Source organism: Podarcis gaigeae (assembly GCF_964106915.1).
Source record: "Podarcis gaigeae genome assembly, chromosome: 9".
Lineage (NCBI taxonomy): Eukaryota > Metazoa > Chordata > Lepidosauria > Squamata > Lacertidae > Podarcis > Podarcis gaigeae.
Window position 1 is genome coordinate 40588104 of NC_139685.1, and position 144179 is coordinate 40732282.

A 144179-nucleotide genomic window follows, 5' to 3' on the forward strand; every position below is an offset into this window, starting at 1 on the left:
TCTCATGAGGTGGCCAAAGTATTGGAGCCTCAGCTTCACGATCTGTCCTTCTAGTGAGCACTCAGGGCTGATTTCCTTGCAGTCCATGGGACTCTCAAGAGTCTCCTCCAGCACCATAATTCAAAAGCATCAATTCTTCGGCAATCAGCCTTCTGCTTCTGGTAGGCAGTTACTTTAGTGTTGCACAGGATGCTGTTGAAATTTTTGGCCTCAGGGTCTGCCACTGCTGTGCTCCCCACTCCCCACCATTAGTCTGTTGCGTCAGGTGTGATATGGTAGAGAATGCTATCCCATTGCTAATGTTGAAGTAGGATTCAACTTTCAGACTAATTGGCTTCCATAGCTAAGAATGTACTCTACTTTGGAGAGTAAAATGTCTTGAGCCACACTTTTGAGAGTTTCTGTAAAGTTTTGAAGAGCGATTAGAATGTGACCAACAAAGGATAAGGTGAAGCTACGGTATATCCTGTTCTGCATTTATTCCCTTCACTGCAGTCCTTTTATGCTGGATTTCACTAATGCAAACTGAAAATGGGATTCACCACAGATTTACTGGAGAGGAGTCCACTTACATGCTAAAAGTCACTGAGATCATTGTGGGAATCTTTTTTCAGCTGGGCGCTGCATTCCATCTTCTGCAACGTTTCATGGTCCGCATCCTAGTGGAGGGCGAGACCAGAGGGAACAGTGTGTGGAGCAAAGGATAGGATTTTTGGCTTTGTACAGAAAGCCTGCCATCCTAACCCCCCTTATGTAGGAGATAGCCCCACTGAATTCACTCTACGTTCTATGTAGACAGGGCTAGGGTTTCACTGTGTAAGCTGCAAGCTACAACTGGTCCTAAACCAATGGATTCATGTTACAAGAAAAAAGATTCTGACTAAACATCAGAAAGAACTTTCTGACAGAGCAGTTCAACAGTAGAATGGTCCTCCTTAGCAGAGGATGGACTCTCCTTCCTTTGAGGTTTCTACGCAGAGGTTGGATGGCCATCTGTCATGGATGCTTTAGCTGAGATTCCTGCATTGCAGGGGGTTGGACAAGATGATCCTCAGAAGTTATGCCCAAAACAGGTACAAGGGGGGTGGTATTTGAAAGGGGATATGAGTGAATCACCTTCTATATAGCTCCACAGGAAAAGAAGCAGAAGGCTAAAATAGGAGGAATTTAAATCTAAAGGAGATGGGTGATGGATGACAAATAAGAAACTTCTACCAGGTCTGTGACTGTGTAATATTTTTGTTGTATAATCTGAAGCGAAAGCAGAGGGATAAAAATGTATTACACAATGTAAAGGAAATTAATTATGTCTGTGGATACTTGGTTGCTTGGTAGTTGAATAACAATTTAAATTGCAATTAGCATGCATTCCTGACATTCCACACTTTGTGCTCAACCAGCCTGACAATTACATGAAAGCAATCCCTTTGAAATCTATAGGCTACTCACATAGGAATAAAATATCATATTGGACAACTGAAAAGGCATCCTGATAGTCAGTGTCAAACTCTCTCCAGGGATGAAATTTCCCACTTCAGTCACTCCCAGAAGATGCTTATCATCCCATCTCCTGAAGAAACGCTAGGATAGATAATTTCCACAACTTCTGTTCCAGGCTCTAATGCTGCATTTCATTATTATTCCTGATCATTTGATAGTCATACTTAGAGTAGATCCACAGGAAAAAATGGACTTTAAGTCTATTGATTTCAGTATGTCTGATCTGAATCAGTTTATATATATGTGTGTGTGTGTGTGTGTGCGCACACACACACACACACACAGAGAGAGACTACAACCTGAATCCATTCATATTTCATTATGTGTACCCACCCACTGTCATGAGGTGCCAAGAATGCTTACCCTTCCCTTCCCCCTTGAAAAGTGCTGAAGGAGGAAGTTCAGAGAGCATCACTCTCTTCCACTTCTTCCTTTACCTTCATTTGCTTCTCAATATGTTCAGGTATGCTCCTGAAAATAAAGCAGAGTGACCAAGAGCCTAGGAGGGGAAAACAGAGTGATCTAAGAGGTTGGGTGGCCATACTACTACTACTACGAATTTATTATTTGTACCTTGCCCAGTGGACCGGGTTGCTGCAGCCACTCTGGGCAGCTTCCAACAAATATAAAAGCATAATAAAGTGATTGAACATTAAAACGTCCCTATACAATAGTATGGAGTGAATGAATGAAATGCCACAGGGACACACACACACACACACACACAGGATCCAGTTAAACAGAGCCACTTGAGATGCCGTCATGTTTTCACATTTACTCTTTCCACTATCAAACCGCAGTTGAAACGCTATGCCATGTTCCACTTCTCACTAATTCTTTTTGCGCTTGGGTACCCTTGCTCAAATCCCCTGCATTTGCTAGAAGAAGAAGAAGAATTTGGAACCCAGTTCACCAGATTACGAGTCCACTGCTCTTAACCACTACACCACACTCCACTCCAAAAAGCCTCTGGTTTTAGTACTTTGAATATGTAAAAGATCTTGCACAGTAGCTCACATACACATGAGAAAGAAAAAGAACTGCGTTTCTCAAGCTGAAGCCACTGCAGCTTCCATTCTTGCTTTCAGTTAAATATTGTTTCCCATTTTATTTTCAGTTCCATATCCCTGCAGTGTCAGTAGTGAGGATTCCTAAGTTCCATACAGCAGACCCAGCCTATTTGTGTGGATAGGCAAGGCTGGGACGCAAATTAATGCTGGAGGTAGTACCAAAACATGTTACACCGGATTCACAATGGGAGGGGAGCACCTGCTGCCAGGTCCACCTTTGTAAACAAAGCACGCTCACGTTTATAAGCAGTCACCCTGATCACAGTATTGTTACTTTGAGAGTCTGCAGTGTGCACTTCCTACACACCTGCCCACAAATATATGCCTTCCCCCATTTTAGCTATTTGGGTGGAATTGCCCCTTGGTGCAACGTGAAGGTTGCGGTGCTTATGCATGCAGAAACCCTGCATGCACATCGAGAGATGAACTGGTTTGGGGGCAAGTATTTCACAAAACATTACATTTATGCTGGAAGTATATAGAAAAAATAAAACAGGAGAAAATTGGCACAGGCTTAAATAAGGAAAAAATAACTTGGTTTTACAATGGCACCTCAGTTTGCAAACTTAATCCGTTCTGGAAGTCTGTTCTTAAACCAAAACCGTTCTTAAACTGAGGCACACTTTCCCTAATGAGGCCTCCCACCGCCAGTGCCCTCTCACCGTTCGATTCCATTCTTAGACTGAGGTAAAGTTCGCAAACCGGGACACTACTTCCGGTTTTGCAGGGTTCATAAACCGAATATTTCGTAAACATGGCTGTTCTTAAACTGAGGTACCACTGTATTGTTTTTATTACCAAACAGGAATACAAAAAAATTAGAAATGAGTGGGACCTGCAACAAAAAGTTGCAGAGTGGAGAATTCCTGTTCAGGATTCTACCCATGCCTTATTCACAGATACAGTGGTACCTCAGGTTACAGACGCGTCAAGTTACAGACTCCACTAACCCAGAAATAATACCTCGGGTTAAGAACTTTGCTTCAGGATGAGAACAGAAATTGTGCGGCGGTGGCGCAGCGGCAGCAGGAGGCCCCATTAGCTAAAGTGGTGCTTCAGGTTAAGAATAGTTTCAGGTTAAGAATGGACCTCCAGAATGAATTAAGTTCTTAACCCGAGGTATCACTGTACTGTATTGCACAGTCCATCTCCCTTAGTTTTCCAGTTCCCTCATTCCCATACAGAGACAGCATTCCATGGCCACCAAAAATCAGGTTGCTCCATGTTTAAGGTTTTCCACTCCTATTCTTTTGTTGCTGTTGTTCTTGTACCTCTAAAACCTTGGGATTCCCCTGAGCCTTCTGACAGTGCCATTTTGCCTGCAGTCAGATATATATGTTCCCCCCCCCCCCCAAGAAAAGATTCTTATCTCTGTGGAGAAAGCACATCTATGACTCGGGAGCATTTAAGATTAAAACTCAAATGTTTTACAGTATTTGAAGAAGCTGATATAAATATAGCTGCCATGGGCAGTGCACATTTGGATCAGACACACCTGGGTAATGTAAAACCACAGCTCTGTCCTCCAGCTTCACCGGGTCACCTTATGCAAATCAGTCGCTCCATCTCAGTTTCACATTTGCAAAACAAGCTGTCAAATTGTTGAGACCATTAATAAGGCAGTTTGCAGATTGGGAAGTATTTAAGAACTGATAATATGCAAATACCTTAAAACACATTGGCCCCCAGTTCAGAGGTGCTCTCTCTCTCTCTCTTCCCCACTAAATAAACACAAAACACACTCAAGTGTTGTGCAGAGGGAACAGCAAGAGAGGTATAAGCCTTTCTGTAGATGCAGACTTTATTGCCAGTTCAAGTGCAGATACAACCAATAGCCTATAGGACAGCAGCATAACAGCAAATAAAATAGGAATTCACTGGGATTCTGATACATAAACCAGGGGTAGAGAAAGCCTGGACCAAGTCTTTACAAGGTACCTGAAACTACCTCACATGGCAGAAGATGTGGAAAATGCATAACACAGGGGCAATAGCAGAAAATGCCCGTTTTGGGTCACTACCCTTTAAATATCCTGTAAGGTGAGGTGTCACAAGTAGCGATCATACAGGTTTTCTACAGGAGTGGGCAGTCTTTCAGGCAACCTAGTATTGAGTTGTTCAGGACTTAGAACAAGACCTTCCATGTGGCCTGGTAACTATATCACATGACCACTGGATCTGCGGGCACATGCAGCAGAACTGTAGATCCTGTGTACATCTTATCATGAATACGGTACTCCTTCCTGAGTTCTCCCAGCCCTAACCCCTAGTATGTAGCAGGACCCTAGACAACAGCCCTCACTAACCTTATTGTCAATTTATCATCATCTTTGGCAAAGGCTGCTATATAGGTTCTTGCATGTGGAATAGACAACATTTATACGCACATCAGAATTAAGAACAGAAGAGCTCTGTTGGATCAGCCAATGGCAATCTAGTCCTGCAGCCTGTTCTCACAGTGGTCAACCAGATGCCCCCTATGGAAAACCCACAAACAGGGCCAGAGCGCAGGAGCACGCGTCCCTTCTGTAGTTCCCAGCAACCGGTGCTAACAAAATATGTACTCCCCATGGCTTCAGCAAGACAAGCTTTTTGCCTTCACCCTCCCTGGAACTGGGAGGTATACCAGACCACAGAAACATATATCTTCAGAAAATATGAATGAGCCAGAATAGCACAGAAGTTTTAGACTGCAAGCTTGAGGACAAGCTCTGTCTTAGGAATGATTTCTGCAAGCCATTTGGGGAGCCTTTTTCAGTTGCCTAGGAGCAAACCCCTTCAAACTCAGTGAAGAAGAAGAGTTTGGATTTGATATCCCGCCTTTCACTCCCTTTAAGGAGTCTCAAAGCGGCTAACATTCTCCTTTCCCTTCCTCCCCCACAACAAACACTCTTGTGAGGTGAGTGGGGTTGAGACTTCAGAGAAGTGTGACTAGCCCAAAGTCACCCAGCAGCTGCATGTGGAGGAGCAGAGACGCGAACCCGGTTCCCCAGATTACGAGTGCACCGCTCTTAACCACTACACCACACTGGAAGTGAGACTTGCTTCCAAGTAAGCATGTATAGGATTGTAGTGTATCACCGACTGCTGTCTTGTGAAGAATCTTGGGCATTAGGAGGTGATACAAGTAGGTTGTTAATGGGAGTATTCATACCTAATGCACGTTTACATCTGCCCTCTTTGCGACTTTTTGTGTGTGTGACTGTATTTGCTTTCTTGAAGACTGCCTTCTCCAGTGTCACACCCTCCTCATGGGACTGCCTGCTTGTAGAGTCGCATTAGGCGTCTTCTCTGTTTCAGCTCTGGATATTGCTTATGAAGCACCTTTTTATTGGTGTCTGCAGGTGCTTGTGAGCTTGTGAATAATCTGACTGTGAGCACTCTGAGAAGTGTTTTTCCCCTGGTTTTAGCTTAATGTATTTTTATTATTTTTGCATATTTTCTAAGTCTGTCTGGGTACTGTTGTTATTATTTATTATTAGTTATATTCCATCTTTAATGAGGCTTATTGTGTGTCAGTAGAAAATTGGGCTACAGGGAAACTGATGTATAGAAAAAGTTGATATGCATGCATTTTTTACCTGTACATCAAAGTAATAAATATTCATTATTTATTATTATTACATTTACAGTCTGCCTTTCCTCCAAGGAAGTGTAAAATGGTGCACAGGATTTCCATCTCCCCATTTTATCCTTGCCTCATCACAACCTTGTGGGATAGGTTGGGCTGAGAGATAATGATTGACCCAGTGAGTCAATCCTGGCTGAGTGGGCATTTGAACCCATGTCTCCAAGCTCCCCAACGTCTATACCACGCTTGTGTACTGAACATTACATGGTTCTGTAAATGCTTCTTTCCTTTCTGCAGTGCTCTCTTTTTTTTTAGAATGAACCATGTAGTTAAACCATCTAACTAGAAGTGTAAACACAGTTCCGAGAACTAGAAGTTTTGTTGGTGAATGCATTAATAGAGTGTGCATGAATGTCTGCTTACACTAAGTAGAGAGGGTTATTAATGTTGAAGGAGAATGAAGGGAACAACTCAATTTTTGCAAGTATTTTGGCTTCTTCCAGTCACCATTTCTTAGAAAATGAGCCTGTTACTGAATGCCCTTCCCCCAAGTCACTAAATCCTAATAATTTCTGACAAATTCCCAGAGTATCTGGGAGGCCAGGGTATGCTACGGGAAAAGCTTAGACAGTTCACACAGGAGCAGCACATAGTGAGTAGAAGAGAGAAGTCAGCATTTTGAAACCCAAAAAGAAAGAAAAAACACAAGCAGTGATGGCAGAGGCTGCTTAAGGTGAAGGCTTGCCATCAGGTTTAGGCAAAAACCCTTTAAAAAGAGTTCAGATTCTCACACAAGCATCACCACCTATATATATAAGTAACTCTTAATTATTTTAAACCAGAATGTGCTTCTGTAGGGTTCACACAGCCCTGCTCTGTACTGGCTGGGTTTTTTTGTTTTTGTGTTTTTTAATGTTACTATCGTTATAGTAAGTCTCCTTAATAATTAACAACTACAGCTAAGGGGGCATCACCTTTCTTGATTTTTACTAGACTCATGTCAATGCTTTGCAATCACTCCAAGTCAAAGCACAAATTGACCCTGCTGTTAATTGCATGAACTTGTGCTATCTGCGTGATTCCAGGCCAGCATTCCCAATCCAGTGTTTAGTGTCTAGGTTTGCTGGATTTTGTGCATTTACGGTACAGAGACACACCATAGAAGCTGAAATCAATGCACCGTAAGCAGAAATGATATTACAACAGCAAAGCATTCTTACTGTTCCACCAAAAGCAGGGAGAGGGGCCATCTTTATTTACTCTATCATGCTTTCTGCAAAAAAGGGGGTTCCCTTTATGAGAGGAAATTGTTTCTGACATATTGAGAAAACAACCTAAGGAAAACAATCTAACCAAAGCTAAACACTTACATCTTACTGCATTAAAATCAATTACTGCAAGTGCTTTAATCTCTCCCATTGTGATCAAATGAAATCTAAAAGCACTTAACATTCGTAGATAATGTATATTTCACAATTAAATCCCACAACGATATCATTAATTATCCAGACCAAGGACTAGCTCCAGATACCTTTCAGGAGTCTTCACAGTAATATAGCGCTCAAGAGGCCACACTCAAAAATGTAATACACGTTCTAAGAAATTACAAGCTTACGGTTGAGATTAGAAAAAGTAGACCTATTTGTTCACATACTGGAATTGCATCAGGGATGGTAATGCTAATGATTATGTAATTTCTACTAGTCGTCATTATGAATATTCACAGCCCAGAGGAAAATTTCCACTTGGGTTTGTGAGTTTGTGTTATGGGCAGTGGCCAGCTGCCCACACAGTGCACAATTCTTCGTAGGAAACGTTCTGTCCTTCTGCACACTTACGACATTGGATGACATATACGCAAAGGCCTCCCTTTATCATTTATGCAGACAGCAAACTCCCACCAACATCAGCAGCTGCAACAAAAATGGTAACAGTATGCCACTCTACCAAGGACAGTTTATTGTTCACAGGTTTAACTGTAATACCAATCCAGCTCAGTCATGAATTACTTAGTAGTTTTGGATAATATGTGCCGTCTGAACCTCAAAATGTGCCTATCTATGCAACAACAGAGAGCATGTCAGTAACCTATTTCAAGATTCATGTGAGGAATTTTGTATTTATAACTCCTGCATCTTATTTGGTACATGGGACACTCCTAGTGTATAATGAGTGGTTGTGAAATCCTTCACTATCTCCTCTTAATTTCCTTAACAATGAGATAAAGAGCACAATCTGAACTCCTGGAGGGAAGTAGTGAGTGATGGGAGTCACTGCGGCATCTGGTGTTCCACCATTTGTGGCAGCCAGAGTAGAAGGTGGGGCGCAAAAAGAATACATTTGCTGCACCAGCTCCAGGCTGGCGCAGCAAACAGGCGTGGCTCAGACGCCTCACAAGATTTGTCAATAGATACGAGCACCTTAGGGTCCAGTGGCTCCTTGGCTAGATCAGTTCCATATTCCTTCATTCCAGGGTTATCATATTTCACCCCATAAGTCACATTTTTAATGCCGATTTTTATTTTCAAAAAGGAGGGGTGCAGCTTATGCGGTGGAAACCATTATGTGGTAAAATACAGCAAATGCATAGCTTAGCCTGGTCTCTTAACCCCGCCCTGCAAGCCCCCCATGGAGAAGTAGGCCCACTGCAAGGGGCCTTAGGTGCACACCCCTCTAGAGCAGGCAGTTAACAATTGGAATCTAGTGCATTTATAGTGGGATTGAATTGTGCCTTACTGTTCGTAGTCATAGAACTAAAAAGTAAGAAGGAACTCCAAGGGCCATCTAGTCCAACTCCCTGAGACAAAAGTGATACTGATTTCTATTTCAGTTACTACTGATCTATGCTTCTGACACCAGTATGGCAGTATGACAACCTGCAGCACTGGGGGGAAAAGTAGATTGAATAATACAAAGTACCCCATTAAATTTACACCTATTTGTGTATGTAGATTATTCTGCAAAAGATTTTATGATTTTCCTTGTGTGATGATTTCAAATTCTTCAGTGCAGGATTTGAAATTCTTTGATAAATATTTCATGGCCTGCACCTCCAGACAATTTCTCAAACTGATATACAGAAATTCACCATGTCATACAGCGCCATAAGAAGTGAGAAATGCAAATAGAGAAGGAAAACGACAGTGACAAGTAAAAACAGAACTCTAGGAACAAACACGGGGTTTCTGTGAAGTCAGTTATTATCAAACTGAAGCACAAAAGATGTAAACTTGCCCAATAGCTGCTTTGTGAAAATGCCAGATAAATTTTAAAGGAGGAAGTTTGAAAGCTCAAGGCAGCACCAAGCCTCCGTTTAGCCGTTTTACTGCATGGAGATGTCACACGCGAAGTTGAAACTTATGAAGGAGTCCAACAGCACAGCCTAGGGCTGGAGGAAAGTATAAAATGATAAATGGGGCTAGGTACTTAAAAAAGAAAGAACTGTCTTAGGAAAGACTGAAGAATTAGGGGGAGACAACTAAATCTACCCAGCTGACACACAAGTTTTGCTATGCTTGCTATATTGTCATCTTGAGAGTTAGCCATTTCACATTACCAGAGCTGTGGCCATGAGGATGTAAGCAAGGAAGAGACAGTTTAGAAAGTTTTTGTTTATATGTCAAGCAAATTTTTAGCCAACTAGTACAAAAGCCAGAATGATTGTTAACTTAGCTGTCAACATTTAAAAACATTATAATACATGAAAACACATGAATACCACTTCTATTCAGAGGATTTGTGGTTTTTTGGTACCACAAACTCACCTTGTCTACCCTGATAGGTTTTTGTCGCATCTCCAACGTTCCAGCTGTAAGTCCACACAAGACAAAGCAACAGAACATGCTGTTTGAAGGAATGTGAACAAAGGGGGTGAAGAAGAGTACATTTCTGCTATAGCCCTGCTTCCTCAAGAACATTTGCTTCTCTTCCTAGCAGTGGAGGAAAAAAGCCATTGGAGGGGAAAAGTTCCAGTCAGAAAGGCAGCTAATCATATCTTGTTTGTAGGGCTATGGCTAAATAAAAGTATCCCCAAGGCTTAGCTGAAAGAAAAAGAAGGTTTGTGCAAATGTTAATCCACAAATCCCATGAAATAAAGGAAACAGACTGCAGCAAACACCTTTAGTATGAAAACAAAGTTAACAATGGAGGCACATTCTGAGGAATGTTAACTTGGTAAAGTTATTGCAAGAGAAAAAATCCAATTGCAAAAAGTCATTGAACAGACAAGAATGTAATAAGGAATGATTTAAAATGTACTTGATACACACATTACATTAAGACTTAAACTAAACCATTTAAAGAAGCAACTGAATCATTTCAACATATAATACATAATTGTACAATCCATATAAACTGTGTTAAGTTATTTTTACTTCATTTATATAAACACAAAAAGCAGTGGATAATGTGCAATTGAGGATGCTCCATAACAGTGAATTTTAAAAGGCTATAAGAGAACAGAAATGTATGTTTAATAAAGATTACACTATTGATTGAGAAAAGAAACAATCAGTCATATTAGTCATGTGACATGGTCTGCCGTTCAACAGAAGCACACAAAACCCAGACTGGCCTCAGACTGTCTCTTTAAAAAGTCATGAATCCAAAGAGGGTTTCTTACAGATTATGTACACTGGGTACAAAGTGTGTTGCAAAAGGCACTTCTGAATTTAAGGCAAGTAAAGGTATTTTTTTTAATAGACATTTAAATATTAAAGAAGTAGGGCTATGGTCTGCTTCTCCAACAGTTCATCTTTACAATGCTAAAATGTGTTTTCTAAGCTTCAGACCAAGAGGGCAATTCTATATTTAGTGTTTCTGAACCACAAAATTGAATGATCCAACATTTTTTTAAAAAGCTATTTGCTGCAATTCCACGTATCAGCCAGCCACTGATATTTTGTGGATGTTGCTTGAAGGCCTTCCTTATATTATTACTCTGTAAAACATTTATTCTTTTAACACATTTACATGAAAAAAGAATCTTTAGAGAAGCTTAATACATTTATATAAAATATCTGATGTTGATACAAACCATGAGCATCTCCCTTTGAAAAAATTCTCATCTAGCCACCACAATTACCGGAGATCACGAACATCTTTGTCAGTGCAAATCTATATTTCCCTACTACAGAAAACCATCCACCCTCAAATACAAAAAAGATCTGTTTCTGAAATGGCAAGTTACATTTGGTTACATTCATCCACCCTCCCAAACTATTATAGTAATTATTATCAAGGGGGAAATTAAAGCTGCTTGTGCAAGTATCATTACAAACAGTCCTCCTTATACAAATTCATTGATTCTCATTAGGTGTACAATATTCTTGGTTGATCATGGGATCTTCATGCTGTGGTCCTATTGCTGATCTTCAAGCCAGGATGGAGCATCTACTCCAGGCGTTTTCAATTTGATATGGAATAGTTTAAGAGTCTGTTCAAGCTGTTTTTGATTCCCCGCAAAGTATGCTGCAATGGCATTGTGGAACAGAACAAGCTGATTGTGCAATACTTTCACCTGTGGACAAGGATAAAGTTAAAGATGAAAAGGCATGTAATTGAATATCGAAGATGATCAGAGGTTAACCCCAAGGTGTTCCAGTTTTAAGAACAAACAAATAGTTTTCCAACATTCTTCACAGTTAAAAAGCTGTGCAGATGTGGAATCAGTAGCTGTTGATATGAGAGGAAAACAAGAGTGCAGTATATGGAGGCAAAGAGAGTACCCCAAAATTTTGGAGATGACTGAATGGATGGAAACCCCTGAAGGAGACTAGTAAAATAAAAGTTGTGGACTCCTATAAGAGAGGCGTCTGCTTCATCTTTTCACATACATACTCAATTTTGATCCGTGGATATTCTTAAAATTTAGCAGTACTATCATCCTTTTCTGTTATTATTTCACCTCTGCAAAATTGACTTTTGTTTCCTCCAGAACTACCTCCCTCCCTCTCTCTCTCTCTCCCCACACACATCTTCTAGCTTAGGACAAAAACTTCCATGAATCTGATCCACAACTTATGCCAAAATAAATTTGTTAGTTTTTGAAGTGTTACAAGTCTTTTTTTAGTTTTGCTACAACAGATAAACATGACTATCCCTCCAGAACAGGAATAGGCAAACTCATCCCTCCAGATGTTTTGGGACTACAACTCCCATCTCCCTAGCTAACATCAGGGATGATGGGAGTTGTAGTCCCAAACATCTGGAGGGACGGGTTTGGCTATGCCTGCTCCAGAACATCTGGAAATATGCTACATCAGTTAACTGTAGCAGTTACCATTTGGGCTCCCTGCAGCAACTTTTGCTACAAGGCAAACAAATACGATCTCAATTGATATTCCTTCCCTTTAATAAGCAAAAATATAGAGTGGCAATCTTGCAACACATCAAAATAAAAGCCAATGTGAAAAAAGGCATCAGTGCTGTATGGCAACTATTTGTTCATTGTTCACTTCTTCTACTATTCAGTCTTTTGGGTGTTTACAACTAAAGGCTGGGAAACCAGACTTCGTGGATGAACTATGTGGGATGGACACACTTAAAATAATATGAACATCTGATTACAATACTCAGACAGCACACCTAGACATTGCTGTATTTTACTGACTAAACAGAATTTTAAAATCAAGTGTTTTGAGTTAGATTTATGTATTCGCTTATAATTCACAATACTTTTAATGGCAGCCCATAATAGTCAGCAATACTCATACATACCAATAGAGCAACACTGACCTAAAAGAAAGCATAAAAGCCCCCAAAATCATATTCCAAACGTTGGAGGTCCCCCAGAACTGGTTTTTTTTTGGGGGGGGTGCAGGGAAGGAGTAAAACTGAAAGTTCTGTAGTGCAAGCATAGGATACAACCCATCATATCTGAATACTTTCTATAAAAAGGGAAGTGGCAACAAGGAACAATGTATGCTTTTTTCATTTACTATTTGAACGCTAAATGCACATCTATATAACTAGCTTGTGTTCAAAATGTTCAGAACTGTTGAGAATGTATGGGACAGAGCACATTTTTATGAATGTTGCTATAACTGTAGCTTTATCTTTTACTAATGCCATCATTAGAAGACAGCAAAGGCTTTTAAATGCATTTTTGAATTATTGAAGTAACCTCAAACTAAAAGATCTGTGTGCCGTGCCACATATAGTTATTTAAGATGACAGATCTTCTGGAAGTTCCATTGTCCTGAAGTTTTAATACTTTACATTTATTTCTTGGAGACACAGGTGCTTTAAAGGAGTGTATGGTATAGAACTCAGCAACTTAAGGGAGAAAATTATAGGTCCCATGGCTCCCACACACCCTTCTAAGATCAACGCAGTGCAAAAACAGGATATTGCAAAACAATTATGTTCCCTCAAATCTTCCCATGAAGAAGTGGATTTCACTACAATCCAGAGGCCTGCAAAATTATTTTCAGGCAATTATTTATATTCCTATATTCCTCTATCTTTCAGTATCAAATATTTAAAGGCTTCTTCTTAGCCACAACTTTGAATCATTAGCTTTTAATTTCAAATAGCAGGTATGTCCCTGAGGAAAGCTGGGAGAAGGCTAAAATCCTGTCCCCTGAAATCTAGCTTTCTGTATGGTGTCACTGCTGATCAAATGATTGGCACCAACAGTGAGATTCCTTGCCAAGGAACGACCGGAAGGACTTTAAGGCTCCCAATTGTTCCTTGGCTGCTACATTTCTACCAACCCCACATGATGTCAGGTGTGGTGCAGGAGGGCGTAGCTTGGGGAAAACAGCCATACTGGGATCCATGCCAGGTCAAACTATGCCCACAGGCTGGAGATTCTCCATGCATGCTCTAAAGCAGAAGAAATTTTAGATCTTTTTCTTGTGTGTATGGAAGAGAAGGAAGAGGGGACTGCTATGTCCAAAACTAATCCACAGACATAAGTAGTGCTTCATGGTTACAAATAGACAAAATCAAGAAGAGTGATTTCCAAGAGAAAATGACCCCCCCCCCCTAATTTAGGTGCCATAAATTCCTCTGACTTTTGCCTGCATGTGGCTCAAAACCAAGGAGAACTTACCAGAATTTGCTGTTCCCCACAATGAATAAATACTATATGAGGCACTTATGGAAGCACTAGTGTGCAAACAGAAGCATGCTGATCCTAGCAGGACCTTCCATCACTGCTACAGATTGCGTCATTGCAAAACTATTTACACCAGATGTGGATGACATTTCAGAATATTCTGCTACTCAAAATGTGCAGAGATCTATACAAGAGTGGATATTGTTGGTTACATTTAATAAGGTGCAATCTGTGCAAACATAGACTAGGCTAGAGTAACAGGTAGTGCTACTAACTGTCAAAAGAGTTTTTGACATCTTACAGACACTTATCACTGCACACTGTCAGTACAGCTTTTTATTTTTTGTGAAGAGAGCAAAGATATCAATTTATCTTAACATTTGAATGGCTGCCAAACCTCCTTCCCCTTAGGGTGTCTATAGCTAATGAAGTCATTGTGACAGAATTCAAAGACAATCAGCATAAGAATTATTGACCTTCAAATTACTATCCTTAGCAAATTTCTGAAAATGATGCAAAGGGGAAACCTGCAGCATTTCAAGTAAACTGACTATCTGACAAATATTACAGAACCGCATTCAGTCCATAGGATGAAGTCTCCACCTTCCCCTCCTTTCAACCCACACACATCAGTCACAGCTTGCACACAGCTTCTGCCACTTATTTCACTGTAAGCAGCCAACACAACAGGCATAAATGCGGAACTGTCTTAGAAGTACATATATGTACCTTCAATGTGGTAGGTACCAGATTGCTGCTTAACATGGTGCAAATAGAACTATTAACAGTCAGATAGAGGCTCATTATAGAGTTGTCCTACTGCTTCAAACTAGCACTTTTAATCAGTGGGCTTTTACACATGAAACAAATCTTTTGGGAGGTTTGCCTTGTCATATAGAGAATAAAAGTCTTGGCCCCTTTTTGTATAGAAGTTCATTGTACTCCAATTCTGATAGCAATTGACACTACTTATATGTTAACAAGAATAGCTATAGCTGTTACATTCCACATATTTAGCCAAAATGACATATTTGGTCAGGAAACAGAGGTCTACTAATGGTAGTACTGAAACTGGAAGGAACTCAATGATATTGGCCAGCAAACACTGACCAACCACCCAAAATTACAGAGTTTGGTTTCCAAGTATACCCTAATGTCAGAAAGAGAAACATTCAGTTCATGTTCTGAGCTTTTCTCCAAAAACTGAAGCAAGTAAGCATACGTTAGATGACATCTCAAGCTTCAGATAAAAAATGAATTTGCAATCTAATTTGGAACTCAAAACAAAAGCAGTTCTAGGAAGGGAAGAGTGCTGGCAAAACTTATGCTTGCCAGACAATAAAGCATTTTAATTTCACCAAATATGACAACTATTTCAGAACTGAGGGGCTAATATCACCTCTAGAAGGTGTGTATGTGTCACACTTTCCCTTGCAGTAAAGCAGGACTGTTAACTGTTGTGGCTGCTCATTACATACTTCTGCTAGACTATCGATCAGTGGCAGGAGTTGAAACTTATGTTCATGTCACTGTAGCTCAGCAGCCAAAATTACCAGCAGGGTTAGTGTTCCACTCCTCCCTTTACAGTGGTGAACTTTTATAATCAGTTGAGCCCTGATTTTATCTGTCTTCAAGGGCTCCAAGGGTCCTCATGAATAGTCAGGTACATTATCAACCCCTTGTTGTCAATATGGCACTGAAATAATTTTAAGGTGTCCTGCTACGCACAAACAAGAAAAACAAAAAGGAGTTAAGAATAGAAAAAGAATCTGATTTAATGCTCTTACTCAAATCTATTCTAGTACTTACCTGCCAGAAGTTTAAATACTTTAGAAAAGAGACAGAAATAATCAAATTCAATAGACTGTGTGATCTAATTGTTGATAATGCAATCTAATCTAGTTGATAATGCAAAGTTGAATTTCAAGTATATAGCAAATTAGGAAGTAATGCAGTTCCTTACCTTGTTTTCCTCCAAAAACTTCAATTTAACTGATACATCATTGCGCATTTTGTCATATTTCTCCTTATGTATTTGGAATAGTTGTTGCGACTGCTCAATTTTTGGCAATGTGTTTGCATCTCGTGGGCCAAGATTCAGCTCCTCTAGATCTGTGCGATAAGCATCATATTCAATCCTGAGAAGAAAGAATTAAAATGACCTGTGCATATTTGCATGGAGCAACAAAAAAACACATATAAGTCCGCCCCCCCGCCCCGTTTTAAAGGCTTACATATCATCCCTGTCCACACAAGTAACCCAGGTATCAGTTCTTGCAATCAGAAAAAGGGAATAAAGGCTCCCATTTGGGAATATGATATGGACCAAAGTACTCACAGAGTGATAACCAATAAGTCTGTCTGCTTACTCAACAGTAATCTATTGCTCTTCTCACACTACCCTGGGTCTCACCAATACATGTAACAGATGTTTTCAAAAGATTACAAATGTATGATAATATGGGGGAAGCTAAAATCTTTTATTTTGTCATCTGGAGCCTCTTACAAATAGTTCCACTTTCTGTGTCTGGTAGGAATTGGTTATAAATGAGCAGGGGAGATCAGATAGCATTCATATTGCAGGTTACAACAATAATGCTCATGGGAGCATGCAGGGGTATTTTGCAGTACTGTATGCTACAGAACACGGGTGGCAAACTTCTTTTGGCTTGATGAGCCAGATCTTTATCTGACCAAACCACATGGGCCAGCTTTGATAGTACAACCCATCTGTCAATCACCTGACTTCATTATGATTGCAGATGACTGGCAGGTGGGCTGTCCCACCCATGAAAGTCCATTGCACAGCACTTCCTAAGCACTCTACAGCCAGTTGTTTGTTGGGCACTTGGGAACCACAGTATGTGGGGCTTTGCTGCTCCTATAGCACCAAGCAGTCTGCCTTGAAACTGTTGCTAAAATGCAAAGAACAAGCTTCATTTAAACAGCGTTTCAATGCAAACCTTTGGTGCTGTATGAGCAAGGTGCACCCAACGAGTGGCGGGAGCGTACCTTTCTCCAGCAGAGGGAAATTTGATAGCACACTTTAAGCTCCCAATTATTACTTTGTAGGCATGTTGATACCTGCTCCAATGCCGGGTGTGGTTTAGGGGAAATGGCTCAGCAGGCCAAATAGAGAGGTCTACTCTAGGAGGCCAACTTTGGCCTGTGGGCTACAGGTTTCCCACCCTTGCTTTAGAATATTTTTTAGCAATAATGGATGGCATTTCCACCCTTGACTGATCTCCACCCTTCCCCTCATCAATGAGACTATAGCACTCTATGAGGGAGATACTGACTTTTTAAAGACTTTGCGACTGGGTGCCCCAGGAGTCATTTTGTTGGAACAGAACTGCAGAGGAAGTGTGGAACCAGCTGTTGCTAATGACTGCCATCCACCCAGAGAGCTACAGAACCAGCAAGGCTGAGTCCCTCCTTCAAGTTTTCCTTTTGGAGTGCCTCTTGCATGGATTTAATTGTCTGAAGGCCCTCTTTGGTGACAGAAAGGAGTACCAGGGAGGGGTGTGTTCAGTTCAATGCATCTTTGGGTGAGACAGAGCAATCCGGGTGAGAGCCAGATTGCTATCAGGAACAGCGAATCTCTGAGTGACAGATGGGTGGCAATGTGTAGTGTCATTTATGTGGTTCTGTCAGTGAATGGTTTCATTGTCTCCTGGTGCTTCTGCAGTACATTTTTGTTGAGTGGAAGGAGTGACGGGTGATAGCAATTGTGATTGAGTGGGAGAGTGATTGTGTATACTAGTGGATGTGTGCGTGGTACTGAATGAGTAGTAGGTGATGTATGATTTGTATAAATACAGGCAGAATGTGTGTGTGATGTGTATGTGTTAATGGGATAAGTGTTTCATTTTGTGAGTTGGAATGTGCCTTGGCAAGAGGGAGGCTGAACTCTATAAAGATGTCTCAAAATCTGTAGCTTTGCTGCTTTTTAAAAAAGTTTTATGGCAGTGAATTATATGGCAATTTCTGAGTATTCATTGTATTGTATTGTATTGTATTGTAATTGTTATTTTGTAAACTGTATAGAGATTGTCTTCAGTACTGAGTGGTATATATTAAATGAGTAAAATAAAAATAAAGTCATTTACAAGCAAGTACTGGAAACTATGGCATAGCCAGATCTTTCTCTGAAATGTTCCCCACATCAACTCACACCCTCAAATAGATTAATTTCGAATATGAACAGCAGCTTGCTTCTTCAGCAGTGGAAAAGGACCAGTAAGAAAAGCTATGAAAAAAGCTGTAGCTGCATAATATGGTTTCCTGACATGCTTATAAATTTGTTTTTGGGATGCAGACCAAGAACTGGGGCATCAGTTGGGTAGTTTTCACCTGCCCTCCACATCCCTGTTTCCTTTTATGTCATGTCTTAAGACAGAGGGCAGGGACTGCTTTGTTTGCTATTGATCTCATGTAAGCTGGTCAGGGAGGGCTTTCCATGTAAACAGCAGGGTAAAAATGCCTCAGACAGTATATTTGAATTTGTTTCTGTGGACAGTATGTCTTAATGATATCTAAACTCAAGATTCAACGAACAACTAGCCTATGTGTTAAAACTACATACATCAGGAAGACATCAGATAATATTGTATAATCCATTACCTGGCACTTTCATATTGTTTCACAGTTATTAATGTGTCCTCAATAGTTTTGTTCACCAAAGTGTTCACACTAGCAATAAAAAAGTTAATTGCCCCAAGTAGAGTTTCACCGTTTTTAGCAAGAAGTTTCTGAGTATCTGCATTGTATCCAAATTCCTCCTGTTAAGAGATTGGAAATATAACAGTGTTTTTGAATGCTTAACTTTCCATTATTTATTAAATGCCAAATTATTGACACTATTCATAGCAATCAAGAGACTTCAAAGCCTTAAAATAGCCTGTGTTAGCTTACTGATTAGCTTCTCTCACAAAACTGAATTCTTCATTTGTAAGAACATTATTCTATATGCTACACGTCTATAATCATTTTAAAAGTGGAATGAATGGCTTTTCTATGGGTAAAAATTGTGGTGACCTGTTTGTACATAACACTACGATAATTTCATTAATCCATGACTTAGCTAATACGTGCAAACCATACCCAGTGGTTTACTTATGGTTCATTTACTTCCAGCAAAGCATCATCTGAAGCCATGGTTTATTTTTAGCTTATGAACTTGATTTGTTTTCATTATGGCTTAGTGTTATGCACAAACACTCAAGCATTCTTGGCTAGTTGGGCTACTGCATCCCAAATGCTCACCAAACTACAAAGGCACAAGGCAAAACCAGCTGGAAAACAAAGCAAGTTTTAGAGAAACAACTTACTGTTGTTTGATCATCTGTGGAATAACTCATGTTTGTATAAGAAACCATGGCTTAACATTACGCACAAATAGGTACAGCTTCTGCCCTAAATTAGCTTATTGCAAAAATTGAAATGAATGTGCAGAGATTAGCTAGAGTAGGCACGGGGAACCTCAGGCCTATGTGCCAGATTTGGTCTGCCAGGCCTCCCCACTTGGCTTGTGAAGCCATTTCCCAAAACCATAACCACATGCCTCACAACTGATGTCATGTGATGTTAGGTGTGGGGCACTTGGAGACATGGTTGGATCAGCTGCTTACACAGCCAACCCCTATGGAATGCAGGACCAAAATATCTGCACATCGGCTCTTGTCTGGCAAGTTCAATCCTGTGGGGCTCAAGTGCATGACCTAGGTTCCCCCACCCCCACCCCCGGAACTAACTTGCATATTTGAACCCTGCAGAAATCAGGATGCATGAGGAGTTGAACCCTGCTGGGGATTTCAATGCGAACTCCCTTCATGGTCAGGGATACTTTTGCTCCATTTTAGCTGCAATTTCAGTTGTCCATCCCCTTTCTTTTCTCTAGGCAAGGAGATGGTTTCCATTGAAATACAGTGGTACCACGGGTTACGTACGCTTCAGGTTACATACGCTTCAGGTTACAGACTCTGCTAACCCAGAAATAGTACCTTGGGTTAAGAACTTTGCTTCAGGATGAGAACAGAAATCGCGAGACGACGGCGCAGCAGCAACAGGAGGCCCCATTAACTAAAGTGGTGCTTCAGGTTAAGAACAGTTTCAGGTTCTTAACGAATTAAGTACTTAACCTGAGGTACCACTGTAGTTGTAACATCAGGTGATCTGACAGGTGGGCAGGGCCCATGAAGCGAATTGTGATAAGTCAAAAAAGCTCCCCCACCCCACTAAGCTAGAAAGCTAGTGATTAACATGCAAGGCAACAATTTATGCTGTTTTCTTTTTTAAAATTATGCTATCAGGCAATTGTACTAAAAGTTAGATTAAACAAATGGAGACATTTCCAACTTTCCTGAAACTTTACTATTTTTCTATTGCAATTAAATGCTTACATGGAGTTCTAATGATTTCAAACTCAAGTCTGCAAATGTATCTCCCAGCTGTCTTTGGGTATTCACCATCTGGAAAAGCTGTGTGGACAATGTTTGTGCCAATTTCAGGACATTCTCGTACTTCTTTTTGTTATCCCTCAGTATTTCTATTTGAGCTTCCAATTCCAGATCTACTGTTCGTGAGCCTCGACCCAGCTTCTCAGAGATAATCTGGCGAGTACACTAAAAAGTTTGCAAAACAAAGTATAAAATTACCATTTTCTTACAATCAGGCAGTATAAATATTTTGTTAAATAAATAAATAAAATACACCTAAGAAGCTTTCTTCACAATTCGTAGCCTGTTTAGGACTCCAAAAACAATATTAAAATACTGAGTGCACCACACTAGTGATTCAAATGTTGATCTAGAACTCTAAAAAGTAGATCTGTGATCCCTGTAGTATGTATTCCACTCACTTAACTCTGTGAAAAGCCAATTAGAGCAAGCTAGTACAATTCATACTGGTTCTGTATGCGAAAAAAGAACAAGTGTATTTTTCAGATTAAAGGGTAAAAGTGTCATTTTGGGTTACTGCTGCTATGTAGCCATTCGAGACTGAAAAAGCTCATTAAAAAGATTTCAATTCATCCTGAAAAATAGAGAGCAGATTTTAGTATTAGTCAATCTTCTGTCTGGGCTTAAGTAAATATGCTGTAACACACAAAGAAACTCACCAATATTCTGAATAGTAAACCAAGCACAGGGCCACAATGAAGTGTGAAGAAAAAACCCACTGCATTTTTTTTAAAGTTGCAGGAACTTTAATGAGGAATACTGTCCTCAGCAACTGATGAGGCAGCCAAACGGTAAGCAGATAAACAGAAAGCATGACCAAGAGCAAATACAGCAGCAAGTTTTGAAACAATCATAATTCTTAAAATTTTCCATCAACAAAAAAGATCAAACATGAAAGCACAGAATGATTTGGGATGCACATAATAGACTCTGGGAGCAGGGAGCCAATTCACTACCCTGCTTAAAATTACCAAGTTCCATATGGACCAGTTGACACAACAATACAATTTCCTGATTCCGCATTGAAAGAAATTCTAACTTTCAATAGGTATACATGTAAATGGAAAAAAACAATGTGGAAGTCATGGATCACGGATACAGCCAGTTAGCCACTCCCATGTTGAAAGAGGCATTTATATACTGTAACTGCTGTGAATCAGAAAATGAGGGAGGGAATCTAAGCATGTGAGCCTGAACTTTGTTGAAATAATGCATACATATCAGCCTTAACATGCTATATCAACATGCAGAAGTGAGGGCAAGGTAACAGTCAGCCCATGGACACATTTTGTCACTCATTTATAAATGAGCTCATCTATGAATAGGTATAAATAGGCACATTAAGTTTCTCCATGTGAGGAGCACATACATATGGGAAAGATGTAATGTGTCTTTGAACTAGCTTATTTGAGAAAGAAATCCATTAATGGTTATTTATACTACATTTTCCTAAGCTGAAAAAGTTTGGCATCCTAGCATATCCTTGGTGCTTAAAGTCGGAAACTACAGTGATGTCGCCAGGTTCTACGGACCTTCTTTGATGTGAGATTTTTGGAGTAATCAGTGAGTTTGTTTGGGCCATGGGTGAGAGCCAGGCGACTGAGAGCTGCTCAGGGAAGAAATGTGTTAGAAGAAGGAATTTATAGCAGTCTTTATTTATTGGTAAGCTATATGAAAGGTTTCCCTGGTATTTTTGTAACGTTTGTTGCTCCTGTTTTAGTTTACTGTACACTGCTAAGATATATTTTTGTATATTAAGTGGTATACAAATGGTGTAAATAAAAAAAATATCCTTCCCAGGTTTGGAAGAATACTTTCCGCTGTCTTTAGTATAATTATGCTAGTAAGAAAAAACGTAACTCAGAAGCAAAAATATAGTTTGTTTTCTATTTTAAGTACATATATAGTTGTGGCAGTATAAGCAGTCTTCATAGGTGGGGCAGAATCTTGTCCTAGTAAACAACTGCATATTTCAGATTAAAGTTGTGAATATTAATTTCACTGGGAATATGCTGCAAAATGACATAATTATACACCCTAAGCACAAAACAGCACCATTAAAACACACACTGCCCCTTCTTTTGCAATCTAAAATCTACTGACTACATAATGAGCAGCACACATAACAATGAAATTCGAGATCTTATCGTGTGTAAATCTTACACACGTGTTGCATTTCTTGCCAATTTCAGCAGTTCTATTAGGAGATGACCAATTCAAATAACTCCAAAGCAGTTACTTAATAGCCCACTTTATTAAGAAGTTCACACAGTACTCAAAATCATCTTGAAGAAGTAAATTTTAGAAAAACAAATTAGGTTCCTTATTACATGTCACTGTTCCAAAAGCCTCTCTTCATCCCAAGGGGTCACTGTAGCAGAAGGAGATTAAATTTTCAAAATGCACGTCAGTCTCTTAAGACTTCTAATTCTGGTAAAACGCCAAATCCTTTTACATTTGTAGTATTGGAAACAGTGCTTCCTCTTAGCCAACAGGCCAAGAGAGAATGCTTAGCTTGCATCTGTGGGATCTAAACTGCAACTATGAAATACAAACCTTGTAAGTATTTAGGCTCCATCTTCTTACAAGCTCCAGCTTTTCCATGGCTGGGTTCTTCACCTCCTCTGCTAGCACAACTGGTCCACTTTTCTGCTGCATTCTTAGATTGCCTGTTTAGAAACCAGATGTAAATAGGCATGCTGAAGTGTGCCACTTAAACAGAAAGCTACAAAGTAAAGCATTTCCCGCTTCATTCTGAAGTGAATAGCACACTAATCTCTGTGTTAATATTATGGTGAACCTTAAAGAATAAGATTGCTTGGGTATTTGGATTTAAGTTACAATAGTCAGTAATTTGGAGATCTTAATTAAGAAGCTTTAAAATACTTTTATGAACAGGATATTAGAAAATGCTACAAAGCAGACTCAATTAATTACTGCATTTGCCAGCTGTTGCATTGTTCACAGTATGAACTGATGTCCAAGTACACTGATGAATTAACAATTCTCTCAGCATGTGGAAAATATGCAGTATCTTGTATTTTCACTAAAGCCATATGTTGCAGTAAAGCTTATGAAGACTGGTTCTTTTAAATATCTGCATAGCAGTTATGGTTACAAGCCTACACACATTTAACTGGAAGCCAGTCTGCTGAACTCTATGGGACTTGTTTCAGAGTTGAGAGGAACAAGATCAAGTCACAAGAGGACATCTACATGACATAGTAACTATGCCATTTCACTTTTAAAAAGATATGCAGACAGAATTAACTTCCCTATAACTAATATACAGATAGATAAATAAATAAATAGCTCTGACAGTTAAATACCAGTACAGCATGCTTGAGTGCTGCTCACTGTTGTCAAGGGAAGAGGCACTCTTCCTTCCAACCCCATCTAACTTCTATAGCACCCCATTCATTACTCAAGAAGGCTTCAAATTTTTTAAAGCAGATGTCTTTCTGAGCTGTGAGCTGTGGTGAACCTAGGATGTGCCTACCATGTGTTTGCATATGATGCATCACCCCCTTCAGATGTTTTGATGCTCAGAAGACATGTGTGAAGAATCACACAGTGATTCTAAAGTGACTCTAGTGATGACTACAAATACACTGCAAGGTAGAGGAGAGAAAGCAGCCACATTACAGTTTCGTCAACCAGAGGGCTTTTTTAGCGCACCATATTCCAAATCAGAATTATTATCCCAAATTCATGCAATGATTCAGTTAGGCATCTCAATAATTTTGAAATGATTTTTTACCATGACCTTCAAAATCAAGAGAGCAGTGGAACCCAACCATAAGTAGAAGTTAGTAAAAGAATTGCAAGCAAGGCTGTGAATTTTAAAATGTTACCATCAGCACTCTATATTTAGTGGCATTGAACTGCAGATAGGGAGTGCATAAAGTCTGCTCTTTTTACAAACACCCACCAGAAACAAGCACAGAATTGTTGGAAAACATTCCAAATTGCAACATATGCCTCACCTATACCAGTTTTATGATATGTTCCTTCATAGCAATACTCATAGCTAACTAAAAAAAAATGTGTGGCATTGCAGCTTGCTAGTACAAAGATGAACTGTCAGGATGGTGTTGACTCCCACAGATGATGTTATTTTAGTATACAGGATAGAGCATGTTGAGAAGAAGCACACCAGCTCCTGCAATTCTAAAAGCTGCAACCTGAGATGTTTGCTATGTGAAAGCTAACAATCCAGTAGGAACATGTTTGGACTATGACCTAAACATTAACAACCAATAGCAACTTTAGGAAGGTATCAATTCATTTGTTTTTTGCAAATGATCCAGCAGAGCCACAAGCAAGCAGATTTTAAATTGCTGTAAACCAAAGTATTATCAATTCATTCTAAGTGGCTCACACAATTACTGGATAGCAAATGCTTTCTATAACCTTTAAAATATGTTCACAATTCCAACCATGCATGAATTTAATTTTTAAAAGGCTAAAACATGAAGGCCTCAGGTACATTTAGAGATTTCAGTGCTGATCACTGACACATACTCTCAACTTCATCGTACCTCAAATAATGTCTACAGAATACCCTACACACAAAAGCCTTCCCCAAACTGATGTTCTAAATGGGTTTGGGGCTAAACTGCCATCAGCCCCAGCTAGCATGGCCAATGTCCAAGAATGATGGGAGTTGTCCAAAACATCTGGATGGCACCTGGATGGGGGAGACTGCCTTATACAATAGACCTGGGAAATACTCTACCCTTTCAGAATGAAGTACCAACAGTAGACTAACTTGATCAAAGCCAGGCAGTCCATGGTATAGCCTTGGAAATTATATATTCCTGTTATAATGGAGAACTAATGGAACACTACTACAACTACAAGAGAAAACTGCAGTAGCAAGGTCATTCTTCAAGTCATTCTCCTGATGCTAATATTTGTTTGATCATGTTTAATAGTAAATAAAGATAGTATTCAGAAAGAAAAATGCACTGGTTACTTTGCCAAGTGACAGAACCATGAAAAAGCAGCTGTTATGCTTAGCAATAGCAAGTAAAGGAATCATAACGAATTATCTGCTAACTTGGGAGTTAGTATTGTATCAGCAAGAGTGTTATCTGCTTAAACCTCTGAATACCTTTCGGAATAATTAAATCACTCCCTTGTTCAGCCAGTCTGCTAGCAGCTGCGCTGCTAGGAGATACAACAGGTGACATGGGTAATGACGAGGGACCTGAAAATGGGACATACACCATGAAAATCCATCCTTATTCGATCAACACATTACATGTACACAAAATACTGGAGAAACTAGACTGAAACTTGTACATCAACATTTCAAGTTAGGGCTGCTTTGAAACAGAGGCAGCTCCATTATGGGGGCTGCTCTACAGGGCAAGCCCTTTTGTGTATACTGACCATTTAGTTATCTCACCACCACCATGAACTAGCCTTTAGAACTCAGCAGAGTTTTTTCATGTACAAATTCACTGAATGAATTGCGAATAGACACATTCTTTGGCTGAAGTGCTTTTTTTTTTTTTACATACAAATGAGTAACAATTAATACTACACAGAATCCCTTTTCTGTCATTAATATATTTGTTGTAAATATTCTTAGTTCATCAGTAATAACTTACCTTGAAATGGTCCAGCTTCAATGATTCCCTCTTTCGTACTGTCGAAGCCATGCGATGTAATTTGGGTTTCAGACAGACCAAGTCCAGCTGGTATTGAGTGCTTCAAGTCCTTAGAAATGTTTGAATAAAAAGGGAAATCCATGTAAATATCCCAGATGAAGGAACTTGTAGGCATTATAACAACCTATCAAGCTCCTCTATAACAAGGCATTTGACAGCCTAGAATCTAGTTTATGGTGTCATGAGATTCTATTATGATGACTTAACACAGTACAGCTTTGCAGTCTGCATCATACATTTCACTTACATTTGTGAACCAGGTGCTATATGCCAGGGATGGCCAACCAGTAGACCGATCCCTGGATGACTGTGGTAGATTGTGGTGCACCGCGGGATCCCTATAGATCGGCAGTAGTGATAAGCAATGGAGTGAAAGTTCCCGCCCCCCACTGCTCTTTTCCTTTGTTGTGTCAAATGGGTATTTTGCCAATGAGTTAGAAAACACCGTTGTTATAGGTGAGCGGTCTCCTCCCCTCCCACCAAAAAATAAAGCTAACATGCTTTGTTAGTCCTCCCTAAAAGAAGCTCAACAACTTTGGCTTCGTCCCCCCCTTAAAAAAGGTCAACAACTTTGGCTCTACTGGTAGTAGTTCGCAGTATCTTGGGAGTTGGATGTGCCTGCTATATACCAATGGTTTACAAGGACAAAGTGGTTTCTACTAGGAACATGGGGAGGGCAATATAACTTGTGGTCTAGAATGCACCTTGATTGGGTCAATATAGTACTTATATCCAATTTGTTTTCTAAAGGATTTTGTTTTGACTTCAAGTATCCCTCTGCCATTGGAAGGCTTAAGAATGAGATGAGTTCCATCAAGTTCAATGCAACCGCATTCTAAATAAATGTGTTTAGGACATTTAGGACAGTGTTTTATAATTTCTGCCTTAGAGAATATCTCTTAAGTTTCGGATACCTTACCTATAGAAGCCACTTCTTGCAACAGTTTACTCAACAAGCCAAATTTGGTGAATATAGTTATGAGATGATAATAAAACGTAACAGTTTCTAGCAAAAAGCTTTCTATTATCATTGTCCTCATCAATAAACTGAGCAAGCCCTAACAGCATGTTAGGAAAATGTGTGGTATCAAGCACAACTAGTGCCACACAAGTCCCCAGGGCTCCATTTAGAATCAACCTGGGTCTGATACAGCATGAATTAAGGCTTAGACAAGAATTTGGATCCCACTGCTTCTTCCCCCCAATTTAACCTGGTTAAGGAGGGGACAGCAGATGCCCCAGACTTTGAGTTTTCACACAGCAAGCTACATTTCCTATGCTGCTCAGTGACAACAAAGGGAATTGCTGGTATGCCCAGGTCCTAAGCCTAAGGTATCAACTGTTGGCAGTTCTCCATGCAACTGACCCACAGTTATGGGAAGGTTTGAGAAAGAGGACCTGGAAGCAAGGGCTGACTGAGCAATTCCAAAATGAACACAAACGTCAGATTTGCATCAAATTCAGAAGGTATCAGAAATGGTTAAAAAAACCCAACTCCCTCCATTCCCCAAATTTGGAACTATTTTACCTAAAAAAAATTTTGGAAGTTTTTCAGTATTTTACATTTAGATATTATGGCAGGCTATAGTTAGATGTTGCCAGAACAAGCCCTTAGAAACTTCAGACTTAAATGCTTCTGCTTTCCTCTTCAATTCTTATTTGCAGCAAACTATCGCTTGCAATTTTATACATACAAGTAAACTGTAATTTGCACTTGCCTGTAGACTAGGATCAAGCTTGGTTTGTAGGCTAGGACAAACCCCAAGACAAACATGTATCAGAGGTAGGGACTTGCCATGTGTCAGGGGAAGGAGGGAGTGCAGAGTTCTAGGTTCATGCACATAATGTCAAACAATGGGCAGCATTGCATTTGACTAAGCCGTAAGGTTCGATTTAAACAAGCTATTAACTAAATTTAACTTTGGATTTGTGAAATATCTGAACTGATAAACTATGGTTCATGACTTGTTGGTTAATCAAAATAGGAAATGGTTTCAAGGGGATTTACAAACCTCTATATAAACAATTATGGTGAAACAAGAACCCACTCTAGTTGTGATTGCAATTTGTTTTAAACTGTTTTCAATGTTGTATTTTACACTGTGCTGACGGATCCTGGGACCTCATGGTGAAAAGCTAACAACAACAACAACAACAACAACAACAACACAGAAAATTTAAGGAGACAAGCATCTCTAGCCCAGGGTTTGCCATTACCTCTGGTAGCAATAGCACTGGCATGTCTGTGGTATGTTAGTGTAGCTAAGATTTTCTCAACATAATGATTAATAATGGCTGAGTAGTTCAAGAAATACTACACCACAGTAAAATGAGGATATAGTCAAACCTCAGTTGTTGAACATAATCTGTTCTGGAAGACCGTTCGACTTCCGAAACATTTGACAACTGAGGAGTGGCTTCCAATTGGTTGCAAGAGCTTCTTGCACTCAAGCGGAAGCCGCGTCAGATGTTCAGGTTCCGAAAAATGTCCGAAAACCAAAGCATTAACGTCTGGGTTTTTGGCATTCGGGAGCTGAAACATTTTAAAACGGAGCCGTCTGAGAACCGAAATTTGACTGTATAAATGAATCCCACAGCTGCATCCTAATTTGTCCATACCAGGGCTGAAGTCATAGAAGTCTGTGAGTCCAGGCTTCTCACTGCATGTATTCTGCTTTCATATTAAAAGTCAGAAACTTACATGCTAACTTACAGAAATATGGAAAGTTGCAAAGGTAGCATTCTGCCACCCACCAGTATGGCAGAGTTAAGAGAAGCAGTTAGCACCCTGCTACATTTCCCAGCATTGCATAGGCTGATCAACTAAGTAGGAGTTTTGTATTTCCCTTTTTTTTGCCAGAAATACAACTTACATTTCAGTTGACTAGCAATCACTGTCCTGACTGGCAGATTAGGCACTGTTTACCTTTGGTATGGATGCTTATTTCTACAAGAAAACTATATGTGCTTTGGGGTTTGTTAGTTTTTTTAAAGGGGGGGGGAGAGGGAGGGAGAGAGAGAGAGAGAGAGATATGACATATGGTGTTCCCCTCAGCCCTGGTAAATCACCTTAAATATCCTCAACAAGATTTGACAAAGATATGAACCAGATTTGCTTTTCAGTGGCTTTCTCAACTTTATTCCCAGGTACAAATCTCGGTTTCCTGAATCATTCTGTTACTTGCCCATTCTGCTAATGCTCTATAGAAGTATGCTGCTCTGTGGGACCTCTGTACAATATTCCTCCCTAGATTCACTCTCATCCCCTTACCACACCCAACTTCTGGCAGTTCTGAAACATTTTCTTGTTTTCAACTAAGTGCCAAAGTCTTATAGCAACGAACAAACACCAGGGATTAAGGCTTTAATCTCTAATCAAGAGATCCTGCCTTTATTGAGAAAGGTTGTCAGCATTAGTTTCAAAACCACAATGTTAATGACCATAATAGGCACAAAAAACCATGCCAAAAGCCTACCCATATCTCAATTTTTAGCTTGATGCTTTAAAAGGTTTTTAAAAACATGTATAGTTTCTGTAACTTTTTCAAGGCCTGGTTGGAATAGGGCACCTGCTTTATAGACAAATCTCTCATCAACCTTTTGCCACTTTAATGTAATTCACTGGCAACTCTTTGAAATGCAGAGTTTACAATGACCAAAATCCACAAAGAAACATAAAACTGAATGATGCCTATTCTCAGCTGCCTGTAGCTTTATGGTCCAAGCTACCCCAAACAAACACCTATATAACTACATATAGGCTACCCTCTATAACATACCCCCCCCACTATTCAGCCCATCTCTAACTCTAACTCCCCTTCTCCCACACTGTATGTCGGCACAACACTCTAGGTTTGATAGACAATGTAAGGGGAGATACACACAGGACAACCCAGACGGGTTGGCAGAAAAACATCACATATAACAGACATACAAAATGGCTAGCTTAAAAGCAATTGTACTAAACTTGAGGGAACTGGGAAACCCTATCAAAAGAAAACACATTACCTCGTATGTAAGCACAATGAAATCACACATTGCCTTTCTACAGGAAATACAAATACAGGAAGCAAACTCCTGAGCAACCCCTGCTTCAGTCAACAATGGGTGGCTCCTGGCTCAGGTAAGGTCCGTGGGGTAGTCATAGTATTCAGTAGAGACCTAAATTTTAAAGCCACTACAGTGCTAAAAGGCAGATTCATTTTTGCTAAAGGGGTACTAGATGGGAAACTAAACTGACAAATGGATCCATAAATGCCCCAAACACAAAACAACTAGAGTTCATCCAAAAGACACTAAGCAAATTCCTCTCCTCCTCCAAAGGGGAAGCAATCCTAGGAGATGACCTCAACCTAAATATGAGAGGCACCTCCCTAAAAGACATCCATCCTACAACCCCATGGGCAACCTTCCTCAGTGGGAAACCCCAAACAATTAGAGACTCTTACAAACTACTGAAAATTCAAACAAACAGAGGCCTTTATGACATCCAGGGAGAAAAGAACCTAGGAGACACAAGCCACACATTCCAGTTTGAATGCCATGGCACAATGTCCAGACTGGACAGAATTCAGCTCACACAAGGCCTGATCCCCGTGGTAGAAACAACAAACATTGGTAACATTAAAATCATAGACCACACCCCAGTAGAAGTTACTCTCAAAATAGGAGAGGAAACACAAACAACCCCATCACGGTCCTTCAGTCCCGTCCTAATCACAAACCAACTGGCTAGAGAGAGTCTCTTGAAAACTCTCCAAAGCTACTTTAAGGACCATTATTTGGGCGACATAGTAACCCCCTCCTCTGGGACACAATGAAAGAGGTCACCAGAGGAGCCTGGATAAAGGAGAGAGCATCCCTTAAAAAACAAACCTCCAAAATTGGTAAATTAGCACAATAAATTACGACCCTCTCATCACACTACAAACAGGAGCAAAAAACCTCCTTAAACTCATAGAACAAAAAAGAAGGGAAGCTGGCTCTCTAGAAATCAATAAAACAATGATTAACATCCTATACTCTAAACGACGCTTTTACAAATATGGAGGGAAGAACTGGGGCTGGGGCTGATGAAGGGGAAGTAAGATTCATGTAGCTGCTCCTTTGGGGGCTGATGGATCCAAGTCGACTTCTGGGGAGGTAAGGAGTCTCCCAGGGGGCCCTTGGACCCCATGCCAATGTTAGTGCTGGAGTGTGCTGCCCTACAGCTCTGACAACTTTAGAAAATGAGTTTAGGAGCTAAAGTCCCATGTCAGAAAATCTGCAGAAACTTGCATTTTTGGCAGCTGTGAAGCCTTGAGTGATTAAATGAGTAACCTAGACCAAACCCAATTCTGAAAAGGGGGCGAAACCCAATATATAGGTCACAGTGCAGAATTAGTTATTGGAAAGTCTGCCCTACACACCAGGCATATGAAACCCCCTTCCAACTTCCCACCTGCAATATTTCTCCTCCTCTGTGGGGCACACCTAGAAGTGCTAATATGTCAAGCGCTCCCAAATGAGCAAAGATGAGTGATGCAAGCATTCAAATGACAAAAATAATTTCCTGACATTATTTATACAGCACAAGGCAGTAACTTTACTTGTGTGTCCTGCAGAATAATTTAGTCTGCTGCATTTCCTGTCCTAAAGAGTAGTTAAGAGGGACCTGCCAGCCAGCCATTACATTGGATGGGCTACCCGTAATGAACTCAAGGGTGCATATACTTTCTTCCATTTGAACTCCAGCAATTAATGTGATAACGTTGTCTATTCAGCATTACTCAAGAACAGATTTTGAAAGCCTTTTGTAGCTTCCAGTTTAACAAAGTGATAAGAGGATTCCGACTAAAACATCAGGAAAAACTTTCTGATGGTAAGAGCTATTGTTTTCCAATGCACTGTCTAAATAATTAAATACCTTAATCTCATCAGCTCTGAACAGAGCTGATCTTTTAATACAAGTTTGCAGCAATTAATTTCTACTACTTTCGCTATGCAAGGGACTTGGGAGCAACATGGAATTGTGTTTAGGAAATCCTTCTGACAGACAGACAATAATGATTTCCTTCAGTCAAAAGCCTTGGTGCCGTTTTAAGTAACAACAGCAGCGGCAGCGGCAGCATTGTAACATCCTACACCATGGGTAGGCAAACTAAGGCCCGGGGGCCGGATATGGCCCAATCGTCTTCGGATGGTCTGGGAATCAGCGTGTTTTTACATGAGTAGAATGTGTCTTTTTGTTTAAAATGCATCTCTGGGTTATTTGTGGGGCATAGGAATTCGTTCTCCCCCCCCCCCAAAAAAAAATGTAGTCTGGCCCTCCACAAGGTCTGAGGGACAGTGGACCGGCCCCCTGCTGAAAAAGTCAGGTGACCCCTGTCCTACACAGAATGACACAATGGAAAGGGCTGCCCCCATTATTTCCATAGATCCATTCTGTAGCAGCATATTGCAACACTGCTAGGCTGCAAACTGCAGTTCCACTGACATGAAGTGGCAGCAAGGCTTTTAAAAATCTTTAAATAAACTGGAAAATGCTCTGCCACATCCTCTCATACTGGTACGTTCCTTCCCCTCTGAAAATTAATAGATCTGATCTCCCGCAATAGTTGTTGAAAATGCTCTCCTACTTTTACAGAGGCAGCAGATGATTCTACAAACATTTTATGGGCACAGCCAACCAGCCAGGTATAAAACATAAGATTTTTTCAAGTCTGAAAAAGGTTATCCCTCAAACCACACAGCCTATACCAGAGCAGCCCCTAGTGGACACAAAAGTATGTTACAATTTCATTTTATTCATGCAGTGTTTATTTTACAATAGCAATCCCTATTCGGCAAGAATATTTCACTTAACAATGTCAGCCTTGTAAATAAGCCAACAAAAGTTGCTAGCCTGCTTATGGATAATTTTAATGGGAGCATGATACTTTTACATATCCAGAATATAAGCCCTGATAGCCAACACACACCATATTTGTAGGTCTCCTGCAGCCAGAAAAAGGTGCTCTTTGCAAAAAGGAGTAACACAGAAAACATTCTAAGAAAGTTAAAAATAATTAACTTCAAAGAAAGCATGCAAAACAAGGACACATATGCAAAAGATTTCTACACCCTCAGCACTGATTTTCATCACTTATTACTTTGACCAGCCTCTCCATAGCCACCTAGACAAACCTTTTTTAATCCTTCCCATCAATAACAAACCTTCAGAATTCAGGCTGCAACTCCATACTCAACTTACATGGGAGTGAAGTGAATGGGGGCTTACTTCTGAGCAGACATCTAGGACTGCCGCAACACTCTGCTATCCTGCCATTTACAGTCACCCCACCACCACTTGCTCCCACACCTCCCCTATCACTCTCAGCAAAGAAAGCAATACTTAAGATATTCTTTTCCTCCTGTTCTCTCAAATCACTGCAGCTACATTAATTGTCTGATTCACAAAGCAGTTAAGACAGAATCCTCAAGTTCAAACTGACACAGCATCATGATCCCATCAGTTAGTATCAATGGAATGCTATTTCAAATAGCAATCATAATCAACGGGTGCTGGAGGGAGGTGGCAGCACATTCCTACTTTGCTTGCAAAACATGCTGGTCCCGTGAGTCTGGTGCTGGTAGGTAGGTGTTTGTGGGTTGGTGGTGGCTGAAGCATGTAGCTCTTGCTCTCCTCCCCATCCCTTTGTGGCTTGAGGTTGGGAAGACTTGTGCCTCATGTACTTGCAGGCACATATTCCCATCCTGCCTGTATTAACAAGCCCTACCTACCCAAGCAAAATTCCTGGTCACCACAACTTGATAGAAATGAAGTATATTTCAAGTCCCAGAAAGCTAATGTTTCAAAATACAAGTTGGACTCAACAAGGAGGGAATAACCTGAATAGTCTAGCAGTCTAATACGTTCTCAGATTCTCTGATTTATTCACCTGGATATTGGACTTTCCTTATTCCCAACAATCAGAACAAATTATACTCCAGAAAATATTAAATGAAATCTACAAGTAACTTTAACTGCAAGAAATTAAAACATTACAGCATCTTACTCTTCTATGTTTTATTACTTTTATGGTGTTATTTGCAACATATCTTGTGATTTGAAAGGATAAAACCTATATTCATCTCTAGACAAAAGGCTGGCAAGCCTTCTCCAAGCAGGAGAACATTAGATTAATCTAGGCAATACTTTCACCCTATAATTTGCTTGCTCCAGGCATTAATCTAATTTGATTATTAGTAAAATGCTCAGGGATTTAATTTACACTATACTTTTATCATCATCATCATCATTATTTATTAATATTAATATATGTGTTGCCCAATGCAAAATGCCACTAGGCAACTTACAGTACCACAAATTCTGTTTTTTAAAGCAACAATAGTTTTTTTAAAAAAACTAACAATTGAAAAACCCCATTTTGAGCTGATCTAAATATGTGCAAATTCATCAGTCAAAAAGTAACACTCCCCATGAAAAATATTAAGCCACTAGCTGAGAAAATATATTAAGCTCAAACACTAAAAACCATTGCTATTATACATTGTTAAACTGCTTAGTTATGCCTCATACCCTGTTATAGTTGTGCTCATGTGTATCTTCAAGTTCTCCATTACTTGTCACAGAAATCTCGGCTGCTGAATTTTTTGGAGATTCTTCAGCCATTGAACACTCCTATAGTTTGAAGAGAAATATGTTGAGTGTTATAAAATGATATTAATATTAAATGTTTAGCTATTTCGCTAAACTACCACATTTCACTGAACCACAAAGAGGATATTTGCAGATCCCAACACAATGATCCCATGAAACATAGCTTGTTAAATTATTCAGTCTCCTAAACAAAAAGCAAGTAGTAGATCAAGTACCCTTTGTTCAGGTCAGTCTGCTCCCACCCCAGTGCTAGACACACATAAAAACAATTGATGGCCCACATAGTAACTTCTGCCTCCTAGTCACAGTACATTAGATATTCCTGACACTTAACATTACCAAACAGCATAATATTTATATTTACTTTGGTACATGGCAACCCTTTTCAGTTATCAAAAGATGCTCACAGAAGGACTTAAGAGACCTGCACCGCATGTGAGTCATCTGCCTCTTGTTGTGCAGCCTCAAATATTAATGCCCGTAAGGCTGATGAGTGCATCTGATCAAGCACCTGATTGTCACAGTGCCAGGTAAAACTCTAGTTTCCCCAATTTCTCTATAGAAATGTACATAAGACTAAGGCCAACCAACGGCTGTTCACTTACCTCCCATGGTGTTCCCATATTAACACTGGAGTATTATAATAGGTTATATATTTAATCTCAGCAGATGTACAATTTTGATACTGTAAACAGCTGAATAAGTAGTTTACGGACAAACTGTTTCCTCTTTCACACAACACCTGCAATTTTATTAGTTAAAACTCATGTAACTATGGCATCTGTTTTTATAAGGTATTGAAAGCAAATCAAAAGACTAATGCACACATGCAAGCTACCGTATTTTTCGCTCTGTAAGACACACCTGACCATAAGTTTTTAGAGGAAGAAAACAAGAAAAAAAATATTCTGAATCAAATGTTGTACTAAACTATTTAATAAACAACCCTCTCCCTCTCTGTGCAGCGCCTCTCCTGCGAAGCGGGAGGAAGAACGGAGCCCCTTCTGTTCCTCCTCCCGCTTCGCTGAAGGGGTGCTGTGTAGCTCTCCCTCTCTGCACAGCGCCCCTTCAGCAAAGCGCCTCTCCTGCGAAGCGGAAGGAGGAACGGTGCCCCTTCTGTTGCTCCTCCTGCTTCACTGAAGGGGCGCTGCACAGCGACATTCGCTCCATAAGACGCACACACATTTCCCCTTACTTTTTAGGAGGAAAAAAGTGTGTCTTATGGAGCGAAAAGTACGGCAATATGAAAACACTACATAGCTATTATCCGTAACTTTAGCTCATCTTTGCAAAACGGCATATGCCCCATGGGCTAGAGTATCTCTCTGCATCTTCTGGGTTTTATTAGAATGTGAAAGGACCTAACAAAGAGTCCACATGACTACGTGGCAAAAGCCTGAACCAATGAAGTCACCACAGAGTACATCATACAGAGTGACCAGTGCTGAAAGTGCTAAGACACTAGCTGGATTAGTTAAGCCTGGTATGACATATTGTAATAGTCGTTCAAGCAGACCTGCCTTGCCACAGATCAGGTCACATCAATCAAATGTAGCACTCAGTTCTTAAAGCAATGGCATGGTTTGCACGTCATATTAAAACCATAGTTTTAACCAAACTATGGTCTGGTGTATGCTGCTTAATAGTTCCCAAGGCACTCCTCTCTGTGGCTTCTACTAGTCTGTTCACTTGATGATGAACCATGATTTCATAATATATGCTAGCAAAATCCTTACCTACTGTGGTTGGTTTCATATACCCAGTTGGCTATGAAGCTCTCTGCATGACCTTGGGTAAGTAATAGTCTCTCAGCCTAATCTAATTCACAGGATTGTTGCAATGATAGAACAGACAGAAGGGAGAACCATGTACACTACCTTGAGCTCCTTAGAGAATCACAGAATTGTAGAGTTGGAAGGGATCCCAAGGATCATCCAGTCCAACCCCCTGCAATGCAGGAATCCTGCCCACAGAAAAGTTGGGATATAAATGCAATAAATAAACAAATATTTTCTGTTTTCTGCCAGTAGACAGATTGTAGAAAGAAGGCTATCAGTTATGTACTTCTCTCTTTGATCATACATGTCTCCTGAATAAAATCCACCTGCCAACAACATGCAATCCTATGTTCATGCTAGGAAATAAGGTAATTGCATCACTTTCCGTAGGTGTAATACTTTTTCTATGATGTAATCAAAAGCATTGCTCTATGCAAAAACAAAAAACAAAAAAACCAATAAAAAGTTTCTCAATACAAATTAAAAGACACTTCATAAAACTTTACTACACACTATAAAATCTACAATGCATTATATGACTCTGGAGGCACAAGTAGCCTTTGAGCCTACAGCTATACAATTCAGCACAATAGCAAAATTTAAGAAGCCTAAACACAAAATGCCCAAAATCACATCAGTCAGGTCAAAATTTAACCAGCTATGATTATTTTAAATACTTTTATATCACAAGTCTTGCTTATTTAGGGTTGTGTTCCCTGCTTTTTCAAAGCCAAAGGGAGACACCACCAAACTGTACTGAAGTCTGACTCAATATAAAAACTTACCCACGGCACATTCCTATGTAGCCTGCAGTCTCCTCATCCCCCTTCACATACTTTTAATCTGGTTTGCAACACATGTGCTGTCTTTGAGGGATGCAAGATGATCTTAAGGAAGACAGATTGCTCTGCCCCTGCTTTGGTAGTTTCTGGGTGGCTGCAGAGGAAAAGGTTTATCTTCCTCAGTAGTGAGCATGGAAGCTGAGTGAACTTCTGGAAGAAGGAATGAGTGTCCTACCCTTCCTATCACATCTCACTTTACTGGGTGGAAAGGGGGCTTTCTTGTGTTTTTATATTGTGATTTTATCCTGTGAACTGCCCTGAAACATGCAGGTATGGGGAAGTACATAAATTTATTATCATCATCATCACCATCATCATCCTTCATTTGCAGCCAGTACATGTCTATTCAGAAGTAAGCCCCACTGAGTCCAATGGAACTGGCTTCAATCCCAAACACATTTATGTAGTGTAGTGGTTAGCAAGTCACTTTAGGACCAAGGAGACCAGGATTCAAATGCCCACTCAGTCATGAAGCTCACTGGCTGACCATGCATAATGTCGTGCTTTGATGGACCCGACCCCTGCTAGACTGAAAGCAGCATGGAAGATTTTTGTGCTCCACATTCAGCCAAGCAGACTTCTCTCCCTTCTTACCTTGGGCACTCACCAGAGACATGCTTTGCCACTGGCCTGGTGATGTCCATTTTCCCCACCTAAATGAATGACTACATTTCTTTCCTATGGGGACAAGATGCATTTCGGGATGAAACAAAGTCAAGCCTGTACTCCCAACACCGCGTAGCCACTACTCACAGGGTTCTTTACAATGTACAGACTCTTCCTCCAACATTCCCAGCCAACCATCATGTGAAGCAGTTTACAAGTTCAAAAGCAATTCATTACACTCTGGTGGGCACAGCCACCTTCCCCTCATGTTTGTGTTTCTCTTGATCGAGTCATTCCACAAAGAGAATGTCCCTGCCCACTACTGACATGCAGCTGCCAAGAGATCAGCACCAACTAGGAGTATTGCCCCTTACAGAAAAACAGAACTTCCCACAACTGTTCTAAAAGTTGCAGGTGTAAGCTCTGGTGGACTGCACTATGCAGAGCTTGCCATAGTACCAGGGATACAACCAACAAGGCTCTTCCCTTATCCTAAGATACAACTAGCACAACTGACGCAGCAACAACTGGATATAATCACCTGAAAGTGGCCTGGAGCATTCTGCACCAGTTGTAGCTGTTCAAGGACAGACTTAAGAGCAGGATTTGGCCATTTTCTTGTGTTCACATCTTAATAGGACACTTTGCAAGAAGTTACTCAAGCACCAAATAAGCTCCTTACCCACAAAGGGGAAGCTGTGCCCTTACAACAAAAGCTGAAACTGTAATAGTCTCTCAAATTCAGGATAAGACTAGGCAACACTTTCAGTCTCAAAATAACTGGTAGCCAAAGATCCATATTATGAGGGTGCAAACATCCGAGATGGGTATGCTATATCCCCTATCTTCTACCTGGCTGACTGCATGCTTTTCAGCTAGATCTTGCCAAAGAACAGCAGTGGGCATAAGTGGGAGGTGTGGGGGAGGGCGGTATTATGAGATTTTACGTACCAGGGCATAGTGGTGAAAGACTTATCAAACCATCTAGCATCTGTGATTCTATCTTAATATTAATTTTTTCTCTATAAACACACAAGAATCTGTCACAGAGGTCTGTCATGTGTATCTTTCCTGAAAAAGCACCAGGTGGCCCCAACCACCCAAAAACTTGTGGGGACAAAAATGAGGCTGAGGGACAACAAAAACACTTGCAAGGTTATCTATAAAATCCTCATTGTTCCTATGCTCTGACAGAATACTTTGCTGTTTAATGGGGCAATACAAAATCAAATGTAAAAATTAAATTGTTTTCAGTTAATCATGTTTTGAATTTGACAAATAATATTCTGTTATAATCAAGAACAATTAAAACAGAGATTGGTTCAATTTCCCCCCAGTCTGAGCCTGTTATTGGATTGGTTGATTATAAATCGCTACAACCACTTGTATCACCCAATCACCTCAGAGTCAGACTGGAGTTCTTCTGGAGCCTGGTGAAGTTCATCAACAGTTTCAGGATTCTTGCTGTTTTCTGACATACCTGAAAGTGAAATAAGTTGAGCATGCATTGAGTTCTTCTAAGTAACTAAATTATGGGCTTTAAGGAAGTTCCTTCAAGATATTTACAAACCTTTCCAACTATATGTATCCAAGTTAGTACACTTTTCATTAACTAGCAAATGTTATCATGAAATGTAAATTACTTTTACTCTCTTTCATAACACAAGGGACAGAACAACAAGAGAATAGTTAAGGGCTCCCTCAGCTAAACTAGAACTACTAATTAAAAAATACAAATGTTCCCAAGCAATCTAAAAACGAATTACTATTAGTTCTACCTATAGATCAAAATGCTGAGACTAACACAAGAAACTCAAGGTCACAATGCTGTATACCAGCACCTGATAAGCTTTTTCAGTATTAGATATCCACAACAATATTTTAGATACAGGTAATTTATAACTTATGCACATTTAACCCTAACCCTGCCCCTGCTCTCTTTCTGGGGCCAAAATCTGCATACACGTCAGCAGTCACAGGCCAATCAAACCTGCATAGCCTCATGACTATCAGTTTGGAACCGAAACAGGGAAATCTAAAAACTTGACAGTACTTTCTTCATAACAAGGGACTTTTTTAGGTTTGCAGAAATGTATTTAGTTGTAAGGGGGGAAGCCCCCAGAAAAACCTAATCCTTAATTTCCAGGACCTATAGAATACTGAAGGCAGTTGAGATACAGAATGTTGAGTGTTATTAGAAAAAAGGGAAATTGTTCTGGGTGAGCTTGTAACAGCTCTCAACGTTCTATAATTGGGATTAATTAGGGGGATTAAGGTCAAAGAGAAGATTGTCATGAGGTTAAAATAAAGCTCTTCTCCAAACTATACAGGGAGGTTTCAGGTGAAAGAGAAGCTGAACTAGTACTATTTTTCTTTCCCTCTTCAGAAACCTCCCCCCACCCCTGCTTTTTAGTGATGGATAGATCAGTGCACTTGTGACCTGGGTCAATTTTACATGCATTTACTCTTAAGTATGGTTGGTCCTATCTCAACATTAATCTGATTTTAAAAAGAAGTCCATACAAATATTTATATTTAAGTATTAATTTTATCTCAATGTACATATTCCTAAACCTTCTATCCTAAAACACATTTTTAAACGCATGCTGGTACATTTTGAACCAGGAACTGTACTGCAAAATTATGTTTCAATTCATGTTTAAGTCTGCGAGATATGAATTAGGTCATCTCCTTTAAAAATACATAGTCTTCATCTCTACCACTCTGATACACAGCAAATTGATCAGGTTTGTTGATGACAGTCCATCCAAATCTTTTAGCATTATACAGCACAAGAGTTACAGGAAGGTGGAAAAGAAAGAAAGAAGTTTTCCTTTATGTGGCTATTTACAATCCTCCTCACACAAGCCCTGACTAGTGTTATAAAGCTCCTGTTCCAGAATGATTAGATCCATAAACAAGAATAATTTTTTGAGAGTTGCAGAAGACTATGCTGCATACTATACTTTCTTATTTACTATATGTATGCTCCTACTTTTCCTGATTAAAAACCCTCCCCTAAACCTAAGTTTTCCTATTTCCCGGCCAAAACTAAATGCTGAGCAAACACTCTGTAGGAAGGTTATAGAGGGGAACAAGAAGACTGACTGCTGATGCCTTCAGTGCCTATTTACAATTAAACTCAAGAGACCTAGAGCATTTAAAGGCACTATCCAACTAAGGCTACAATCCTAGCCATGCCTTTTTTGAAGCAAGTTCACTGGATTCAATGCAACTTACATTCAGGCATGGGAGGTTAGGATTCCAACCTTAGCTATACTCAAGAGTAGACCCACTAAAAGCAATGGACCTGTCCACTGCAGGAATCATTTCAACAATATAACCAATTTAGAATGTTTTATTTATACTGTAGCTAATTAAAAGTATTTCCATCACATGGCTACATTACCTAGCATACAAGAACACGCTGAACGTAAGATAGTGAAACTGAATCACATGGATTACATTACACTGATGTACATCTTGCTACATTATCATAGCCAAAAGGCAGCACTTAAAACTTTTCAAACCTTTAACAACTTTTAAATGCCATTTTAAATATATAAACTCACCTGCTAAAAAAGAAGTTAATATTGACACAATGAAATTAGCAGATATTGCACTATGCGCTGAAGCACTTCAGAAACTTGGGGAAAAAATATGAGTCTCAGGGAACACTAGTCCCCTTTCTTTTCAGATATGCAGGCTGCCGGAAAGCCCACACTGTTTCACTCCATATTCAGCTCTTACTCTTTGCTGCTGCTGTTGAAGACTCTGACCATATGGTCTTACCATTCTAGACCTCTTTAAACCCACTGCCCCTTTCTCTCTCTTCTTCCATCAATTCAGAAAATATACACTGAACTTTTGTAAAAAAAAATAATACAATAAAAATCAGGTCTTGTCAAAGACCTTTACTTTATGTGTAAAGAGGACATTATCAACTTGAATATTAATCTAGTATTAAACAAACTCTTTCACTTCATAATGAATGACATCGTGTCAATCACAACAGAGAAAATGGAGAGAATTTTCAACAAGTGGAAGTAGTTACCATTAATCGCTGTGCTTCCTATGACTGAGGAAGTTAAACATACTAATTTGCAGTGAACTTTGCTTAACAGTGTGGTTTTACATGATGCCTTTCTAACCTGCCAAGAACCCACAAATACACTAGTGGTAAACAGAAAATTAAACGTGCAGGGAAGGCTTCCAGTAAGTTCAAGTATTCAAGTACATTTTTTGGGAAGCATTTCTTTCACAGTTAGCACCAGCCTGCATCTAACTGGTGTGGTCAGAGGCGGATTTAAGGGAGTGTGATTGGTTCACCTGCGCTGGGTGCCAAGCCGAGAAGGTGCCACAGGGGAAACCACAACAATGACTTAGAATGGAAGACGAGAGGCAAGCGGGTGCTGAATTTTGGCCTTGCGGAGGGCACCTCTGAAACTTGAAAACCCAAAATCTGCCACTTGTGGGATGTAATATGAGTAGGTAGACAGAAACAGGATTTTGCGGGTGAGCATACATGAAGTGTTGACTTGGCCATGTTATACCACTCATCAAACAGTTCATGCAGCCTGCCACATCCAAGTTTTCATTTAGGTTATGCTGAAACTCAATGTAGCAGTCAAGTCTCATCTGTTCATTGTCTTAAAGAAGCACCTGAGTATCTTACCTTAGATTGGATTAGGATTTGGTATATACCTCTTCTCATCACTTCCCTGTAAAGCTCCCCTTCCTTGTCAGTGGGTGTAAAAGGAGAACACCTAACCCATGGATAGGCAAACAAAGGCCCAGGGGCCGGGTCAGGCCCAATCGCCTTCTAAATCCGGCCAGTGGACAGTCTGGGAATCAGCATGCTTTTACATGAGTAGAATGTGTCCTTTTATTTAAAATGCATCTCTGGGTTATTTGTGGGGGCTGCCTGGTGTTTTTACATAAGTAGAATGCATGCTTTTATTTAAAATGCATATCTGGGTTATTTGTGGGGCACAGGAATTCATTCACATTTTTTAAAAAAATATAGTCTGGCACTCCACAAGGTCTTGAAAAAGTTTGCTGACCCCTGATAATGGCACAGGAGCAAATAAAGTCTCACTACCTACCAAGCCGAAACACAATTTGTGGACCTGGAATCACAATTGAGCAATCTAAAAATATTCCAGTTCTTTTATCAGAAATCTCAGAACTATGTCATATTATGAATCATTATGATCCCATAATATATGCATGCTATAAAACCCCCAACAATTTCCTTCAATAAAACAATATCGTAATGGCAGAAGGTAGACTATATATGTGCCATTACTTCCTTTTTACACTAGCTGCCTAGTTTTTATTATTTTTAAAAGTTACACCCTGGGTCTTAAACATAGGCTTTATTTGGTTCTGTTGTTTCTGCCTTTTCTTTTCTTGTTTTTATGAGCATATTTTAATATTGTGTGTTGCTTTGGGGGCTTTCCAAAAAGTTGCCTAAGATTTTAAAGAAAAACACTGGTGGCAACTGCTGCTCCTTGTAGCATGTTATTAAGCATAAAACTGTAAGAACTTACAAGTATATATACTGTACAGCAAACATCACGGAATTAAAGCAGAAATACAACACAGAATTAGGTGCATGCTTTTGTGATTAGACTTGTGTTTAAAATGTTTGCCTCTAAAGACACAGGAAAACATATCCTACTGTACAATAAAGCTGTCTTAAGGAACAATAAGCTATGACCTCCACATAAAACTGAAAGGAGAAGCATGCATGGGGCAGGTGGGGGAGCACATTCTTGGGCAAATCCTCCAAGTTCTAGTCATCTATAAAACCAGAAAAGCCACAATTCCAGAAAGAGTTGGTACAATACACACAGACTAGTGTACTCTGCAAGATGAATGCTGCGGTATAAGAAGTGCAAGAAGAGACCAGAGTACATTATTCAACTAAGCAGCAGCCACATTTGTGAATCTCACTGTATTTTGAATATACCTGCAAAAACCATTCCATGTCTGTTTCCTATGGATGACTATTTCCTAGCTTGACCATCAGCTTCACCTACTGACTTTAGAGAAGTCACTTCCACCCTAACAATCTTTAAGAACTGATCCAATATTAAATTTCTTCATAAGAAGGCATAACTATTCAAGTTTTAAATCCCAGACAGTACTGAACTACAAGTTCCATTTCACAACGAAGAAAGCTACCTTTGTGTGAACATAGCCCCAAACCTTTCATCTATAACTCATCCAAATGGCCGGGAGTCATGGATTCTGGGGAAGCAGGGCAGAAAGAAGAGTGCATGGCCAGAATACAAGCCCTGAGCAAAAACAAAGCAGCAGCAACTTCACTTTTGGAAGTCAAGGGTGTAAGCACCAAGGAACCTAAAGATTTTGGGGTTTTTTAAAGGCTAAAGTGAGAAAGAGAAGAAAACCAAAAAGGGTGTTTTTCCATGAGGTGGTTTGTATTTCTCCGCTGAGCACAAGTACTTCCTCCTGGGCACAAACACATCAGCTTTACACCTGCCCTTTGCCCCACCCTCCAAGAGATAAAGAGCAGGAACCCTGAGAGCGCACCAGGATCCCCTTCCCGACAGGCCTCCCAAGCGGATTTGTTACCTAACAGGCGAAGGTTTGCGAGGCGAAACTAATCTTCCCGCGTCGTCCTATACCTCCGTGCCGTGACATTTAAAAAATAAATAAAAATAAAGCAACACCTGTTGAGCCACTGCCTGCCGGGCAGGCTGCAGAGCTCTCTTCCGGGAAAGAGCGAGATGCGGGGGGACGCGCCCTTCCCTCATACGTGGCCTAGGCCCCGGCTGAAGCTCCGTGGCGGCAGCAGGAGGAGGCCAAGAACACCGGCCTGGCGCCGCGGGCGAGGAGGAAGGAGCGGAGTAACGGGAGAGGCGGCGGAACGAGAAGCGCTTCGGCGAGGGAGACGCTGAGGGCTCTGCGTCGGTCCTGTCTGAGGGGAGAGGGTTTTTTTTGGGGGGGGGGACACGACGCTCATCTCTTCGCCCCCCCCCCGCCCACAGCAGCCACCCACCACACCCTTCTCCTTCTCCCTCCCTCACTTGCCTTCAAGCTCGGCTGCTTCCAGCTCCTCCTCCCGCAAAAGCCACGGAAACACGGCAGAGCAGCTTAAACGGAAAGGGCTCGCGAGGAAACGGGCGCCGGTTACTTCAGCCTCTCTCTCTCTCACTCCCTACCCCCCCTCCCGGCCCTGCTTCCCTCCCTGAACGGCTGCACCAACCGGAACTGCCTGGCCGGAAGTAGAGCGTCCGCTTGCTGCTCTGTAACCTTCCGAAGGGGCCGCTCTAGGCGGCGGCAGCAGCGAGGGGCCGCTTCCACGTTGCTGTCACCATGGCAACAGCATCCGGGCCTGTCGTTTTGCGGCCGGTCTCCCCTCCACTTCTCGCTTCCAGCCTGCGACAAGCGGGTCGCGGCTGCAAACCTAGTGGAAAAAAGGGGGAGCTCCTCCGGTTGTGCAGGGCAACCAGTGCGCAGAAGTAGAATAGGGTGCCGTGCCCTTTAAGGGCTCCTCCACTTCGAATTGCGGCTCGCCAGTAGGAACGGGAAGCGAAGGGTGTGCTGTGTGTGGCTTTTCCTTTCCCGCCCTCCCAGAGGACTTAAGTGCATTCAATTGCCCGCGGCAAAAACAAGGAAGAGCCTCGTTTCACCCGGGAACTTCCCTAAACAGGGTTGCCTTCAGATGTTGAAATTCCAACTAAACATCAGGAAGACCTTTCTGATGGCAAGAGCTGTTTGACAGTGGAAAAGGTTCCTTTGGAAGGTGGTGGGCCTCCCTTGGATGTTTTTAAGCAGAGGTGGGATGGCTGTCTGTCGTGGATGCTTTAGTTGAGATTCCTGCATTGCAGGGGGTTGATGACTCTCAGGTTCCCTCCCAACTCTACAGTTCTGTGATTCCTAGGAGAGGTGGGATTGTTGTAAGCGGCAAACGGAAATACAGTCATACCTTGGGTTGAAGTAGCTTTGGGATAAATATTTTCAGGTTGTGCGCTGCGGCGACCCGGAAGTAACGGAGCACGCTACTTTTGGGTTTTGCCGCTCATGCATGCGCAGATGGTAAAAATGACGTCACGCGCATGCACAGAAGGGGCGAATTGCAACCCGCAGATGCACGGATGCAGGTTGCGTTCACTTCTGGATGCGAATGGGGCTCCAGAATGGATCCTGTTCGCATCCAGAGGTACAGTGGTACCTCGGTTTACGGAGGTCCATTCTTAACCCAAAACCGTTCTTAACCTGAGGTGTGCTTTCGCTAATAGGGCCTCCCACTGCCGTGCGACTTCCACTCACATCCTAGAGCAAAGTTTTTTACCCGGAACACCTACTTCATAAGCGTTCATAAGGAGGACGGTACGTAACCCGAGGTTCCACTGTACACGAGAATTCAAGTGCTGCTGCTGGGCCTCCACCGCACCTGATCACACACACACACCACCCTTAATGTAGCTGCGTCCCCCCACCGCCACCACCATGGAATCAACTGTTCAGTTTCTGTTAATTGATTCTCATGAAAACTTACAGATTCTGGCTTCACACAATTAACTCAAGGCAGTGTCAATTTACTCTTGGAAGAAAGCCAAGGTCTGCTTGACCTAGAAGCTACTTACTCTGATTGGTTAACGACCAGCACTCACACACTGTTATCTAGGAATGCTAGCACAGTTTGTGTTAGGTGGGTGTGTTAGGAGTAGAAGTGCTGTGTTTGGTTGAGAGAGAGAGAGAAAGAAAGGATTTATTTTGCTTTGTTTTGTATGCAGAAACTCTGCTGGTTTTATTTTTTCCTTTTAATAAATCCTGTAAATAGTTATTCTGAGTCTAGCTGACAAGTCATTTCCACCTCAACTAGCTTCTTCGCTGTGCAGGAAAACTCTGCTACGTTTGGGCTAAAGCCATTAGAGCTATGCCTGACACTTCAAAGTTCCAAGATCAACAGCCCAACCCACCTTCCCTGCTGGGCTGCCAGTGTGGCGTCTAACCTTCGGAAGGGCAGTAGTGCCACTTTAGAACAGGACTGACCTTGACTGCCATGTGTGGTGGCCACCATCTTTGGATCACATTGTGTTCTGGTTAAATCAAGATGGTGGGCAGCCACCATAGACTGGACCTAACCATGGCTTCCAATAAAAAGCAGTAGTGCTACCCGCTGCTAAGACACCACCAGGGGAGGGGGGGTAGCAGTGAGGACTGTGAGTGGTGGCATAGCTGAGTTGAGCTGCAGTGAGGTCCTTAGCTAGTGTGCCAGGGCTGCATGTAATTAACATCATGTGAAGAAAAAGTCAGGCTGCATACAATAGTTCTATTCAGTGATCTCTGCTTAGGAGATATGCACCTAATTCGTAGATAGTGTGGGGGCAAGCCTGGCACACATGCTGCAATGACAGGGCTAGCACACATGGCTCTGCTCTTTCTTCATGTGCTATTGATTGCATGGAGAATATCATGGCTAAATAGAGTTCAGTGAAGAATGTGAGTTGGAACCAAAGTCTATATTATGGCTGGAATAGGTTGGGAGGGGCAGTCACCTGGGCTCTCTATTAATGTGAGAGGAAGTAGAATAATGTGCTGTACTCCTTTTTTCGGGAGTAAAGTTACATTGGTGGAAACAATGGCTGAGTGAGTGTAGGATTTAGACTAAGCCACCTGCCAAGCCTCCGCGCTTCACCCATTACAGGCTCTTTCCCTGTGATCACTCCTGAATTTTCTGTATTCAGCATAAAGGCCTGAATAAAATTTCAAAGCATGTTCAGCTGAGTGAATTCTCCCATCAGATCTTCACATGGAATGCTTGATAGGACATGATTCTACTTTTAGAGCACAAGTGGTGAACCTCATGCCAAATTTGGCCCTACGGGGTTCTCTGTTTGGCCCCCAGGACTCTCCACAGGCCACACCCCTCACCAGGCCTGCTCAACACCCTCCTTGAGTGTTTTGCCCTGCTAGAATGTGCCCTTGAACTCTGACATTGCAAGATAGAGAGGAAAGCATGAGTATAGGGAGAAAGCAGCCTTCTAGTTAGTTGCTCTGCTCACTTTGGCCTCAGGCTTCACCCCCCCCCCCCTCACTGGCCTGTGGCCCCAGAAGACTGCTCAGAATAGACAGCAGCCCTTGAGCTGAAATAAGGTTCCCTAAACCTGTGCCAGGCATAGAGCAGGGCGCCAAAGATCCATGTTAAAACAGCTACTGCAACAAATAGACACATCTGTCAGCAGATCTCTCAAATTAAAGCAGCAGTACTGACATGTTTTACATATAGTACAGCTGAAGTTACGTTTCACACTTTATTTTGATGTGAGATAAGAAGATTCCTAGTTGGAAAGTACTCAACTCTTTAGTCCACATGTTTGAAACTCAGTCTAGAGAAGTTATGGAAAATATTCTTATTGGGCAAAGATACCAGAAGGGCTTGTTTGTGCTCATTCCTTAACTGTGTGCTTGTGATATACAAGAATATACCCATGGCATTGCTACTCTAACTCTGTGACGTTTATTTATTAACACAGTGACGTTTATACCATGAGATCAGGATACTCATTTGAAAGCCAATCTAATTAAAGCACTTGAGGATAGCGAGGTGACAGGACAAATGTCTCTAGATGCATTTGAGCCTCTGAGGGAGTTTGGGGGTTGTACCATGGCGGAGTCTTCAGATGCTCCCTCACTTCTGCCTGCAGTAAGGAAGAAGAAAAGCTTATCAATCAAGGACAAAATTAGTATAATAGCTGCAATAGAAAGTGGTAAGAAGAAGGCAGACATTGCGGAAAGATACGGTATAAAGAAAAACTCCTTGTCCTCCATCATGAAGAACAAAGAGAAAGTTTTAGAAGCCTTTGAATCATGGCAATTTGACCCTAAAAGAAAAAGGTTAAGGACTGCATTTCATACAGATCTGGAAAAGGCACTGGTGAAGTGGTACAGAATGGCTCAGTGTTCAAATATACCAGTGAATGGGCCAATGCTACGCTTTCAAGCTAATGATTTTGCACAGAAACTTGGACATAACGATTTTAAATGCAGCAATGGCTGGCTAGATCGTTTTAAAGCAAGGTATGGACTGGCATTCAGATCTCAGCCAGTTGTAGCTACTGCTCGTACTACTCGTACCACTACTGCTACCACTACAGAGGATACAGCAACTGCTTGGCATCAAAATATTCTGTCTTACTATTTAAAGGTTTATCAGCCAAATGATATATTTAACATGAAGGAGACAGGATTGTTTTATCAGATGTTACCTAGTCTTACTTTTACATTTAAAGGAGAAACATTCTCCCTGGGAAAATTAGGCAAAGAAAAAATAACTGTAGTGGTTGGCGTAAATATGGATGCTTCAGAAAAACTTCCGTTGCTTGTTATAGGAAAGAACAAAACTCCCTGCTGCTTTCAGGGTGCCACATCACTGCCTGTGGAATATCAGTCAACTACTATGGCACAGATGACTTCAGAGCTGTTTGATCAGTGGGTGAGCAAACTTGACAAGAGATTTCAAATGCAGAAGCGTCACATCATTATTTTTGTGGACTCTTTCCCTTTTCACCCAGAGGTAAGGAATTTGAAGTCTATCAGACTTGTATCCTTCCCTTCTTGCTCACCCTCCAGATTTACAGCTGTGAAACAAAATATCACCAAGAGTCTGAAAGTAAAATACCGGTGCCTTCTTCTCAAGAGATTTGTAGACTGTGTTGAAAGTGGTAAGGAATTCACGCTGACTTTGCTTGATGCCGTTGACATGTTATACCTGTGTTGGAGGGCTGTATCTCCAGGGACAGTTGTTAAAAGCCATAGCAAAGAAGGGTTTAGATCACAAACTGGGGAAAACATTGATGAGGACGCAGAAACAGAAATTAATTTTGATTTGGCTGCATATGCATTGGCAGCAGGAGTTGAGTTTCCAAAAGGCTTGTCTTTGGAGGAATATGTAGCTTTCAATGATGACTTGATAAATTGTGAAATGCCTCCTAACATTGAAATATCACAGGCTAAAAAAGGTACTTCAAGTGGAACTTATGAGAAAGATGAAGACTTTCCAGGATGTAAACACCCTTCGCCATCAAAGAAGGAGGCCCTTACTGCTTTAGATACTCTTCGAAGATTTCTTAGACATCAAGATTTGAAAGAATCTCTTCATACTTCCTTCACGATTCTGGAGGACTTTATTCATCTTGCAGCATCTAAATAAGTACTTTAATGGAAACTACTAATTGCTTAGTTCGTTTTAAAAACAACTCTATCATATAGTACAGGCCTATAAAATTTGAGGCCTCATGCTAAACCCGGCCTATGAGCCATGTATGGTGGATTTTGCTGCCTCCATGGGACTGCAAAAACCCAGAGAGCTGTCAAATGCCCACCACATGGCTGGTGGATTGTCTCTGCCTTGGCAGGTCACAAACTGGACAGGCCCAATGAACAATGCAAGATTTTGTGAATTGTGTTGCAATGGTGCTACCCCGATCCATAATTCTGTCTACGCTCTCAGGTTACAATTGTGTTCTTCTCACCCCGGAAGAATTCAGAGTATCATTTGATGCTCACAACAACCCTGTAAGGTAGATTATGGCAAGAGATCGAGATGTATCTTTGTAAGCACTGCTGTATAACAACTAGTTTACGTTAATGCAAGTTATCCTAAAATAGTAGTTTTTCTTTCTGCATTTATGATTATGATTAGATATTTATTTATACCCCGTCTTTCCCCTTGATGGGACTCAAAGCAACTTACAGATGCAGTGGTACCTCAGTTTACGAACAGCCCTGTTTATGAACTATTCAGTTTCCGAACTCCGCAAAACCAGAAGTAGGGTCCCAGTTTGCGAACTTTACCTCAGTCTAAGAACGGAATCCAAATGGTGGAAGGGCACCAGTGCAGGAGGCCTCATTAGGGAAAGTACGTCTTGGTTTAAGAATGGTTTCGGTTTAAGAACGGACTTCCGGGATGGATTAAGTTCATAAACTGAGGTACCAGTGTATAATGTTTTGTTACTGCTTGCTGAAGATGCTTCCCCAGCTCTTCCAGTTAGTAGCCCTTGAGTGGAATCTTGGCATATTGCTTTGACAAGTGACTCCCCACCATCTAACACATCTAATATTATACCCCTAAAGAGATCACATTGCAAAACTAACTGTGAGATGCATAGCAGCAAAGTGGGTCAGGTTTGACATGGATGTAAAATGTGACTTGAGCTGCCAGCATGAAGTACTTTACACAAAGTGTGTGAAGAAAACACTAAAATAAATGAAATATTTAAGACTAGAATGTACTTACAACATTTCACTGGCTCTGTTTCACATGATGCAGACTAAACAAGTTATTTTGTTAGGAATTAAATCAAGTAATATTAACAGATAACAATATATACCCACATGCTCAAGCCTTTATAGCAGCTCAGTATATTAGGAAGATGTTAAGACCCAGAGGATGCAGACTGGGACCAAACAGACAGCCTTGACACACCTGAATAACCTGTTTAGCAGTCCAACTCACCTTGTCATTCAGACACCTCACTCGGGGCTAGGGGGCTTTGATCAGCTTCTGCACCCCTTTACAGATCCAGGTTTCCACCACTTCCTATCCTAACCTCCTATCTCCCTAAAGCTGAGGAAGAAACAGAACTGGCGAAGAACCAGAGGTCTGCTTAGAAAATGTATACTTAAGTGGGCAACTGGTGCATCTTGGCACCCAGTTGGTGATCTGAAAGAGAATGGCCTGGCTTTCCTAGCATAAAACAGCTCAGTGTGTGCCTGATCTTTGCCCTGCTTTTTTGTTCATTCTGGCAGTGGCTCCTGACTGGATCTCCCTTTGCTTTGTGCCAGAATTCTACCTGCACTTTGGTCTCTGTGCCTGGTTGGACTCCAGTGAGATGAGCTGATCTCAGACAGAAGCAAAAAAACGATCCAAATAACTGGTGGTATTCAACTAAGTTTTATTAAAAGCAGACCCACTGAAATTAATAAATGCAACCAAGTTAGATCTGTGAATTTTAGTGCGTCTACTCCGAGCAGCATACCACCCAAAATATCAGCTAAATATTTTCTGAGGTGTTTTGGATACATACAAAAAACCCTTCCTACACAGACTGAAATTTCCAGATGCTTCAGACTATAACTCCCATGACCTCCAGCCATCCTGGGTAACAGATGGGAATAATGGGAGTTGCAATCTGACTGCCTTAAGGAAACCCATTTGGTGCGCTCTGACTTTAAAACTCTACTTCTTTGCTCCTGCTGGCAAATTACAGTGCCTTACATAAAAGTGTGTGTGTGTGCGCACGCGCACGCACACACACACACAAGATTCTGACTACTATTCTTACCACTACAGCACATGATGGTGATCTCATGATATAATTCAGCAGTACTATTTATGGCAGTATTCCAAAACGTGTATCCCAGTACTACAGAACGTACTAAATATATATATATATATTTCAATAAATAAATAAATATGTTACTCTGCCCATCTGGTTGATGGTTTTCTTTTCTTTACGTTGCTTAATTCATCTTTATAGGGGGCAGGATCAAAGGCACTTTGCAAAAAATACACAAATTATGTAATCTGTGGAAAGTGATCCTGAGTATGTACTTTGGCTTAAGGATGTAAGAGTGCCAGAGAGCAACTTGGAGGTTTACTGGCAGGGCAACAACTAAGGCTATGCACACATTGAATTTATTCTGGCTCCAGAGTGCTCCCACTGCTGGTTTTTGAAACCGTGTACACGTGACATTAGTCGCAATCCACGTCTATGATGCAGTTTCTCAAATAACAGAGGACAAGTCTGCTCTCTCTTCTCCATGACAGCCACCCAGATATTTGAAGACAGGTATTATACCTACCAGGGACGCGGGTGGCGCTGTGGGTAAAAGCCTCAGCGCCTAGGGCTTGCCGATCGAAAGGTCGGCGGTTCGAATCCCCGCGGCAGGGTGCGCTCCCGTTGCTCGGTCCCAGCGCCTGCCAACCTAGCAGTTCGAAAGCACCCTCGGGTGCAAGTAGATAAATAGGGACCGCTTTCTAGCGGGAAGGTAAACGGCGTTTCCGTGTGCAGCTCTGGCGCGCCAGAGCAGCGATGTCACGCTGGCCACGTGACCCGGAAGTGTCTTCGGACAGCGCTGGCCCCTGGCCTCTTGAGTGAGATGGGCGCACAACCCCAGAGTCTGGCAAGACTGGCCCGTACGGGCAGGGGTACCTTTACCTTTACCTTTATTATACCTACCAGGGACGTGGGTGGTGCTGTGGGTAAAACCTCAGTGCCTAGGACTTGTCGATCGCATGGTCGGCGGTTCGAATCCCCACGGCGGGGTGAGCTCCCGTCTTTCGGTCCCAGCTCCTGCCCACCTAGCAGTTCGAAAGCACCCTTAAGTGCAAGTAGATAAATAGGTACCGCTTTATAGCGGGAAGGTAAACGGCGTTTCCGTGTGCTGCTCTGGTGCCGGCTCGCCAGAGCAGCTTTGTCACGCTGGCCACGTGACCCGGAAGTGTCTCCGGACAGCGCTGGCCCCCGGCCTCTTAAGTGAGATGGGCGCACAACCCTAGAGTCGGACACGACTGGCCCGTACGGACAGGGGTACCTTTACCTTTACCTTTACATTATACCTACCCACTGCCTTAATCTGTACAAGGTAAATTTATGGTGGTATGGTTTAACACAGATTTCACTTGTAAAAGAGAGCATTGCTGTTCCCTCATCCCTGCCTTTGTATGTCTTGGGATGTGGTAATGTTGTTTCCTGAGTAAACAGTCGTTGAATGACACTCTTTCACACCTGGAAGAAGAAAAGAGAATTACGTTATTACTATTTGAGTTAGGGATAAGGTAAATACATTACCATAACACTGCTCACAAAATGCATCACACAAAGTTTCCGTTGTGTTACTTGGTCTGTAATTTTATTTTATTTTTGGGTTGTGTTGGTCCTTCCCTAGCAATGTCCCTGCTCTTCCCCTCTGTTATAAAGCTCTTGCTTCCTGTAGTTTTGAGGGTGGGCCCTTCAGATTTGGTTGTGGTCCAACAACCTTTGACCATGCTGGCAGGGGCTGATGAGAATTGGAGTCTGACCACTTTTGGAGGGCTACAAGTTACCCACAGGTTGCCCCTAGGTCTTGATCCAGTGTGACAGCACTTTCCCCTCCCTGCAAAATGTAGTTATGCTCATAAATCCTACCTGGGTGACTTTAAAAGGTGAACTTAGTGGACCATGAAGCCCCTTAAGAAAAATAAACCTATATTTGTCAAGTTCAGATACACAAACAGTGGAAGCTGAAGTAAAAGAATTTAGAGAAACTGTTGAGCATCGACATTACAAAAGAAAATCATTTAAAGATTTAGTGCTTCTTAATGAAATTTGGTGCTCTTTGGAGATGCATATTCTGGGATTCATAACCCCTAGAAGCTAAATATAGTTAGTCTTTTGAAAACTCTACTTTCAAAACTCTACTTTCGGAAAAACCCTGCCTGGTCAGTAGAGTGCACACACAGTTATAGCCAAAAGCAGGGGAGGCTTGAGGGATTCATGTTTTTATACAGTACTAGAACTCCCAGGATCCTCCAACTGGAGCTAACTGCAAAAGAGATAGATCTAAAATTAAAGAATTCTGAGCCCAGGAGTTTGTCTGAGTGCTAGAACTAAATAGAATTCACAGTCCTTCCATACGGTGTCTTTATTGCAGCAATATATTCTTATGAATTTAAACCTAGCAAGATATTTAAGCCAGGCAAGCTTCCTGATGTTACTGCCTGTGTGATGGGTCATTAAGAGAACAAAAGGAAGGGGGCTCTGTGTCAGATGCCAAAGGGGTGGTGCCCCTCCTCCAGATCTTAGATAGCTAGAAGGACAAAGCCTGAGTTGGAGAGCAGAGTTTGCTGTGATGTGACCTAGAGGAAAAAGCTGCAGGCTGTAAAGGCAAAGAGAGAGTCAGAACTGATTTCTGCTTGAATCCAAGGCTCTGGCTACGAGAGAAACAAGACCCCCTTGGGGTGTTAATTAATGCTGTGAGCCCCTCCATCTCAGGCTCAGGTCGTATATATATGTAAATAAACCATATATCATAAAGACACCACAGTCTTTGCTGTGCCTCATTTCCAAAAGGAAACATAAATCCTGAGAAAGTGCCTGGAACCCCTGGAATCTCTCACTGCTCAGAGAATGGGCTGGAGTGCAACACTATTTTATTTGGGCAGGGTGTATGGAATTGTATTTGTTGCCATTGTTAAGTAGTTGGGAATCAGAAATCCTTGCCAGTCTACTACAGATTACGTAGTGACCTACAAATAGATTCCATTACAGTGGTACCTCGGGTTACATACGCTTCAGGTTACATACGCTTCAGGATACAGACTCTGCTAATCCAGAAATAGTGCTTCGGGTTAAGACCTTTGCTTCAGGATGAGAACAGAAATCGTGCTCTGGTGGCGCGGCAGCAGCAGGAGGCCCCATTAGCTAAAGTGGCGCTTCAGGTTAAGAACACTTTCAGGTTAAGAACGGACCTCAGGAACGAATTAAGTACTTAACCCGAGGTACCACTGTACTCCCATATCGGATGTGATCCTATGCACACTGACTGGAAATAATCTCCATTGAACATTGGACATTGCTTCCAAGTAAACCTGCCAAGCACTGAGCTGGGAAGTCTGATCTAAATTACAGCAATGTTGTTCCTGTGCATTTACAAAAGAGTTAGGCAGAATATGATAGCAATCTTTAGAATTAAGAAACAAACAAACAAAACTGGTTAGTTTTATTTAAAAGAATTAAAAGTTTTAACATTAAAATTTAAAAAGAACCAGCTTCAGCTTTGTTCTAGCAGTTGCAAAGATTGAGTTTACATATTCTCACCCCCCCAGGCCAATTTAGGTTCAGCTTTTAAAACCACCTTAATAATGAAACGCTCCAAGCCCTTAAGGTGCACACCTGTTGCTGTTAACATTAAAACCCTTCTGTAAACTGTAGGAGGTCATAGCAGGGCACTAGAGGGCGCTGCTAAAGCAGTAATCAGAGTACAGTATATGTGTGGTTTGGTGTGGGGTGGGAACTAAACCACAAAAATATCCAGCCAAAGGTTTAAAATGATATTGGTGGTTTTGTATTCTTCATATTGCTATTTGTTCAATTTTAAATGGACCTAGACATATTTGATCTCTTTACCTTGTGTCCTTCTTAAATATTATGGTTGCAGGATCTTCAGTGAAGTTCTATTTTTAAGTTTTCATTTATATCAGCTCTAAGGCAATGCGGTACCTCACATATGAGGAAAAACCCACACTTCAGACACATAACCAGGGCAGGGAGCAAACCTGAACAAGCATATATATATATATATCACACACCTGAGATACTGGGTGATATTTAAGGGTCACTACTATCTTTCAGCCTACTGTACCTCACAGGATGAAGGGGAAATCTATTTATGCCACAGGAAGCACCTTACAGGAAGCGTGGGGTTTAGAGAGATGAATAAATAAAGCAAGACGATTGCTTTAAAAAATTGAAAGTTGAACTCCGTGCCCCACTACCACATCTGGCAGAAAGACCTGGTGTAGTCAAGAGATGAGGAAGGTAATGTATTTCTGGTCAGGGCTGACATGACCGTTGGGCAGAGGGAGGCAGCTGCCTCAGGCTTCACTTGCTGAGGGGTGGCAGCAGCAGCAGGCAGCACCTCCTTGACTGTTCCTCTCTGCTGGAGGGCAGAATTGGGTGTGCCAGGTAGACTGCCCTGCACCCCCTAAACTACCCAGTATCCCTCAGATGTGCTGGGGTATTCTGCTATCCTGTTGCCAGCCTTGAAGTTTGAGTCAGCTCTCGGTCCCTTCACCTTCTGAACATGAAGGCTAGCACCATCTTGCCCTTTGCCTCAGGCAGCAAAATGTCTTGGGCTGGCTTCTTCTGTGGTCAAGGAGCATGCTGAGGAGTAAAGCAGAAGCAAGCCTCCGTTTCATACCAACCACATCAGACTTGCCTTCCCTTATACAAGTGAAAAGCATTGAACAAAGTGAGGCTTAATGCTTGGAGGCCATGGTTCTGCGTACCACAGCTTTCCCCTGTGCTTTAAATGAGCCAAAAAACACATTTATTGTCTTAATCCCCCCCCCCCCGTCCATGTTTTGCTGTTGTCTGGTAGTCCTAGCATTGAGTCGAAAACCAAATGAACTGAAACTCTACCAGCTATTAAGGTAGAACGAAGGGCTTTAAAAACGGCACGATCTTGTCCCCAGCAGCTGATGGCCTGCAATGGAACAAAACACAAGGCTTTGCTTCAACCCAAACCATATGCTTTGACTCTGTGCCAGGCTGGTAGCTGCTGCCACAAAAGCACCAGGCAATATGTTTTATAGGCATATTGTTGCTGGGTGTCGACATCTACATGCCAATGCTCTGCGTGCTTTCCCAGCTTGCTTTCTGTTTTGTGTACTTAGCGAGGTGTCCAGGATAACAAGCCAAAAGATGGAGGGAGATACCTTGTTGCTTGGCACCGAGCCTTTTAAGGTCAGGTGAGAGTTATGTATATGAGTATGTTGGAAGTCTGCAAAGGAGGAGTAACTGCGGGTGCATTTGCACATTCATTTTATGAACCAAAGTCTGTAGGGTGCTTTTGGTGTGTCTGGAGCTGTGCACCATACCTTTAAGAGCACGTGCAAAGGGATTAAATGTAGCTATTTTGGTAACACACTCTGAATGCCAGACCCAATCTCCATCCATGTATCTGTCACATTTATTTCCAACCCATTCTCTAAGGAGTTCAGGGTGGGGTTATTGGGATTATCCCATTTTATGGCGTTGGCAAATACTGCAAGGTTGCTTTAGGTCACTTCCAGAGACAACCTGCTCCATGAGCATTCACCCTGCTTTGTTTGAGGGGAGGCCAAGTGACATTGCATCAAAGCAAGTGTTTTTTCCACACTTCTGGTGCAGATCGCCATCACTTTCCTTATCAGACTTATTATGCAAGACCTCCTAAGCCATTATCATCATGACACCCAAATCATGACCCCCATTTGTTGTTGTTGTTTAGTCGCTCAGTCGTGTCCGACTCTTTGTGACCCCATGGACCAGAGAACGCCAGGCCCTCCTGTCTTCCACTGTCTCCCACAGTTTGGTCAAACTCATGCTGGTAGCTTCGAGAACACTGTCCAACCATCTCGTCCTCTGTCGTCCCCTTCTCCTTGTGCCCTCAATCTTTCCCAACATCAGGGTCTTTTCCAGGGAGTCTTCTCATGAGGTGGCCAAAGTATTGGAGCCTCAGCTTCAGGATCTGTCCTTCCAGTGAGCACTCAGGGCTGATTTCCTTCAGAATAGATAGGTTTGATCTTCTTGCAGTCCATGGGACTCTCAAGAGTCTCCTCCAGGACCATAATTCAAAAGCATCAATTCTTTGGCGATCAGCCTTCTTTATGGTCCAGCTCTCACTTCCATGCATCACTACTGGGAAAACCATAGCTTTAACTATACGGACCTTTGTTGGCAAGGCAATCTCTCTGCTTTTTAGGATGCTGTCTGGAGCCGCGCACCATATCTTTAAGATATGTCCATATGTAACTGAATCCCACCAGAAAATAGTGGCAGTCTGGAAACACTCTAAGCAGAGAGATTAAGGTTTGCCCAAGTCCACCCAGTGAACCTTATGGTTGAATGGAGATGAAGATTGGAAGTCAGATATCCCTGATCAGCTTTACCTACCCAATTGTTTCTGACTGTTTCAAACTGGGCATGGTTCCTTTTGGTTTCTGCTCTGCAGGTAGGGGAAAGATACCTTTCGCAATTGGCTTTGACTTACACAGGATCATAGAAAATGGCCTTCTACAAAGTCAGATCACTGATCCATCTAACTTCTTGACACTGATCAGCCAGGGATCTGCAGCGTGAAAGGTTTGTGTATATGTCTATTCTAAACAGTTGTGAAGAAACAGAGATTTTTGGGAATTCAGAGAATTTCGTTTCAAAAATATCAATGAATGGTTTGGTATCTTCTTTAGTTTCATTCTCTGTGTTGCTCGCCTGTTTTGGTGTGTGTCCCTTTCCTCACCAGGTTTCAGTCTCTAGCAAAATAGAATATAGATAGATAGATAGATGATAGATATAGATAGATAGATATATGATAGATAGATATAGATATAGATATAGATAGATAGATAGATAGATAGATAGATAGATAGATAGATAGATAGATATGCATAGCATAAGTAAAATTTCAAAAATTCATCTATATTATAGATGAATTTATAATTGTATAAAGGGCATTCTCTGCCTTAAGTCTTCCTAAGTTGTGGAATTCCCTCCCTGCAGAGCTGCATCTGAATCAAGTATACAGAATCACAAAATTGTGGAGTTGGAAGGAACCCTGGTCCAACCCCCTGCAATGCAGGAATCTCAACTAAAGCATTATTAAGAGCTCCAATTCATCTTGCTTGTTTCCTCATACACTATGCATTAGTATAGAGACAATTGAAATCACAAGTCATTTCCTCCAGCTGCTTCATTCTTGTAGTTTCCTACCCTTTAGCAGGTTTCTGGAGCATCACTTTAGTTTCCTGTGCATCAATGAAGCTATTATCTCCAGTAATAGGTGTTCTACTGTTTGTAATATTGCCTCCCTCCCTGCCACCTTTGCTATATAGCTTTCATCAAATGCTGGAGATGCACCTCTTTACCTTGACCTTATCATTTCAGATGTGCATTTTCAGAACCCTTTCTTTATTATGAATGTAATATGCTTTATCTGCTTACAGTGGTACCTCGGGTTAAGAACTTAATTCGTTCCAGAGGTCCGTTCTTAACCTGAAACTGTTCTTAACCTGAAGCATCACTTTAGCTAATGGGGCCTCCCACTGCTGCCATGCCTCTGGAGCACGATTTCTGTTCTCATCCTGAAGGAAAGTTCTTAACCGGAGGTACTATTTCTGGGTTAGCGGAGTCTGTAACCTGAAGCGTATGTAACCTGAAGCATCTGTAACCCGAGGTCCCACTGTATTCTGAATTTTAAATTGTTGTAACCCACTCTTGGACCCGATGGTGAAGGGCAGGCAACAAAATCAGTAGTATTAGAAGTAAATAATAGTGATCAAGAAGTATTTTTTATCGTATTCAGTTATTACTAATACAATACATATTCAAAAGTTGTTATTATTAGCCTGCATTCTCAGAAAATATGGATATTACCTGATATGATTGAATTTTACTCATTTGCACATTATAAGGTCTTAGACTCAGCTATGGTGCTGCAAAGAAAACGTTTTAAATGTGTTGTAAAGTGGCACTGCATGGCAACAGTGAGCTATGCCAAATTCAATGTATTTTTCAAAACTTTTTTTTTAAAAAAGCATTTCATAGCGTTTTTAATATGTGTGTAGATTCCACCCTTGTTGCCCTGATGCTTTTTGGTGAGCAGCACCATCTGAATGTTAGGAAGGTTTATTTTGCAGGCTGAGAAGCAGCGTAGGGCGGTTGCAAAGGCAACTGGCTTCTCTTTTGAAGCCGTGCTGTGAATCATGCTGTTTGGTTAGGCGAAGAGGCTCTCTCCCTAGGCGTGGTACAGCCTGGGAGACAACAATTACGCTAATGTGCAGTTGCTTACCTTTTCCAAGCACTTGGGCATGTGGGTTACATTTAACTGCCAGGGTGGAGCCTCAAACCAGATTTGCCTGGCACAGTGTCTGTGGCAGGATCACCAGCAGTTAGTCTGGAATCGAAGTCTGTGATCCTTTCGGTGAGCTACTTGGAGGCTGCGGAGTGGAAGAAGAAAGGGGAACTATTGTGCTGCTGGGTCCCAGTTCCTCAAACCCCCCTCTGACACTTCACAGATGAAGAGAGAGAGATCATAATCCTGTGCATGAGTGGGTGGTGCTAAGGTCAGAGTCAGGAAACCTAGCAGCAAGTAGAAAGCAGGAACTAAAATATATCTGCAAACAGATGGCTTTAGATGGCAAAAGCAGTGAAGCAAGCGACACACTGAACGGCAAGTCAACTTCGTATAATGTACACATCTATGAACACTGATGCCATTTAGACTATTTTGCAGCAAGGCACCACAATATTAACTAGCCCAGTGAGTCCATAGTAGCAGGAAAAAATATTATTACAGAGTATTTGGGGCATGTGAAGACTGCTTTGCCTATCACATGGAGGAACTGCAGTCTCCCCTTGTGACAAAATCAGCAATTGCCTTTAAAGGAATACATTTCATGCCAGATTCTTTGCTTGCCTCAGTGAAATCTTTGAGCTTGAGAATTATAGCTAACTGTAATGTAAAGGGGATAGGAGGGGACTTACCAACAACTTTGGTAGGCAGTTTCTTTGGGATGTTTCCTCTGTGTTTCAGTTTTAGGTGCCACAGGCATGTACATTTGTGCATCAGTTTGCAAATTTATCTTTAAAAAGGACTGCAGAAAAACTCATATGCGTTTGTGCATTGTTTTCAGTAATATATGCTTTTTTGTGTGCACACGAATTCCCTTAATATACTGTAACATTTTTGCAAGCCATTTCCACTATTATAGTTTTGTACATGGTGTTCACTAAAGCAGGCATTTGTTGTGCAGGCTTTGGGGTTGGAGAACTGCGTCACAAAAGTTGGAGTGGTGCAAAATTCAAAGGGTAGCTGTGTTTTGGTTTGCTTATTGGTTTGGAAGTTGGGTATTTGGTAACGTGAACCTTGTGAATTTATCTACCATTGCTATCAGAGGTTGGGCTTTTGCCCAGTAAGGACTATGTAAAGCAAAGTTTTGCAAACTGATTCTAGACAACTGAATGGTATTGCATTTCCATGGCATTTAACTTGTCTATCCTGAGCCCACCTCATTATACAGGCTTTTGGCTTCCAGTCTACCAGTTTTTCCTATCTGTAGGAACATATTGTTATGGGTTTTTGGGGGGGTGTCATTCTGGAAGATGCCTGTGGGTTCCTTCCAAACCTGTGATCCTATGTATGTAAGGTTAGAATTTATGAGAGGAAACCAACCAAGCCAGTTCTGTTGTTAAGGGAATGGCCAATAAAGTTCTGGCATTTACTGTACATGTCATAAGAGGCTGACATAGCAACAAATGGGCAAACCTTTTCCCACCTCACCTGCTGGGTGCCACATCATCATCCTAGGATGGGGAACAAAAAAAGGCCAGAGGAGGTTCTGTGTGTGTGAATTTGGCAGATGCTGGAAGCTGGAGACACAGAGACAGGTGGACCGAAGAGCTGTGACTTGGGGCTGACTAGGAGAAGCCAAATCAGGAAGCAAGATCTGCTGGAGTGTTAGTGCTGTGAGCCCCTCCACCCTATGCTCAGGCTGTATATTTGTGTAAATAAAAGCATAAATCCGAAAGATGCCACAGTCTCCATTGACCTTCATTTCCAAGAAAACCAAACCCTTGGTCAGCTCTGGAATCACTGGAGTCTCTTATTGCTTGAAGATCGGGGTGCATGCAACAACAACAATTTATTATTTATACCCTGCCCGTCTGGCTGGGTCCCCCCAGCCACTCAGGGCGGCTTCTAGCAAAACAATAATGATGCTGCCTTCTATGGAGTCAGATCATTGGTCCATCTATTTTATTATCTACTACACTGACAGACAGTGACCCAGCTCTATCTAGAGATGCCAGAGACTGAACCTGGAACTGAGCTCTAGCTCTTCCTCATCCTTGTGACTGCCTGCCTGCCTGCCCTTGCCTTTGCTGGCCGACCTTCCTATGAATCCTCATTCCAGACCCTTTCAGCTCAGCCTCTCCTAGTCAGCAAATGACTCTGGAGTGAACCTCCAGTTAATCTGCTTCAGTGCTCCACCCTGACTCTGGTCCCAGTCTTGCTAGAACTTGTACCTTCAGCCGTCTGCGTGCTCAGTAGCATATGTCATAGGCTGAAAGATTGTGATTAGGTCTCCCCAGACTGCATCTAGCCACAAAACCATACTGGCTCTCTTCTGTGATCAGGATTTCTACCACATTCTTCTACTGATTGCATTCTGAGCAGTTCTCAGCACAGATTAAGAATAGTACAGTGGTACCTTGGGTTACAGACGCTTCAGGTTACAGAAGCTTCAGGTTACAGACTCTGCTAACCCAGAAATAGTACCCCGGGTTAAGAACTTTGCTTCAGGATGAGAACAGAAATCGTGCTCTGGCGGCGAGGGGGCAGCGGGAGGCCCCATTAGCTAAAATGGTGTCTCAGGTTAAGAACAATTTCAGGTTAAGAATGGACCTCCAGAACAAATTAAGTTCTTAATCCGAGGTACCACTGTAATAACAAAACATTAGGTTTAATTTCCCCAGGATTCTGGACAACTCCAGCCTCAAAACCCAGCTCTATTACCATATAAGAAAAATGGAAGAATGGCATCATACTGTATTTCACTGGGCCGCAGACAGGTGGCACTGTAAACTGCAGCAAGATGAGAGGTGGTAGATGGGCAGCCTAGGCAAGCCATAGGAAGGCAGACAGAACAGGCTGCAGCAGCAGCCTTGCTATGAAAGCTCTTTCACCTGCCAACCCTGGGGCCTCTGTTCCTGGAATATAGAACCCCAGGCTGCTGCCAGCCCTGCTACTGGACACCTTCTCCCCAGTGAGCTTTGGGAGCTGCTGTTTCTGCCCCCGCTGCCAGTTAGAAGCGTGGAAATGTGGCCAAAAGCAGTGGCCACCCAGCCTCATAATCCATTGCTGCCATCACTGAGTAGACTCAAGAGTTAGATGAAATGCCTGTGGCAGAGGAAGATCACAATGCTGGCTGGCCGCTGCCTCTGGCCTCCTACCTGACATCAGAGGTGGAAAGTCCTTTGTGAGCCTCCCACACTTCCCCACCTCCAACGTCAGATGTGCAAAGGAGAAGCACTTCGGGAGATTGCAAAGCCCTTTCTTGCATTCTCGCCACCCCCTTCAACCTCTGATGTTGCAGGTTGAAAGTGGGAGTGTGGGGAATGAAGGCTGTTGCTGCTGCCACCGCTGGCACTGCAGGAAGCGAGAAATGCAGAAGGAAAAATGCAGGCTTCTCTCCAGCTTCTCATGGTGGGTGCCAGGGAACCCCGCAATGGATTTTGACAGGTGGGCGGGACAACCCACCCACCAACCATGCGGTGGGATAACAATGTCATGTGAGTGGCAGGTGCATTGCCCCACCCACCTGGCAAAGCTGGCTCATGCGATAAGAACTAAAGTTCCCCTGCTAAGTGGTTGGTGGGGCAAAAGGGGGAGTTGATGAGTAATGTATGGTAGCCGTGGAAAACCCCCTAGTAATTGGTATGTGGGTCTCTTTTACAAAGTTTTTGTGATCTGCCCTGGGATCTATACTGGATGGAGGGCAGTTTAGAAACCAGAGAAATAAATAATCAAACAAATAAATATTATTAATATAGTATTTATTTATTTACATTCATTATAAATACTATGTAGTTTTTGTCCTTTATTGAAGGCTCTTTATCCTGAACTTTGATACCTGACAATACATATATGGATATATATTTAGGTCCCACCCTATTCCTTTAACTATACTTTGCTTCAACTGATTTTATATCATATTTTTAAATGGGTGTGGCCCACCCTAGGGCCTCATGGTGAAGGGTAGGTAAGAAATCTAATCATAATCATAATATATTCCAGAGTTGATCCCCATAACAAGTGCTGGAAAGTAGATCTGGTGAAGCCAGGCTGAGGTTAACCTCCGGCCAAATTCCTACTTTCTTCGTTATTCATATCCTGGAGAAAGTGTGAGGTTATCGGCTTAAACTGGCTACGGTCTGGGAAGATTGGTTTGTTAGGTGACTTTGGCAGCAAACCTTGATCCCTTCTTTAGTACTTTCAGTTCCGCCTCCTACATTTCCATCCAGCTTGGCTCCTTGTTTTTGTGTTTTGATAACTGTTAAGTAGAGCACTCCAAAACACACAGCCACTAATAAACAAACCAACAACTGGCTCCATCGCTAGCCAGCAGATTAATACTAGCATTGTAAACCCATTAACAAGCTGGCCAGCAAATGAATCATTGACCTATTTCTCAGAGATAATAGCTGAGAAACTGTAACTGATGACCTATAAAAGCAGCCATGTTTTTAAGAAAGATTAATTGCTGCAGCAGGCTGAGCCAAGACATATTAGCCACCTCCTGGGCTCCTACCAATCACAGAACAAGGCTCCCCAGAATGCACGTACTTGCTCACCCTTTGTCAGCCAGAAAATTCTGATTCAGACCGAGGGTGTGTCTGATGTGTACACTGTGCATTTGTGCTTCATGCTCTGATAACCGAGGATCTGTCTGGCACTGTTGGAGGGCAAAACGACATAAACAGCTCTTGAGATTAGTTTTCATGTGTGACTGTGAGTGTAAATGCATTGTATGAATGGCTCCTAACATTACTTGCTTCCTTGTAACTGTGAACTGGATAAATAAATTCTACATAGCAGCCGTGATTTCACAGTGAGCAGTTAGGGTGTATTTTCTTTTTCAATAATAATAATAATAATAATACTGCAGCACCACAAACTCACACAATGCAACATTGTAGTAGGACTAAGGAGGCCTGGGTTCAAATCTCCATTCAGCCATGAAGCTCAGCATTGGCTCTGTATCAGCCATTCAGTCTTATCTATTTTACAGAGCTGCTGTGAGAATAACAGGGTGGAAGGGAGAGAACCATGCAGGCCGCTTTGAGTCATTGGAGGAAAGATGGATTGTAAGTGAATGAAGGAATGAAGACTATAGCCAGTGTGGTGTAGTGGTTAAGAGCGGTGGACTCATAATCTGGTGAACTGGGTTCATGTCCCCACTCCTCCACATGCAGCTGCTGGGTGACCTTGGGCTAGTCACACTTCTCTGAAGTCTCTCAGCCCCACTCACCTCACAGAGTGTTTGTTGTGGGGGAGGAAGAGAAAGGAGATTGTTAGCCACTTTGAGACCCTTAGGGTAGTGATAAAGCGGAATATCAAATCCAAACTCTTCTGTAATCTGTAATCTCAGTTTTGAATGTGTCTGTGCACCAGTGTGTGTGTGTGTGTGTGTGTGTGTGTGTGTGTGTGAATCCAAATCTCTCGACTCCATTCTCCCCAACTAACTATGCACAAGCAAAACATCCAGGGTGGAAAAACTGTTAATTATCTACAGCCTGAAAAATGCTTTTAAAAAATAGCTGTGTGAATTGGTTTGGGGCTAGTAGGGGAGGGAACTAGCATCCAGTAGTGTGGGTTACCATCTAAAATACTCCAAACACTGATAACAGGATGAGCATTTTTTAAAATTTCATCCTGCTCTTTTCTGTGGGTATGAATTGTATGTCAATGCAATAAAAAGGAAGTTATAGAGATAATCCGTTATCCACCACAACATTTTCAACTACTGGTAATTATCCATTGTAAAAACCAGCATCTTCATGGTTTGCAGTCTCTTTCTGAAGAAGCCATTTGATGTGCCAAGCAGTGGCATAGCGTGGGTTGTCAGCACCCGGGGCAAGGCAAGTAATTTGCGCCCTCTAACCTGTGGATTTGCGCCCCCTAACCCCCAGATGTTGCGCCCGGTGCGGCCAGCCCCCCCTGCACCCCCCCACGCTACGCCACTGGTGCCAAGAGGTGCCTAGTGATCCTAGCAGTTTTCCCCTCTGCATTTCCTAACTAACAGGGCGGGCCTTACATGAAGGGAGCTGCATCAGTCTTGGTGTGCAGCCGCTTTCTAGGCAGCACAATTTCCCACCCTCTTTTCCTCCCTCCCCCTCTGTGTCATTAAAAAAATAAAAGAGAAGGGTGTTAAAATGTCTAAGGCCGGCACAGCTTGTTAAATCGATATGGATCATCACACAATTGCCCACAAGTACTCCCCTGGAGACGATACTGCCACAAAGAATAGTTCCTCATCACCTATTTTTGCTGAATGAGGATGAGTCTGACAAGCACATGGGATATGTTAAAAACGGCTCTGCCTTTTGACATTGTACAAAATGTTCAAAACACTGTGCACTTTTGTGTTGGAACACTCCTCAGGATTGTGCACAAACAGTACTATCTATCTGTATGCAAGGATGTGGGTCTGTTTTTTCTATTTCTGATGTGAAAACGGAGAGGATCGTAGGTAGATGCCTCATATCGAGACAGAACTTGTAGAATCATAGACTCATAGCTAGGGGTCTGATACGTCTGGAATTTCCTGGACATAACCAGAATATTGCAGTCTGAAGCAGTGTCCCAAAACTCATTTTTTTAAAAAAAAAGCTCAACAACTTTGAAATTTTTGAAATATGGCAACCCTATCATAGAAATATTGCTCAGTCTGACAGAGGTTTTTCAAGGTTTCAGACATGAGTCTTTCTCAATGCTTCCTAGAGAGATGTGGGCTTGAACCTGGGAATTTTAGAAAGTGGAGCTTGTAATCTCTGCCACTGAGCTTATGAAACATAACTCACATGCGTCATGGGTTTTCTGTGCTGCTTTGGGACAAAACAGTGTATGAGCTTTCAACCCTTCTGGAACTTTTTATATGTCTACAAAAATAGTGTTATGAGTTTGTGGGGTGTGAGACACTCTAAGTTTCTGAGTCCAATAAAATTGAGAACTAATCAAGGTTTGGGGGAATTAAACTGTGCCCAACAGCTTATGTTAGAGATATAGTGGTACCTCGGGTTATGTACTTAATTCGTTCCGGAGGTCTGTACTTAACCTGAAACTGTTCTTAACCTGAAGCACCACTTCAGCTAATGGGGCCTCCAACTGCCGCCGTGCTGCCAGATCATGATTTCTGTTCTCATCCTGAAGCAAAGTTCTTAACCTGAGGTACTATTTCTGAGTTAGCGGAGTCTGTAACCTGAAGCGTATGTAACCTGAGGTACCACTGTACTAGCCAGGCCAACCTGGTGATGGCTTGCTGAGTGAGAGTTGTTAGGGCAGAGGTCGGCAAGGTTTACCTCATCTGGGCTGGTTCACTCCACTAGAGATCCCTCTGTGGGCTGGATTGCGCGCGCACGTGAGCACGTGCGCCCATGATTGCTGGTGTCTGCGTCTGCGCGGATGCAATTTCCGACACCGCGGAAGCAAGTCCCCGCACCGCGCTGCGCCGGTTTAGTGCAGCACGTGGGGACTCGCCAAGCAGGCAGCTCGGTTCAGGGGCGGCTCGTGGGCCGGTTAAACAATCCCCATGGGCTGCTTGTGGCCCATGGGCCTTAGGTTGCCTACCCCTGCATTAGGGGAACAAAGCCTGATGGCGGCCAAATCATTAACCGAACAGGAGCAGGGAGATGGGCAACTAATAGCGCAGGGGTGTGAGCCCCTCCTTCCTGTAGAGAGGTAGTTAGGTAAAGGTAAAGGGACCCCTGACGGTTAGGTCCAGTCGTGGCCGACTCTGGGGTTGCAGTGCTCATCTCGCTTTATTGGCCGTGGGAGCTGGCATACAGGTTCTGGGTCATGTGACCAGCATGACTGAGCCGCTTCTGGCGAACCAGAGCAGCGCACCGAAACGCCATTTACCTTCCCGCCGGAGTTGTACCTATTTATCTACTTGCACTTTGAAGTGCTTTCGAACTGCTAGGTTGGCAGGAGCAGGGACCGAGCAATGGGAGCTCACCCTGTCACGGGGATTCAAACCGCCGACCTTTTGATCGGCAAGTCCTAGGCTCTGTGGTTTAGCCCACAGCACCACCCGCATCCCGGAGAGGTAGTTAGCAGGAGACAAAAGGCTAGTTTTTAGAATGCTGGTTGGCAGTGATGTGCTGGCAAAAACTATAAGAGGCTGTAAAAAGGAGACAGAGGGCATGGCTGATTTCTCTGCTGGATCCAACATCACTGTGCCTATGGGAGAAGCAAGAGACCCTCTTGGAGTGTAATGCTGGGACCCCTCCACAGTAGGCTCAGGTGGTATTGATGTGTAAGTAAGCCATATATCATAAAGACATAAAGCTGTGCCTCATTTCCAAAGGTAACACAAATCCTGGGTAAGTGCCTGGAACCTCTGGAATCTCGCCCTGCTCGGAGACTGGGGTAGCATGTAAAGCTTTTTGCAATTTTTTTTAAAGTCCCATTTTAGTGGTCAACTGGTACAGGGACCAAATATAGTCCTGTCAGGAGCAGCCTGTCCCATTTCACTGCTTGAGGCGAAACGGGAAGGCGGAGCCCAACTGCCAAAGCTTCCCTTATCTGGGTCTGGTGTCAGTGTCCATGAAGCAGCAACAATGGTGAGTTCTGGCAAGATATCGTGAGATTCCAGTGAGAGCTCACTGGTGAAGAAGTAGTGGTATAGACAGGCAGGTGCTTCACCCCCCTCATGGGTGGGCTGGCCCTGAGTACCAGTCCCAGGCACACTGTGTGTGTGAAGAATTGCTGGTCCACCACATCAGATAGTTTGAGAAGCATCGTGCCTTTCTTTTTTAAAAGCAATATAAGAAGCCACCTTAAAGCAAGTCAGACTATTGCTCTATCAAACTCACAGTGACTAGCAGTGGCAACTGAGGATTTGAGACAGGAATATTTCCCAACCCTACCTAGAGATGATAAGGATCCAACCTTTTTTGCATGCAAGGCATGTACTTCATCACTGAACTAGATATATTTGAGGCATTCTTGTCTGGGTGGGAAAGAGACTGTCAGATCTTGAAAACAAGAGAGGATTGCGAGATTCTCACACGTGGATTTTTCCTGGTGGTTTCTTTAGCTGAATCAGCAATCGTTGCTCATTTGACAGGCCCAAACTAAATTGCATCACTTCCTACGAGCAATCAGACATAGTGCATCTCCTTAAGGCATCTTACACATCCAACCACAGAGGCAGGAAACAGGAAATGTACATGTTCTGTACAGCTAAGGGAGAATGAAACAAACTTCGTACCTGATCACAGAGACGCCAACATGCAGAAACACAACTTTATGTTGCCTTTATTTCTGTTGCTCAGCGAAAGACCTGCTTGCTGTGGTAAGTGGCAGTAACATGCTCTCTGCATTGTTAAGGAGAACTAACGATAGAGGCACGTTTTATGCTTGAGGCTATGGAACTGTTTTGAAGTGTCACACCCAGAAAATCTGGTCCCTGCAAAGGCTGTCTGTACAAACTTGCACTCTGCCTTGTAGCTCTTCTTCCCAACAGTTTGCTGTCTTTTCTTTCCATGGATCCGGCTTGAGCTACAGATCTGAGGTGTGTTGAGATGTGTGTGAAGCCTTTGTTTCTGAATCATTGCTGGTTCTGCTGTATGTGTTTTTGTGTATATTTTTTTTTAACGTCCTGTGCTTCTAAGACTGCAGTCCTGTGCACACTTGGCATGAGCACAGCTAGACTCTGTGGGTCTTTTCTCTAAGAAGACAGGCAAGGACTGCCTTGTAATATCGGTATTTTATGGGCAAATAAATCCACACTCTCACTGTTATCGCGATAGCTGAATGTATCAAATTACTGGGTAGTAAGCTCCTAGAAATATTGAGCATGTGGTGCTGTTTAAGGTAGCGTCAGCCCCAGACAATTTGTTTTTGTAGGGTGGCACAGCAAAAAACGTGTTTTGGGGTGTTCTTCTTCCCATGTAAAAACAATTGGGGGTGGAATCATTGTCCTAGTTTTATCTTCATATATTTGAGACTATTGGTGATTTAGTTTCAGTCACAGTTGACATTCAAATTAATGGACCTAACTTGGTCATCTTCATTCATTTCAATGGGTATACTCTAATAAATGGTTGACTGCTATTTAATGTGTCTAAACATGCACATTTTGTACAAGAGAGACAGAGAGGGTGGAAGTTCTTTGTTTTTTCTTTTAATCATAAAAGGGTTGTCTAAGCATGCTGCACTTAAACCCAGCAAATTTACCTCAAAAGCAGAAGTCCCATTTGCTGATATTCATAACTGGTTGTCAAGAAAGTGAAAAAGTTTTTCCACAAAGGTTTGGGTTACCACAAGCCTAAGAGTTCCTGTATTTGCCTTGTTTTTCTTTCATTGCTTTAAATTACCCAGTGAGTTTGTTCCTGCTTGTACTTTATAATAATATGAAAAGTGTTCATTCCACCTTCTGTGGGCTTCCTCCCTAGTGTCTGAACTGCAACTGTACCTGACCTGAAGATGGTGGGATAAAATATGAAGAGTGACTTAGCAAGTTATTGAGGGATTCTATTATTCATATAATCTAAATCTTGGTAAAACCCTAGACTGGTAAAGCTAGGTTTCAGACAGGAAGAATTTAGTCACAGGCAAATTTTTAATAAAAGCTGAGGTTGGCAGAAAAGAAAAAAGTATGCGAGCTCCACAGAGATTGAAGAAAATTGTTGCCACAGGAGAATGGCAGTTCGGCTTTCCACCAGCTATGGTAAGCTATAAACGATGACTTATTCTGCACAAGGAAAATGTGCCTGCATTGGTCCTCATTGCTGCTCCCTGCTTGCACAGGGGGAGGAAGAGAAGAGAGTGAATAAAGAGCTGTGAGTGGAGAGGGGCCTTTTCTCCATCCTTTGGCCCTCCCCTTGGAAATTCAACAATTCTGCTGCACCTGGGACTGGGTGCAGAGTGTACAGCTGAAAGGGAAACAGCTGTGGGCAGCCTGAGGAAGTGCCATGCACCTTGAGCCTAAAAAAGCAAGGCTAGAGTGAGATGCTAGGGTGGGGGACAGCAAACTTTTTCAGCAGGAGGCCAGTCCACTGTCCCTCAGACCTTGTGGGGGGCCGGACTATATTTTGGGGGAAAAATATGAACGAATTTCTATGCCCCACAAATAACCCAGAGATGCATTTTAAATAAAAGGACACATTCTACTCATGTAAAAACACGCTGATTCTCAGACCGTCTGCAGACCAGATTTAGAAGGCGATTGGGCCGGATCCGGTCCCTGGGCCTTAGTTTGCTTACCCATGGGCTAGGGTGATGTTCACTGTTTCTAGGAACTCTTCTCACTGTGAGACGTCTGTGAGTCAGCTGGGTTTTTTGGAGGCTGGAACAGAACACAGAGGCTGAGAAAGAGGGTGTGTCAGAAGGCAAAGGAATTGATATTGATTTCTATATATTAGTAAGTTTGTATTAATATAATTTTTTATCTGTAGCTGTGTATTTTGTAATACTTTGTTTAAGTTGTCTGTTGTTTCCTGTACACCACTTCAATATATATTTAATATTTTAAGCAGTATAAAAATTAAATAATCAACCAATAATCAAGGAGCGTCTCCACCCCCGTTGTTCAGCCTGAGCTCCAGCGCCGAGGGCCTTCTGGCAGTTCCCTCACTGCGAGAAGTGAGGTTACAGGGAACCAGGCAGAGGGCCTTCTCGGTGGTGGTGCCTGCCCTGTGGAACCCCCTCCCATCAGATGTCAAGGAAATAAACAACTACTTGACTTTTAGAAGACATCTGAAGGCAACCCTGTTTAGGGAGGTTTTTAATGTTTGATGTTTTATCGTACTTTTCATATTCTATTGGGAGGTACCCAGAGTGGCTGGGGAAACCCAGCCAGATGGGCAAGGTATGTATGTATGTATGTATGTATGTATGTACGTTCATACGTACATATGTATGTACGTAAAGGTAAAGGGACCCCTGACCATTAGGTCCAGTTGTGGACTCTGGGGTTCTGGTCCTCATCTCGCTTTATTGGCCGAGGGAGCCAGCGTACATCTTCCAGGTCATGTGGCCAGCATGACTAAGCTGCTTCTGGCGAACCAGAGCAGCGCACGGAAACACCGTTTACCTTCCCACCCGAGCGGTACCTATTTATCTACTTGCACTTTGGCGTGCTTTCGAACTGCTAGGTTGGCAAGAGCAGGAACCAAGCAACAGGAGCTCACCCTGTTGTGGGGATTTGAACTGCCGACCTTCTGATCGGCAAGCCCAAGGCTCTGTGGTTTAACCCACAGAGCCACCCACGTCCCTTACGTATGTATGTATGTATGTATGTATGTATGTATAAATAAATAAATAATCACTGGGAGGAAACAAATTACAATCCCTAGTTTCGTGTTATATCTGAACCAGGGATCATGGTTTGTTTCATTCCCAACATACCACAACCTCAGGCAAGGTTTGTTCGTGGCTTAACCGATTGTGGTTAATGGAGCAAAACAAGCCACAATCCCTAGTTAGAATGCAATGCTAAGCCAGGGATCATGCTTTGTCTGCTCCCAGTAAAAATGGGAAATATCAAGGAGAAGCAAAGTGGGGGCAGTTTGCTTGTGTGTGGTAAGCCATGGTTAATGACATAGGTGGAGTACCCTTTTGGCCTGGGTGAGACCACCATTTGTCTCCCCTTACCCTACAGATGTGCAGGTCACCTATCTGTAAACCATCAAATGACTCATAGATGGACACATCCACCTGTCATAGAAGACCCACAGGGTGGGGAGTCTCTTTTGCCACAAGGAACTCTCTGGATTTTTCCTTCCAATGCTAATCATGTAGCATTTGCAGAGCAGTCCATAAGAGAGACATCATCTGTTAAGAACTTTGGGTGTATTAATGTTTTGACTGCCGCCATTTCTTGCAACAGCTTGAGACTCTAAGCTTCTGAACTTTTAAAAAATCTCTAAGGAAGTTCTTGTGAAAGGCAACTTCCGAAGAAGAATGAAAGTCTGAAGCGGCTTCTTGCTCAGACAAGTTTCAAGGAAGAGAAACCCAAATATTTTAAAGCATATTAACGTGAAGTATAAATCAAATGCTAGCTTAGGCCTCTGGACAAAATATATGAATATTTTAGATAGAAATGGCTTTCGAGAAATGAAAGCAGATTTCTCATTGTGAAATAGCCAAGTGCTGGATAAAACTCACCCACAAGCTGGCTTGTTGACGACAGGCTCGGAAAACGTTCCTGGTTTTGGCAGTATTGCTTGCCTGTCTCCGTATCAAATTTCCAACGATTATTAAAATAATACCATTGTTTGGATCATCTCCAAATACCTGATTATGATTAAAGACTGAATTGAAAACACAAGACTCCTCAGGTGTTTGAATCCGTTGACACTCATAAGAATGTCAGAAGAACCCTCCTCACTGGATCAGACCAAATTCCTGTTATTTACACTAATATGTGCATTTATATGCACACTTTACCCTGATACATGCATTTATGTACACATTGCTTGGCTGGAGAACTGCATTGCAATGTTCAAAGAAAGTGTGAATGTTATAGGATGGCTGTGTTTCTGTTCACATCTTGTTTCAGAGAGTGAGAATTTTGTAGGCTGAACCTTAAAATCCAAACTGAATCAAATCTCTCCCCATCCTCATTCACTTCAAGCTGAGTTAGAATATCCTTAATGAGGCTTAGGAGCCTGCAGAAAATAGTAATAACTTCTCCAGACAGGCCACACCTTTGAGTCAGCTCTCTAGGAACTGACTCCTGAGTCCTAGTTGTTTCTCTTCAAGGGCCTACATTCCAGATAGTTGGTTGATAATGCATATATTACACATTCTGTCTCTGATCCTCCTAACTGAGCCCAAATTGTAGCCTAATCTCACAAATGCTTACTTGTATGAAAGTTTCATTAACTTAAAAAGGTAAAGGGACCCCTGACCATTAGGTCCAGTCATGACTGACTCTGGGGTTGCGGCGCTCATCTCGCTTTATTGGCCGAGGGAGCCAGCGTATAGCTTCCGGGTCATGTGGCCAGCATGACTAAGCCGCTTCTGGCGAACCAGAGCAGCACACGGAAACGCTGTTTACCTTCCCACTGGAGCGGTACATATTTATCTACTTGCACTTTGGCATGCTTTCAAACTGCTAGCTTGGCAGGAGCAGGGACCGAGAAACGGGAGCTCACCCCATTGCGGGGATTCGAACCGCCAACCTTCTGATCGGCAAGTCCTAGGCTCTGTGGTTTAACCCACAGCGCCACCCGCATCCCCTTTCATTAACTTAAATTGTCCTTAATTCCGGGCATATATGCTTAGCATAACCTCTAACTTGGGAACTGTTTCACAAGAATGGTTGCAGTACTCTAGCAAGAGGTCTTTTTTAATTGTTCAGGTCACACACACACACACACACACACACACACACACACACGTTTTAATGTTTATATCAAACGTGCAACTGACCTACTTTTCCTTCTGTGAAGGGAACTGAATCCTGGATATGGGGTGGGTGGGGTGGGGCTGGAAAATGGAAATCACATTTCCTTCATTAGGTATTTCTGGGGGGGGGCAACCAGTTTGAAAACTGGAGACACAAGGGATGGATGTACCCTGGGGGTGCGGGTGGGGGAAGCCTGCCAAAGTTCAGAGAAATAGTTCCATGGACATTTGCTCTAGAAATTTTACCTTAGTTAATAAAACACCAACAAGTGGAAAACTCACAGTTTTTCCTTCCACTTACCTGCTCTCCCTACATGAAAGTGTCCTTTGTGAAGAAAAAAAGAGAGAGTGTTATGATTTTAATTGTGTGGGTTTTTAAAAGGAAAAATAATGATTGGGAATGAAGCAGGCCACCGCAGTAGTCAAACTCCACTGCTTACACCCTGCTCTCACATCCAAAACTCAGAGGAGAATGATGACCCACATGTTGACTTAAACATCACTCCCCCAAATTCCTGAAGACCCATCCATCAAAACTAAATACCCACCCCAGCTCTCTTCCCTTTCTCCTTTACAGCTCCTCCTATCTCGAGCTCACATTTTCAGTTCCCTGTGTTACTTTAGAAAAGGGGGGACGCTCCCCTGAGGACACATTCCGCCATGTCTCTTAAGACACATGCCAATAAAAAGGAGGATTAGGAGAGGGGACGACTTCTCCTTTAGTTGGGAACACTCTTAATGGGAGTAAATGGAAGAACAGCTTTTCTCTTCTTAAATAAGTTGTTCTGGCATGGATACAACAAAATACTTTTGAAGTTACTTTCATACATACATAATATTGCAGGGCATCCCACAGCAATTGTAGTGATTTCCTTTCCTTTTAAGAACAAAAATGCTGATTGAATCGATACAGTTTTACAAGTAATTAAAGTAATTAAAAAGAGAGAAAATGGCATTTGCTTACCTACCTGCTCTTGTGATTCAGTCCTTCATAGATTTTAGAGAGGTGGTTTCTTCAGGTAGCAGATTTTTGGGTATGGGGGTCTTGAAAGGGCAGCAAATCGTTACCCTTTTAGTTAATTATTATTGTATTTGTACTCTCAGGGAGAGGCCTTTGTAGGATTTTTTTTGTGGGGGGATACCATTTTCTATTCAATCCTAGGCAGCAAAATGTGTTGGGTTTGGCCTCCTCAGGGAAATCTGTCATCTCAAGGGTAGTTTATTACCAGTCAATCAATGCGATTTTCATTTCACCTGACTGCCATAACCTTAAAGCACACACAACATGCTAGCTTGTCCTCTTCTTCCCAGGAAGTACTTGGCTTAACCTTTTATGGCTATTCTGTAAGACATTAACCAGTTGGTTACATTTCTATTCAGCTTTCCACAAGGGCAAGAGTAGTCAACATGGAGTCCTCCAGATGCTGTGGACTACCTGCAACTCACAGCATGCCTGAGGCTGAAAGGTGCGGGACCAGCCCAAGACATTTTGCCACCCGAAGTGAAATAAACAATGGCACCCCTCCCATTCCATGTTCAAATGCTGACCAGGTTAGCATCTGACTTTCACTTCAACGCTGGTGATGAGGCAGAGTCTTCTACATACTTGAGGGCAGTGGCCTAGCTTAGGGGGCACAGAGCAGGCCCCATGGTTCACAGAGCTCTGTGTATTCTCTACCCATCAGCACCTGCTGTCTAAGGTCAGTGTCTCAATCTATCTAGTGGTAGGATTGGCTCTGGGTGCAAGTTGTAATCCACCACACTACTGTCTACCTCTGCTGCAGAGAGTTCATGCTGGCATCTGTATAAGCAGATTTGCTGAATGCTACTACGATGAATCCTCCAGCTAAAACTCTGTAGTGCACTTTCAGTGAAATTTCCCTTTCATACTTTTTGGTGACCCCATTTGACACAATGACATCTCTGTCCAATAAAGATGGGGAAAGGTACTAGCATAGGCATGTGGATTGCAGACTTCTGAGATATTTGACTGCAATATTGGTATGTTACATAGCCAACTGTTGCTTATTTTTATCTCTCGTCCCCATCCCTCCCTAGGAGTCTGGCAGCACAACTGGGAGAGTGAAATGGCTTAGACTGAAGTTATTTTGGGAGCAATTAATTTATAAAGCGTCTGAAGTATGTGCTGCTCTCAAAGGCAGGAACAAATATTTACATCTCACCAACCATAACATCAAGCTTTCGGAATGCCTTCTGAATTTGATACCGGGGGGGGGGGGGAATGATCTATTATCACCGCCTTTTTATTGGTCAATGCATGTGTGCATATAAAAAGGATTTGCCCTTCCATTCAGTAAAGAGAATTCGCTTTCTCAAGGGCACCAGGTCCCAAATTTGGATCACTTCACTGTGCTCTTTGCCATGACTCCAAGACCACTTTCTGGAGTAGCCACAGCTAATTCAGAAGCCACCTGTTTGTAGTCGGGATGTTCATTCCTCAATAGAGATGTTAATTCCTTTTAATAATGAATGGATAATGAATGAATAAGCATAATTGATTTCTTCATCGTCGTGCAAATAAATGAATGGGAAATAGCAATCCATCATATCTGAATGAAAAACAAAATTAAGGGAAATTTGTTCCATTAGTTTGTGCATTTTTACTTTCCTTTAAACTGTGGTCCCTTTGTCTAATCTGTCTGAAATTTGGCTAGTCTGGTGCCTGAGGATGGAGAAGGGGTGTTGTTGTTTGTGATGGTAATAGAATCAGGGATCCACAAATGCTGCCTAGGCTCCCTTGCCAGCCATTATTTGTGGTAACCACCAGCCCTCTCCCATGCATCCTCTGGCATTCACAGAGAACTTGGGAGAGAAACAGAGTCTGCTCTTATTTGTGTGGGTTATGGAGAGGGTAAGGAAGAATGGAAGTCTTTCCTGCTGTTTGGAAAGGAATCCTGCTATTTCTTACCTGATTGGGGAAAATGCAATGGAAATGAGATCTACAGGGCAGGGATTTGTGTGGTGCTGGATTTTCGGATCACCAGAGGGCAGTTGCCCATGGAGAGCTGACAAGCGGATTTGTTGATTCCTAAGTAGAATGCAAGCAAATGTCTTATCTCTTAGATAGAAAACACAGAAGTTACAAGCAGCAGAAAACAGGTGGGGTTTTCATTACAATAACTGAAAACAACAACTGAACAGATGCAGTTCTGACAAATGGAAACTTAAATGAAACTTTAAAATGAAAAACAAATAGTGATTTGTCTCACGCACCTCTCATTTTTAATGTGTCTTTCATTGTACTTATTTAACTGAGGTTTCCCCAGCCATTCGCTTTCCAGCCTTCCAGATACAGCTGTATGCCTAAAGCTCAGCACAGCAGCTCTCAACTTTATTCTGCTTTTGAGATTTAGGATTTTTTAAAAAATAATCAAAAAAATATTTTGTTCCCTTTTGTTCCAAACAGCTGTATAAGTTTGGGGCTGTTCTGTGCTGCATCTTCAGTATACCTTGTTTGGAAGAACGTGTTTTTTTGTTGTGAGCATGTCACACTGTAAATATTTGTTCATATTTTTTTGTGTGAATTGAATACTATGTACCATTGTATAATAGTAGCTTCCATAAAGCAAACCATAAATGTACTGACTTTTCTTACAAAAAAACCCAACAAACCAACTTTATTTTCCTAAATGCTTTGTAGTTATTTGCAAACTCAGTGCTCCACTCCTGATTCTAGATTTACAATACACTGGGTTTAACAAATCTCTGTGGAAACCATTATAGATCCAAAGGACACAGTCGTGAGTTGTTATGTAGTCAGAAGATGTGGGCCACAAGGAAAATGCCAAGTCTAAGATCCCATTGCCAATAACAGTTTTTGAGCAGCCATGCGGCCAAGGATGCTTCTTGAGTACTGCATCAGAAAATGAATGGATTTTTTTAAAAAAGCTCATTTGCTAAAATTTATTTTTAGTTCCAGTTATCCAAATAAAAGTGATATATACTTGTCCCCCCCACACCCAGTCCAGATTAAGACCTTTAGAAACCCTAAGCACTTAAAAGATTTTGGGGCCCCCATAGATATATTCAAAGTATAAACAATAATAAACCGTGAAATAAAATGTTATGTTTTTGATATGAAACAAAACATACAGTAAGATAGAAAATACTGTTTATTTTTTATACTTTCTCTTTATTTATATCTGGGGGGAAAGTTCTCCTACTTTTTCTGATGGAAAACTTCTGCGGTGACCCCTTCCCTTGATACCCTAAGCATGTGTTTATTTTGCTTAATGGTTAATCCAGCCCTGTTTCCCCCCATTTGGCAGGCTCTACAACAGCACCGGCAGATGAAGAATTTTCAGGACATGGCTTGACATCACCTGTTACCACAGAAGTACCTGTACTGAATACACTGGGATCACCTACATCTGTTATGATTTTGACAACTAGTGACCAAGGTGTGCAAACTGCCGCTACATCCACAGAAGCAGAGAATTCGGAAATGGAAACCACTGTCTCTGCAGAAATGGAAGACCTACATCCTGCTTTGATATACGGAGTCCCGGCTGCTCTGCTTCTAGTCCTGATTGTTTTGCTGGTTGTCTTCATTGTAAGACGTCGGAAGCAGAAACCACCCAAGCAAGGTAGATATTAAAGTTTCTTGGGTGATGTGTGAAGGACCATATTAGATTATACTGTATATATATGGAGGAGCAGGATGGCCAACTTGGCCCCGTGACCGTGGGTGCCCAGTGCCGTGGGTGCTATGCAGTGTGCATGGCCTGGACACTGAAATTTGTGGGTTCCCGGCCCCTTCATGGGGAATTTTGTGGGTGTTCGGGCACTCAGGGCCCCAGGGAGCTGGCACCTATGCAGAGGAGACAACTGGCTATCACATGGTAAATGTCTGAATTGGATTTAACCCTTGAATTAGGTCTAACTTTAGTTTAGGAGGTGGCACTATGGGTTAAACCACAGAGCCTAGGACTTGCCGATCAGAAGGTCGGCGGTTCGAATCCCCATGACGGGGTGAGCTCTTGTTGCTCGTTCCCTGCTCCTGCCAACCTAGCAGTTCAAAACACATCAAAGTGCAAGTAGATAAACAGGTACCACTCCGGCGGGAAGGTAAACGGCGTTTCCGTGCGCTGCTCTGGTTTGCCAGAAGCAGCTTGGTCATGCTGGCCACATGACCCGGAAGCTGTCTGTGGACAAACGCCAGCTCCCTTGGCCAATAAAGCGAGATGAGCGCCGCAACCCCAGAGTTGGTCACGACTGGACCTAATGGTCAGGGGTCCCTTTACCTTTTTACTGTGTATGAGCCGAAATATGTGCTACATCGCTAAGTTTATTTCTAACTACTCAGGACAGAAAGAATATGCACCTGCTCTCTGTGAGAGTCAGTGAACAACTGAAACAAAGAAACAGGAAACCAGTAACATCGACATCCGTCTCCCGTGAGACTTCCAACAGTCTGGAATGTAGACAGAGTCTTGTGACTCCAAAAACTGCACAATGGCATAAACAGAAATCCAACATATGGGGATTTCAGCAGCTGGCCTGCCTCTAACTTCTGGACATTGGGTTGAAGGTTAAGATTGGATCCTATGCTCATACAATTGCATGTGTGTATAATGCATGATAACAATATTCTCTCACCTGTGGGGTGACATATATTTTGTCGCATATCAGTCCAGGGTGGCATTTTGTGTGATTCCTCGCAGCCCCCAAAACAAAAGAGAATACATTTTCTATTCACTGTGATAGGGAATAGACCCAGGAGGCAAAGCTCATGGTCTGGAAGGAAGGGAAGATGATTTCTATAGCCTGAGCTTGAGCACTGGGATTTTGAGCCCTCAGTGCCTCATATATTCCATTCTGCTGAGCAGTGTTCTTGAAACCAGGCACATTTCTGAATTCCTCAAGAGACTATTATTTGGCTAAACACAATTCCAGTGCAAACAAGAAATCCCACTTAACCTGGTCTGACTGTGCTTCTTAGTCCCCACTGCTTATCTCTCTTGTCCAGGACAGTTATAATGGGATTTTCTTGGCTTTTCGGCTCTTTCTCAAGGGTGTTTGGCCATAGATAATTCCCCTTGCCATTTTTCTTATACTTGCCCTTATACTTACTACAGTTTTGGATTTATGCCTCTCCAATAAAGAAAGACGAGGAAATAAGGCTGCCTCAAAAATTAATTTTATTCTTCACATTTCCCCTCACAAAGGTCTTCCAGGATAAACGTGGCAATTGCACCTACCGCTTGCTAAGATCCAAACATGCTGCAGGAGAATCATGGGATTGTGATGTCTTTAATCCGCCAGCTAGAAGGATAATGCAATCCAGGAAACGACATGTTTCCCTTGACAATGATTCTGCTTATGATGCAATGCAAAGAGGAAACGGGCAGAGCCTTCAGAAAATATACGGTGAAATATAAAGGGCTGGTAACAGTGAGAGAAGCTTTAAGATGGTGATTGGACATGCACAGATTCAAATATTTAAAATATACAAGCAGTGGTTTAATAGTCTGATGGCTAATGAAGCTTTTGAGTATTGGTACATACAGGGCAACTGTCTACAGGCATATTTTCAGTTGCAAAGCCATGAATTCTTGGCATTGGTTTTTGGTTGTGTGTTTTTCTCCTGCTTGTGATACTTTGGCTGAGTGTGCACCATATCTTTAAATAACATTCTAGGCACCCCCACCCCAAAGAATCATGGGAACTGTAGTTTGTTAAGGCTGCTGGGAGCTCCATGAGGGTTAAATATCAGTTCCTAGGATGGGGGGCAGCGGGATGCAGTGGCATAGCATGGGGGGCCCACCTGGGCACAAAAATTGTTAGGGGTGCAAAATTTCAACACCTGGTGCTGTCTCAATACAGCTACATACTTTGGTTGCTGAGCTCCGTTCAAAACAGCTTCTCCATGAGAACCAGGAAGTGACCTCTCCAGATAACAGAGCAGCTCTTCTTTTTTATCTCTGTGGTTGCAATCTCCTGGGTGACGCAGACACCTTAGGGTGACTCAAACCCTGCAATACACGCCTAGATTAAAGAACAGGGTAATTGAGTACATTCTCAACCCAGAAATTTGTTTTCAGTACCAAAACTAAGCTCGCAATCCCCATGCACAAAAACTCATTTCTAGTTCCTCTGCCCCCACCCCTGCTTCTTAATTTCAGCGGGGGTGGGGTGGGGTGGAGAGATCTTTCCTTGTTTTTCAAATTATTTTTGCTCTTTTTCTTTAAAAATTGTTTAGGGGTACTCTCATTTTGACTCAATAAAATCACCGGGAAAAGAAATGAAGCCGCCATTGGAGGTCGTAACAACGAAACTGACTAATCACCATGCTAGATTCCAACTCCTACTTCACACATTAAATGCTCGCATCCGTCTGAGACTCAGGAAACACCGTGACAGGAAATTAGGCCACCATCGGGGGTAGCAACGGAACTGATGATTCACCATGCTAGATTCACAAAATATTTAGGGGTATGCATACCCCTGCATACCCCCAGAAAAAGCACTGCATATTACTCAGAAATCTACTATTATAACCCAATCTACTTTCCCCACCAATGACTGAGGCTGCAATCCTGTAGAGTCATACCTTGGTTCTTGAGCAGAATCCGTTCCAGAAGTACGTTCGACTTCCGAAAACATTTGAAAACCAAGGTGCAGCTTCCAATTGGCTGCAGGAGTTTCCTGTACTCAATCAGAAGCTGCGGAAGCCACATTGGACGTTCGGCTTCCAAAAAACGTTTGCAAACTGGAACACTCACTTCCGGGTTTACGGTGTTTGGGAGCCAAAACGTTCGAGTCACAAGGCGTTTGAGAACCAAGGTACGACTGTACATGCTTTCATGGGACTGGATCCCATAGAACACAGCTGTTATGGTCCCAGCCTCAAGCAATAGCCAGGACTCTCAGATGGAGGAGAACTGAAGTGGTCAAGTCCATGACTACCATACCACTGGCTGAAGAACACAGTTGGGTTCCTCATCCTGAACCTGAGTCTGGCAGACAGGAACTTGCTGCACCAGGACTGCTAGAACACTCACCCCTCCCTGAACCCAATTCACCCAAGAAGCCAAGCGCTTCTTGCTCCACAACACCTGTTCAACAGTATGGGCAGCAACCCCAGAGGAGAATGCACTCATTTGTATACTAGGGAATTTTGTCAGTCTGAGGGCTGCATTCCTTTGTAGGCAACTTCCTGGGGGCAACATATCAGTGGTGGGCAGGGCCAGAAGCAATAGTGGGCAGATCAATTCTACACACACACACACACACACACACACACACACACACACCCCAACCATCAGTACCTTCCATCCAGGAAAGCAAGAGGCATTATTGGGGTTTAAGGACACATTCTAGCCAGATAAGAACACCCAAGGAGGATAGTAGGCAGGGTTCGAGATGAGTGCGGCCTGGGAAGAAGGTGGGGCCTGTGGAGCCAGATGGTGGCCCTCCAGGCATTCCATCAGCCTCTAGGCCTGAGGTTTCCTGTTCCTGTTTTAAGTAGCCACACTCCTCAGGTAGGGGATAGTGGAGTCTAGGAAAAGTAATCTGGACAGAGTGGTCCACTCACCTCCTCCTTCCATTATAACAAGTGGCTCACTAAGAGCTCTCCGAGGTCCTGCTGCTCCAGGCTGCCTTGTGGAGTAACCCCGCCACACCCCATGAGCTTTTGCTTGAAGTCAGGTCAGGACAATTATGCTGTGATTTATTTGTCATACCAGCTGTGAATCATTTGTACTGACAAAAGGTGCAGCCTATATAGCATATTTTTGGGGTGGGACTTTCAACAGAACTTGAGGCATTGTGGAGACGGCATGGTTAAATCTGCGGTCCAAACCATCAATGTTTCTTCTGGGAAAAGTGAATCAGTGCCTTCCTCCTCCCCCCTGTCCTTTCTTCCCTCCTATACCTTGCTAGGTATAAAATACACATTTCCTTTCCGTTGTTCAGAGGACAGTTTCCTCCTTTAAAAATACCACATCCTAACCTCCAATGGATGTGGTTTCCCCTCCTATTCCATCTGGTGTTTCATCCACCTGCATCTCTCCTGGCAATTACTCTTTCCTTGGTTTATTTTCCTTTGTTGCTCTGTGCTCTCAAATGCCTTTCTCTCCAGGTTTTAGGTGTTTGTGTGTGTTTGCGTTTTCATCTTGCCCCTTATCTGTAATCTGCTACAGTCTCTGTTCGTAAACAGGTGCACTGCACATGTACAGCATTAGGCTGTGTGGAAGTAAACAATTTTTATCACAGTTGTTGACTTCTCATTATGTTGCTTTCACTGTTGGAACCTGTTAGCCTCAAGAAATTCATTGCTTCCAGTCTCCTGTTCACCGCTAGACTCTGATTTGAATATTAATGCAGCTTGGCTGTAGTCAACATCTTAAATTTACCTCAGCTACTAATTTCAATTTGGGCTTAATATCCATTTTACTGCATTTTACTTTCTAGCTGCCTCCAAGTTCATATGTTTTTCTTTCTTCTTCTTCTTCTTCTTCTTCTTCTTCTTCTTCTTCTTCTTCTTCTTCTTCTTCTTTTTGGCTTTGTGCATAATAATTATTCAGGAAGGTAAAGGATGTAATCCTGGCCCAATTTGCCTCATACTATTTCTCAATGTTGTGCCCTCTGGGTATTTTGGATTGAAAAGCATCTGACATCACAAATCAACAAAGCAAGAATGGCTAACCAAGGGAAAGGGGGAAGGGAATGGAGTATAGCTGGGTCGAATCTTGAGCAGGAGCATTCTACTCTGCAATATTTACCGTATTTTTTGCTCTATAAGACTCACTTTTTCCCTCCTAAAAAGTAAGGGGAAATGTGTGTGTGTCTTATGGAGCGAATGCAGGCTGCGCAGCTATCCCAGAAGCCAGAACAGCAAGAGGGATCGCTGCTTTTGCTGCGCAGTGATCCCTCTTGCTGTTTTGGCTTCTGGGATTCAGAATATTTTTTTCTTGTTTTCCTCCTCCAAAAACTAGGTGCGTCTTATGGTCTGGTGCATCTTATAGAGCGAATAATATGGTAATTGCCAGCCCACAGTGCATCTCTCTACCTCTTTTTTAAATGAATCATTTACTTCTTTCTGAAATGCATTTCATTTTATTTCAGAGGAACTAGCAAGTGAAAGCTGTAAAAGGTAAGACTGCTTCCTGTTCATATCAACAGTTGTGGAACTGTTCTCATGGCCTAGGGCCACATAGACTCTTCAGTATGACAGAACCACAAGTCATCTATTTTTTTTTAAATGGCTGTCATCTTTAGGCGATGTCCCCCGTATTGCAACAATGGGATCTACTGGACTACTAGTTTATTGCATTAGCTTTATTCCAGATTTAGTAACATTTATTGATTCAACAGCTCACACAATGATGCTCTTTTCTAAATTAAGCACAATGGCCACTAAATACTTAAATACAGCCTAACACATGGATTGATTTTAAAATGGTATTAAAAATATCTGTCTAACAATTCTAAGCTGCATGGTCCAAAATATGTTTTTGTTTTCTTGCTCAGTCCTATTTTTGAAGAAGACACACCCTCTGTAATGGAAATAGAGATGGAAGAGCTTGATAAATGGATGAGCAGCTTAAAACGAAATAGTATGTATTGATCACATTCTACTCTTGGACCTTTTTCTTTTCTAACAAGCCCATCTCTTCCCACCGTCTTTGTCTAAGTTCTCTAAAATGCATTTAAGTCTATAATCTGAAATACTAAAATAGTAGCAGAAGATAACTGTTCTTTAAATATTGAGGGGATTGAAAAATAGATGTGTGTCCCTTTAAGGTGATGTAGTTTTTATTTCAAATCCTAAATATTTGTAGCCATTTCAATACAGCAAGCGGCTTCTTTGAGAGTGGTGTGTGTTTTAGTATTAAGGAGTGTTTTTTGGCATTAATTTGCGATATGCTTCACCACTATTGACTCATGGCTCCTAGCACTTTTTATTCACTGCCATCTCCAGGATCATCTTACAGGCGTGTTGCTATGACCACATCGTTTCCTCCTTGCAGTCTTTTTAGGTTTGCTATCTACTCCTCCATTACCTGGAATGAAATCATTGTTTTCTCCACAAGCAGATGGCTAGTTGTGATTATTGTCCAATCTGGAAAAGAGCTGGGCATATCCAATTATTCTTAAACCTATGTCTCCTGGCTTCTTATTCCAATCTGCATGCTTGTTTGCCTCAAACACTGTATATTAAATCAAGCTTCTTGGCACAGGGAATGGGGTATCAATATCTTATTCCAAGAGGTTCACAAAACATAGCTGCTGGAGAAAAGAAATACATAAAAACCAGAGAAAGGACTGAAATACATGTAGGCACCAAGGTTCCCAGACCACAAAAAGTGCCATAAAGTCACTGCGGTCTAGTGGATAGAATAGTACAAGTGGAAACTTGGGCCCAAGGTTGCTTCCAGATGACCTGTTTATTCAGCATTCGTCCTGATTGGTTTCCACAATGTTTGCGGGAAGGTTATACAATGTCAACTGCTTATTGAACATTCATCCTGAGTTGCTTGCAGGGAGATTGTATGACATCTCATCAAGCAGTTGCTATCCCACAGTTTCCACTGCATTTTCCTCTTACTTTCCAGTGATAAAAGTCTGTTTTTTCCTGGGGTGGGGGAGTGGGTTTATTCTGCAAGAGCTCCACTTTAATTGTACAGCCTGAATTTGCTGACATGCCACTGAATTCCACCTGGAAAAAGGGGGGGGGACTGTGCATAATGGCACAGATATTGAGTATGGCAAGACACCTGCATCCACATCAGAACCTCCTCCCCTTTCACTCTATGCCTGTTACTTGACATTACAGGGACCTCTTCTACACTCATATGGCTTTGGTAATCTACATAGGATAGTAGCTATTCCCTTGAGATCTGATCTCCATAGATTATTAGATGTGCTCTTTGTGCAATAGGATCCGATGTTCACCTTTACAAGGTAAAGGAGTGGATTGGAATACCTCAAGGCTATTATGATTGCTATTGTTGTTAACGTAAAGTGAGTGATTTGCTCACTGTTCAGACTGGTGAAACCCGATGTCCTACAGACATTTGTATGGGTCACAGCTTGACTTGATGTATGAATCACTAATAATTTCTGTAAGCATGTATATCATTTTTGTGCGTAGCTGTTAGCGAAAAGTAGTGATATGAATCCTCCCCGCCCACCAAAAAAACCTGTTCTGTTGGGTTTTCCCAAAATTCTTTTGGAGATAATGGGGGGGGGGGATTTATTAACCCCCTCAAAAAATCCTTCACATAGCCTAAGACTACTGTTTTTTCCAAATCATGCTTCTTGAAGAAAGGACTGTAGAGTTAAGTCCCATACAACTAAACACAGATGCCTTATGTCCAACTTGTAAGGCCTCCAGCGAAGCAAATTGGTAGGCATTCCTTGTCTGCTGATCAAATGACTTTGGGAAAGCATGACATATCCATAATATGTAGATAAGGGGCCTACCCAGTGGGCCTTCCGACGTTGCTGGACTTCAGCTCCCACCATCACTCACTGTTGGCCATGCTGGCTGGGGCTGATGGGAGCTGTAGTCCAACATCTGGAGAACCACAGTTTAGCAACCCCTGCTCTGGTCTATACCTTTACAAATTTGTGCAATGCTATGGAAATACTACCAACTAACGGCAACATTGGAGTGAAGAGCCCTGGAGCTTTTATCTGCAGCACCAGATAGGAGAGGTTTTTTCGCGTGAATATGGCCATCCTCCTTAGACTAGGCACCAATGCTTAGTTTACATTTAATTTGGCATCAGTGGGTTTGGCGCTCTGTCCTTTGCCTGACACAGGAAGCTAGGGTGAGCCTGACATTACGGTACCTGGCAGAAGACACAGAGCCTGCCTTTAAAAGTGAAGCCCTGACCTTGCTAGGGGTCTTCAAAGTGGGCATGCGGCATTGATTTGCCACTACTCAATGGGTGCTACCCAGCAACAGCATGAAAAGGACAACAGCACACAAACTCACCAGCTGGAGTAATCCAGCAGAACAACAGACATGACATAAGCAATTGTATGTTGGGCAATTTATTATTATCCCTCTTATTTTTAGCTTGTGACAAAGGCAAGGTGCTAGAGATGGGTGCATATATATATGTATGTATAAAATAAATAAAACAAAGGTTACTATGGCTTCTGACTTATCCACAAGGGTTTTAAATGGGCTAATGGTTGCAGACATAATAATAAAAATAAAAAATGATGTCCAGGTCCTGGAGGAGTCTACAGTGCAGTCATTGCTATTCAAATTGAACAGACGTTCACAAAATTCCCCAGGCTAATAGTTTCACTGTCTCCAATCTTTTCTTAGCTGAATGTGAATATTTGCCTTCCGTGAAAGAAGAAAAAGACTGCAATGCCAGCCCAAGGTACTTGCGATTCTCCAATTACACTTCTGAAAGGGACACTGTCAGCTTCAATAGATCCAAAATTGAACAATGGTCTCTTCTTCTTTGCAGATGACCCTGAAATCTATTTTGCTTATCAACATTACTCTGTTGTTTGAGGCACAGGATAGATTTGCTAGCCCACCACTGAGAGATGGGGTTTTATTAGTCTCGTTGGTGAGATGGATGCGGAACTTCATTTTGTGAACTGTCCGCTGCTAATTCAATATATCTTTTTGGAAGGGATTATTCCTTAGATGGGAGTTGTGTTTCTGTCCAGCTCACTGGTTCTAAACATGCTGAGTGGCTAGTATAATAAGAAAATTCAACGATGTAGCTGATATATGTGTTGAAGATACAAAGACATTTTGTGGTTGCATTTTAAACAGACGATTAGCCACTGTTCTAGTAATTAGGTAAAGGTAAAGGGACCCCTGACCATTAGGTCCAGTCATGACCGACTCTGGGGTTGTGGCGCTCATCTCGCTTTATTGGCCGAGGGAGCCAGCGTGCAGCTTCTGGGTCATGTGGTCAGCATGACTAAGCTGCTTCTGGCGAACCAGAGCAGTGCATGGAAATGCTGTTTACCTTCCCGCCAGAGCGGTACCTATTTATCTACTGGCACTGATGTGCTTTCGAACTGCTAGGTTGGCAGGAGAAGGGACCGAGAAATGGGAGCTCACCCCATCGCGGGGATTCAAACCTCCGACCTTCTGATCGGCAAGCCCTAGGCTCTGTAGTTTAACCCACAGCGCCACCCGCGTCCCGTTCTAGTAATTGTGAACTACAAAAAAAGAAAAAGAAAATTAACACAATGAATGCACTTTCCAAAGCACTCCCCCCCCCCCCAGTTTCTTCTTGAATATACCCTAGAATTTGCCTTTTGGTTGCCCCTTTGCCTCTCACAAGCCACAAACATTAAGGGGAAGGGCCATAGTTCAGTGGGATAACATCTGCTTCCCATGCAGAAGTCCCTGGTTCATTCTCCAGCATTTTCAGGTAGGGCTGGGAGCATATTCTGTCTGAAACCCCAGAAAGCCGTTTCTACTCAATGTAAAACAATACTGAGCTAGAGAGACTAGTGTTCTGACTCAGGTTCCTATGCTTTCAATGTTTGTTCTTAGGGTGGCTGAAAATATCTATGTTTGGGGGGCGGGTGGTGGGGAGAAGGGCAATATTTGAAATCACCCTCCTTTGCTGCATTTCCAAGATGCTGGAATAAAACGTTGAACGGTCCCTCTTAAAAACCGTCTGTGTAAATCATTGGTGAGCAAACTTCAGGCTTGCGGGATCTCCTTTATTTTGACAGGAACCACTGTGGTCCACCAACCAGAGCCAGTGCAAAATAGCAGCAGGGGACTGAGCCTGATTCAAATAGTGTTTTGTGGGAGGAGGCACAGCAATTGCCTACCGCACCTCATAAACATCTTGAGTTATTACAGATTAGGGATTCTAAACAGAAACCTCTAAAGCTAGTTTGTGGGGCTGCACTAAGCCATGGTCAAAGGACACCATGAAATGCTAATATTTTACAGGTGAGGGACATAGAAAGAGGGTTACTTTAAGATTTTTACTTGCTATTGTTAGACCACTGGAAGTCAGAAAGCTTTTTACTGTGACTCACACAGAGATCTGCCAGTAGTTCCTAATCTACTCTTCGCCCATCCCTTCTGTAAATAAAAGAGCAGCATGGATTTCTGGGAGGGAGGGGAGGAGAAAGAATCACTGGGACCACTAGGTGGCTCTGCTTTATTATGAATCATGGCAATAGTGTACGCTTGTGTCCTTTATGATATGCTACTTGAAATTAGATATGTTTTGCTAAGGGAAAAGGCATAGAGAGCTTCAGGTGACAACGAACACCCCTGAGAGAATTAAAGCGTGAGATGCGAGAACAAAGGTGTCTAATCAAGTGCCCTGAGGACACTTCTGTGGACATTTCCTCCAGGGTAATTTGCTGCAGTTCAGTGTAAGCAGTCAGCAGATTTTCTTCACTCAGATAGGCTGGATTGTAGCAACCAATGAGTAAGATTGGGGAAGTGGGGATCTGCCAGCAAAGGTTCTCAAACCATTACAGTTGCATCCAATTGATTCTGCGGTGGGAATGAATATTTGGATTTTTCTGGTTTGTGGGACCTACTTTTGCATTTTACAAGAATGTGCCCCCTCCAAGGTTATCCAGATGCAGAATAATGACTCAGGGAAGCAACGTTGGGGGCAACATGGCGGTTCATAAGTGTGACTTGTGATGGAAACTGTTTGACCCCCCCATCTTGCTGTGTGCACCAGGCTGGAATGCCCCTCCTTATCTTCTTGTTATCACCACTCACCCCAACGGGTGAGTGAGGCACCCCAGGCCTGCAGGCCAGTTGCCTGGGAGTGGTGGCACCAAAGAAGCTGTTACAGACAGTGAAATCATGAGGACCAAAAAGGCAGAAAGGGACCTGTGGTATAAAGAAAGCAAGGAACGGTAGATAAAGTACAGGAAGGAAGCTGGCAGGAGAAGATCATCAGTCACTCAGCACATGAAATCAAAGACTTTGCAGGCAATAGATTCTTGAAGGAAATCCCATGCTAATTACATTGCACCACAGATCCACAGAGATTGTGAGTTTTGAGCTGGCCCATAATCAATCTTGGTTTCTTCTGGTTATTGGCAAGGGAAGAGATCAGAGATTGGCAACAACCTCACAACAGATCAGGATATGGGGGTGTTTCTTTCATTGTGCCAACGTGTGTTGCATTGAGAGTGTGTAAACATTTGAATTTCAGTTCAGTCTTAACCTAATCATAACACTTTTGCAGAAAATTAACAGCCTTTTAATTTTGCACAATAGTTGGTTCTGTGTAACTCAGACATTTGAATGCTTGATGCTAGTCCAATAGTAGCACGTGCTCTTTCTCATTCTATACACACCGTGTGGCAAGGAAACAATCTAGGTCAGGGGTTTAATAGTTTAAAAATAAAAATGTGAAGGGCAGTGGGCCTAGGGGGGCCAGGAGGATATATGAAGGCACCCTTGGGTGTCACACTGGGGGCCCCAGGTCTAAGCAAGAACTGACCACATATTTTTTTAAAAAAAGAACTAATTGTGTGTGTTAGGAAAGTACAATGTTCAAATGTGGAAACACCTAATTATTTTATTAAACAATGTTTACACAGTGACTGCGAATCTTGAAATCAAGAAGGCATTATATGGATTGAAGGAGGAAACAGCAAACCTTATAATTCCTGAGATCTGGGGTGATCTGGATTTGAGTTTCCTTCACCTGAAAGAGTCAAGGATGCTAATGCATTTGTCCTTTCCTGCTGCTTCTGTTCCTCATCATGATGACATCAGTTCTGCAAAACAAAGGTCCTGGGGAAAAAATTCTGCTGTGAAATTCAGAAGGAATAGGAAGAGTACAATCCTCTTTCAGACATTTCCCAGAGCAATTCATTCCCGCCCTCCTTGATCAATCACGTTATGGTATTATTTTGTAAGGTTGCCCATTACAGTAATGTTTTTTTTTATGTACAAAGGACACTGTGTCCTTGGTTCTGAATTTCTTTGCTCCTGTGTGTTTAAATCACAGTTCTGAAATACAATCCAAGGAACTGGCATTTAATTTTCTTTCTGGTAATGATGGTGATACCTCACACAGATTTGAACAGATGAGGGCAACAGAAACGGGCAATCATTCTATAAACGAATGTAGCATGGACAAACAACCAGGAGCTGTCGGAGGATTTGGGACAAGGAAATACTGCAAGATTTGAAAAGCTTGTATTGTGTTGATATGGATGATGTCATTATATAGTTGAGTCACTAGATGGTGCTGGACTGGTATCTGAAGGGAGCCAGGAGTTTCTTGTTACTGTTCTTTTTAAAGAGATATAATAAAGTTCTTTTCTAGCTTCCTAGTATGCCGTCTAAGTCTTCCATGACAGTGTTCTACTTTTGGTTTCATGGAGTCCAAACTTCTCTTGTAAATCTTAGGGGCAGGTTTATCCACCTTGTAATTACCTCCAATGGTGCTTGCCAGTCCTTCGGAGAAAGATAGTCTCTTGTCTTTACTTTCTTGAAAGCTGTTTTAAATTGTTTTTATTATTGTTTTTAAGGCTGTAACCTAGCCTGGGACCTTAAATAAATAATGCTTCAATGGTGGGATATTTCCTCTGAATGCTACTTGCTTAGAAGAAATGTAGAGGATTGAACATAACTTTTGGTGGTGTCGAGATACCTGGGGTGAATCATTTTTACCTTTCCAAATGCCTTCTGCTCCTCCCTAGCTGACTGGAGTGTTAACTTAGCCTCACGACTGTGGGTGCCCTGCAGCGTGCATGGACCTGGCACTGAAATATTCCCCTTCATGGGGAATATTGTGGGTGCTTAGGCACCCAGGGCCCCAGGGAGTTGACACCTATGCTAGCTGACATAGCATTCCTTTACCTTGAGTTTGGAAAAAGGATCCCTTGCCTTCCTCATGCTGGGCTGTCATTGCGATTGTAGAGTAGCTGAGGGTTCCTTTTACAACAGAGAACTTCAGGTGACTACCTGCGCATCTCTGTCTGGGTGGCAAGAAAAGAGAAGGCCCTGATTTTGAAAAGCTTGGAATCTATTGCCAGATGACAACACACTGAGAGTTCCTTGATTTGTTATTGTTATTATATCTTGCCCTTGGTCATTCTTGATCCCAAGGTGGGTTGCAAAGGTATTGAAATCAACGCATATCGTTCGTAATCATACACAAGAGGAACTGATAAAACCAATGGTCAATGGAATTCCATAAAGCTGACAAATTTCTTGTGTTGTTCCATAAAAACTCCACCCTGAAAAGCTTAGGAAGTTAAATAAGTTTTGAAGAAGTGCCAAAAGGAGATAACACAGTAGTAGCCAGCTGAACTTCTGGAGTGAGGGCATTTCATGTTAAGTGGCCTGTTACTGAGAGAGACTCTTTTTAAAAAAAAAAAAAAAAAAAAGATTGGCCACCTGGCATGTTTTAAAACTTATTTGCTTTCGTTTGCTAATTTGCCCCATGTTTTTAAAGTTCAGCATCTATTTATATTCTTTCCATTCATGTGCAAATAAGTGTAGACCTTTTTTGCTAACTTGGCAGTCCTACACAGAGATGTGATATGCCAGTTTTACCACTGAAACGATACCTTTTCAGGCTCTAAATAAGTCACTACTGATGTGGGCAAAGGTTGCTCCACTTTTTTCATATCGCATAGAATCATAGAGTGGAAGGGACTCTCGAGGGTCATCTACTCCAACCATCTGCAATGCAAGAATGTGCAGCTGTCCCATACAGGGATTGAACCTGCAGCCTTGGCGTTGCCAGCACCTTGCTCTAACCAACTGCACTATCCAGCTATCCATTCAACAAGCTATGCTTCCTGCCACTTGCCACTAATATTCATGTAGATCATGTATCCTGAGAATGTGTGTCTTGAGTATCCCATCATTATGATTACTGCTTAATTTTTAAATGATCAAGTGCTGGTTGGAATTAGGAAGGTATTTGTTCACAGAATGAGCCAACAAAAATATATCTGCTATTATGCCGTATGCAAGTATTTTCCTACTAGCACAGCACATTTGAGGATGAAGGCACAGAGAACATTAAATGATTAGTGATGCAGATTCCAAAAACCTTACAAGCATGAAGCATCAGAATATCATTTCTGTATCTGTAATAATTAGTGAGAAGGCTTGCCAGTTTAGCATAATGTGTCAGTGACTGGGTTTTTTTGTAACATTAATTCTGATTATTTGAATTTCTGTTAGCGTCAGGGAATTCATGGACTTATTAAAAGTTTTGGAGTTTCGAGCAAATATTTATGGCTTTGGGGGATGATCAGGATTATAATTTCTAAAAGTAATTATTGGCATAAAACATTATGTTAGAACTGTAGACTCCATGTTCTGTTTACAAGAAATACCACTTCTTCTTTCTTTTTCTTTTTTAATAATTCTGGATATCAGATTGGATCAATGTACATTTTGATATGAGCAATTTACCTGTCCCATAAAATTAAGGAAATATATTATTCACACAAAAACCCACTCCGTGTAATAATAGCAAACTGAGTATATGAATAAAATAAAAAAATCATCTCTCCAAAATGTGTTGCTATAGAGGTTTAACTCACAGGTGTACATTGTTAAACGAAAAATGCAAAAAAAATACCCGAAAAGCATGTTGTTGAAATATAGGGATACTAGCTCAGCATATTTGTTCTGTAAATAATGGCTTTATTTAAGTGAATAATCTCTCTAATTTCCCTTACAGTGCATCTGTAGAGAGGATGAATTTGTTTTTCAGTGTTTCAAGATTCACAATACAGAATACCTGCCTACAGATTTGAGGGCAATGCAATAAAAATAGAAGCTAGCAAAAAATGTTATATGGTGTTGAAAATATTAATAATCCATGGAAAATATATTATTTACTTTTCTCCTTTTTTTACACAGCATAAAATGTTCTGCATAGGTCATGAAATTTGTTGCAAAGGTATATTCCAGAAGAGCATTTCTAAGTTTGTATAATAATAATATATCCACCTCCTTCTTCTTTGGTGATCACTTGTAGCTGAGTAAGGTTGTCTTCCACAAACACAGTTTTAACAATGAGTCCGTAAGTGACTGCAGAGGCCAATTCTAGACCCACATGTCCTTCCACAGTGGGGACATTGGTTTCCAGGTTGGAGATGATCACGATGTGGATTTGCCAAGCGTGCCTTCCTCTTAACACGTTTCTCCCTTGCGTCCTGAGTTCAAGTGTCTTCAAAGCCTTTGGTAAAGGCTGTTCTCCAATTGGAGCGCTCACAGGTAAGTGTTTCCCAATTGTTGGTGTTTATACTACATTTTTAAAAAATGGCCCTGAGACAGTCTTTAAACCTCTTTTGTTGACCACCAGCATTACGCTTTCCATTTTATATCCTATGCATTTTGGAATAAAGTGTTAAAATCTTGTAATATTGTCTTTACTTTTGAAAGGCTTTTTACCTTTTCTACTGTTGCTCGTGTGTGCAACTTACGTTGGCATAGAGAAACTGCAGCCTGTGGATCAAATATGGCCTTGCTGGGGCCGTATTCTCCCCAAACCACCCCACCCCACCCCACAACTGACATCTCATGTGACACGGCTGTAACAAGAGGAAGCATTCAAGTTTGCTGCAATGGTTCCTTGGCAAGTGAGGTTTGCAGCCAGCACCAATCAGGAAGCCCCACTATTATTGAATGAAAGCAACCAATCCCTGCCCAAAGTGGGGTTTGCTATCACGGATCCCCTTTGTGCGGGGATTGGTTACAGTCAATCAATCCCGGCAGGTCTTGCTGTCAGCACCAATCAGCTGAATGGAGTTTATTGCAAGCCTTGAAGGAAAATGCTTTATTTGCCTTTGCTGTATGCTAAGGAATCAAATTGTACTGGGGAAAGGAAGACAGGTTTGCAGCTGCTGCTCGTCAGCAGGAAATGCTTCCTTTGCCCATGTGGTCTGAAATCAAACTGTGTAGGCATAGGAAGTGGGGCTTTCAACCTCTGCTGATCAGCAGCAGCAGCTGCAAGCTCTCTTCCCTTGCCTTTATGTCGTATGACACACAGGCAGGGAGCCCCACACTTCCGTCAAAGTAGTGGGAGTTGAAGGACCTCAGAAGTCAGGTGGGCAGATTCAATTCCTCAGCCCAGCACTTTCAGGTTCACATCTTGTTGCTCTCTTGGTCTATGGGAATTAAGGAACTGTAGCTGAGGCCCTTCTTCTTCATGTGCCTCCTTCGCATGACCTCTGGAGGGTGGCAACATGAGAACGGGCCTTTTCTGCCATGACTCTCCCCAGGGAGGTTTGCCTGGTGCCTTTATTATACAGTCAAACGACGGTTTCCGCACGTTTGGCTACCGAACGTTTCAGAAGCTGAACGCCGAAAACCCGGAAGTGAATGCTTCAGTTTTCTAACACGCCTTGGAAGTTGAACGGCTTATGAGATGAGTTTTTCATTGCACCCTCCCATTGAACTTGCTGACAGCCCTTTGATCCTCGGTTTTTTGGAAGTTGAACGGACTTCCGGAACGGATTACATTCAACAACAGAGCTTCCACTGTATACTTTTAGATGCCAGGTGAAAGCGTTCGTCTTCAGCCAGGCCTCTGACTGATTAATATTTAATTGTGACCTTTAAAATGTGTTTGTGGGAGGGTGTGTGTGTTATTGTTTTGTTGTTTTTGTTTCGACTATTTATTTGTGCTTTACCTTGTATTTTTACCTTGTGAACTGCCATGAGATCTTGTGATGAAGGGTGGTATAGAAATCTAATAAGTAAATAGCTCACAAAACTTGTCTGTGTGAGCTGTGGAGTGATGGCCATGGAAAACTCCTGCCAGCCGGAAGAGACAACACTAGGCTAGGTGGAACTGCTATAAGGCAGTTTCAAGTGCTCCTTCTACTCTGGCCCCATCAGAGCTGGCCCTTCCCTCAGATAGAGCGAAGTAGCTAATGTTGGGTGCCATGTACCGCATTTTTCGCTCTATAAGATGCACCAGACCACAAGACGCACCTAGTTTTTGGAGGAGGAAAACAAGAAAAAATATATTCTGAATCTCAGAAGTCAGAACAGCAAGAGGGATCACTGAGCAGTGAAAGCAGCAATCCCTCTTGCTGTTCTGGCTTCTGGGATAGCTGCGCAGCCTGCATTCGCTCCATAAGATGCACACACATTTCCCCTTACTTTTTAGGAGGGGAAAAGTGAGTCTTATAGAGCAAAAAATACAGTAAGTGCAGCAAACAGCTAGTTATTTAATTTCATTGCATGATTTTTAAGCTCCCAGGCAGTAAAGCTTGAGGGATTTTCTGTATCAGGCGCCAAAACAACTTGGCCCAAAGTGGGTATTAGGCAACGTGACTGGGAGTGCTGTTCGGCCCACAATGGGTCCCATAGTAGGGAGCCTCAGCCAAGCTACGCACAGCGGGTTTATTTGGTTTTTTTGTGGGGTTTTTTTGCTTAAATGCAGTTGTGGGAGGAGCAAACTGTGAATTTTACTCCCACAATATTTCCACTATGCCTTTAAAGCACATTCAATGCACATTTCCTCCCCCCACCCCACAAATTCAGGGCACTGTAGTATGTTAAGGCTGTTGGGAATTGTAGCTCTGTGATGAGTAAACTACAGTTCCCAGGATTCTTTGTGCAGGGATATGCTTTAAATATGCTTTCAATTTCTAGTATTCATGCAGCTGAAGTCAGCCTGGTGCAGTGAGGAGAATAGGGACGTGGGTGGTGCTGTGGTGTAAACCACTGAGCCTAGGGCTTGCCGATCAGAAGGTTGGCGGTTCGAATCTCCGTGACAGAGTGAGCTCCCATTGCGCTGTCCCAGCTCCTGCCAACCAGTGCGAGTAGATAAATAGGTACTGCTGTGACGGGAAGGTAAATGGCGTTTCCGTGCGCTCTGGTTTCTGTCATGGTGTTCTGTTGCGCCAGAAGCGGTTCAGTCATGCTGGCCACATGACACGGAAAGCTGTCTGTGGACAAACGCCAGCTCCTTTGGCCTGAAAGCGAGATGAGCATCACAACCCCATAGTTGCCTTTGACTGGACTTAACCGTCCAGGGGCCCTTTACCTTTTTTTCCTTTAGTGGGAAGAATGCAAGACCTGGATCACAGAGATTTAGTTTAAAAACTGCAGCCAGGAAGCTCCCTTGGTGACCCTTCAGCAAGTGCTATCTTTCAATTAAAACTCATTGTTTGGTTATATGGCACAATCCCATTTAGGATGCCTCAAGCTCTTTGTAGGAAGGGAACATACAAATGTGGCAAATAAATATATTAAAAGGACGAGGAAAATCAGGTGTATCTTTCACTGAAATGTTGAGGAGAGGAGAAACGCCTGAATTGTCTGTGACATCCACTGATCCGCTGCATTTTATTTAAGGGATGACAGTTCAACCGCACCTTTAATTATTTTACTCCAAAAAGAATAAAAATTATGTGTAACATCTGCTGCAGCATAAAGGCAGCCTGCTTGACTGCCATCTGGAAGTGTTTGTAGCAACCATATTAACTGTAGCATATGTGATTTATTTATTTTTTTCTATTTACATCTCACTTATGAAAGAAACGGATTTATTTAAATTGAGGGGTTTTTTTGTACTCTAATCATATAAAAAGGCAATATAGACACATCTCTGTCTCAATAGAAAATGCACTATGCAATACCGTAGGAGAAACTATGGAAGTCAAAGTTAAAAATATTTACAAATATATTTGTTTTGGGTGCTGAGAGACACTCTTTTGTTAGGTCTGATTGATTACTGCTAGTGATAATGCCTGAATAAACAAACAATATAGTGGAATGGCAGTTCCACTTTCCAACCTTTGGAAAGTGACAGCCTTCTAAACTAAAGGCAGGGGCTGAGAAACAGAAGGCAGTTTTGCACTTTAAATTTGACAAGAAAGGGACAGGAAGAGGAAGCCAGCAGTTGATGGAAGGTCAACCTTATAGTGCATGCTCTCCCTCTCAAAATCTGAGGCAAGTTAGCAGAAGTGCTGTGTACTAGAGGAGTACCTGTTTGCTTCCGACATGTGTTTATTATATATTTGCCTATAAAAAGAACCCTGTTCATGCATTACTCATATTGCAGGCATAAGTATGTAGCATGATGAGCACTCTCAACATTGCATCCTTTTGTTATGGTCACTGCATTTACACTGTGTACACAAGTTTTGAATGAACAGGACATTCAAAGAAAACTAAATTTAGCAGTACTACCACTGCAATACTATTAGTGCTAAGGGCTTTCGGGTAAAAAAAGAGATGACTTTCGGACTAGCATGAACTTCTCTACCTTTCATTCAGAAATTAAGGGCAGCTTTCTTTAGCAAACATCACTTTCCTCAGTGGCTGTGTCTGGGGTTTTGTTCCTTTAGAGTCTTAAAAGTAGAGGCCAACTGAAAAGGGCCTCTGAAAGGCATCTAAATGAGCTTTTTGTTTCAGTGTGATGAAATGTAAAATGTTAGCTAATGTGCCATATTGCTAAAAAGCCTGACATTAAGCACTGCACATCTAAACAGAAAGACTTCTGTAGATACGGTACATTGCAGGCATAAGAGGCAGAAAAGTCTGCATTAAATCTTAGAAGAAACAAAACAGAGTGATGTGTTTTGCGAAACATTTAAATTCAGTCTAAAACATAACATATCAAAAGGTCACTTACTGTAAGCGGAAGATGGTGCAATCAATAGCTGATTAATTTTCTCGGAAACCTAAAAAACTGTGTGGTGATGGGGGGAAGAAAAATCTTGCTAAAGTCAAATGTAAATGAGAGGCTTATGCTTGCAAAGGGAAAAAAAAGAAGATTTAACTGCATTTTTCATTAGATGGGGCTCACCCAGGACCTGAAACTGACTAGCCGCAAGGCAATTTGGGCAGATAGATGATGCTTTTGAAGAGGCAAGTTTGCAGATTCAGCCTGAGTGGCTGCCAAGTGAAACTGACAAGAGGCTTCTCCAGATGTTACTTTGAGGCTAGTCACTTCCAGCTCTTCTTTCTTTAGCCCTCTCTTTGCAAAATGAGCTCTAGTGCATATTTCATTCAAAAAAACACACAAAAAACACAGAACAGGCAGGGAGACAGCAGCCTGGTGATCTTACCCTCTCTCCTGGCAGCAAGGCGATCCTTGTTGCAGCAAGATTGCTTGTTGCCATCCTGGCTGCAAGCCTTGAATGAACCCTGCAATATCTAAGCCGTGGCAGGAGAATGTGTTGAACAGGACTCCTGTTTCAGAGATCAGTAAGGGCACTCACTTCACTGCAAGGTTCAAAAAGCAAACAGTCCATACAAAATAACTTCAGAATAAGCCGTTGCATACCTTCAAAGTGTCCTGATTTACCAGGGACAGTCCCAGAATTGCAAAAGGCACTGCTGGAGGAAGGGGGGTGCGGTGGGTGCGGTCTGCCCTGGGTGTCATCTCTGAGGGGTGTGACATTGCTGCGGGCTGGCCCTGCTCCTGGATGCACAGTATGTGCGCCGCTCCGGACACCGGAGCAGCTAGCTCCGTCTCTGCTTCTGTGATGTCCCTATTTTGTCTGCCAGTGCTGCTGCTGAGCTAAGGGAGGAAGATGACCCGGGACTTGTCCTGAGTGACGGCAGCTGTGAGGGAGCATCCCATGGCCTCTTCATGGCTGCCACTGCCAGCCTCCATCCTTGGGTAACTTGTAGCAGTTCCTGGAGTGTGGGTGAGGAGAAGAAGAAGCTGCTGGTGCCCAGACCCACATGATGTGCTGGCTCTGAGGGGCAGGCAGAGGGCAGAGCTGCCCTGGGCTAGAAAAAAGAGGGAGTGTTAAGTTGTGGGTGAACATATCAGACGACACAGCGATTCTTCAAACAGCTCTTGTTTATTCACAGGCCAGAACAGAACTGAACTGAAGGGTTCAGCCAGCATGCTTATATAGAGCTGCACTATAATGCAACAGTAAGCACTTTCTGTAACTATCCAATCCCGGAATGTCACTTTCAATCCCTTATTTGCATATGTGGACATGAGTGAAAACTATCTACAGTATCCGCCTGCTGGCCCAGGGTGAGAACTTCAGCACATAACAGGGAGCACAGTGGAGTGTAGGGAGTCTTGTTGTGGTGTTTTTTTTTAATGCTTTGTGCATCCACGTCTAATCATGACCCTTTCTAAAATGTATTGGTGTGTGTTTTTTCTTTTTGTAAATCCACCAAAGAATAAAACAAAATCAGGATTAAGGGTTTTTCTCAGGATGGTGGAGGCTGTGTGTGCTGTGTATCGTTGGTGTAGTGGTGGTGCCACTTGCACTTCTTCTGACAGGAAATGCTCTGTGGGGGAGGGGACCAAAAATGGGGGGCCAAGGAGGGTCAATGAGGGGAAGGGGAGTGAGAAAGGTCATTCATCTGAGGAATTTTGGAGGGTATGAAGTTGGGCAATCTTATGATTACAACCAGGGCTGGCCTCCCCACATAAGGCAAAGTGAGATGACAGCCTCAAGTGGCAAGATCCACTGAGGAAGCAAATCCCAAGGCAGATCTTTATTTCCCTGCTGTTCCTGGTGTTGAACTTCACTCTCCTCCTTCTTCCCTGGCAGGTAGGGGATGCCATTTTGTGGTTCACCTCAGGTGCCAAAATGTATCGGGTCAGGCCTGATTAGGACCAACCAAATACCACAAAAATGGGGTATGCTTTTGAGCTCTCCGAAATTCTTCATCAAGCTAGGTATTGGGGCAGGGAGGGAAGACAAGTTGGGGGGAGTACAAAATATTAGACTGGATGTCAAACTCATGAGGTCAGCTTCTCTGAGGTGCTCCAGTTTGTGTGTTGTTGATGTGTGTGTGTGTGTGTGTGTGTGTGTGTGTGTGTACTGTATATGTCTTATATATTCAGCTGGAAATTGCAGAAGAGAAGCAGTGTGTTTTAAGAGCATTTTGTTGTGGTGGTTACTTTTTATGCCTCATAATAATCAGAGATATAGGTGCTCTTGAGGAATAATCACATGGAGACACGCTAATTGGTGCTTGAGTTTAGCTGTTGCTAGGGAACCTGTGCAGTTGCTAGAGATGTATAGATGGCAAGCAGTTCTGTACTGGAGTGTCACATTTTCTTATCTTCAGGTTGGGCACCCTTGTCTCATGCAGAATCATAGAATTAAAGAATTGTAGAGCTGGGAGGGACTGCAAGGTTCATCTAGTCCAACCCCCTGCAATGCAGGAATCTTTTTACCCAACGTGGGGTTTGAACCCACAATCCTGAGAGTAAGAATCTCATGCTGTAACAACTGAGCTATCTAAGCAGTTTGCACAGCCAGAAACAGAGGGTCCCAGGGCAGATCCTGGGACTGGGGTGTTTTGTGGTACAGCAAACAAATGATTCAGCTATTTGCTAATCTGATGTATAATTATCTAAAGCAGCTACTATGTCAAAGAGGTAAACTCTTTAAAACTCATTAGACGTTTTTAGCAACTCTAGATTAACTCACTATAAACCTTTCTCTCCTGAGCAGGACACTTTAGGGAAATAACTCTGATTTTTTTACATGAGAACCCCAAATCCATGTAGATTTTACATCAGCATACAATGTTCCTTATATTAATTATTTCACTGATATTCCTCCACAGAGAAATGCAATGTTAGATCATACCAACTTTTCCTCAGGAGCTTAAAGAAATAAGAGGAAGCGTCTTGATTTAAAATTCATGGGGGATTGCCAGGTACTGTAAAGGGTTGGGGCAAAGGCCAATGGCACAAATTTGCATAGAATTTGCATATGCTAAGCTGTATATATAGGCCCTCAGGGCAAATTAAGATGGTGGGTGACCAGCACTGCACTTTAAAAGGGTGTTTGTGTGTTAATTTTTTTTTTTTAAAAAAAACGAAGTTAAAGGAGATGGAAAGGCACAGGCAGGACATCCAGGGTCACGTGCAAAAAATGTGGCCCTCAACCAGCCCTTAATAGTGCCCATATTTGAAAACAGACTCATTACTTCTTTATATACTTGCTCCATATGAGTACAATAAAGCATTCCAGCAATCATTTTGTCCCTTCACAGCTGTTAAAAGTTACCTCCAGTGCTTTTTTTCCTAAAAAAATGTTTAGGGGTACTTTCATTTTGACTCAAGAAAATCACCATTTTATAGTTCAAATCGGGGGAAATAAATACAGTAAATGGACAAAAGTACAAAGATTCACAAAATGCTTAGGGGTATGCGTACCCCTGCGTCCCTCCAGGAAAAAAGCACTATGTCCAAGCACAATGTTTTTGTAAGACAAGCTGATATTTAGGACCCCGGGCCGTGAAGTGGCATCCTCTGATTTTCCACTTGCTTGCCTTGTCGCCTTCTGACCCACTTGGTCTGGCTCCTGTGGGGTATTCTGCCTCCCCACTCCTCCCTGCCTCCGTCTGAGGATGGGCCAAGGGAGTCTTTCCTCAGAACCAGACATCCTGTGTTAGGTGGCCTGGACAGCTCCTGTGCTGTAGGTATTTTGGTGTGGCAGCTAGAAATTCTGTTTAAAATTAAGCATAGAGGAGAGGAAGGGGGAGAGCACAAAGCAGAGGTAACAGGGGATAGAAAGAGGAGTTAGGTGGTGCAATCTATTGCACTGGGATGACAGACAATATATATGATATTTCGGAATTTTATTTCTTGCAGTTGGTTTGGAGGGTTCAAACATCCCATCCAACTCCATTACATTTTACATTACCCAGATAAAATCTTCAAAATAAAGCTGTATAAAAATAGATTTGAACTGCACTTGAATGCTGTTTGCAGGTTGGGTCCTTCCTAAAGCCCAGAGTGGCAGATTTTAATGCCTGAATCACTGCACAAGCTCAGCAATTCATTGTAGCCAGATGCTGTTATATCCTCTTTTTGTATCCTGTCTTATCTGGCAGGAAGCGCCTTTTCCTTATAGGCAGGAAGTGCCTTTTCTTTGCTATTTACTACTTATCCATATAGCAATAAGTAGCAAACGGCAATTATTGTGACTTGATAAGGTTTAAAGAGTGAAGCCTCTGCCACAGGCAAGCGGAACTGAATTTCAGAGAAAAACCTGCAGTGCAAAACTATGGCAGCTTAGAACGTTAGCCTTGAAAGCACATGTTGTCCTGATCTCTGGCTCTGGTATATGCAGCAATGCAAGAATATGTGCCTGTCCCATATGGGGTTTGAACCTGCGACTTTGGTATCAGCACCACGCTGGAACCAACCAAACGATCCAGGCTACCTAAACAAGTCCAAGCCCAGTGGCTGAGCATCTGCTTTGCATGCAGAAGATTCCAGGTTCAATCTTTGGCATCTTCAGGTGGGCCTGGGAATGCCTTCTTTCAGAAACCTTGCAGAGCTGCTGCCAGTCAGTGTAGGACAACACTGAGCTAGATAGACCAGTGCCCTGACCTAGGAAAGTGCCCCACGCTGGGTTCCTAGTCTTCATTTTTATGATTAGCTATGTAGTTCCTCTTAGCACTCCAAACAGATTACAGTGGTACCTCGGGTTAAGTTCCGGAGGTCTGTTCTTAACCTGAAACTGTTCTTAACCTGAAGCACCACTTTAGCTAATGGGACCTCCCACTGCTGCCGCGCCGCTGGAGCACGATTTCTGTTCTCATCCTGAAGCAAAGTTCTTAACCTGAAGCACTATTTCTCTGGGTTGGCAGAGTCTGTAACCTGAAGCGTATGTAACCTGCAGCGTATGTAACCCGAGGTACCACTGTACACAGGAGAGCTGAGGAAGGTGCAGAATGGAATGGGTCACACACATAGGTGCAGTGCTTTTATCTGGGGGCCGCAGGGGTGCGCTTACCCCTAAACATTTTGTGAATCTAAGTTTGGCCTCATTGAGCTGCAGTATTTCAATACGAATAGGAGAGTACCCCTAAACATTTTTTTTTTTAAGAAAAGAAGCACAGCATAGGTGCATTGTAAGCCTGTGGTTGTTGTCTCAGGGGACTTGAGCAGTGTAAATAGTCGGTGACTCCTCACAGAACACCTCGCGGAATCATAACTCGCAGAAGAAATTGACTCCCGGTGCCTTTCTTTTTTGTTGTTGTCACTGTTAAATTTTTAACAAGCCAGAACAATGCAAGGCCAACATCTGAAGTAACCGCAGCCACGGAATAATTATGAAAGCCATAAATAATTCATCATTTCTTAGGAAACATCCAGCGACCCTTTGGGAGAAGAAAAGAAGGCGGCATCTGAAAAAACCATGGCTAACGGGGTAGCTGGGGAAATGGGTCCCAAACTCAAATCCCTTGGCCGGTTCTCTTAAAATGCAGGCGAGATCATTTCTCACTGAGAATGAACCAACACGAATGCTGCCTCTCTGAAAGGAGCACCTCCTCTCCCCTCTTGTCAGGGAATTGTAGGATCGTTGATTTTATTGACTCAGCTGTCCTAAGTGACCTGCAAGGGCAAATATATTCCTCCATGCTCTCTTGGCTGCTTTATAATTTATGAAGGATACACAACCACACTGGCTTTCGAAGCCTTCTTTCGGCTTATTTCTCCCTCCTGGTTTTCTTCATGCAGAAATCCAGATCTTGTCCCCCGTGCAAAACCCATTGAGAAGGCAGGAGGCAGTTGTAACATTCCAAGCATAAGCATCACTGAAGAATTTTTTTAAATTTGTTATAGGGATTTTTACCCCATCCTTCCGGGTCTAATAGAAATGAATGAAATAAAATTATATTAAATTCCCACCCTTCCTACAATGCGCTTCAGGGAGCATACAGTGGTACCTCGGGTTACATACGCTTCAGGTTACATATGCTTCAGGTTACAGTCTCCGCTAACCCAGAAATAGTGCTTCAGGTTAGGAACTTTGCTTCAGGATGAGAACAGAAATCGTGCGGCAGTGGGAGGCCCCATTAGCTAAAGTGGTGCTTCAGGTTAACAGTTTCAGGTTAAGTATGGACCTCCAGAATGATACGGAAAGGGGGGGGGCATGTCTTCTTTACCTTCTTCTTCGCTACAATATATCCATTTATTCCAATTGTCAATGTCAAAAGGGACTAAAATCTATAAAATTCATAGAAAATCAGCGTGCCAGTTTGCTCAATTACTCTGGGACTCCATCACACCTCCCCTGTCCAGCATAATCCCTCAAGCAAGGTGTTAAGACCCTAATCCTTTCAAATTGCTCTGATCAGCCTTTCCTCCAGACAATGTCAGGTGGCAGACTATGCATATTTGGGACTATTGTTTTCTCATCCCCAGGAAGTGTTTATCTGTGCATATCTCCAGCTCTGCATATTCCCCCCTCCCTCCTCCTTATGTTAATCCGGTGTAGCTCTGCATATTCCCCCCTCCCTCCTCCATATGTTAATCTGTGTAACCCAACCTCCCTTTAATATATTCATGATGTAATCTGTGTAACCAAACCTCTCTTTAATGTATTCATGACGTGTTTTGCACTGTATTCTGGGACATGGAGGGAGTTTCAAAAACTCATGTCACCCCTTTCTCACTGTTCAATCTCATCTTGAACCTGTTGGCCAATAAACTCGGATCTCCGCATCTTGCTCCTGTCTCCGGCTGAGCTCATTTTCCTCCGCAGGGACCCACGGACTGAGTCCGATGAGCTGGGTGGCAGAGCAGCCTCGCACCCAGATTTTTGCCGTAACAAGAACGAATTAAGTACTTAACCCAAGGTACCACTGTATATGATTCTCATACCATTCTATTCTCACAACAGTCCTGTGGGGTAGTAATGTGCCTAAGGGCACCCAGTGAGCTCCATAACAGCAAGGGGACTTGAACCCAGGTCTCTCAAGTTTTGGTCCATCACTAAAGCATAGAATTGTAGAATTGGAAGAGACCACAAGAGTCATCAATGCCCTTGCAATGCAGGAGTCTTTTGCCCAATGTGGGGCTTGAACCCATGACTCTTAGGTTAAGAGTCTCATGCTCTACCAACCGAGCTAAGAAAGAAATCATCAAAGTTGTCCCAACATATAGAGCTGGAACCTGAAACAGGCATCTTCCTGACCATACTTGCCTATCCCTATGAAATTCAAGGCCCTCCCCTGTACCGTTCATCCTCTCCTGAATTAGCACACAGTGATGTAATAACAAACACACTGTAAGGTCGTACCTTGGTTTTCAAACAGCTTAGTTCTCGAACATTTTGGCTCCTGAATGCCGCAAACTGGTTTGTGAACTATTTTAGGAAGCTTAAGTCCAGTGCGGCTTCCGCAGCTTCTGATTGGCTGCAGGAGCTTACTGCAGCAAATCAGAGGCCACGCTTTGGTTTCTGAATGTTTTGGAAGTGAAGTGAACTTCTGGAATGGATTCCGTTCAACTTCCAAGATACAGCTGCATTTAATTGCACCATATGCAATTGCAAGCATATCAATACTGTATTGCAGGAAACTGAATTTAAGTGAAGGAAAATCGGAACTCCTTTCACCACCATAAGGGCAAAACATTCTGATGCAGGACACACTGCCTTTCTGGAACATAGTTTATTATTACTATTATTATTTTTAAACAGTGTGGCTTTCTTCTTTTAATGATTGTTTCTTCTTTTTATATGAAAAAAACAGACTTTGAAAGGCAGAAGAGTAGGGGGCATAGCTGCTCAACCCCCTTTTAACTTTTATTTTTTTGCATCCCCAAGTTCCCTTTCTCCCTGGAGGGAAAAATATATGGAGACCCCATTTCTTTCTCTAACAGGTGGGCAAGCAACTGGTAGGAACGAGCCAACCTGTCAATTTTAGTTTCTTTCGGATCCTAATTTTTTAAATCTTGAGTTTATTTTCCACATTTCAACATCAGTTTGCATTTCTCCCCTTTTTCCCCTCATGAAATTCCACTACCATTTTAGTTCAAATTGATTCTAATAGACACCTTTTTGCATGCAATTTCCCCTAATTTAAAGTATTTTTGTATGGTATTTTGTATGGAATATTGGTGGTTTTGTGCACACATTACTTGGTTAGAGAACTGCACTGCAAAATCTGGAGCAGTGTGAATGTCAAACACTAGCTCTGCTCTGGTTCTGAAGGTGCAAATTAGGCAGGTTCACTTTTAAATCCCTAGCAACTGGTGAGTGTGTGATTTTGAGTCAGCAAATGGAAGGGAAGAATAGGTTAAGCAGCTCCTTCCTTTTCCTTAAACTTGCAGCTGCCCAAGGCTGTTTTTCATTAAGTCAAACAGTCAGGGAAAAGAGACTGCCTATCACACCTAGCTTGCCCCTCATCTGTTCAGTGCCCTTATCCTTAATACCTTTTTTTTACAGGATATAACTCTGTTACTAAGCACATGTTGACTAGATCTCAGAGGTGAAGGGAGCCTACTGTCAAAACAACCAGACAAGCTTGCTGGTGCATAGCAGATAAACTTAGTCCACTTACTTGCATGAAGAAACCATACCTGCAGGGGAAACACCTTGACCTGAATATTGGCTGAAGGTCAATGTTTGGATTAAAGCTGGCACTTCAAAAGTGCCCGAGGTGATGTACACAACAGGTGATTTCATGGACTTCATATAGCCGTGTGAGGGGTTTTAGGCCCTGGTGTGAGAAAGTGGGAGTATTTACAGCTCCAGCATCTATTCATTACTTAGGACAACTAGGTATTGCATATTTCTTTTGTAACACCAATGCAGCATGACAGGAATGCTTGCAGGGAGAATGGTGGCTGAGTGGTAGTGATTAATATTTCCTGCTCCCAACAAATCTCGCCTAGAAGTGCGTCCTTGACAGTTTTAAATCATTACTTTCCAGAAATGCTCCTGGCTGGAAGAAACATGGTCTTAGTACTGGGAGAACATTTGCAGGAGACAATATATGATCACCTGCTACCTCTGTCTTTCTGTTGTCTTTGCGAAGGAGATGGAATCCTATGTTTGCCAGTGTAAAATCTGGTTCCAACCTCAGTTTTCCCAGAAACTTGAGCAGTGTCAGAGCAATGAGCAAAACCCTAGTTTTGCCAATGCTTAAGGTCTCTATGATCTTAATGTAGATGTATATAAGTTACTTATATGAGCAGCTTAGGTCTTCATAGAATCTCTGAAGCAATTATGGTGTGATGAGCTAGAACATCGGGCCTCAAGGAGTCAACAGAAGGAGGCCTTCAGACTTTTCACTTTGTGTTCGCTGGACAAAATTATGTGTCATTCACCAGAAATCTTTCTGTGGGTTGGATGTGGGAAAAGACTGAGCACATTAACACACTTGCAATGTTGAAGATATATGATTCTTGGTGCATCGCCTGAAATGGAGCTCCTCAGTAATGTCCTAATTTTGATTTGAGATTGACTCCATTGTCAATTATGCTACCAAAACTCCTTGTGAAGGACCTGGCAGAATAGCTGTATTGAGCTATACCTCTATGGTTTTTTGGTGGGAAGAGAGGCCAGTGGTGGCTCCAAAGGAATCTTCTAGCAGCCAAGGGACTGATTCTTAGAGGATGGAAATCTAGGACACATGCATACCAATATTTGATGAAAAACACAGCACTAAGTTGGAGCTGGTGATGCAATGCCTGTTGTGTCTTGCAGAAGAGGGACTGGTGCTGTCAGTGCAGGACTTGTCCAGGGCCTGCTGCATTCTGCAGAATGAGCAGGAGGATGCCCAAATGCCACAGGACTGACTTATCACATTTTGAAATGGGTGACATAATACACAGGGATAACAAAAGAGCCCTCTCCCTGGGCACCCCTCTCAGTAAGGTCATTAAGATTCTAAAATTACCTTACCATACCACTGGAGGGACACTTTACAAATACAAACACATCTGGCCTACAAACCTAGAAGCCTTTAATGAGATATATTGGGGCGAACATAGTGCAATTCTGAATTACAGCAAAAATCAGCAGCATCAACCTCCTCCCTTTCTATTTCTCATCATTTCTCTCTAGTTTCTTCCTGACTCTCTATTACTCATAAAAATTGTGGTTATTCGACCCATGAATTTACCACAGGAGGAAAGAAAAGGCTGTATGTGTGTGTTTTGAGAGCATTAATAAACTATTAATTAAAAGATGCACAGACAGGGAAAGTGTCCCTTTTATGCAACTGTTCCCTTTATTGAATGATGATCATACAGTGGTACCTAGGGTTACAGACGCTTCAGGTTACAGACTCCGCTAACCCAGAAATAGTACCTCGGGTTAAGAACTTTGCATCAAGATGAGAACAGAAATCGCGCGGCAGCGGGAGGTCCCATTAGCTAAAGTGGTACCTCAGGTTTAAGAACAGTTTCAGGTTAAGAACAGATCTCCAGAACGAATTAAGTTCTTAACCCAAGGTACCACTGTATTTGTATCCCATCCTATTTTTTAATAGCTCAGGATGGAGTATAAATTGGGTTAAATTTGGTATAAAAATGTGGTGGGGGAAATAATGTATTAACTTAGACATTCCTTTCAAGATGCCTTGAATGAAAGACATTCAGATGGAGAATAAATGCAGTAGTAAATAGCAAAAGACAGGCAGGAAGAAAAGCTAGGTGTCAGCTCTGAATGCTTGCTTAATCTTTGAAAAATTTCTACCAACTCTTCTGATAGTCTGTGCTAATCTGTTGAACTGGTGTGTGTGGTAAATTGTGTCCTCCCTAAAAGAGGGCACGTGTTGCGGTGAGACCTGGAGACCGACCACCTGTGTTGTGGATGGGTAAGACGGGTCAGCCACAACACCCGAATGGTAGGTCCCTCAATGTTGGGTTCAATCTGGCCAATGGGGCACAGTCTAAATGGATCAAGGGACCTATATATACCTAGGCACCTGACCCAGCTTCCTCTTTTGGCTCGTGCATTTGGAACAAGCTAACAGCATGTCCTCTGTGCAGCCGAAGAGACTTACCTTTGACGGATCGTCTTGGTGATTTCTTTCCATTATTCTTCCTTTTTTTCATTAATTCTTTTTTATTGTTCCCCTTTTTAAGTTGTACTCTTCCCCCTTCCTTCTCCTTCCCTTCTTTCTAGCAGGGCAGTATTTACAGTATTTGGCTCACCTGCGGTATATGGGTCGTGTTGTAAAGTCCATCAGAATTCAGTCGTCTGCCATTTCATTTTTCTGTAAATCCCTTTATTCTAGAGACCCTTGTGCAAAGTTTGTAGTATGCAAGGCTCTTGAGGGTTGGGCCAGGTTGCAGCCACCAAAGTCGCCAGGTAGGAGGCCAGTCACATTTGACATTTTATTCTCGGTGTGCAGCAAGTTAAGACTTGTCTGCTGGTCAACCTGTGAGCTTAGACTCTTTGTGGCAGCTTTTTCAATAGCCTTTTTTGGTGCACTGTGTGTGGGCAAAGTGGTGCTGGAGTCAGCACAGGGAAGGGCTCCCAGGGCTTGCTTTTGCAGGATGTGCAGCTTTCTGTTGCTGAGCTGGTGCTCATAATTCGAAAATCTAAAATGAACCAGTTGGGCAGAGGCGCCTTGATGAGGCTGCCTGCCACTGGTAAGCCCAGCCCTTGTCCAGTGGAAGATGCCAAGAGATATTTGTCACTTCGCCCGCCTGGGGATGGTCCCTTCCTGGTAAACAAGGATGGGTCCCTGTTAAAGAGGCATCAATTTGCTGCAGTAATGTGTAAGGTGCTTGCAGCGTGTGGCCTGCTGGCCAGTGAGTTTGCACCTCATTCTTTCTGCATTGGGGCAGCTACTACTGCTGTGCACTGGGGTCTGTCCATTGACAGAATCAAGAATCTGGGCCACTAGAAATCTGATGCCTACAGGGGTTATGTATGCATCAGATGCGGCACTGATGTGCAGTTATTAATATTGTTTTGTTCATTCCTGTGTTCGCCTGCCCTGCACGTCTGGATAGTTGGGCACAACATTGTGCAATGGGCCAGCAGGAGGGCAGCGGAGTCTGGATTCGGACGCAAGCTCAGACTCCCCGACCATGTGTGCCTCTCTTGGGTGTCCAGACGAGGAATGTATTGGGAGGAGCGTCTCCCGATGGTGTGGGCAAAGGTGTCTGCACTCCTGTGGTGGTGGTGGTGCAGCTGGGTGAGAACGATTTGCAGGAAGCTCCCAGCTTGAGCCTGTGGACCCGCATGCAGGAGGACTTGGAAGAGTTGAAGGCAGCTCTTCCTGGACTCAATTTTTTTTGGTCACAGCTGTTGCAGCGACGTGTGTGGCATGGTAGCCGATGCCCAGCTGCCACCAGGAGGCGTGTCCAGAGCTCAGTGGCCAAAAAGTGGCATTACCTTCCATGATGCGTCCCTTTACAGGCTTGATGGGGTTCATCTGTCTGTAATTGGGAATGATTTTTGGCTGACAGCAGTGTCAGCTTGGTTAAGGGATTGGTTACAGGTGTGAGTGGTTGGCAGCGAGCGTGGTGCTCGTGTGGCGGATAGGCACTGGTTCAGGTGATAGGGATGGGAGAACGGTCTCGCCATCCCTATGTGAAGGGTATTCCGTTAAAGAAATCCAGGGACTCAATTGGTTTGGTCAACCCCCGAGAAGGGGTTGTGCCTGTGCCTGAGTCCAGGGGGGCATCTGGGTGGTGAACATAGTGTGTTCCCAGCTTTTCGCCTACCCAGGTGTTCACCCTTGGCTGACCTATGCCAATGCCCTGCGTCAGAGATGCCTGCAAGGGTGCAGGGAGCTAGTCGAACCAGAGCCTATGCAACCATTCACCTTCTGTAATCAATAAAGTTGTGGCCTAAATTCTGCCAAAAACCAAAACTAAAATTTGAGTCAAGTGTGACTTTATTTAGTGGGGAGGTCTCTGGGTCTGAACACACAAATTGGGGGGCAGAGACTCTGGTACTGAGACGAAAATTCTTATTGTTTAAGATTTGATTACTCTAGGCTTACAGCCATGTGAAAAAGAATATAGCACACTATCTCGCTGCTTTGATGTGAAGGTGTTATCAGTTACACAAGGGATGTTTATTTCTCTTTCACAAGGAATGCTGTGAATACCAGAACTTCAATTTCCTTCCTTGCCTTCCATTGTCCCCCTTTCACCCCTGCAAGCAAAATGGTCATAAATGTTTCTCCACTAGTCAGCCTCAGAAAGAAACTTCCGGTACACAGCTATTTCCCCTGTTGAATTGTTAATAGACCACGTAACACCTTTGAGCAAACCTTTTTAGTATGTTAATTGAACAGTAACAGGTTCAGACATTGCCAAGCAGTCTGCAAAATGAAGATAAAGTTCATGCGTTGGAGCTTATTAGACAATACCAATATTATACAGCCATCGGCATAAATACATCTGGCAAAATTAGCATTGGACTGGGTGCTGTTTAGTGGCAAGATGTTTCCAAGTCAACATATTTTCATTTTGAGGATATGAAATATTAAGTCTTGTTTGGTATGAAGTCAAGCAATTCATTAAAAAGACATTTCAGCAAAGGACCCTTCTGTGATTTTGTTGCAAACTGCTTCAATGGTAAAACGATCCCCATAGATTGATCTGCATTTCTTTTGCTAAATGGCAGTGACCACAATCTTAAATTCACTTACCAGAAAACAAGCCCTGTTGAACTCAGTAGGATTTGCTTCTGCATGAACATATTTTATTTGGTTTTAAAACTAATAGCCCACCCTTCATCCAAAGACCCCAGGGCAGATCACAAGAAAAAGATATAATATACAAAACAATAGGTAATCAAATATCAAGATCAATGCAATAAAAATAATCTATTTAGAGAAAAATATGTCTTCTGGGTATGTTTTTCCAAATACCTGGTACAAAAAAACAACACTTCAAGTTTTCACCTGGCATCTAAAACTAAAAAGACTTTGTATCTATAATTAATCCTGGCCATACTTACTCAGAAGCAAGTCCAGCAGGACTTTTGAGTCAACCTTCATAGGATGGAGCTATGTACTATTTATTGGTTTATAGACAGATTTATTAAGAATCATAAACTGTTCACCTTAAAATATAGTTAATAGCTAGTACGTTGTGAGTGTTGAAAAATAATTTAGGCACTTGTGATTTATAGCTTAATTTCTCAGGAGTGCAATCAATGTTTAAAGTTCTTACATTATATATATATATATATATATATATATATATATATATATATGCAGGTTTTGGTGTCCTCGGGTGTCTTCCCGTGTAAAAGTTGGGGTGTCTAGGCGACGTTTCGACGAGGTCTCACTCGTCATCTTCAGGCTGGTGCTTTCGGCTTCTTGTTACTGGAACAGAGCGGGATCTCAATGTTTGAGTTCCTATAAATACTGTAGAGGGGGTGTGGTGTCTAGCCTCCAATGTTCTGGGCAGAGAGGAAGTTCCCAGGCTAGTGTGCCTTTTCTTCTTTTGTTCCTTAATTACTTGAGAGATACCTTGAGTGATTTCTTGAGTGATATCCTGAGTACCACTTAGGTGGGTCATTAGGTGTGGATTAGTTGCTAAAGTCTTTGTGTCTTGACCTCTTGAACTTTGTGAAGAGTTTTCCTGAGAATTACACCTTTGTAATTTGGCCACACGGGAAGGAAAAACTGGATAGCTTCCTCACACATCTCAACAACTTACACCCCAAAATACAATTCACTATGGAAATAGAAGCCAACAACCAACTTCCCTTCCTTGACGTCCTAATCTACAAAAAACCTGATGGCTCCCTAGGACACACTATCTACCGGAAAAAAACACACACTAACCGCTACTTACATGCACAATCACACCACCACCCTGCACAAATAAACTCCGTAGCCAAGACTCTCATCTCCAGAACCAAACGCCTGGCTGACAAAGACCACTTGACAACTGAGTTACAGAATCTCTCAAATGTGTTAATTGCCAATGGATACCAGCAAAACAGGATTACGAAGCTAATCCAAAAGGAAACACCCCCCAAAAACCAAGACACAGAAGAAAACAATGGCATGGCCCTCCTTCCTTATATCAAGGGCACTACAGATAAAATTAGCAAAATCCTCCATAAACACAATATCAAAACAGCCTTTTGCACCAACCAAAAAATAGCCAATATCCTCAGAAACCCCAAGGATAAAATCCAGTTGGAAAACCAAGGGATCTATGAAATACCCTGCAAAGTCTGCCCAGCCACGTACATTGGACAAACAAACAGACGAATAAATGCACGTATCGCAGAACACAAGAATGCCGTCAAAAAAGAAGAAAAAACTTCCTCTCTTTTCCAACACATGAAAGAAACAGGACACGAAATTAATTTTGCAGATTCCAAATTGCTCTTTAACACGGAACATCACCACAAGAGAATAATCATGGAAGCCATCGAGATAGAGAAACACCCTCACAACATGAACAAGCGTGACGACACATCCCGCTTGCCAGACATCTGGAAATTAGCCCTCTCCACAAAAACTGACACCAGATCCAGAGGCACACAGAACGCCAACACCAATCAACCATACCAGACCCAAACCCAGACCCTCTCCACAGATGAATTACTGACACCATCCAGTAGCCAATCCATGGTGGCACCTCCGGATGCTGCACCCCCCTGCAATCCCTACACAGATCTGGCTGACACAAGCCACAAAACCACAGCTCGCCCCTATACACGAAGCCAAGCCAAAGCACAACTAAGTGCAATACAGCCATCTTCTCAGGAAAACTCTTCACAAAGTTCAAGAGGTCAAGACACAAAGACTTTAGCAACTAATCCACACCTAATGACCCACCTAAGTGGTACTCAGGATATCACTCAAGAAATCACTCAAGGTATCTCTCAAGTAATTAAGGAACAAAAGAAGAAAAGGCACACTAGCCTGGGAACTTCCTCTCTGCCCAGAACATTGGAGGCTAGACACCACACCCCCTCTACAGTATTTATAGGAACTCAAACATTGAGATCCCGCTCTGTTCCAGTAACAAGAAGCCGAAAGCACCAGCCTGAAGATGACGAGTGAGACCTCGTCGAAACGTCGCCTAGACACCCCAACTTTTACACGGGAAGACACCCGAGGACACCAAAACCTGCATTCCTGTACCCGTGAAAATCTACGAAAGCATATATATATATATATATATATATATATATATATATATATACACACATACATACCCTGGACTGTGGTACAAAAACCCATACACTTCAGCAAAGTACACACACTGAATATTGTGACAAGAGGTAGATTAAATATATTTCTGAATCTAAATATTATAGAGTTTGAAATGTTGATCTGTGTGAAAGGAGGTTTTGCGACCTCTGCATATCCGTTATGAAGAACTTATATCACAATCTTATACGCCTGGACTAGATGCCGCTATTCTGGTGGAACAGCCACTGTAGCCAATGTACACTCAGCCTGGGAGGGGAAAACCATTAAATGCAAAACCATTTTTTAAAAAGGCATGAAAACCACACTTGCTCTAATACTCATACTCACCAGAGCTATTGGAAACCCTGGAAACAGACTGTGTGAGAGAGGATGCCTGGCACACAGAGGGTGTCAATGAACTCACCCTGATGAGACACACAGTGGCGTAGCGTGGGTTGTCAGCACCCGGGGCAAGGCAAGTAATTTGCACCCCCTAACCCGTGGATTTGCGCCCCCTAACCCCCAGATGTTGCGCCCGGTGCGGCCGGCCCCCCTTGCACCCCCCACGCTACGCCACTGGAGACACATTTCCAGCAAACACCCTGCAACATGCAAGGCAGCACCATAGAGTCGTCACTCCATCAGCCCCAGTGTTACAGCCAGCAGTGACTCCTCTACTACCAGTCTCTAGGCATCCCACTTTACTCATCACAACCACTCTTTTATGAGCAGAAATCACACACAATGAAGAATGTACTCAATGTCCACACATGTCCCTCACAGAATAACACCCCCCCCCCCCCCGATGCTTGAGAATCGGCCCTTTCTGCAGTCCCAGGTAGGTAGGCAACAAAAACAGCAAGTTTACTGAGACCTCAGTGACTGGTTGGCTGTATTCAGCTTGGAAGTTCTCAGGTATTTGAGGTAGACACTTCTAACTGTAAGGTCTGTAAAGGGTTTAGTGAGTGTCCAATGGCTATCCTGAGCAAGTGGTATCCATAGAGGGGAACGACTGCAATATTATCCCACGTTATGACCTCTTAATGGGAAAGAAACGAGTACGCTATCACATAACTTCGCCACAAATAGATTGGCAATGAAGGCCAATACACTCGGAAGACCAATCAACAAGCAGCAAACAATTTTGCCTATTTGCAAGTGGGGACTGTTCTGTGCTAAGTTGAAGCTGAGGCAATATAGAACAGAGAACTGGACCTTTTAATGTCAGCTTCTGAGCATAATGGCCAAGCGAATGAACTAGAAAGTTGCTGGCTCATAATCTTTACATCCCAGTTACAGACTTCCCACTCGCCTTATGTAAGTTACTATTTTCTCAGCTTTATCCCTTTTACCAGCCCCTCCCCACAACTGAAATATAGATATAACATTACTGGCCTACCTTGAAGTGTTGTTGTAATAATCACAGAAATAGTGTATGTGACGCACTTCAAACACTTGAAATAAATTGTATAAATGGTAAGTGGTCTCTCATATTCCTGTTTCCTGAGGATAGAGATTTTTCAGTTTTCTTCCTGCTTTTATATGCTTGGTTTCAGGAATGGAAGCATGATGGTGTTTTTGTAATACTTATTTCATCACAAATATACAAGCTGAGCAGGATAGCCAAGAGAGTCTAACTACATTACAATGAAGGAATGTACCGAAGGTGGGGAAACAGTCGCCTAGGGTCACCTCCAGAAGGACAAATTTGGGTGAGTGAAGGCGTGGCCAGGACCATCATTAGGGGAGCAAGGATTTAATTTGTGCTGTGTATAAATATATTGTTACTGGGGGAGTGACTTGGGCAGCAGGAAATATTTGGGGGACATGACCGGCAACTGTTTCTGCCCCTGGCAAACTTGAACAGGGATGCAAAATTTGCCCGGAAGTCATATAATATACAAATGCTATTGAAGGACTGTTAAAATATTACATCATTTCAGTGTAGACCAATGAGACAGTTCCAGGATTGTAGATGAAAAGCTGAATATCAATTTACTTAATGAGAGCTGTGGGCAGGTGATTGCTGCTGCTTGTTGCTTCTGTGCCTGCAGCCTACTGTCACAAAGTATTTTCAGCCACTGAATGCTGCTGATAGGGTAAGAGAAAGTTGTAGGCAGGTGCCTTTGGCCAGTTGCTGATGATTTAGCAGAAGCAGCTGGTAGATTTTTTGTGCAATACCCTAATTGGTGGTAGAGCAACAGGAATAGTCTACCTGTGGAGCTGCTATCTGAATTGTCAGAAACACTATCCTTAAAGGACCACAGCTACTCCTTCTGCCCTGAGTTTTAAAAAACTATTTATGTGCTTCTTCAGGCCATATTTAGAACTGGGAGACATAGTACATAGCTGTCAACCTTCCCTTATTTGGCGGGAAAGTCCCTTATCCCAGTGCTGTGTCCCGCTGCTGTCCCTTATTGATGATGTCCCTTAAATTTCCCGGGTTTCAAAATAAGCAGCTCCTCTCCCTCCCTCCCTCCCTGCTGGCCGGGGGGGGGGGGGAGCACAGGGGCAAATTTCAACACCCAGTGCGCCTCAATACAGCTGCACGCTTCCTTCGCTGTGATGAAAACAGCTTCTCCATGCGACCCTGGAAGTGACCTCTCCAGGCAACGGAACAACTCTTCCTTTCCTGTCTCTGCAGCTACAATCTCTTGGGTGATGTGGACGCCATTAGGCAGTTGAATAAGCATGCATGCCCATCCATTTCCCTCCTTCCCACCCACCCTCTGCGTGGTCTTGGGCACTGGCAACCCATGTTATGCTACTGGGGAGACAGGTCTGGAATGGGATGGGAGCATAGTATTAGGAACCAGCCCCCGACATAGAAATGATATTTGGGCATAGCTGTATGTCAAGACTCAGCTTTGCATGTTTAACAGTATGTATTTGGTTTTTTTTGCTTAACTACAGTTGTGTAGTAACTACAGTTGTGTCTTAACTACAGACTCTTAATTTTACTCCCACAATATTTGTCCTATGCCTTTAAAACACATTCAAAGCACATTTCCTCCCCCCCCCAAAAAAAATCGGGGCACTGTAGTATGTTAAATCTGTTGCAGCTCTGTGATGAGTAAACTACAGTTCCCAGGATTTTTTGTGCAGGGATATGCTTTAAATTTATAGTATTCATGCAGCTATATTCAGCCTGGTGCAGTGAGAAGTTTAATTGAGCATCTGTGGCTCATCGGCTCTCACCACTAAGCACATATTATGTTGCAATGTGGCATCAAATGAGCAAGGAGAATTTACTATGTGGTGTGGTGGTGTGCATGCCATTGCTAAACCCAGTTGCCTCACCTGCAACTATGCTGTTACCATGACAGGGGTCCATAGCTCAGGTGGCTCCTGTTGCTAACACTGCATGTAGAGCAGCTGAAAGCCTAGTTGAAATAAGATACCAGGTGTGCACAGAACTGAGTAGGTAGGATCTGCTTGCCAGTGGACAGCCATGGTTAAATTGGGCCATACAGTATTTGCAACTGGAAGATAGACTTTCTATATAAGGGACAGCTTCCGAAAGACCACAGAGAACCATTTCCTGGTTGCTGTAACCTGCCTTATCTCTGACAGTGCACTGAACAAGGGCTTCCGAGAATGATTGTCTCAATAGAAATGCAGCTCCATGCCTTGCAGCAAATGCAACACATCAAACCATCTTGAAATGTACTGTAACTCCTTATGAAATCTTCATGCTACCTATTTCCTTCCTCATCTATCTATTTCTATGGTGCTGTCATATAGATGTATATAAAGAGGCCACATTTTCATCTCATAGAGGCAAACAAACTGTTGAATATAATGCAATGCAGCCTGCTAATTAAATATTTAGTTTGCATAATGTTTGTATCCCTGATATGTTCTGGGTTGGCATTATTTTCTATTCTGAATAGAATTCAATGATCACTCTAGTTTCACCACTGTCCCTGACTCTATGCCTCCAAATCTCCTGAAATTAGGTAGATGGAATACACGTATTATTTATTATTTTAAATCAGGGTTTTGAATTAGCATCTCTGAAGTTTACAAATCCTTAAGAGGCAGACAACACATTATTTATTGATTGCTTTTTTGAATTGCCCTCTGCTAAAAAGCGTGCCTGAGGCAAAATACAATAAAAATGCTGAGAATACAAATATAAGTGGGCTTCACATTTGTTTGTAATAGCTGCCTCCCATGCTTGTCACGGGCTAACTGACAGCTTCAATATATGCTTTTTGTGTTGCTCTCTTTAGCTGGGTTATGTGCAGGCTGTTCTGTCTTTTCTTGACTTCCCTTAGAACAAGATAGTTCGTAAATTGCCTTATGGTGGAAGTGGGGTGGGCATTTCTGCAGGAATTATGAACAAAACTGTCATATTGGGTCAGATTATCTGGCTATTCTAGACCAATATAGTCTGCTCTGTTTGGCAGCAGCTCTCAGTCTGAGGTATATCTCTTCCTGAATCTTAATTTGGAGATGTCAGAATTGGGACCTTTTGGATGCATAACATTTGTGCTAGCACTGCCAATTCCTCAGGATGTTCTATCTTTTCTTCACACCCTCTTGCAAAGCACAGATTCCCTGGGTATTAACGGTTTTAAGAAAAAGGAAACAGACTTGCAAGACGTTTTCGTCTTGCGAGGTACCACTGTAGTAAGCTTTTCAGTTTCATTAGATTTTGTAATTTTTACAGTGATGGGCAGGGAGATACCTCATTATTCAAATGCGGTGAGCTAGTTTCCTCAGGTTAACCAGCCATGTACTTTGTCACAGTAGTCTAATAAATTTCTTCCATATTATTATCAAAAAATAGCTGATTATTACATGTGTGTACTTCCGGGCTGCATACCCAGATCATGAGCCTTGCATACCCAGAACATATATTTTATAAGTGTTTGCAAAGTGAAGCACTCTCAGTGGAGTGGGGAGAGGGTAGCAGGGGAGAAGCTTTGCCTCAGTGGCCAACTCCCTTCCTTCCGTTGCTTTTATCTTCACAACAGCCCTGTGAGGTAGCAGAGACTGAGAGCTGCTGACGAATCACACAGGGAAGCTTCACGACTGAAGAGGGATTTTGCACCCACTTCGGAGCCCTGCGACACCAGGGTTAAAGGGGCTGCCTTGCATCGAGCATGTCTCCGCCCTGGCAGCACGAGCCTCGGGACCATCTCGGCAACAGGCCGTCCCTGAGGGGCCCTCACGGTCGCGTTGCCTTCTATCAGCCTCCTCCTCTCAAATATCCAGCGCTGGTCCGGCGCCGAATAGGTTAATCTCCCCACCCGACCCCGCCCGCCCAGTTTGCGGCTGCGCAGAGCGAGGCGTCTTCTCCTCCTCGACTCACCCCAGTGTCCCGGACGACACCGTTCCGCAGCATCAGCACCCCGCCCCTAGCCAACCCTGCGTAGCAACCCCTCTACGTCATTACTTCGCACCGGGAGGCGGCGGCGGCGGGTGAAGGGGGGGTTGCTGTTGCCAGGCTACGGCTGGTGTCATCTTCCCGCGCCGCCGTCGACGGGCCGTCCCTTTTCCTCCTCCCTCCTCCTCAGCGCTGACTGTGTGCGCTCGCGTGAGGGACAGAAAACAAGCGGCTCCCGAGCGCGACTAGGCAGCCGGACCGTCCCGTGGCTGCGCGCGCGAGCCTCTGCCCCCTTTCCCCCTCCTGAAACAGGAGCGGCTCCTCGTTTGCCCCGCTCCCTTCTCCTTCTCCTCCTCACACTCCCGCCGCCGCCGCCGCCCTCGGCGGAGCTCCCGGACCCAGCGCGGAGACTCAGTCACCCACATGCCTGGGAGCGGGGCGGGAGCGGCGCTGAGCCTGGCCGTCCGGCTCCGCTTCCGCGCTGCCTCCGCCTGGCTGGGGCCCTAGCAGCGCCCTCGGCGGCAGAGACCCCCGGAGAGAGTGTATGAGAGCCAGAGCCGGGCTGGGGCCGCGGCCCGACCCACTCGCCGCCTCCCCCTCCAAGGCCGGGGGTGGCCGCGCCGGCCCCGGGGGGAAGCGGCGGGCAGCGCTGTGCTGGAGGAGGTGGAGGCGACGGCGGCTCCATGTGAAGCGACCCCGGGCTCGCTGCTGCTGCTGCTGCTGAGACTGAGGGTCCCCCAGATCCGGCGAGGACCCGTCCTGCACCTTCCAGCTGTGCGCCTCCAAGACCCCCGAGCCGGCTCTCCTCCTCCGCGTCGAACTTGCTGCCCAGCCCACACCGGCCCGCCACGCCGCGGGCGAAGAAGCAGCGGTGGTCCCGGCGGCCACGCTCTCCTCTCGGCCCCACGTCTGCTACGGTCACGGCAGGAAACCCAGCCCGGCTCCGCTGATCGACCGACCTCTCTCTCGCTCCACTCTCCCTCCCGAAGTGAGTAACAACCGGTGGGACGGAAGGGGCGGTGGGTTTGTCGCTCCGATCCGCTGCAGCATCCCACCACCGGGCTCCGCGGACGGTGCACGTGGATGCCGACCCTCTCTCCTCCTCCTCCTCCTCCGCTCCTCCCGGTTGGAACAAGGGAAAGGGGCGGGGAGCGGGAAGGATGGGAAAAGGGAATGGGATGCTGTGCCCCGCGCGGCACTTGGTGGGGTGTGAAGGGCAGCCGCCGCCGCCGCTGCCCCTCGTTTCATATGCGCCTCACGTTGCCGGGCGCTCTGCACGGTCTGCTGCGCTAACTGACCCTCCCTCTTAGTCGTGGCCGAGAAATCTCTCCATCGGGGTCAGGCGGAAACGATGGGTGCATCTCGAGGGGAGCTTTAAATGGCTTTGTTGGGTAGCTCAATGAAAAGAGAAGGGCTGGAGAGAGCCAATCAAGGGACGACTTCGGACATCGTGTTTGCTCCAAGTGTTAAGACTCTTTCTCTCTTTTTCACCCCCTCTCCCGCAGCCCCCCCCCCTTACCAGCCACAAAAAGTAGTTTTGCATACTTTTGGTCCCTCCACCAGGTATATGCCTGTTTTTCTTACAGGGACTTGATGTTGACTACTGTGAGGTACTGGGTGTATCTTCCTGTTTGGATGGTCTGAAGATAAGCAGGGCAAGGGTAGGATTCATTCAGCCTCAATTGGTCTTGAGCACTTGAAAAGTCTGAGATTTGAATACACTCTGAACATTTTTAATATGCAATAGCACCTCGCACTGCAAAGTTATATCAGAAATTATCTTAAGTTAGTTTTAATGCAGTTTAAATGTGTGTGCTGCCTTAAGTTTATAACTATATATGAGTTACATTTTATTTAAGAAACCCACTCTGTCCATATTTTGAAAATCATCTTGTCGGCCTGATGTTCAAGAGTACGCTGCATAATTTTCATCTCTCTCTCTCTCTCTGTTTAATAGTAGGAGTTGTACCGGAAGACTCACTATGGTCAACACACGTGCATAAACTTTAGCTCCATATTGTTATCCACCAGTGGGTTTGTGCAAGTATTGGAATGTTTGGCTTGCCATATCTTTCGTTATGTGACTGTTGAATACAGTGCAACATACTTTTGAGTAAACATTCATAGGATTGCATTGTTACAGCATTTATTTGGTACTATTGAACTCTGTGAGGACTTGAAAATAAACATGGATTGGGTTGATATTCTGAAGTCCTAAATGAGGGGTAGGGAACTTGTGGCTCTGCAGATGTTGTTGAACTAAGAACTAACAAATCATATCATCACTAACCATTGGCCATGCTGGCTAAAGTTGATGGGAGTTCTATGCCTTATGGTGTCTGGAGAACAACCAAGGGCCTTCCTGGTAGTGGCGCCCCCCCTGTGGAACACCCTCCCTTCATATGTCAAGGAGATAAAGAATTACACAACTTTTAGAAGACATCTGAAGGCAGCCCTGTATTGGGAGGCTTTTAATGCTTGATGTTTTTATTATGTTTTTCGATATGCTGTAATCCGCCCAGAGTGGCTGGGGAAACCAGATGGGCAAGGTATAAATAATCTAATCAACTCCACTAAAAGTAACATTGGGGGGATTTGCATAGACAGTCACCTGCAGAATTGGTTGCACTAGAGTCACCTGATGACATTGGGCCTTATTTGGCCCAATCCTCGCATCATCTCTAGCCAGGCATAGCATGGAACAGGGTCCCCCTTCCCTTCCTTTTGCTCCTGCCTGCATGAGCAGTGGGGCTAAAGATGCAGCATTGCTGTCACAACCTGCTGTGCTGCTTCATGACTAGGGTTAGGATTGGTTTGCTAGTAGAATTTAGTAGAATTTACTTCTGAGTAAACATGATTTGTATTGCTACGTGCAGTTGCCATTTTTATATCAGAACACAGAACATAAATGGAAATTGATGTGACCATGTTTTAATAATTAGTGTAACTTGCTTTTTAAAATTACTTAGAGTGCTATCCTGTGAAGGAGTTACATTGGTTGCCCATTTTATTCTGGGCCAAATTCAAGATGCTGGTGCTAAGTGACTTGTGACTCGAATAACTGAAGGAATATATTTCCCATATATCAGAGATGGGGAACTGTGGCCTGCCAAGAGTTGCTGGACTACAACTCTCATCATCTCATACCAGCTAGGGCTGATGGGATTTGTAGTCTAATAATATCTTGAGGGTCACAGGTTCTCCACCCCAGCCCTATATTTTCCTGCCTATATTCAGAGGATGCACTTCTCTGCATACCACTGGAGAGGTTTTCCTGCACTGCCACCCCACTTGTGGAATGCCCTCCTCTTGAAAGTGCAGTTGGTGCCATCACTTCTATCATTTTGGCACCAAGAACAAACTTTGTAAGTCTTGTTACATTCAGTGGAGCTGCTTATTCCCTCATAGTTTGGGTTAGGATTGTAGCCTAAGATTACAATCCTATCCCCATTTATTTGGGAGTAAGCCCAGTTGAATTTAATAGGACTGACTTCTGAGTAGAAATGGTTAGGACTGGGGTGTTAGTGTTTCAGTTAATGGATGGTATGTAACTCTGGTGTGTGGTTTTAATTTGTTTTATTGTTTTAATTTGTTTGCATGGTCCATTGTGTTTTATGTGATATGTATTTTGTTCCCCACACTGGCCTCCATTGAGCTGAAGGGGGCTGGCAACAAGCATTCTTAAGAAATAATAAAAATTAAATAAAATTCTGCTCTGAAATAAGTCCCATTGAATTAAACAGGACTTACTTCAAGGCCAGTTTGTATAGATTGCAGCTTTAATGTTAAATGTAACTTCAAAGACACTAACATGAGATCACACACTTTAAAATAATTGTTGTTGATTTGTTTTATGCATTAGGTCTTAGCTCATTTAATGTTTCCACTATTTTTCTTTCTCTTCTTTTCGTGTCTGCAGTTGGCATTGCTTTTTTCATTTACATATCTTCCAATGTGTTTTTCCAATGGAGAACTGTTGTTCACTTGGTTTTTTCCTGTTTTTGATCAAGTATGGTTCATTCTCTATCCATGTCCCTTAACCTCCTAGCCATATTCTTTTCCTTGTCCTCTTGCTGTATCAATCATTTCAATATAGTAAAGCCAGTGAAGTATCACTTTTGAATATTTTCTGCCACTTTTAAAGAGCTACACTAATGCTTATGTTTTGCACACTGTCTCACTATGTAATTGTATTGTGCAAACTCTTTGTTTAAAAGTAACTACAAGTAAAACAGGTTTCTTAAGTTCCTGAGGAAGTGTAGTGGACAGTACAGTTTTAAAGGTGCTAATGCTATACTGGACTCGTACCATTTGTTAGATTTTGTACTCTAGTTCACCTCTTCAAAACATACAATATAACAACCTGGTGGATCATCTCATTCCGTTTATCTGTGTTTTAGTAGCACTTCTGCTGATGTGCTTAACTTCAGTCTTAGATTATGGTGCCAAAAAGCACTTCTATTAAATTCTGTTAAAATAAATGACACATCTAAGAGAACATACTTGGTGCATATTTATTTTTGTCCTAGAATTGGTTAGCTCACAGTCTTACACTTTTCTTAGAACATCTTAAGTTAAAAATGGCTTTTGTTCTTTATGGTCTACTTAGGCTAGCATATCCCCTTCTTTTCATTTGTGTCTTTCTAGTATCAAAACCTGTTCATGCCACAAGAAAAAGCTGAGTAAGGTAATGAACCTTTCTTTCAAAAGACTGTTGGTTATAGGCAACTGAATTTTACTTAGAGGAGACTTCATGAAATTAATGGACCTAAGTTAGTCATATTCATTAATTTCAATGAGCCTGCTTTGAATACGACTAATGTGGAATGTAGCCTTTGTCATTTGTGTCATCTTGTGCTCTGCCCATTCATCCTACCTTCTGATATTTGTGGTTGACAAGAAGCCATTGCTACTAGGAGATGGTGATGATGACATGTTTCTACATTCTTTGAGATTTCAAAAGAGCCGTTAAATTCTGGCCTTTCCAAGTAATTTCTGTCAATTCTTTGCCATGTTCTCTTCACTGTTTTTTTGCTGCTTCCTTTCTAGATTTTTCCCTCTCAGAAGCTACCTCATCCATTGACTTGCACTTTGTCTTTCATCTTCTTGATTCTGGATTAAGGCTAAGTATGAGTGTTGTCAACCAAACAGTTTCACCCCAGTTACATTTGGGATGGGTTGAGCAATTACCTTCTCAGTATGTTCAAGAAGAGTAGCAGTGTTGGCCTTTTGTGGCAAGAACAAGAGTTCAGTGGTAGCTTGAAGAGTAATGTGTTTATTGTGCCCCCTTTTTTTTTTTGCAAGAGCCTACAAAATACACCTGCTACAGCAGCCTTAATTATGGAAGGTAATGTCACACAGCTTAATATTTGGTTAGGCAACTGTCAGAATAGTCTGTTTACAATATAACTATTTGTGGAGAAGTACACAGGTTTCTTCTTGACTTTTCTCCCCTTTTGTGCCCAATCTGACATTCATATTTCGTAAGTGATTGAAGAATGGGGATTGTAACAGGGTACAACCACATTTGCAGCTACCACTCAGTGGTTAAGAGCTGCTTCACAGGTTATAGATTCCACAATGATGTTAGTTAAAAGAGCCTCTGAAATGGTTGCCATTTCATATGGCTGATTTTTACTATCCATGTAACTAAATAGCTCAGCCATACGGAGGCAGCTTCACATAGCAAGCAGTTTGTGTGAATAGCTCACCATATAATTTTGGCAACTTTAAGCCCAACATCATAAATAGCAAAAAAAGAGTCACTTGTTTTGGCATGATTAAAACTGCTGGAATCACTTCAGGAATTTGCTATGTAAACTACTTTCTGCATGGATCTGTCCATCTGTTTGTTGTGTTTGAACCCAGATTCATGGCTTGTCTTGTCCAGAGAAACCTTGAGCAGAAAATGAAGAGCAAACCTTAGAGGCAAGGCAAGGCAAGGCATGAGCCCAGATTTGGAAGTAATGCTGAACCAAACCACAGTTTAGACTTGGGTTGAAGCAGGTCCTGGGAAGGAGGGCAGGAGCAGCTGCTGTCTTTTCTCTGTGAGCCTGCACATTTGCTTATTCACACACTAGGTCAAGGTTTGGCTTGTCTTTGCATTAATGGGGTCTACTCTGAGTATGACTTAGCTGGATAACATTCACTATCTTTTAAACTCAATTCACATATCTGTTTGTGTGGTTTATGTGTGTTTTCTGAAGTGACATTCATCTGCTTAAAGTATGAAGCTTTGTAGTTTCTGCTTACTGTTTCTGAATGTCTGCTTCTACAGCAAACAAGGGAGGTGTCCTAAAACAGCCTCACTAATATGCTGATATGTTTATAAACACTGCCTATCCTGAATGTTGAACAATGTAGGAGTTGTATAGCTAAAGTAATATGTAATCATGTAATTAAAGGCTGCACTATATCACATATGCATAAATGGGGCAAAATGAGGTTGTCTAGCTGGCTGTCTATCCTATTTCAACAACTTTCTATAGAGTGCTTAGCTTTACAACATTGCTCTGCTTTTAAAACTTGCATTGTTGAAGACATAATAGGTTCTAGGAGTTCAGGTTTTCGATGAGACCATTCTTCTAGCGTCTGAATTGAGACAGGTATCAGCAGTAAGTATATTACTGTACTTTTGTAGACCAGAGACTCCAGGTAGAAGAGATTCAGGTAGTCTTTTCAATTGTTTAGGCTTGGAAATCTTTCCTTCAGAGTCTTTAAGGAATGAATTCTACAGCATTAATTTTGTTCCTCTGTCAAGGTTTCATATTGATTTGCTGTTGACAGATCCCTTTCACCATTCCTTTTTTTGGTATGGTTCATGTTCTCATTTTGGAATACTTCAGGTTGCAGTGCGAGAAAAGGAGCTGTGAAGAAGGATCCTAACCACTCTCAGTTCTGCTGCTCAGCCATACAGTAGCCTTTAGATCTTGGTAGGAGTATCAGGAAGAAAAGCCCCTTTCAGCTGCATTCTTAATGCAGGCAGAATATTTGGAAACCTTAGCTGACTTCAGAGTCTCTTATAAAGTAGTGATATATATTGAATGGATATGTAGCAGGAGAGTAAAATGCTCTTCTTTGTCTCTGGTTAAAACCCTTAAAAAAAATATTCCCCTCCCCTGTAAATTTGCTGAGTACACTTGTATGTAGTAAATTCCTAAACAGAAGTGATACTGAAAGTAGTACTAGACATAAAGTAGCAAAAGTGAGATAACTAAATTTTTAGAAAAGTAAACAACAGCCATCATAGAACTCGATGAGTGGCAATATAATAGTAGATGGCATTAATCTGTGATAAATGTACTAATGGAAAACCTAACTGAAAACATTGTATTTGGATAAAGTTTTGGATTCTAAAATAATTGCTCCAACTTAAGAATAATTTTGAGATAATGTGGGAAGTTCTTTGAAAACAACTACTTAGCTTTCTTGATCAATGAAAATATCATTATTGTCGTGCAGTAAAGGATTTGTAGGAGATAAGGTGATGGATTATACTACCCAAGTATGTGTTTTGATTTCATGGAGTTTCTTGGAGATCCTTGGAAGCTTAGCATCTCTTCCTTAATGAGAAGTTCAAGAATGGTGAGCAATCTTGTGATCTAGGACTGCAGCCCCAAGCACATGTACCACTGAAACCAGTAGGGCTTGCTTCTGAGGGATGCTGAGGACTGCACTTCATGTAATCAAATATTACAGAGGTAACTAAGCAAAGTCAGGTTGTTTTCAAAGTGTTCACTACATGGTTGTGGGGTGTACAAGTTTTAATTTTTTAATGGGACATTTCCCATTTCATAAATTCACAGAATCATAGAATTGTAAAGCTGGAAGCTACCCTGAGGGTCATCTAGTCCAACCCCCTGCAGTACAGGATTCTTGACTAAATCATACCTGGCAGATGACCCACCCAACCTCTGCTTTAAAGCTCCAAGGAAGTTCTTGTAGAAGTCTGTTCCTCTGTCAAACAACTCTTACTGTCAGAAAGTTCCTTCTGATGTTTAGACAGAATCTCTTTTCTTGTAACTTGAACCTATTGGTCTGGGTGCCACCCTCCAGAGCAGGACTAAACAAGCTTGCTCTATCCTCCATGCGACAGCCCTTTAGCTATTTGAAGATGGGTATCCTACCTCCTTTACCAGGCTAAACATACTCAACTCCCCAACCATTCCACATCAAACTTGGTTTACAGACCCTTTATTATCTTGGTCATACTCTACTTGTTAATATCCTTCTTAAATTGTGGCGCCCAGAACTGGACGCAGTTCTCCAGTTGTGGTCTTTCCAAGGCAGAATAGAGCTGTACTATGACTTCCCTTGATTGGGACATTGTACTATACTGTTGATGCAGCCTAGAATAGCGTTAGCTTTAGTAACAAAGAAAGGATGCAAGTTTTAAATAAATATCAGCTAAGGTTGGCATTTTCAATATTTTTAGCTTTGGTTACTAAGTAAAATAAACAGGCTTAATTGGATTACTCTAGGACATCACACATTTTTAAAAATCCAAACAAATTTTTCTGATACAAATTACCCTAATCCAGGCTTTCCAGCAAACCTACGTCACTGCCTCATTGTGCAGTTGTTCTTATATTACAGCTCATTGTGAGAAAAGTTTTATGGGGAACAATGGTTTCACCACTGCTCCTTAGGCTTATTCCAAAAACAGGGATGGGGAACCCATGGACTTCTTTGTTGGACTCCTATTCCTATCAGTCCTGGCATGCACATTGATCTGGGATCATGGCAGGGGGAAGCCAGCAACTCATGGGAGGCCACATGTAACCCCCAATGCTTTCCTAGAACAAAAACGTGAAACACCTTTAAATGGCATGATTTGAAACCAAATTTATTGGTCACAATCCATTCCAGAGCTAGTTACATTTAAGTCTACTGACTTTAGTGGGCTTTTGTGTTAGATTGTAGCCCCAGTCTGGCTCTGTGCAGAAGTCTGGGGTTAAGTAGAGAGCTTGACCTCTTATGTGTAATAATGATGAAATTTGGTGTGCCATTTTTTAGTCTACTTGTGAAATATTAAGGCCTTTTCTGTTATGTAACCTAAGATAGGTGTTTTCTACAGCTAATAGTTTGTTTTCTTTTTATGCTTACTAATTATCGTTCTGTATTTCCTGATGAGATTGAATCTCTTCCATTTCTCAAGACTTAATGAGGAGGTATTGAATATGTTACAAAGCGATGAAATACAGCTGTGGTGTTTCTGCATATTCAGTGTTACGGTCTAAACCTTCTTTTGCAACCACTCTGTGCTACTTACCCAGATACATGGACCATTTGTCTAGCCTGATGTAACTACTCTTCAGTTAAATCTCAGGGAGATTTAAAAAATATTTTAGCTCTAAAAACAGTATCCATATGTTGTTCTTTACTTTGCTATTCACCCAGCCACAATGTGTGAAGCCCTGGGTGTTGTCCTGCGTTCAGAAAACTCTGCCTAATCAATGTGTGGGAAGGAGGATCCCTCTTTCTCTGCCCCAGGTGTCCTTGTATTTGATACGACATCCGCTTTTGAGTGAATTTCTACAAATATATCCCTGAAAATACACAGAGGGGAATACGTGTCATTTAGACGTTGTCAGACTTGTGGAGACCAAGTGTGGTGCAGACATGATCCACTACTCACTATGTGTTTCAAAAACAGTTTTATCCTGTTTCCTGAGTGTGTGGATAAGTCTCTTCTACTTTTTATTATTATTTAGCCTGTGTGTATTTGTGGCATGCTTAGTGGCTTACTTCTGTTCTTTTTACAACTCAGGACAATGTGAGGCACTTGTTTCTCATTCTGCCATTACTTTTACAGGTATTCAAGATTTATTTTTAGCTATGTATTTTCTTTAACGTTTCCTCTTGCCTTTATAGAAGGCAAGACAAATTGTATTTATAGGCCATTTCCCCCCCCCTCCTTTTTTCAGAAAAGGGAAAATCCAGAGCTGTCCAAGCACTTCGCTGGAGGGAAAAATATAGCCAAGACTGCTTTTAGAGCAAAGCTGGAAGCTTGCCAAGAACAGCATATGCAGTGAGATGGGAAAGGCCTGGAAGCAAAAGTTGCCTCTTTGGGGGTAAAAAAAGGCCCAGAAACTACTACTATTTAAAGTGAAACTAAGTTGGAGAAAAAAAAAAAAAAAATTTCCTTCCAGTAGCTACCTATCTGTAAGTTGGAGAATTTATCTTTGATTAAGGTTTGATTTGTAGTTGAAGTACTGTACTGGCAAGAGACTTAGTATTGTGGGTATGAAAGTGTGAATAAGCAGGAAATTGGTGTAAATTAGAACTAATTTGCTTTAGTTTGTGTTCATATGACTTTTTGTTGTTGAAAAAACAGCATTTTAAAAAGGATTTCATTTGTTACTTTTGCATCCTTGTATTCTTTCAAAGCTGCAACTAGTATTTTAGTTGCATATGTGTGTGAGGTACCTTATGCTGAGAGCAGCGTCTTGCACAAAGCCAGCTGCTAAACTTCAGGAGTTTAAAAATACAGTACCTTATAGGAAGCATCCCTGAGTGGTCAGCTAAACCTGGATTTCTACTGGATCTGCTTACTGCTTGGATGTTGCAGGAATGGTATCCTCTGTGTTGTAGTGCTATTCTTTGTAGTCAGTAAAAAAAAAAAAAAAGGTCAGTTGTTCACAAACTGCCATTTAAATGGCTAATTTAATTATTATTCAATTTCTGGTATAGAAGTATGGCATTTCTGTGAAGTATTAAACAGGTGGCTGAACTCTTGTCAATAAAACAAATCCAGCATTTTAGTAGTGTTAATGTTCTTGCAGTCCAAACTTCAACGTATTATCTATAGCTTCGCCATCAGAACTCTTATTGAAATTCATGTGGTGTGTCAAACATTTGCTTCCTGTTGCTGTACATTCATGTAAACACCATTCTGGTGTCCAGTGGTACCTCGGGTTAAGTCCTTAATTTGTTCCGGAGGTTGGTTCTTAACCTGAAACTGTTCTTAACCTGAAGCACCACTTTAGCTAATGGGGCCTCCTGCTGCCGCCATGCCGCCGGAGCACAATTTCTGTTCTCATCCTGAAGCAAAGTTCTTAACCCGAGGTACTATTTCTGGGTTAACGGAGTCTGTAACATGAAGCGTATGTAACCCGAGGTACCACTTTATCTGAAATTCTGACTGTCCTCCTATCCAATAAAACTACTTGATAACTTCTGTAGGGGATAGCCAAGTTAGTCTGTTGCAATAGAAACATTCTTCTGGCACCTTCAAAGTTTTTTGTGTCAAGCTTTTGTGGACCAAGAGTCCATTTCATTAGATGAATGAAGCAGTCATGCTAGCGGGCAGGTATCCTGAGAACAGAAAGATGAAATGTCTCACTATGACACAAATCTGACATTAAAATTAATAATGCTCAGGAACCATAGGGAGAGAATTTCAGTCTTGCATAATAAATATTAATTTTTGCCATATTCCAACAGAAAAGGTTCAGAGGGAAATTGACATTGTGAACTTTGGTCTAAACAAACTCTGGAAATGACTAGTACACTCCCAAACATAATTCTCTCTGTTTTAAGTATGTGTACGGGATTCAATCTTGCAATATCAGTTTATCACCAGTAGCTTACAGGCATGTTTGATACTCACACTGATTAGGCCTTGTATTAATTTGAATAAGTTGTGTATTAATTTGTGAACTGCTGCATATTGCTATGATACACCTAATGCTGTTTCTCTTGAATTGTTTGATCTTCCTTTTGTTATTTATTTTGGAGGAATTTGTCCCCCCTTGCACTCTGGGTATACATCATTCTTAAGTGACTACTGTGCATCTGATGAGTTTCCAAAAGTTCATGCCATTAAAAAAAAAATTCTCATTACGTTTCCCTTTGACTATTTAAGGCAACAGTCATATACTCACATACCTGGGAGACAGTGCCATTGAACTCAGTGGGACTTAGAAACTCAAAAACATAACAGAAGAAGGGAAAGAATAGCCTGAGGTGGAGGTTAGTCTCAGTTTTATAATTCTAAACAATCTGAATGTGTAGCATCTGAATTAGTAATTGAGTGATACACATACATGTACGAAAGAACCCACAGTCTGCACTGCACCTATGTTTTTGTCTTGGTGCTCAGTTTTGTTCCTACTCATTTAGAAATAAATTCAGTGGGACTTGATCCCTCTTAAATGTGCATTGGACTGTGGCCTTTGTAGATCAGTTGAATCTACAGTGCAGCAAGTAACATGATGGTTTAGACCATTTAGCTCTTCCTCTTGGTTTGTATTATTTCGTAACATTCCATGCATGCTACTATATTTTTCTCTCTCCCAGGCCCTGCTACATCCTGTTATTCCCCATTAATTTTCTAGATTCTGCATACTGATTGTTTCACACATCCCTCTTATTTTTCTGTCACCTCTGCCCCGCCCCAATCAACCAAGAATTGATTATCAGTGTATTTGCATTGTGATGTATGCCTGCATAAGGATTGTGAGGTTGGGAGGATAGCCTTACTATCCTGTTTGATAATAGCTTCCAGAGGGGAACAAAAACAACACAAAGTCTTTTACCACCTTAAAAGACTAGCAGATTTATTATGGCATACCCTTTTGAGGACTAGGCTACATGTTAGTTACATTCTGGGGAGAACTCTTAATCCCGAGCTTAATCTTAATTCTGGTTAGTGCTTTGGTTCTTTTATAGATGACCAATGGACCATGGACTGAGGAAAATATGCATAAGGAAAGTGCATAAGATCTAGGGGGAGTGGCTTTCAGAGGGTAGTTAGAAATGCATTAAAATAGAGGGTATCCTATTGTCTTATATTGTCAGTCAACAAATACAGGATGGGCAAAATCCACAAAGCTGCCAGTTAAACTTAACTGGAATGAAGCAAGTTGACTCCTACCTCTTGGCCCAGTAAACAGACACCCACAACTTGGTCAGGCAGCATCATGGGTGCTGGTAGTGCGTCCCTTATCAAACGCTTTCTCCTTTTTTAGAGTCATGTAATTTTATTTACTCTGTTTCAAAAGTATACGTTGTTACTGTTGGCTTTATTGACAGCTTTTGCATTTTAGCTGTGCCTTAACCTGGCTTTCTGTTACATGAACATGGAATTATTAAATGCAACTAGTGTGTTCAACCTATATGAAAATCAAAATACTAAGCCTTGAACTTGTTTTAAGAGACGTTTCTAGAGTTTGTGGGAAAGCCAGAAATATTGCAGTTAGATGCATTCTCTGAGGCTTCTGATGTTTCATAGACTAACAAAAGGTTGCTTTATTAGTAGCTTTAATGAACAAATCGCTTTATTGGCTTAGACATACTGGTAGCTTTGTCGGTCCAAACAGCTATGAGTTCTTGTTTCAATTCACCATTGTGCTCAAGTAGTGAAGTGATAGCCATTGACCTTCTACTAAAGCACAATAAAAAGTTTTTTTGTGAAGAAGAAAAGTGCGCAAGGAGAACTGCAACACAATTCTTGGACTCCAGCTCAGCAACTTAAAAATAAAGTCTTCATAGTTCCTGTGTTCAGACAGACTCTTGTTTGGTTCCCAGCACATATACCTAAAAACACAACATTGACTCTTGAAAAGATGCCTTTCAGTGGACCAACTTGAAAGGTAGCGTAGCCTTTATCTTGATATTTCATCCACACAATGTTGTACTCTTGGATTCACAGTGCTTAGCTTACAAAACAAAATGAAACGGACTGCTGATAATAGAGTTGTTGTATTAAGTGAGTGTCTTTATCTTTTTTTGTTGGATGATTTTTTTTGTACTGGATGATTTGTCTGAATGAATTATAATTATAATTGGAAATTAAGATGAAACTTCAGTGAAACTTCCTGTCCATTGTTTTTTTTTAAAAAAAAGATTGCATCCCTACCACTGTTTAAGTGCCTAATGGGTAGTTTAGGGATTAGCATTGGGGTGCTTTTTCGTCAAACTATGTTGACTGCTGTCTCGGTAATGTCTATATTAGAGGGGGAAATACCTTCACACTCAAAGGGAGAAAAATGAAAAATTGCAGAAAATTAAAAGGGGTTACAGTTGCACTTAGCTTTTTAAATTTTTGTCAGTTTATGCAAATACATGTAGCTCATCCTGGTAGAGAAGATTATGTAATGCTTTGTGGGTCTAAATGCCACATCTATGTGTGGATGAGGAAGGTGGCAAAATGTGCATTCTGGGGGCAGGAAAGGGACTTGCTCTTGATTAAACCCCTCCTGTTCCTGTGAAAAATAAGGGTGTGGGCATCCAGATACTTCTGGATCCAAAGAGTTTTCTCCAACAGCTCAGACTGCTTGGTGTCAGGCAGAGGCTGTGCTCACACAAAAAGCTTAAACCGTGGTTTGTTCAACAAACCACTAGTTGTCTCTCAAATTAGTAAACAAGCAAAAGCATGGCTTATTTTCAAATTGCTTTTGCCTCATACCTTTGTAGCTTGACAAGCATTTGGAATGGGGTGGACAAATAAACTATGGTTAAGTGCGTTAGAAAGTCAAAGCCAAACTATGGCTTCACATCATTGTCAGATTACAAACCATTATTAGTTTGCTGGGCTGCATCACGGTGTTCAGGCAAGCCCAGTATTGATTAAACAATCCATGGTTTAGCCTTTTGAGTGAACTAGGTTGGACAAATTCAGTGATATTAAATTATGGATAGAGAATGGTCTGCTTTTCTTCTTCCCCATTGATTATGTTTTTGCCATGTTTCAGCTGAGCTGTGCCTCTAAAGTGAATAATGGTGTTCGGTGGGTTAGAAAGGAGGAAGCACAGTTATGCTGCTTCTCTTTTGCTAAGGGCAGGCTCCTATAGTCCCTTTGGGCTGAGTGCTCAGCCAATCTCTTATTCTGAGTTCAGTAGCAGAGCTTGATTTGAGAAGCAGCAGGAAAATGAGATCCCCCCCCCTTCCATCTCATTTACTCCTTCCACCAGTGGCAGTATTTATATTCAAACAGTTTAGATTGCAACATTATTCAGTAAACTTGAGTTCATGAATTGAAAAAATATATATAATTATTTTAGTAGTTGTATTCAGAATACTCCAGCATAAGTGAGTAATAGTCTATAGTTTTGGTCTTTTCAGATTGTTTTCTTTTGGTTTTACCAAGATCATTGGTTCAATTGTACTTATACGCAAAGCGTGTATAAATTGCCCATTAAACAGCAAGTGTAAAATCTGCTTCTGGATTAAATACCAGGTTCTTAATCCTAACCATTGTATTTTAGTCAAATAAGATTTCAGACTGGGCAGCCTGGAAGATAATCTGATCCTAAGCTTTATCAATCAAAACCTTAAACTTGGCCTAGTCTAGTATATAGGCAGCCAATTTTATTCTTTATGCAGGGGAAGATACATGCTGACTATAGGCCACCCTGCAAAATAACCTGGTGACTGCATTTTGCACTAATTGCAACTTCCAGGCAAACCTTAAGGACAGAGCAATAGAGACCATGTTTCAGTAATCTAGACTTGAGATGTACCAGCTATGTTAGGCAGGGGTCGCCAACCTAAGGCCCATGGGCTGGTAGGGGCCCACAACGCTTGTCTAACTGGCCCATGGAGACCCCTGCCACACCACCCCCGCTCTTACTGGTGTGGCACGGGGACTGACTTCCGGGTTGATGGCGCTTGTGCACATGTACATGGGTGTTCCTCCAACCTGGATGTGTGCCAGAAATAGCATGTGCACACACGTGCGGGATGGAGAAGCGCATGTGCGCATGTGCACACACTATTTCCAGTGCACTTCCGGGCGCTCCTCCAACCCGGAAGAGTGTGTGTGCACACACGCTCTGAACAGTCCTCCGACGGACAGAGCTTCGACCGGCCCATTCTTCAATAAGATTGCCGACCTCTGATGTAAGGAGATTGCAAGTAATACCCTGATTTGTAGTCTCTGCAAACCGTGTTTTGCTTCACTTTTGTCTGCCCCACACCTGACATCATTTCTGAAATCAGATGTAGGGCAGCTGGGTTAAGCTTAGCAAAAGTAGTATCCTAACAAAAAGAGGTTCCCTACAACCCAGAATGACTCCACTGAACTCAAGGATGCAGTGGAGACAGCAAAGTAAGCCTTTTTTGCCACAACTATTGCCATGCATTGGGTGTGATTATGTGCTCTAAGTGATGCTTGTTTGACCTCCTAGGGGTTTTATATCGCCTAGGGAGCAGGTGACGCTGTAGTTTGAATCCATGCGAAGGGGTGAGTTCCCGTTGCTGTCCCAACTTCTGCCAACCTAGCAGTTCGAAAGCACACCAGTGCATGTAGATAAATAAGTATCTTCCTGTGGCAGGAAGGTAAACAGCATTTCCATGCATTCTGGCATCTGTCACGGTGCTCCGTTGTGCCAGAAGCGGTTTAGTCATGCTGGCCACATGACTCAGAAAGCTATCTGAACAAACACCAGCTCCCTCAGCCTGAAGCGAAATGAGTGGTGCACCCCATAGTCGCCTTTGACTGGACTTAACCATCCAGGGGTCTTTTTCCTTACCTTTTACCTATATATCACCTGCACTCTAGCCATTGTCCAACCTGTTCTATTACCTGGAGCTCAAGGATGCAAAGGCTTAGACTGGGCTCCACTACAGCAGAGAGGGTACTAAGAAGTGATTGTGATTGTGGCCTTATGCATTCTATAACAAGTTGTGGCGCCTCATACAGTCAGTCCAGATCTCACCAGGAAGTGTCCTGGCCATGGCAAAGGGGTCGTACCAACTCCCATCTATATTTGGGCCTTCGTATGCCACTTGGAGCAAAGACCAGATCCGGAGTATACCCTGCCCTATGTGTTGGGCCAGTAGCTACTTGAGACAGTGTCATTGTTGCCATGGAGACCATGAAGTCTTGATCAGTGAGTTAGGGACTTCTCTTGCATGCAGAGACTGTTACAAGTGTGTACTCAAACGTACACATCCAGCACTCGTGTGTTCATATACACAATGCTGAGTGGTTTAGGATATTTTGCTGGAGTGATGACATGCACTTGTTATGGATATGTGTTAACCCTCGATCTTATGCCCACAAGAAGTTCTCACACAAAGAAATAAAGAAAGTATGGTTTATTATATGACATAGGAGTGACAGAATATTAAAAATGCTGCTTTAGACAGCAAAGTTACAGTCTAAGCAGGTAGCAAATTACAATACACACACACCTTAATTAAAGAGTAAAAGTTTCCCTAACTATTCTAAAGGACTACAGGAGCATGGGCATGACAATTTTGTCATAAACCCACACTAGAAGGGGGTGGGAGAGAAAAGTATACCTGTTGTTAAGGGAAAGCAGAAGTGTGTTGTGTCCCAGGGAGCGCTGTATAGGTTCTGTCCTGTTGGAACTGTGAGAGCTCACTAGCCTTTGAATCTAATGTTTTTTTTAAATACATTTTTGCGGAGGCATGCCAGTGGAGAGGTGAGGGGGCTGTGAAACGAGTGATTCCTACAATTTCCATAATCCCTTCCAGATTTTCCTGCCTATTTGTCACCTTGCTCATCTTTGGTGATCCTGTTCCTGTTTGCTTAACAAAAGAGTGAAAGACTTCTGATAGTGAGAAATTATCTGAACCTAGGCATCTCTGTCTGAGATCTGCCTTTAAATCACCTTAACATTGTGTGGATGGATCCCACTGAGGAGCTGAGTATCTTGTATTTAGCAATTCTATTTTTGCATGTGTTAATCTTCAAGTCAGATGTGTGTGAATTTAAGATAATCCTGGATGCCTTTCAGGATGCTGGAGTAAGGCTTGTGTCAGGTTACCATGGAGTTCATCATGTCATATTAGTTATGTCAATTTTATATTTATGCCATGATCTACACAGATAAACCATTTCCTAAATTCAGATTAACACACAGCTCCTCACAAGACAGGCCCTGGTGGATTGAGCGGACAAGACCAATATTGGATCTAACAGTCAAGAAGGCAGTATCTGAGGGAATCCACCTGGGAAGGTAGCCCATCTAGGAGAAGGAAAATTCTGGTCCTAAACCTCCACTGCCTTGCAGGATGTCTTCGGGAGAAGAAAAGGCTAAGGAGTAAACCCCACACAGATCAAGCAGAGTCCCTGATGGTTGGATAGCGCCATGCACACCTCCTTCTGGCAACTCTTGCAGCCAAGCTGTTGCCAAATATATTGCTCTGCTTTCCTTTGGACCACATCAGCAAGGCTGAGAGGGGGCGGTCTTGTCGTCTGGGCAGTCCAGGACCTCCATACACACTGCCCAGACTTGCGTCCCAGGGAGGTCACTTTGGTGCTGTTAACGCAGTGGTCTGACTTCACTTCCAGAGGCTCACTCCATTGTCTTTGAGACAGACAGATGCCAACAACCCTTACAATGTATGATGTAGACATATCTAAGAGATCTTTCATATTGTAGAAATGAGAATTAAATTAATGTTGCTGTTCTCCCACACCACCTCATATGAGCCTATTGGAAAGAAAGCTGCTTCTGCCATCCATAATGTTATAGTACCTAAAACAATCAAGGATTCAGAAGCCTATTCCAACTATTTCAAGTTGCCTTCCAGCTTTTCCATAGATGTTTCCAGTTCTCATATGACAGGGAGTTATGGTTAGCTGTGGTTTCCTCGTTTGTTTTGTTTTTGTGCAGGGAAGAGTGAAGCAACAGCAAAGGGTCTTCATGTGGGTATGTGCAGTTCGTGCGCATACTGACTTAGTAAGGGACACGGGTGGCGCTGTGGTCTAAGCTACTGAGCCGCTTGGCCTTGCCAATTGGCAGGTTGGCAGTTTGAATCTCTGTGACAGGGTGAACTCCCGTTGCTGTGTCCCAGCTTCTGAAAGCAAACCAGTGCAAGTAGATAAATAGGTACTGCTGCGGCAGGAAGGTAAATGGCATTTCCATGCATTCTGGCACTCGTCACGGTCTTCTGTGCACCAGTAGTAGTTTAGTCATGCTGGCCACATGACCTGGAAAGCTGTCTGTGGACAAACGCCGGCTCCCCTGGCCTGAAAAGCGAGGGGAGCATTGCACCCCATAGTCACCTTTGACTGGTCTTAACCATCCAGGGATCCTTTGCCTTACCTTTACCTTAAGTCAGGATCCAATCATGTGAATGCATCCAGTATGTGTAAATGGCCTTTCAAAAAACTGAATTATTGTTTAGAACTTTGTTCAAATTAAGACACTTTCTTGAAATATCTAGCTAGGTATTATAGATAAATCTGCATGTGTCATTGAAGTTCTTCTGTATATTGGAATTCTTCCATGATTATATCTACCTAAACAGTCACTTTGTTTACTTACTGGATGATTGCCCTATATGTGGTCTGTCACTGGCTCCATCTTTATGCATCCTGAGAATCAATAGTACATTAAGGAAACTGACATGAGATGAGTGGGGGAGCACATAAATAATGAATAACAACCTTTACTGCTAGTGTTTCATTCCTGTTAAAGGCAGTACAAGTTTCCCTGAATTATCTATGCATTTCATATCACATACTAATTCGAAATGATTATACCCGCCTTTAACTAATTATAATCAAAAGCTGTTTCTTTGTTTGACTATATCAAATTCCCTACTATAAGAAAAATAAAGCTTAAATTAGATCTATTGTGATCAAAATGAGAGCATTGTTCTATGCTGCTCACTACTTTGAGTAAGGGGTAATTTCCAGGTCAGTTTCCTTGGAAGGGAGAGGATTCTGACACTTAAATGTTTCTGTAATAACTTAAAAATATCCAGGATGATCAGGTGGGCACACAAGCAGACCCATACCAATCCCAAGGCAATAGCAGCAGCTCTGAGATCCAAAAACATAAAACTGCTTTAGTCTTCTCTGGCCAAAAACAAATTACTGTAGTCCTTTAGGACCCCACCCTGTATGGACTTCAGATATCTTCCCCTCTGTGGGTGAGGGGAAACAGGCTATACTGATGGGGCAGTAGTGGTAACTGTGATGAATAACAGATGCTTCTTTAAACGAGCAGTCTATATAAAAACTTTGTAAAAGATGGCTATTTCTTTGCTTGGCACAACAGTATGGCATAGCTGTAATCATCTTTATTAGAACTCTGCCTCTTGAGATTCATTGAAAGGGAGATGGAGGAGGAGCAGAAGGAGGACAGGAAGTCTTACTTGGTTTTATGAGATGTTTCATCTTGAGATGCAATTTTATATTAGGAAAGACATCGGGAAATTATTAGGGTAAGGTTGCTCGGTGCACTCTAATACTGTATGTATTAATTTTTTTCATCTTGTGATTCCCTATCTTGCATATTGGTGGCAAGCAAACATACATCAGCAATAACACTTCCTTTATGAGCTCAGAAATGTGACTAGGCAAGACGGCAGCTGATTTTTAGAAGTTGGCTCATTTCAGGCCGTCTGAGAGATTTCACCTGATATTACTTTACATTTTCCCTATAATGTTTTTTTCCTGATGAATAGCTGTGTAGAATCAGCGCAGGAAGAGCAAAGTCCTTGGCAATACCAGCTCAATTGCATCTGCAGATGAGGATTTAAAATTCTATGCAGCAGACAGTACCTCCAGCAGGCGAGTAAAAGGTTACTGCATTATTTGCTTGTTTGCATGCAGAGTCTTTCTCCACAAAGGCTTTTTATTCAATTTGCATTGGTTGCTTGAATTTTAATATTACTGGAAAATGATTTAATAGAAATGTGAATATCGAAAGGGCAGAACAAGGTTGAAGGAAGAGGCAGTACTGTCTCAATATAGCTGTAAACCAGGGCTGGAGGAAGAGGGGAGGAGACAGAGCAAATATAGCTTTTGATGCAGAGCAAAAACAAGAAGTTTTGCTTGAATATGTGCGCTTAAGCTGCTGTCATGCCACTTGCTTTTTCTTAACCATTTGATAAAAGGGATTTTATAGACAACTGCTGATAGCTCTATCAATGTAAGTGACAATTATTTCAAGGCAGATTATCCTGTAATCAGGTTGAGCATCTGTGTTAACGGGAGCTCTCTCTCTCTCTCTCTTTTCAAATACTCTAGTGCATGCTGCAGTAAGACAGATAAATGCACTGCTTTTAATAGCTGAAAGACCAGCATGTCATCTACTGATATATAGCACTTGCAATTAGTACTGCTTTGGAAGCATCTGCAAGCTTTTTATGTTTTATATTTGTTTGGGTTTTTTTTGTTTTTTACATTGAGGATCAATTAAACAAGGGAAATTAGAAATACAGCAGTGTTATTGAGGAAAAGTTATTTTATTTAAATATTGAAACATTAACTTTGGGAGACAAAGACAAGGCAAATGATTTTATTTACTTCCTTTCTCCCCCCCCCCATAACCCCCACTTGTCTGAATCAATTTGCAAACTTTCCCCCTCTGAGGTAGCTATCCAATAAGTTAATTCCATATTTCCTTTACTAAAACCCTTTGCCTGTTATGTTTTCCATTGCTTTGGCTCTGTTTTTAGCTGAAATTTGTTCCCCGTTCTGTTACTTGTTGGGTTGGTATGTATAAGTTTGTAATATAGCTTTTGATGCAGAGCGAAACTCTTTTCTCCAGAGTTGTATTTTCATAAGACAGCTTTCTGCACTTTGCTCTTAGGTTTGTTAGGCTGAAGTGGGGTGTATATTTAACATAGGGAAAATGGCAAAGTTTGGCAGTAAAGAAAATACATTAATCTAAGTGAAATTAGCAGGTACCCTGAACGTTAGAGTCTTAAAAGGTCTTAAAAGGTCGGGAGCTCTGACTGGCAAATCAGATTCCAGCCAGTAACTGTTGTTACTCTCAGCAATGCAGCAACAGTACTTTTTCAGATATTGAGCGGATCTTGAATAGTGATCATGTGAACACAGAGGGGTGTGGCTATTTTCTGTTGGCTGTTGTAAGACTGCGTGTTCAAAGTGGGAACAGGTTGGATAGAGGCTATCAAAGCAGACCTGAAGTGCTACAGAGAAACAAACTGTAGTCAGTGTGCAGTGTCTGTTACTTTAAGTTCATGGCTTTCTTGCAAAACAGTGGAGAGCATCAAAGCAGCTTGTCTTGCGAAAGTGTAGCTGGAAAGAGACACTTTAAGATTGCGAGCTTTGCTTGGCAACAAAGACAGTGACTACTAGCATTAGCTTCGGGAAAAAACACCATTGTTTTATTTTTATCAGTATTAATTTTTGCCAGGGAGCTGCAGAATGAGGCGGTCGGCCAATTTTGATTGTGTGTGGGCCAGTACCAGTACTGAATTCTTAAGGAATAAACTCATCTGATGAGCAAGTCAATGTGTGGCTGTGGCTGCAGCATTATTTCTTCTTTAATGAAGAGGCTGGGCCGTTCGACCTGCTGTTCCGATCTCCTATCTTGCAGCCATACATCAGACCAGTTGCAGAGACTATCCATCGAATGTCCCAATCAGCCAAAGAAGGTAACTATACAGCTTTATTAAAAATATTTCCTTTAAAATAGATGCAATGTGGACCTAAAATAAGACACATTTTAAAATGTTTTTAGGGGTTTTTTTTTGACCTTGCAGCAGCTATCCAATATCATTTTGCCATCATCAGGTTGTGTAGCAATAGAAATGTGCTGCAGTAATTGATTTTGTAATAGGATCAGGTGATTTACTGGCTGCACTGACAACCACTTGCTTGCTCTGAATTGTGGAACACTCTAATGGATGTTTGTGACTGCAGCTTGGAGTTGCTCTAAAAGTGCTGGATGTTCAGAAACAGTTTCTCGTTTGAATAAGAACTGCTTAACTTCTTCCCACACCAGTGCTCCTGCATTTATAAAATAAGTATGTTTCTGCTCAAATTACAGTAGTATTTTCCAGTTTTGTGACCTGTGATGTTTCAATATAATGTGCAATTGTGAAGTAATTGAAGAACATGACTGATATATGCAAACCACATATATGGTTTTACTTTTGTAATTTTGCACTCTCTTCCCATTCTACAAGTTGATACATAGTAAAACTAACTTCCCTATGCATACATATATCAAATTTAG

General features: G+C 42.4%; 4 protein-coding genes across 9 annotated transcripts in view; 3 read left to right on the plus strand and 1 right to left on the minus strand.

The window, feature by feature from the left end:
* Positions 1 to 10246: 10246 nt before the first annotated feature.
* Positions 10247 to 45456, minus strand: ARFIP1 (ARF interacting protein 1). Of its 4 annotated transcripts, XM_083755885.1 has the most exons (10): positions 45266 to 45456; positions 39607 to 39686; positions 34900 to 35001; positions 26280 to 26388; positions 25778 to 25873; positions 23218 to 23330; positions 20605 to 20826; positions 18827 to 18984; positions 16167 to 16341; positions 10247 to 11659 (listed from the first exon to the last, which is right to left on the minus strand). In XM_083755885.1, exons 2-10 carry the CDS (start codon positions 39682 to 39684, stop codon positions 11501 to 11503), a joined length of 1212 nt encoding a protein of 403 aa, XP_083612011.1. In that variant the 5' UTR covers positions 39685 to 39686; positions 45266 to 45456; the 3' UTR covers positions 10247 to 11500. The 4 variants fall into 4 exon arrangements, with proteins under 4 accessions (XP_083612011.1, XP_083612012.1, XP_083612013.1 ...); XM_083755886.1 differs by lacking the exon at positions 39607 to 39686; XM_083755887.1 differs by lacking the exon at positions 25778 to 25873 and having other exon boundaries at positions 45266 to 45405.
* A 13-nt stretch (positions 45457 to 45469) lies between these two features.
* Positions 45470 to 51465, plus strand: TIGD4 (tigger transposable element derived 4). Its single transcript, XM_083755778.1, has 2 exons — positions 45470 to 46014; positions 48718 to 51465. Exon 2 carries the CDS (start codon positions 48801 to 48803, stop codon positions 50391 to 50393), a length of 1593 nt encoding a protein of 530 aa, XP_083611904.1. The 5' UTR covers positions 45470 to 46014; positions 48718 to 48800; the 3' UTR covers positions 50394 to 51465.
* Positions 51466 to 61095: 9630 nt separating this feature from the next.
* Positions 61096 to 92410, plus strand: TMEM154 (transmembrane protein 154). Of its 2 annotated transcripts, none has more exons than XM_083756078.1 (6): positions 61096 to 61156; positions 79411 to 79728; positions 85211 to 85238; positions 85616 to 85701; positions 88431 to 88488; positions 91670 to 92410. In XM_083756078.1, exons 1-6 carry the CDS (start codon positions 61111 to 61113, stop codon positions 91683 to 91685), a joined length of 552 nt encoding a protein of 183 aa, XP_083612204.1. In that variant the 5' UTR covers positions 61096 to 61110; the 3' UTR covers positions 91686 to 92410. The 2 variants fall into 2 exon arrangements, with proteins under 2 accessions (XP_083612204.1, XP_083612203.1); XM_083756077.1 differs by lacking the exon at positions 61096 to 61156 and adding an exon at positions 69793 to 70061.
* Positions 92411 to 121401: 28991 nt separating this feature from the next.
* FBXW7 (F-box and WD repeat domain containing 7) overlaps positions 121402 to 144179 on the plus strand; it is a 118296-nt gene continuing 95518 nt past the window's right edge. Inside the window, exon 1 of one of the 2 annotated variants that reach the window (XM_083755681.1) lies at positions 121402 to 122251. The gene's annotated coding sequence lies outside the window, so the exon portion shown is untranslated. Of the gene's footprint in view, positions 122252 to 143518; positions 143596 to 144179 lie in introns of those variants that run through there. The other variant, XM_083755682.1, reaches the window with a different exon arrangement.

What these genes read in the sequence shown, in the direction of transcription:
- ARFIP1 (XM_083755885.1), bottom strand. Translation starts at nt 39,684, where the DNA reads ATGTCAGAAAACAGCAAGAATCCTGAAACTGTTGATGAACTTCACCAG. An exon ending in AACTCCAGTCTGACTCTGAG is followed by an intron (nt 35,002 to 39,606) that starts GTGATTGGGTGA and finishes TTCAAACTATAG; the next exon opens with GAGTGTTCAATGGCTGAAGA. An exon ending in GGAGCCTAAATACTTACAAG is followed by an intron (nt 20,827 to 23,217) that starts GTTTGTATTTCA and finishes CAAACTTTTTAG; the next exon opens with TGTACTCGCCAGATTATCTC.
- TIGD4 (XM_083755778.1), top strand. Translation starts at nt 48,801, where the DNA reads ATGTCTCTAGATGCATTTGAGCCTCTGAGGGAGTTTGGGGGTTGTACC.
- TMEM154 (XM_083756077.1), top strand. Translation starts at nt 69,998, where the DNA reads ATGCAGAAACACAACTTTATGTTGCCTTTATTTCTGTTGCTCAGCGAA. An exon ending in GCAAGTGAAAGCTGTAAAAG is followed by an intron (nt 85,239 to 85,615) that starts GTAAGACTGCTT and finishes TTTCTTGCTCAG; the next exon opens with TCCTATTTTTGAAGAAGACA. An exon ending in GAGCAGCTTAAAACGAAATA is followed by an intron (nt 85,702 to 88,430) that starts GTATGTATTGAT and finishes ATCTTTTCTTAG; the next exon opens with CTGAATGTGAATATTTGCCT.